General features: G+C 43.0%; 5 protein-coding genes across 12 annotated transcripts; 4 read left to right on the top strand and 1 right to left on the bottom strand.

Annotated features, from left to right (window-relative positions):
- Positions 1-37,652: 37,652 nt before the first annotated feature.
- Positions 37,653-38,568, bottom strand: LOC148893905 (uncharacterized). The gene is made up of 4 exons (XM_089003762.1): positions 38,331-38,568; positions 38,144-38,264; positions 37,894-38,058; positions 37,653-37,736 (listed from the first exon to the last, which is right to left on the bottom strand). Exons 1-4 carry the CDS (start codon positions 38,354-38,356, stop codon positions 37,722-37,724), a joined length of 327 nt encoding a protein of 108 aa, XP_088859888.1. The 5' UTR covers positions 38,357-38,568; the 3' UTR covers positions 37,653-37,721.
- Positions 38,569-45,789: 7,221 nt separating this feature from the next.
- Positions 45,790-64,473, top strand: nol10 (nucleolar protein 10). Its single transcript, XM_089004587.1, has 21 exons — positions 45,790-45,958; positions 46,168-46,213; positions 46,302-46,400; positions 47,181-47,258; positions 47,337-47,374; positions 48,152-48,288; positions 48,373-48,438; positions 48,545-48,605; positions 48,905-48,990; positions 49,105-49,183; positions 49,380-49,529; positions 49,665-49,731; positions 53,525-53,577; positions 54,609-54,735; positions 61,186-61,265; positions 61,922-62,020; positions 62,711-62,803; positions 62,878-63,048; positions 63,158-63,477; positions 63,631-63,733; positions 64,019-64,473. The coding sequence occupies exons 1-21, from the start codon at positions 45,893-45,895 to the stop codon at positions 64,148-64,150; spliced, it is 2,151 nt and encodes a 716-aa protein (XP_088860713.1). The 5' UTR covers positions 45,790-45,892; the 3' UTR covers positions 64,151-64,473.
- Positions 64,474-77,051: 12,578 nt separating this feature from the next.
- On the top strand, positions 77,052-81,188 carry odc1 (ornithine decarboxylase 1). Of its 2 annotated transcripts, none has more exons than XM_089004983.1 (11): positions 77,052-77,209; positions 77,959-78,092; positions 78,209-78,336; positions 78,420-78,593; positions 78,674-78,846; positions 78,948-79,164; positions 79,512-79,595; positions 79,736-79,898; positions 79,989-80,101; positions 80,171-80,385; positions 80,467-81,188. In XM_089004983.1, the coding sequence occupies exons 3-11, from the start codon at positions 78,244-78,246 to the stop codon at positions 80,600-80,602; spliced, it is 1,368 nt and encodes a 455-aa protein (XP_088861109.1). In that variant the 5' UTR covers positions 77,052-77,209; positions 77,959-78,092; positions 78,209-78,243; the 3' UTR covers positions 80,603-81,188. The 2 variants fall into 2 exon arrangements, with proteins under 2 accessions (XP_088861109.1, XP_088861108.1); XM_089004982.1 differs by having other exon boundaries at positions 79,986-80,101.
- Positions 81,189-94,526: 13,338 nt separating this feature from the next.
- Positions 94,527-101,244, top strand: matn3b (matrilin 3b). 5 transcript variants are annotated; one of them, XM_089005004.1, is made up of 10 exons: positions 94,530-94,886; positions 95,554-95,697; positions 96,040-96,618; positions 98,102-98,221; positions 98,308-98,427; positions 98,666-98,785; positions 99,032-99,157; positions 99,269-99,388; positions 100,200-100,301; positions 100,475-101,244. In XM_089005004.1, exons 1-10 carry the CDS (start codon positions 94,577-94,579, stop codon positions 100,525-100,527), a joined length of 1,794 nt encoding a protein of 597 aa, XP_088861130.1. In that variant the 5' UTR covers positions 94,530-94,576; the 3' UTR covers positions 100,528-101,244. The 5 variants fall into 5 exon arrangements, with proteins under 5 accessions (XP_088861131.1, XP_088861133.1, XP_088861134.1 ...); XM_089005003.1 differs by having other exon boundaries at positions 96,040-96,732; XM_089005005.1 differs by lacking the exon at positions 95,554-95,697 and having other exon boundaries at positions 94,527-94,886; positions 96,040-96,732.
- Positions 101,245-101,731: 487 nt separating this feature from the next.
- Positions 101,732-125,983, top strand: wdr35 (WD repeat domain 35). 3 transcript variants are annotated; one of them, XR_016116043.1, is made up of 29 exons: positions 101,732-102,462; positions 102,544-102,661; positions 103,486-103,557; positions 103,662-103,754; positions 103,837-103,965; positions 104,398-104,531; positions 105,143-105,308; positions 105,390-105,535; positions 106,893-107,018; positions 107,842-108,027; positions 108,368-108,403; positions 108,498-108,558; positions 109,121-109,265; positions 109,579-109,648; positions 109,802-109,855; positions 110,430-110,536; positions 110,648-110,867; positions 111,220-111,300; positions 111,451-111,587; positions 111,845-112,048; positions 112,145-112,291; positions 113,791-113,923; positions 114,041-114,151; positions 114,481-114,645; positions 115,676-115,816; positions 115,967-116,123; positions 119,336-119,576; positions 119,719-120,335; positions 125,858-125,983. XR_016116043.1 is itself a non-coding variant. In XM_089004696.1 (28 exons), exons 1-28 carry the CDS (start codon positions 102,439-102,441, stop codon positions 119,867-119,869), a joined length of 3,555 nt encoding a protein of 1,184 aa, XP_088860822.1. In that variant the 5' UTR covers positions 101,732-102,438; the 3' UTR covers positions 119,870-121,608. The 3 variants fall into 3 exon arrangements, 1 of the variants encoding a protein (XP_088860822.1); XR_016116042.1 differs by lacking the exon at positions 125,858-125,983 and adding an exon at positions 122,912-123,310; XM_089004696.1 differs by lacking the exon at positions 125,858-125,983 and having other exon boundaries at positions 119,719-121,608.
- The last annotated feature ends 4,130 nt before the right edge of the window (positions 125,984-130,113 follow it).

Genomic DNA, 130,113 nt, shown 5'->3' with positions numbered 1-130,113 from the left:
GTCTACACCAAAGAGCTCAGGCCACACTAACATTAATCTTTCATATCAAGGCGGGCCGCAAAATATCCTTTCGGGGGCGGCAGTTGGCCGCGAGTTTGAGACCCCTGCAGTAGAGGATATGTACCGGTATATATAACTTGCTTCCTATCATCCGGTGCGCCCAATGTGTATGTTAAATACAGAAATGGCACACATAAATGAGACTGCGCCTTTTCACACGGTCCGCCCTTTGGTCGTGAAAATACGGTAAATTAATTTACTACCAGAATTAAGGTTAACATGATCTGTAAAATGAATGACTAATGTAAAAACCATACAATATATCATCGATCAGAAGGTTTCTTCAGCCGTAATCTGTACTTCTTGACCTGAGACCTGAGAGTATGGACCTATCATAGCTGTGTCCGGCGCCGCCATGTCTGGACATTAGGGATATATAAATAGGGCAGATACGACCAGTCAGACTTTAGTTCGCTGACGAAGCCTCTTGGATAGGAGGCGAAACGTCCGACACCTTCAAGAAGTACAGATGACGGCTGAAGAAACCTTCTCATCGATGGACCACTCCTGTACGACTGAGAGCTTACACAGACATACAATATATCATGTTTTATTTATATGGTCTTATTTATATTCTTCTGAACATGCTCAACATGGAGTACAACAACAGAATCAGAATAATCTTCATTGGCACGTATGTAGAACACACAAGGAATTTGTTTCCGGTAGAACACGCTGCACTAGTACCATCACCAAAAAATTGTAAAGAGGCACTACACAGTTGTATTTGGGTTGCTGTTTAAACAGTTAATGGCTCTAGGCCAGGCATGGGCAAACTACGGCCGCGGGCCACATACGGCCCGTTAGGCTTTTTAATCCGGCCCGCCGAACCTGCCCAAATTGTAGTAAAAACAGCGTCTGAAACTCATGACAAAAAGTTAGCGGGACAACAGGGCAGATAACTGAGAAGTTGCCTGCCCCATCTTTCCCAACCTGAAGCACAATGAGACAACTAATCACATTAAAAAACATTGTACCTACTACAAATGCTACCTTGCTTAATTTACAGTAAATGTGCATTGCTTGATTTTGCTGCAGTAGTCGATTGTCATTGTGGTGCACAATGCAACGTTTGCATTGCTTCCTACGAGCCACTCAGCCCCTTACATGAGTCTCACGTACACTTTACAGTCACGGTTTAATGTAAATTTACGTTTTGTAGCGTCACATATGTTGTTAGCTTCTATTGAATCTTTCTTCTGGGCTGAGGTTCTGTGCATCTATTTTGGAAAATGATATGCAATTGCACGACTTTATAACGCTTGCGAAAGTCCGGAAGAAAGCAGCATGCTTCTGATTGGCTGCCGTGCCGAGTATGCAAATTTCACTGCAGGTTGCCTATGTCTTTGTGCTCGGCGACGGTACACGTGTATTGTTTGCGCGTGAAGGCGAGGGCGTCAGTGAGGAGTTTGTTGAGCGCGCGGTCAGGACAAACCATCTATGATTTGGCGGAATTTAACACAAGTAGGTATTATTGAGCTTGAATATTTCGTTGTGGAATAATATGTTTTGAATGTTGAAAGTGATTCCATTTTTCAATAAATGTTGATTTCTTTAACTTTGCCCCTTCAATGAAAACCTATTAAAAACAGACGCAATCTTGATGAATCACAGTGCATATGTTATTTTAATCTATTTCCATTTCCTCCTCCAAGTATCTGCGAAATAGTATGTAAACGCCATATTCCTTGAGACAAATTTATTAACTGATCGGGGATATTTTTCACATTTGAAAGACAGTTAATAAATTGGGTTCTTACTGTGCTATGAGGTTTGTACACACTACATTTAAAGGACAACCGGCACCATTTTTTTGTGTTTCCCACTGACATTATAAAAACGTTTTATAGCATCTATAATACCCAAAACAGGCAGGCTGATATTTTTAGTTAAATGAAAAACACCAGTAAAAATGACTTCAAAATGAATCCGGAAATGGCCAGTATCAGAAGGTCCCACCCCTTTGTTCGTGACGTCACGCCATGACGTCTTGCCTTGCTCGAGAATCAAAACAATGGCTTCAGATTCGGAGAAGATGTTTTCTTGTTACTCATCCAGTTATGAATATGACTCAAATAGTTCTGAAGAGGAAAGCATAAATGTTTGCAAATGATTCAAGGAGTCCTCCCATATCAATTCGAGCCGCCAATGACAGCAATGTAGCACCCAGAAAATGCAGAAGATTGCGCCCAAGCTCCGTTGGAAATGGGCTGATTTGTCAGCTGGGAATTTGTTTCAGCGAATATCAAATAGTTGTCTTGGTGCAACACACGATTCACCATGCCGTTATTTATGTGTTTTCCTTCTAATTTCGCCATCAACACGAAGTTTTCAGACCAAACAAAGTACCCAAAATGCATTGTGTGTCGCTTTCTCGGTCAGGGGCGGTCCAAACGTGACGTCACCTGGGGATCGTCATCAACTCGAAAACAAGACTTAGTGAATACACAGCACAAGTCTTAGAACGTAAACTATAGCTATATGCTGTGGAATCTTTGTAAAATACGCTCAGTCAGTCATTTGAAGTGATTTTATAAATTATGGACATAACTTGTCGGGAGGCGTCGGTTGTCCTTTAATGCTTTAGGTTTAGTATTTCCGGCCCAAACACTCCCTCCAAATGCTCCTGACCCGGCCCCTCTGTCAAATTTTAGAACCCAGTGTGGCCCGCGAGTCAAAAAGTTTGCCCACCCCTGCTCTAGGCTGTGACGGCTGCACCAGAGCTCCAGCTGCTCCACTTGTTGTCGGTACGTAGACTCGTCACCGTCTTTGATGAGACTGATGACCGTGGTGTCATCTGCGAACTTTATGAATTTGACAGGTGGGTGCGATGAGGTGCAGTAGTTTGTGCAGAGACAGAACAGCAATGGAGAGAGGACGCATCCCTGTGGGTCTCCAGTGTTTGTGGTTCGTGTTGATGATATTTTCCCCAGTCTGACCTGCTGTGTCCGTCCTGACAGGAAGCTGAGGATCCACTGGCAGATCGTAGGGGACACACCAAGCTGGAGAAGTTTGGGGATGAGGAGTTCTGGGATGATGGTATTGAACGCAGAGCTGTAGTCCCCAAAAAGGATCCTTGCGTAGGTTCCTTCGTTGTTCAGGTGCTCGAGGATGTGGTGCAGTCCGATGTTGACTGCATCTCCACAGACCTGTTTGCCCGGTAGGAAAACTGAAGAGGATCCAGGAGAGGTCCGGTGATGTTCTTTAGGTGGTTCAGCACGAGGCGTTCAAAGGACTTCATGACCACAGACGTCATGGAGTACGACAAAAAAAAAAAAAAATATCTATCTATATATATATATATATATATATATATATATATATATATATATATATATATATATATATATATATATATATATATATATATATATATAAAGTACAAAAACCAAGGCCAATCTAAAAACAAGGTGAACAAAAATTTCCAATCTCTGAATGGTTATATGTATAAGCTTTTAACTATTTACAGTAAAGCACCCAGAGTAAGCTTCGATGACCACACAACAAATTATATATTAAATTACGTAAAACAAAAAGAAAAAAAAGCAGAATCCAGGCAAGTGTTTGATATATACACACACAGACAGTCAGAGAGAGGAGAAAAAAGAAGAGAATAGAAAGTGGGGTGAGGGGAGAGGGAAGAAGGGATAAAAAGAGTCAATAGAGAACATAGAGAAGAGAGAAAAGAGAAAAAAGCAAAAAAAAAACAGAAAAAATAAGAGAAAAATCAAGAGAATGAAGAAGAGAGAAAAGAGAGAAATTCTAAACAGTTGAGCACACCCAAAAACTTCGAGACAGACGTTTGATGCATCTTATTAAATTTGCTTTCAGGTTAATGTTTGTGACTTACCGCATCCGGGCAAGCGAAACTCAGATCAATTTATCTTTATAAGAAGTCTGTTGAGCCGTTCTTAGTCTGGTCTCTCACCTCGGACCTGTTTGCCAGGGGCATAAAGCTCCAGGCAACCTTGCTCCCGGGATCATTGGGACACGCAAACCCCTCCACCACGGTAAGGTGACGGCTCACGGGGGGAAAAATGTGCACAAGCAACGCAGCTTGTGTTAGGCCTTCATGTTGGCCAAGCATGAAGGCCAAGGTTTCCACACAATTGTGGTCAAGAGAGGTTTGAGGGATAGGTTTAGAGTTCAGAGAGTGGAGAAGAATGAAAGTGGCTCAAATCATGAACCATTGATATTATGTAGGGGGCAGAGTGCATTGATATTGTGTGTAGGGGTGCATTGATATTGTGTGCAGGTGTGCATTGATAGTGTGCAGGGGTACATTGGTACTGTGTATAGGGGGGCTTTGATATTATATGCACAAATAAGTAAACAAACAAACAAATAAACCCTCAATGAAAAAAATGAAAATGAACTTTACGCGTCATTTCTTAAAAATCATGAAACCAACGAAGATATGTAGAACATGAAAACGACAATGATGCAAATAAATGTACACATATTGACCAGTTGATACACACAAAGTAAAAATAAAAGTACAATACAAATAAATTCAAAATAAAATACAAACATAAAACAAAAACCATCAATAAAAAAATTGAGAGAGGTTTGACCAATAGGTTGAGACTTCAGACAGTGGAGAAGAATGAAATTGGCTCAAATCATGAACCATTGATATTATGTAGGGGGCAGAGTGCATTGATATTGTGTGTAAGGGTGCATTGATATTGTGTGCAGGGGTGCATTGATATTGTGTGCTGGGGGGCTTTGATATTGTGTGCAAGGGTGCATTGATATTGTGCGCAGGGGTGCATTGATATTGTGTGCAGAGGTGCATTGGTATTGTGTGCAGGGGTGCATTGATATTGTGTGCAGAGATGCATTGATATTGTGTGCAGAGGTGCATTGATATTGTGTGCAGGGGTGCATTGGTATTGTGTAAAGGTGGGCTTTGATATTGTGTGCAGGGGTGCATTGGTATTGTGTGCAGGGGTGCATTGATATTGTGTGCAAGGGTGCATTGATATTGTGCATAGGGGGGCTTTAATATTATATTCACAAATAAGTAAATAAACCCTCAATGAAAAAAATAAAAATGAACTTTACGCATCATTTTTTTACAAATCATGAAACCAACAAATATATGCAGAACATGAAAACAGCTATGGACTCCTCTTTCTAAGTGGCTTTCAAAACTCTCAAGTACACTTTTCAGTCACGGCGTTGTCCGAAGCAAGAAACAGGCTTCTATGAACCATTGATATTATGTAGGGGGCAGAGTGCATTGATATTGTGTGTAGGGGTGCATTGATATTGTGTGCAGGGGTGCATTGGTATTGTGTATAGGGGGGCTTTGATATTGTGTGCAAGGGTGCATTGGTATTGTGTGCAGGAGTGCATTGATATTGTGTGCAGAGGTGCATTGATATTGTGTGCAGGGGTGCATTGATATTGTGTGCAGGGGGGCATTGGTATTGTGTATAGGTGGGCTTTGATATTGTGTGCAGGGGTGCATTGGTATTGTGTAAAGGTGGGCTTTGATATTGTGTGCAGGGGTGCATTGATATTGTGTGCAAGGGTGCATTGATATTGTGCATAGGGGGGCTTTAATATTATATTCACAAATAAGTAAATAAACCCTCAATGAAAAAAATAAAAATGAACTTTACGCATCATTTTTTTACAAATCATGAAACCAACAAATATATGCAGAACATGAAAACAGCTATGGACTCCTCTTTCTAAGTGGCTTTCAAAACTCTCAAGTACACTTTTCAGTCACGGCGTTGTCCGAAGCAAGAAACAGGCTTCTATGAACCATTGATATTATGTAGGGGGCAGAGTGCATTGATATTGTGTGCAAGGGTGCATTGGTATTGTGTATAGGGGGGCTTTGATATTGTGTGCAAGGGTGCATTGGTATTGTGTATAGGGGGGCTTTGGTATTGTGTGCAGAGGTGCATTGATATTGTGTGCAGGGGTGCATTGATATTGTGTGCAGGGGGGCATTGGTATTGTGTATAGGTGGGCTTTGATATTGTGTGCAGGGGTGCATTGGTATAGTGTGCAGGGGTGCATTGATATTGTGTGCAGGGGTGCAATGATAGTGTGCAGGGGTGCATTGGTATTGTGCATAGGGGGGCTTTGATATTATATACACAAATAAGTAAATAAACCCTCAATGAAAAAAATTAAAATGAACTTTACGCATCATTTTTTACGAATCATGAAACCAACAAATATATGCAGAACATGAAAACAGCAATGGACTCCTCTTTCTAAGTGGATTTCAAAACTCTCAAGTACACTTTTCAGTCACGGCGTTGTCCGAAGCAAGAAACAGGTTTCTATGAACCATTGATATTATGTAGGGGGCAGAGTGCATTGATATTGTGTGTAGGGGTATATTGATATTGTGTGTAGGGGTGCATTGATATCGTGTGCAGGGGTATATTGATATTGTGTGTGGGGGTGCATTGATATTGTGTGCAGGGGTGCATTGGTACTGTGTATAGGGGGCTTTGATATTGTGTGCAGGGGTGCATTGATATTGTGTGCAGGGGGGCATTGGTATTGTGTATAGGTGGGCTTTGATATTGTGTGCAGGGGTGCATTGGTATAGTGTGCAGGGGTGCATTGATATTGTGTGCAGGGGTGCAATGATAGTGTGCAGGGGTGCATTGGTATTGTGCATAGGGGGGCTTTGATATTATATACACAAATAAGTAAATAAACCCTCAATGAAAAAAATTAAAATGAACTTTACGCATCATTTTTTACGAATCATGAAACCAACAAATATATGCAGAACATGAAAACAGCAATGGACTCCTCTTTCTAAGTGGATTTCAAAACTCTCAAGTACACTTTTCAGTCACGGCGTTGTCCGAAGCAAGAAACAGGTTTCTATGAACCATTGATATTATGTAGGGGGCAGAGTGCATTGATATTGTGTGTAGGGGTATATTGATATTGTGTGTAGGGGTGCATTGATATCGTGTGCAGGGGTATATTGATATTGTGTGTGGGGGTGCATTGATATTGTGTGCAGGGGTGCATTGGTACTGTGTATAGGGGGCTTTGATATTGTGTGCAGGGGTGCATAGTTATTGTGTGCAGGGGTGCATTGATATTGTGTGCAGAGGTGCATTGATATTGTGTGCAGGGGTGCATTGGTATTGTGTATAGGGGGGCTTTGATATTGTGTGAGGGGTGCATTGGTATTGTGTGCAGGGGTGCATTGATATTGTGTGCAGGTGTGAATTGATAGTGTGCAGGGGTGCATTGGTGTTCGGTTAAAACTTCGTTTGTCTTTCCTGGTTCGCGCATTGTCTGGAGTTCACTTGATAAAAATATCAGCAAGTACAATAGATGGTGAACAAAAAACTACTTTATTCTAATGAGACAGAGAAAGCACTTCTCGTCTCGGTGGGACGAAGACATGAGCACAGAGAACAAAGAGAAAGAGCAAAAAAAAAGCAAAAGAGCAAAAGAGAACGAGCTCCCGCTCCGACAAGTTTTTAAACATACAGAGTGGCGATCTGTTGTCCAATCAGTTGCGAACAAGTCGACCTTTCCCGTCCAATCGGTTACGAACAACTCAGTGTTGGGCGGGTCTCAGATTGAAGTTGGAGCCGCTGCCTTTTCTCCAACGGCTATTGAACTAATAAGACTGATAGTTTTATTTAACTAAATTAGACTGAAATTAAACGTGCACAATTCATAATATATACTAAGCTAAACATGAAAAAACATATGTTTACTTAATCTAAACATGAAATAACGTAATATGTTTACTAATGTGCATAAACACTCTATCAATTGGTACTGTGTATAGGGGGGCTTTGATATTACATACACAAATAAGTAAACAAACAAATAAACCCTCAGTGAAAAAAATGAAAATGAACTTTATGCGTCATTTCTTAAAAATCATGAAACCAACGAAGATATGTAGAACATGATAACGACAATGATGCAAATAAATGTACACATATTGACCAGTTGATACACACAAAGTAAAAATAAAAGTACAATACAAATAAATTCAAAATAAAATACAAACATAAAACAAAAACCATCAATAAAAAAAATCAAGAGAGGTTTGACCAATAGGTTGAGAGTTCAGACAGTGGAGAAGAATGAAATTGGCTCAAATCATAAACCATTGATATTATGTAGGGGGAGGAGTGCATTGATATTGTTTGCAGGGGTGCATTGATATTGTGTATAGGTGGGCTTTGATATTGTGTGCAGGGTTGCATTGGTATTGTGTGCAGTGGTGCATTGATAGTGTGCAGGGGTGCATTGGTTCTGTGTATAGGGGGGCTTTGATATTATATACACAAATAAGTAAACAAACAAACAAATAAACCCTCAATGAAAAAAATGAAAATGAACTTTACACGTCATTTCTTACAAATCATGAAACCAACAAAAATATGCAAAACATGAAAACAGCAATGATGCAAATAAATGTACACATATTGACCAGTTAAAGGGCAGCCCGGTAGTCGAGTGGTTAGCACACCGGCTTCACAGTGCAGAGGTCGCCGGTTCGCATACCGGTCCGGCCTCCCTGTGTGGAGTTTGCATGTTCTCCCGGACCTGCGTGGGTTTTCTCCGGGTCCTCTGGTTTAACTCCCACACTCCAAAAACATGCATGACAGGCAGATTGACCACTCCAAATTGTCCCTAGGTGTGAGTGTGAGAGTGACTGTTGTATGTCTTTGTGTGCCCTGCGATTGGCTGGCAACCAATTCGGGGTGTCCCCCGCCTCGTGCCCGAAGACAGCTGAGATAGGCTCCAGCAACCCCCGCGACCCTAATGAGGAATAAGCGGTACGGAAAATGAGATGAGAGAGAGATATTGACCAGTTGATACTCACAAAGTAAAAATAAAAGTACAATACAAATAAATTCAAAATAAAATACAAATATAAAACAAAAACCATAACGCTCAAGACAGTTGAGATGATGGTGGACTTCAGGAAACATCCATCACCACAGCTACCCCTCACACTATCCAACTGCCTGGTGTCAACCGTTGAGACCTTCAAGTTCCTGGGAATCACAGTCTCCCAGGACATGAAGTGGGAGGTCAACACCAACTCTATCCTGAAAAAGGCCCAACAGAGAATGTACTTCCTGAGGCTGCTAAAGAAGCATGGCCTGCCACAGGAGGTGCTGCAACATTTCTACACGGCTGTCATCGAATCCATCCTGTGTTCTTCCATCACCGTTTGGTTCGGGGCCGCCACAAAAATGGACAAAATCCGACTTCAACGGACAGTTAGGACGGCGGAAAAAATCATTGGCACCGCCCTACCCACTCTCGAGGACTTGCACACTGCAAGAATCCAAACTAGGGCGCGGAAAATCCTACTGGACCCTCCGCACCCTGCCCACCACCTTTTCCAGCTACTCCCCTCAGGCAGGCGCTACCGATCCATGCGCACCAAATCCAGCAGACATTTAAACAGCTTCTTCCCCCAAGCCATTAACTCTTTGAACTCTTTCAACAGTAGCCAAAATGGAACTGTATAGTGCCACTTAGCAGTTTTTTTTGACAACGATACTAGTGCAGCGTGTTCTACCGGAAACAAATTCCTTGTGTGTCCTACATACTTGGCAATAAAGATGATTCTGATTCTGATTCTGATTCTGATAAATAAAAACAATCAAGAGAGGTTTGACCAATAGGTCGAGAGTTCAGACAGTGGAGAAGAATGAAATTGGCTCAAATCATGAACCATTGATATTATGTAGGGGGCAGAGTGCATTGATATTGTGTGTAGGGGTGCATTGATGTTGTGTGCAGGGGTGCATTGATATTGTGTGCAGGGGTGCATTGGTATTGTGTATAGGTGGGCTTTGATATTGTGTGCAGGGGTGCATTGATATTGTGTGCAGTGGTGCATTGGTATTGTGCATAGGGGGACTTTGATATTATATACACAAATAAGTAAACCGTCAATGAAAAAAATGAAAATGAACTTTACGCGTCATTTCTTAAAAATCATGAAACCAATGAGAATGAAGAACATGAAAACCACAATGATGCAAATAAATGTACACATATTGACCAGTTGATACACACAAAGTAAAAATAAAAGTACAATACAAATAAATTCAAAATAAAATACAAATATAAAACAAAAACCATCAATACAAAAATCAGTATGCTGAGTATGCAAATTGCCAAACGAACATTTGTTTGGCAATTTACCAAACGAACGTTCGTTTGGCAAAAAGTGTACTTGAGAGTTTTGAAAGCCGCTTAGAAAGAGGAGTCCACGTGGCTTTGAGCAGACAACGCAACGCAAACATTGCATTGTGCAACATGGCGACAAACAACTGGAGCAAAATCTTCAGCAAGGGATATTTACCATAAATTGAGCAAGGGAGCATTTATGGTAGGTACTTCCTTAATTGAAAAAAAATCCTTCATACTTCGTAACAATGTTTTCTTTGTTTTTTTGCGATTAGTCGTCTTATTGTGTTTCAAGTCGTGAAAAATGGGGCAGGCAACTTGATGGCCACAAAGGCAACTTTTCAAATCAAACGTTTGTTTTATTCAAGAAAGCAAAAGCTACAAGCAAACCGCTACAAGCCACGTGGACTCCTCCTTCTAAGCAGCTTTCAAAACTCTCAAGTAGACTTTTCAGTCACGGCGTAGTCCGAAGCAAGAAACAGGCTTCTGATTGGCTGCCAGTGCTGAGTATGCAAATTACCAAATGAACATTCGTTTGGCAATTTCCCAAACGAACGTTCGTTTGGCAAAAAGTGTACTTGAGAGTTTTGAAAGCCGCTTAGAAAGAGGAGTCCACGTGGTTTTGAGCAGACAACGCAACGTAAACATTGCATTGTGCAACATGGCGACAAACAACAACTGGAGCAAAATCTTCAGCAAGCGATATTTACAATAAATGAAGCAAGGGAGCATTTATGGTAGGTATTTCCTAAATTGAAAAAAAATCCTTCATACTTAGAAACAATGTTTTTTTGTTTTTTTGCGATTAGTCGTCTTATTGTGTTTTCAAGTCGTGAAAAATCGGGCAAGCAACTTTTCAGAGTTGTCTGCCCGGATGTTTGCTAACTTTTTGCCATGAGTTTCGGACACTGGCAGTGATTGAAATAACGTCTGCCCGGAGCTCCGGGGCGAACAACTTTTACGTCGGGCGTACAACTTTCAAAACGTCTTGGCCCGGGTGGCCGACAACTTCTTCAAGGAAATTTTTTTTTTTTCAAATCAAACGTTTGTTTTATTCAATAAAGCAACCGCTACAAGCCACGTGGACTCCTCCTTCTAAGTGGCTTTCAAAACTCTCAAGTAGACTTTTCAGTCACGGCGTAGTCCGAAGCAAGGAACAGGCTTCTGATTGGCTGCCAGTGCTGAGTATGCAAATTACCAAATGAACATTCGTTTGGCAATTTACCAGACGAACGTTCGTTTGGCAAAAAGTGTACTTGACAGTTTTGAACGCCGCTTAGAAAGAGGAGTCGACGTGGCTTGAGCAGTGAAAAATGGGGAAGGCAACTTTATGGCCGGGCAGGCAACTTTTCAGAGTTGTCTGTCCAGATGTCCGCTAACTTTTTGCCATGAGTTTCAGTCACTGCCAGTGTTTGAAATAACGTCTGCCCGGAGTGTACAACTTTTACGTCAGGCGTACAACTTTCAAAACGTCTCGTCCCGGGTGGCCGACACCTTCTTCAAGAAAAAAAAATCAAATCAAACGTTTGTTTTGTTCAATAAAGCAAAAGCTAAAAGTAAACCGTTACAAGCCATGTGGACTCCTCTCCTTAAGCGGCTTTCAAAACTCTCAAGTACACTTCTCAGTCACGGCGTAGTCCGAAGCAAGAAACAGGCTTCTGATTGGCTGCCGGTGGTGAGTATGAAAATTACCAAACAAACGTTCGTTTGGCAATTTACCAAGCGAACGTTCGTTTGGCAAAAAGTGTACTTGAGAGTTTTGAAAGCCGCTTAGAAAGAGGAGTCCACGTGGTTTTGAGCAGACAACGCAACGCAAACATTGCATTGTGAAACATGGCGACAAACAACTGGAGCAAAATCTTCAGCAAGGGATATTTACCATAAATGAAGCAAGGGAGCATTTATGGTAGGTATTTCCTAAATTGAAAAAAAATCCTTCATACTTCGTAACAATGTTTTTTTGTTTTTTTGCGATTAGTCGTCTTATTGTGTTTCAAGTCGTGAAAAATGGGGCAGACAACTTTATGGCCGGGCAAGCAACTTTTCAGAGTTGTCTGCCCGGATGTCCGCTAACTTTTTGCCATGAGTTTCAGACACTGGCAGTGTTTGAAATAACGTCTGCCCCGAGCTCCGGGGCGAACAACTTTTACGTCGGGCGTACAACTTTCAAAACGTCTTGGCCTGGGTGGCCGACAACTTCTTCAAGGAAATTTTTTTTTTTTTCGAATAAAACGTTTGTTTTATTCAATAAAGCAACCGCTACAAGCCACGTGAACTCCTCCTTCTAAGCGGCTTTCAAAACTCTCAAGTAGACTTTTCAGTCACGGCGTAGTCCGAAGCAAGAAACAGGCTTCTGATTGGCTGCCAGTGCTGAGTATGCAAATTACCAAATGAACATTCGTTTGGCAATTTACCAAACGAACGTTCGTTTGGCAAAAAGTGTACTTGACAGTTTTGAACGCCGCTTAGAAACAGGAGGCCACGTGGCTTGAGCAGTGAAAAATGGGGAAGGCAACTTTATGGCCGGCAGGCAACTTTTCAGAGTTGTCTGTCCAGATGTCCGCTAACTTTTTGCCATGAGTTTCAGTCACTGCCAGTGTTTGAAATAACGTCTGCCCGGAGCGTACAACTTTTACGTCGGGCGTACAACTTTTACGTCGGGCGTACAACTTTCAAAACGTCTCGGCCCGGGTGGCAGACACCTTCTTCAAGAAAAAAAAAAAATCAAATCAAACATTTGTTTTGTTCAATAAAGCAAAAGCTAAAAGTAAACCGCTACAAGCCATGTGGACTCCTCTCCTTAAGCGGCTTTCAAAACTCTCAAGTACACTTCTCAGTCACGGCGTAGTCCGAAGCAAGAAACAGGCTTCTGATTGGCTGCCGGTGGTGAGTATGAAAATTACCAAACAAACGTTCGTTTGGCAATTTACCAAGCGAACGTTCGTTTGGCAAAAAGTGTACTTGAGAGTTTTGAAAGCCGCTTAGAAAGAGGAGTCCACGTGGTTTTGAGCAGACAACGCAACGTAAACATTGCATTGTGCAACATGGCGACAAACAACAACTGGAGCAAAATCTTCAGCAAGCGATATTTACAATAAATGAAGCAAGGGAGCATTTATGGTAGGTATTTCCTAAATTGAAAAAAAATCCTTCATACTTAGAAACAATGTTTTTTTGCGATTAGTCGTCTTATTGTGTTTCAAGTCGTGAAAAATGGGGCAGACAACTTTATGGCCGGGCAAGCAACTTTTCAGAGTTGTCTGCCCGGATGTCCGCTAACTTTTTGCCATGAGTTTCAGACACTGGCAGTGTTTGAAATAACGCCTGCCCGGAGCTCCGGGGCGAACAACTTTTACGTCGGGCGTACAACTTGCAAAACGTCTTGGCCCGGGTGGCCGACAACTTCTTCAAGGAAAATTTTTTTTTTTCAAATAAAACGTTTGTTTTATTCATTAAAGCAACCGCTACAAGCCACGTGGACTCCTCCTTCTAAGCGGCTTTCAAAACTCTCAAGTAGACTTTTCAGTCACGGCGTAGTCCGAAGCAAGGAACAGGCTTCTGATTGGCTGCCAGTGCTGAGTATGCAAATTACCAAATGAACATTTGTTTGGCAATTTACCAAACGAACGTTCGTATGGCAAAAAGTGTCCTTGACAGTTTTGAACGCCGCTTAGAAAGAGGAGGCCACGTGGCTTGAGCAGTGAAAAATGGGGAAGGCAACTTTATGGCCGGCAGGCAACTTTTCAGAGTTGTCTGTCCAGATGTCCGCTAACTTTTTGCCATGAGTTTCAGTCACTGCCAGTGTTTGAAATAACGTCTGCCCGGAGCGTACAACTATTACGTCGGGCGTACAACTTTCAAAACGTCTCGTCCCGGGTGGCCGACACCTTCTTCAAGAAAAAAAAATCAAATCAAACGTTTGTTTTGTTCAATAAAGCAAAAGCTAAAAGTAAACCGTTACAAGCCATGTGGACTCCTCTCCTTAAGCGGCTTTCAAAACTCTCAAGTACACTTCTCAGTCACGGCGTAGTCCGAAGCAAGAAACAGGCTTCTGATTGGCTGCCGGTGGTGAGTATGAAAATTACCAAACAAACGTTCGTTTGGCAATTTACCAAGCGAACGTTCGTTTGGCAAAAAGTGTACTTGAGAGTTTTGAAAGCCGCTTAGAAAGAGGAGTCCACGTGGTTTTGAGCAGACAACGCAACGCAAACATTGCATTGTGAAACATGGCGACAAACAACTGGAGCAAAATCTTCAGCAAGGGATATTTACCATAAATGAAGCAAGGGAGCATTTATGGTAGGTATTTCCTAAATTGAAAAGAAATCCTTCATACTTCGTAACAATGTTTTTTTGTTTTTTTGCGATTAGTCGTCTTATTGTGTTTCAAGTCGTGAAAAATGGGGCAGACAACTTTATGGCCGGGCAAGCAACTTTTCAGAGTTGTCTGCCCAGATGTCCGCTAACTTTTTGCCATGAGTTTCAGACACTGGCAGTGTTTGAAATAACGTCTGCCCCGAGCTCCGGGGCGAACAACTTTTACGTCGGGCGTACAACTTTCAAAACGTCTTGGACCGGGTGGCCGACAACTTCTTCAAGGAAAATTGTTTTTTTTTTTCAAATAAAACGTTTGTTTTATTCAATAAAGCAACCGCTACAAGCCACGTGGACTCCACCTTCTAAGCGGCTTTCAAAACTCTCAAGTAGACTTTTCAGTCACGGCGTAGTCCGAAGCAAGAAACAGGCTTCTGATTGGCTGCCAGTGCTGAGTATGCAAATTACCAAATGAACATTCGTTTGGCAATTTACCAAACGAACGTTCGTTTGGCAAAAAGTGTACTTGACAGTTTTGAACGCCGCTTAGAAAGAGGAGTCGACGTGCTTTGAGCAGTGAAAAATGGGGAAGGCAACTTTATGGCCGGGCAGGCAACTTTTCAGTGTTGTCTGTCCAGATGTCCGCTAACTTTTTGCCACGAGTTTCAGACACTGGCAGTGTTTGAAATAACGTCTGCCCGGAGCTCCGGGGCGAACAACTTTTACGTCGGGCGTACAACTTTCAAAACGTCTTGGCCCGGGTGGCCGACAACTTCTTCAAGGAAAATTTTTTTTTTTTTTCGAATAAAACGTTTGTTTTATTCAATAAAGCAACCGCTACAAGCCACGTGAACTCCTCCTTCTAAGCGGCTTTCGAAACTCTCAAGTAGACTTTTCAGTCACGGCGTAGTCCGAAGCAAGAAACAGGCTTCTGATTGGCTGCCAGTGCTGAGTATGCAAATTACCAAATGAACATTCGTTTGGCAATTTACCAAACGAACGTTCGTTTGGCAAAAAGTGTACTTGACAGTTTTGAACGCCGCTTAGAAATAGGAGTCGACGTGGTTTGAGCAGTGAAAAATGGGGAAGGCAACTTTATGGCCGGGCAGACAACTTTTCAGAGTTGTCTGTCCAGATGTCCGCTAACTTTTTGCCATGAGTTTCAGTCACTGCCAGTGTTTGAAATAACGTCTGCCCGGAGCGTACAACTTTTACGTCGGGCGTACAACTTTCAAAACGTCTCGGCCCGGGTGGCAGACACCTTCTTCAAGAAAAAAAAAAATCAAATCAAACGTTTGTTTTGTTCAATAAAGCAAAAGCTAAAAGTAAACCGCTACAAGCCATGTGGACTCCTCTCCTTAAGCGGCTTTCAAAACTCTCAAGTACACTTCTCAGTCACGGCGTAGTCCGAAGCAAGAAACAGGCTTCTGATTGGCTGCCGGTGGTGAGTATGAAAATTACCAAACAAACGTTCGTTTGGCAATTTACCAAGCGAACGCTCGTTTGGCAAAAAGTGTACTTGAGAGTTTTGAAAGCCGCTTAGAAAGAGGAGTCCATGTGGCTTTGAGCAGACAACGCAGCGCAAACATTGCATTGTGCAACATGGCGACAAACAACAACTGGAGCAAAATCTTCAGCAAGCGATATTTACCATAAATGAAGCAAGGGAGCATTTATGGTAGGTATTTCCTAAATTGAAAAAGAATCCTTCATACTTCGTAACAATGTTTTTTTGTTTTTTTGCGATTAGTCGTCTTATTGTGTTTCAAGTCGTGAAAAATGGGGCAGACAACTTTATGGCCGGGCAAGCAACTTTTCAGAGTTGTCTGCCCGGATGTCCGCTAACTTTTTGCCATGAGTTTCAGACACTGGCAGTGTTTGAAATAACGTCTGCCCGGAGCTCCGGGGCGAACAACTTTTACGTCGGGCGTACAACTTTCAAAACGTCTTGGCCTGGGTGGCCGACAACTTCTTCAAGGAAATTTTTTTTTTTTCGAATAAAACGTTTGTTTTATTCAATAAAGCAACCGCTACAAGCCACGTGAACTCCTCCTTCTAAGCGGCTTTCAAAACTCTCAAGTAGACTTTTCAGTCACGGCGTAGTCCGAAGCAAGAAACAGGCTTCTGATTGGCTGCCAGTGCTGAGTATGCAAATTACCAAATGAACATTCGTTTGGCAATTTACCAAACGAACGTTCGTTTGGCAAAAAGTGTACTTGACAGTTTTGAACGCCGCTTAGAAACAGGAGGCCACGTGGCTTGAGCAGTGAAAAATGGGGAAGGCAACTTTATGGCCGGCAGGCAACTTTTCAGAGTTGTCTGTCCAGATGTCCGCTAACTTTTTGCCATGAGTTTCAGTCACTGCCAGTGTTTGAAATAACGTCTGCCCGGAGCGTACAACTTTTACGTCGGGCGTACAACTTTTACGTCGGGCGTACAACTTTCAAAACGTCTCGGCCCGGGTGGCAGACACCTTCTTCAAGAAAAAAAAAAAATCAAATCAAACATTTGTTTTGTTCAATAAAGCAAAAGCTAAAAGTAAACCGCTACAAGCCATGTGGACTCCTCTCCTTAAGCGGCTTTCAAAACTCTCAAGTACACTTCTCAGTCACGGCGTAGTCCGAAGCAAGAAACAGGCTTCTGATTGGCTGCCGGTGGTGAGTATGAAAATTACCAAACAAACGTTCGTTTGGCAATTTACCAAGCGAACGTTCGTTTGGCAAAAAGTGTACTTGAGAGTTTTGAAAGCCGCTTAGAAAGAGGAGTCCATGTGGCTTTGAGCAGACAACGCAGCGCAAACATTGCATTGTGTAACATGGCGACAAACAACAACTGGAGCAAAATCTTCAGCAAGCGATATTTACCATAAATGAAGCAAGGGAGCATTTATGGTAGGTATTTCCTAAATTGAAAAAGAATCCTTCATACTTCGTAACAATGTTTTTTTGTTTTTTTGCGATTAGTCGTCTTATTGTGTTTCAAGTCGTGAAAAATGGGGCAGACAACTTTATGGCCGGGCAAGCAACTTTTCAGAGTTGTCTGCCCGGATGTCCGCTAACTTTTTGCCATGAGTTTCAGACACTGGCAGTGTTTGAAATAACGTCTGCCCGGAGCTCCGGGGCGAACAACTTTTACGTCGGGCGTACAACTTTCAAAACGTCTTGGCCCGGGTGGCCGACAACTTCTTCAAGGAAATTTTTTTTTTTTTCGAATAAAACGTTTGTTTTATTCAATAAAGCAACCGCTACAAGCCACGTGAACTCCTCCTTCTAAGCGGCTTTCGAAACTCTCAAGTAGACTTTTCAGTCACGGCGTAGTCCGAAGCAAGAAACAGGCTTCTGATTGGCTGCCAGTGCTGAGTATGCAAATTACCAAATGAACATTCATTTGGCAATTTACAAAACGAACGTTCGTTTGGCAAAAAGTGTACTTGACAGTTTTGAACGCCGCTTAGAAAGAGGAGTCGACGTGCTTTGAGCAGTGAAAAATGGGGAAGGCAACTTTATGGCCGGGCAGGCAACTTTTCAGAGTTGTCTGTCCAGATGTCCGCTAACTTTTTGCCACGAGTTTCAGACACTGGCAGTGTTTGAAATAACGTCTGCCCGGAGCTCCGGGGCGAACAACTTTTACGTCGGGCGTACAACTTTCAAAACGTCTTGGCCCGGGTGGCCGACAACTTCTTCAAGGAAAATTTTTTTTTTTTTTCGAATAAAACGTTTGTTTTATTCAATAAAGCAACCGCTACAAGCCACGTGAACTCCTCCTTCTAAGCGGCTTTCGAAACTCTCAAGTAGACTTTTCAGTCACGGCGTAGTCCGAAGCAAGAAACAGGCTTCTGATTGGCTGCCAGTGCTGAGTATGCAAATTACCAAATGAACATTCGTTTGGCAATTTACCAAACGAACGTTCGTTTGGCAAAAAGTGTACTTGACAGTTTTGAACGCCGCTTAGAAATAGGAGTCGACGTGGTTTGAGCAGTGAAAAATGGGGAAGGCAACTTTATGGCCGGGCAGACAACTTTTCAGAGTTGTCTGTCCAGATGTCCGCTAACTTTTTGCCATGAGTTTCAGTCACTGCCAGTGTTTGAAATAACGTCTGCCCGGAGCGTACAACTTTTACGTCGGGCGTACAACTTTCAAAACGTCTCGGCCCGGGTGGCAGACACCTTCTTCAAGAAAAAAAAAAATCAAATCAAACGTTTGTTTTGTTCAATAAAGCAAAAGCTAAAAGTAAACCGCTACAAGCCATGTGGACTCCTCTCCTTAAGCGGCTTTCAAAACTCTCAAGTACACTTCTCAGTCACGGCGTAGTCCGAAGCAAGAAACAGGCTTCTGATTGGCTGCCGGTGGTGAGTATGAAAATTACCAAACAAACGTTCGTTTGGCAATTTACCAAGCGAACGCTCGTTTGGCAAAAAGTGTACTTGAGAGTTTTGAAAGCCGCTTAGAAAGAGGAGTCCATGTGGCTTTGAGCAGACAACGCAGCGCAAACATTGCATTGTGCAACATGGCGACAAACAACAACTGGAGCAAAATCTTCAGCAAGCGATATTTACCATAAATGAAGCAAGGGAGCATTTATGGTAGGTATTTCCTAAATTGAAAAAAAATCCTTCATACTTCGTAACAATGTTTTTTTGTTTTTTTGCGATTAGTCGTCTTATTGTGTTTCAAGTCGTGAAAAATGGGGCAGACAACTTTATGGCCGGGCAAGCAACTTTTCAGAGTTGTCTGCCCGGATGTCCGCTAACTTTTTGCCATGAGTTTCAGACACTGGCAGTGTTTGAAATAACGTCTGCCCGGAGCTCCGGGGCGAACAACTTTTACGTCGGGCGTACAACTTTCAAAACGTCTTGGCCTGGGTGGCCGACAACTTCTTCAAGGAAATTTTTTTTTTTTCGAATAAAACGTTTGTTTTATTCAATAAAGCAACCGCTACAAGCCACGTGAACTCCTCCTTCTAAGCGGCTTTCAAAACTCTCAAGTAGACTTTTCAGTCACGGCGTAGTCCGAAGCAAGAAACAGGCTTCTGATTGGCTGCCAGTGCTGAGTATGCAAATTACCAAATGAACATTCGTTTGGCAATTTACCAAACGAACGTTCGTTTGGCAAAAAGTGTACTTGACAGTTTTGAACGCCGCTTAGAAACAGGAGGCCACGTGGCTTGAGCAGTGAAAAATGGGGAAGGCAACTTTATGGCCGGCAGGCAACTTTTCAGAGTTGTCTGTCCAGATGTCCGCTAACTTTTTGCCATGAGTTTCAGTCACTGCCAGTGTTTGAAATAACGTCTGCCCGGAGCGTACAACTTTTACGTCGGGCGTACAACTTTTACGTCGGGCGTACAACTTTCAAAACGTCTCGGCCCGGGTGGCAGACACCTTCTTCAAGAAAAAAAAAAAATCAAATCAAACATTTGTTTTGTTCAATAAAGCAAAAGCTAAAAGTAAACCGCTACAAGCCATGTGGACTCCTCTCCTTAAGCGGCTTTCAAAACTCTCAAGTACACTTCTCAGTCACGGCGTAGTCCGAAGCAAGAAACAGGCTTCTGATTGGCTGCCGGTGGTGAGTATGAAAATTACCAAACAAACGTTCGTTTGGCAATTTACCAAGCGAACGTTCGTTTGGCAAAAAGTGTACTTGAGAGTTTTGAAAGCCGCTTAGAAAGAGGAGTCCATGTGGCTTTGAGCAGACAACGCAGCGCAAACATTGCATTGTGTAACATGGCGACAAACAACAACTGGAGCAAAATCTTCAGCAAGCGATATTTACCATAAATGAAGCAAGGGAGCATTTATGGTAGGTATTTCCTAAATTGAAAAAGAATCCTTCATACTTCGTAACAATGTTTTTTTGTTTTTTTGCGATTAGTCGTCTTATTGTGTTTCAAGTCGTGAAAAATGGGGCAGACAACTTTATGGCCGGGCAAGCAACTTTTCAGAGTTGTCTGCCCGGATGTCCGCTAACTTTTTGCCATGAGTTTCAGACACTGGCAGTGTTTGAAATAACGTCTGCCCGGAGCTCCGGGGCGAACAACTTTTACGTCGGGCGTACAACTTTCAAAACGTCTTGGCCCGGGTGGCCGACAACTTCTTCAAGGAAATTTTTTTTTTTTCGAATAAAACGTTTGTTTTATTCAATAAAGCAACCGCTACAAGCCACGTGAACTCCTCCTTCTAAGCGGCTTTCGAAACTCTCAAGTAGACTTTTCAGTCACGGCGTAGTCCGAAGCAAGAAACAGGCTTCTGATTGGCTGCCAGTGCTGAGTATGCAAATTACCAAATGAACATTCATTTGGCAATTTACAAAACGAACGTTCGTTTGGCAAAAAGTGTACTTGACAGTTTTGAACGCCGCTTAGAAATAGGAGTCGACGTGGTTTGAGCAGTGAAAAATGGGGAAGGCAACTTTATGGCCGGGCAGACAACTTTTCAGAGTTGTCTGTCCAGATGTCCGCTAACTTTTTGCCATGAGTTTCAGACACTGGCAGTGTTTGAAATAACGTCTGCCCGGAGCTCCGGGGCGAACAACTTTTACGTCGGGCGTACAACTTTCAAAACGTCTTGGCCTGGGTGGCCGACAACTTCTTCAAGGAAATTTTTTTTTTTTCGAATAAAACGTTTGTTTTATTCAATAAAGCAACCGCTACAAGCCACGTGAACTCCTCCTTCTAAGCGGCTTTCAAAACTCTCAAGTAGACTTTTCAGTCACGGCGTAGTCCGAAGCAAGAAACAGGCTTCTGATTGGCTGCCAGTGCTGAGTATGCAAATTACCAAATGAACATTCGTTTGGCAATTTACCAAACGAACGTTCGTTTGGCAAAAAGTGTACTTGACAGTTTTGAACGCCGCTTAGAAACAGGAGGCCACGTGGCTTGAGCAGTGAAAAATGGGGAAGGCAACTTTATGGCCGGCAGGCAACTTTTCAGAGTTGTCTGTCCAGATGTCCGCTAACTTTTTGCCATGAGTTTCAGTCACTGCCAGTGTTTGAAATAACGTCTGCCCGGAGCGTACAACTTTTACGTCGGGCGTACAACTTTCAAAACGTCTCGGCCCGGGTGGCAGACACCTTCTTCAAGAAAAAAAAAAAATCAAATCAAACGTTTGTTCTGTTCAATAAAGCAAAAGCTAAAAGTAAACCGCTACAAGCCATGTGGACTCCTCTCCTTAAGCGGCTTTCAAAACTCTCAAGTACACTTCTCAGTCACGGCGTAGTCCGAAGCAAGAAACAGGCTTCTGATTGGCTGCCGGTGGTGAGTATGAAAATTACCAAACAAACGTTCGTTTGGCAATTTACCAAGCGAACGTTCGTTTGGCAAAAAGTGTACTTGAGAGTTTTGAAAGCCGCTTAGAAAGAGGAGTCCATGTGGCTTTGAGCAGACAACGCAGCGCAAACATTGCATTGTGTAACATGGCGACAAACAACAACTGGAGCAAAATCTTCAGCAAGCGATATTTACCATAAATGAAGCAAGGGAGCATTTATGGTAGGTATTTCCTAAATTGAAAAAAAATCCTTCATACTTCGTAACAATGTTTTTTTGTTTTTTTGCGATTAGTCGTCTTATTGTGTTTCAAGTCGTGAAAAATGGGGCAGACAACTTTATGGCCGGGCAAGCAACTTTTCAGAGTTGTCTGCCCGGATGTCCGCTAACTTTTTGCCATGAGTTTCAGACACTGGCAGTGTTTGAAATAACGTCTGCCCGGAGCTCCGGGGCGAACAACTTTTACGTCGGGCGTACAACTTTCAAAACGTCTTGGCCCGGGTGGCCGACAACTTCTTCAAGGAAAAAAAATTTTTTTCCGAATAAAACGTTTGTTTTATTCAATAAAGCAACCGCTACAAGCCACGTGAACTCCTCCTTCTAAGCGGCTTTCAAAAATCTCAAGTAGACTTTTCAGTCACGGCGTAGTCCGAAGCAAGAAACAGGCTTCTGATTGGCTGCCAGTGCTGAGTATGCAAATTACCAAATGAACATTCGTTTGGCAATTTACCAAACGAACGTTCGTTTGGCAAAAAGTGTACTTGACAGTTTTGAACGCCGCTTAGAAAGAGGAGGCCACGTGGCTTGAGCAGTGAAAAATGGGGAAGGCAACTTTATGGCCGGCAGGCAACTTTTCAGAGTTGTCTGTCCAGATGTCCGCTAACTTTTTGCTATGAGTTTCAGTCACTGCCAGTGTTTGAAATAACGTCTGCCCGGAGCGTACAACTTTTACGTCGGGCGTACAACTTTTACGTCGGGCGTACAACTTTCAAAACGTCTCGGCCCGGGTGGCAGACACCTTCTTCAAGAAAAAAAAAAATCAAATCAAACGTTTGTTTTGTTCAATAAAGCAAAAGCTAAAAGTAAACCGCTACAAGCCATGTGGACTCCTCTCCTTAAGCGGCTTTCAAAACTCTCAAGTACACTTCTCAGTCACGGCGTAGTCCGAAGCAAGAAACAGGCTTCTGATTGGCTGCCGGTGGTGAGTATGAAAATTACCAAAACAAACGTTCGTTTGGCAATTTACCAAGCGAACGTTCGTTTGGCAAAAAGTGTACTTGAGAGTTTTGAAAGCCGCTTAGAAAGAGGAGTCCATGTGGCTTTGAGCAGACAACGCAGCGCAAACATTGCATTGTGCAACATGGCGACAAACAACAACTGGAGCAAAATCTTCAGCAAGCGATATTTACCATAAATGAAGCAAGGGAGCATTTATGGTAGGTATTTCCTAAATTGAAAAAAAATCCTTCATACTTCGTAACAATGTTTTTTTGTTTTTTTGCGATTAGTCGTCTTATTGTGTTTCAAGTCGTGAAAAATGGGGCAGAACACTTTATGGCCGGGCAAGCAACTTTTCAGAGTTGTCTGCCCGGATGTCCGCTAACTTTTTGCCATGAGTTTCAGACACTGGCAGTGTTTGAAATAACGTCTGCCCGGAGCTCCGGGGCGAACAACTTTTACGTCGGGCGTACAACTTTCAAAACGTCTTGGCCCGGGTGGCCGACAACTTCTTCAAGGAAAAAAAAAATTTTTCCGAATAAAACGTTTGTTTTATTCAATAAAGCAACCGCTACAAGCCACGTGAACTCCTCCTTCTAAGCGGCTTTCAAAACTCTCAAGTAGACTTTTCAGTCACGGCGTAGTCCGAAGCAAGAAACAGGCTTCTGATTGGCTGCCAGTGCTGAGTATGCAAATTACCAAATGAACATTCGTTTGGCAATTTACCAAACGAACGTTCGTTTGGCAAAAAGTGTACTTGACAGTTTTGAACGCCGCTTAGAAAGAGGAGGCCACGTGGCTTGAGCAGTGAAAAATGGGGAAGGCAACTTTATGGCCGGCAGGCAACTTTTCAGAGTTGTCTGTCCAGATGTCCGCTAACTTTTTGCCATGAGTTTCAGTCACTGCCAGTGTTTGAAATAACGTCTGCCCGGAGCGTACAACTTTTACGTCGGGCGTACAACTTTTACGTCGGGCGTACAACTTTCAAAACGTCTCGGCCCGGGTGGCAGACACCTTCTTCAAGAAAAAAAAAAAATCAAATCAAACATTTGTTTTGTTCAATAAAGCAAAAGCTAAAAGTAAACCGCTACAAGCCATGTGGACTCCTCTCCTTAAGCGGCTTTCAAAACTCTCAAGTAGACTTTTCAGTCACGGCGTAGTCCGAAGCAAGAAACAGGCTTCTGATTGGCTGCCAGTGCTGAGTATGCAAATTACCAAATGAACATTCGTTTGGCAATTTACCAAACGAACGTTCGTTTGGCAAAAAGTGTACTTGACAGTTTTGAACGCCGCTTACAAAGAGGAGTCCACGTGGCTTGAGCAGTGAAAAATGGGGAAGGCAACTTTATGGCCGGGCAGGCAACTTTTCAGTTGTCTGCCCGGGTGTCCGCTAACTTTTTGAGTTTCAGACAATGCCATGAGTTTCAGACACTGCAAAAACCATCAATAAAAAAAAAAAAATCAAGAGAGGTTTGATGTTTTTGACTTGAACACATTATTTTGGGTTGATGAAACAACCGCGTTCAAAAGACAATACATCCTTTATTTGCAGAATGTTGGATTGATGCAGATTGGGGCAGCATGAGTGACCTCACCTGCCAGGAACAACCGGCTGGCTCCCGGATATGGCCCGGAGGCTTGAAGAAAAGAGAACAGTGCCAGAGCATTTTTGGCCACAACAATCATCAAGGAGAAGACTCTGCTGAGCGGTTGCGCCTTTTCGGCAGTATGAAAATGCCAGTACTCTTTTTGAATGGAGGAATGTCCGGTGCCATTCGACTGTCATCGCTGGAGACCAAAGGGGACATTGTGCTTTTTTTGCACCTGTAATGGGCGGCATCTTCACAGCCCCGATTTGTTCTGCGGAAAGGTCGGTGCTGTTGGTCAGTCTGCGGTTGGATGGATGCATGGCTTGAGGAGCCAGCGATAAGAAGAAAGGAGCGTCAGCGCAGAGCGCCGATGCGTATGTGGAACTGTCGCGGCTTGGAATTGAAGCGGATTTATGTGGGACAATGTCTTTTCGTCAGTGGATGCCACAGCTTTGTGTTTGCTTTCAACATTTAGCTTGTAGTAGAGGGTTGTGTCAGGAAGGGCATCCGACGTAAAAGCTGGGCCAAAACAAACATGCGTATCATATCTCTGAAGATGGAGGTTACTGATTCGCTGTGGCGACCCCTTGAAGGGAAAAGCCGAAAGGAAAAGAAGAAGAAGAGACGTGCAAATTCCACCATGACGTCCCTGATCCACTGCTGAAATTGATGCTTTGATTTCTCCTCTTTCATCTAGAACTGCTTCATGTCATCACAAAGAGGGTACAGCAAGTCCTGAAGAATGAATGACTGTCTTTGTGTTGTCATATATTATTTTTGTTATTCCCAAGATGGCGGCGCGTGAACACACAGCGGCTCCCCTCTCGCGGCAAATTGCCGTTTTCATGTTTATGTTTGTTAAAGTCATTATAAGTGCCTTGCATGCTGGGTCCGAGAGGAAAGTCATTTCATCTGTGCTGTATGTTATGCATATTTGACAATAAAGCTGGCTTTGACTTCGAAGAATGAAATTGGCTCAAATCATGAACCATTGATATTATGTAGAGGGCAGGGTGCATTGATATTGTGTGCAGGGGTGCATTGATATTGTGTGCAAGGGTGCATTGGTATTGTGTGCAGGGGTGCATTGATATTGTGTGCAGGGGTGCATTGATATTGTGTGCAACGGTGCATTGGTATTGTGAGCAGGGGTGCATTGCTATTGTGTGCAGGGGTGCATTGGTATTGTGTATAGGGGGACTTTGATATTATGTACACAAATAAGTAATGGTGGGGTATCGAGGCTTGTGATTGGCGGCAGGTCTGGAAGATTGTCCGGAATGTGTGAGTTGACGGGATTGGTGGTGTTGAGAAGATTCTCAAAATGGTTTGCCCAGCGAGCAAGGATCTCATGGCAGTCCTTAAGGAGCACAGAGCCATCAGGAGATTGCACCGGAGCAAGTGTTTGCTTTCTAGGCGCATACACCTCTTGGATGACATTGTAGAATCCCAGGGTGTTGTTACAGTATGCCAGATATTGGATCTAATGTGCCTTCTGCAGCCACCAGGTGTCTTCCATGTCACGGAGAGGCCGCTGGGTTTCTGCCCTTGCTGCAGAAAATATTGCTTTCCGTGTGTGAGATGTGGGGCATGACAGGAGAGCTTTGTGGGCCTCATGTTTTGCTTTTAGAAGGGACCTTATTTCATCAGAGTTTGAGTCGAACCAATCCTGGTGTCTTCTCCTTGACTGTCCAAGCACTTCTGAGGCTGTGTTGTAAATAGCCTGACGCAGAGCTTGCCAGTCGGCCGGTCCTCTGGGATCTTGTCGATGTTTTCAGCAAGGAGACGTTGAAGGTTGGCTTCGATGGTGGGGCTGGTCAATGCTGTGCAGCAGAGCTTTCCATTGGGAGCTGTCCTTGGGCGACTGGGATGTACGCATATCAGGAGTTTGGATCCGACCATAAGGTGGTCAGTCCAACACTCAGCTCCACGCATGACACGGGTGTGAAGGAGATCCTGTATGTCCTTTTGACGGACAATCACACAGTCCAGGAGGTGCCAATATTTGGAGCATAGAAACTCACGATTGACGGTGTCAAAGGCTTTGTTGAGATCTATAAAGGCTATGTAGAGGTCCAGGCAATGTTCTCTGCTCTTCTCCATAAGCTGTCTTAAAACAAAAATCATATATGTGGTGGATCTTGTTTTCCGGAAGCCACACTGCGTTCCTGGAAGCACAGACTCTGACATATGCATGACCAGACTGCTGAGCATGATTTTGGCCAAAAATTTCCCTGCGGTGGAGAGGAGAGATTCCTCGGCTGTTCTGTCCCCTTTCTTTTTGTGGACTACAACGAATTTGGCGTCCTTCCAGTCCTGTGGGAGCTTCTCATGTTCCCAGATGTTATGTATAAGGAGATGCAGACAGCACATGAGGAGATAACCTCTGTGTTTGTACACTTGCGCATGGATGCCATCAGGTCCAGCACTTTTGTTGTTCTGAAGGCTCATGATGGATTGCCGGGTTTCAGAGAAGGATGGTGGGGCATCGAGGCTCGTGATTGGCGGCAGGTCCGGAAGATTGTCCAGAATGTGTGAGTTGACGGGATTGGTGGTGTTGAGAAGATTCTCAAAATGGTTTGCCCAGCGAGCAAGGATCTCATGGCGGTCCTTAAGGAGTACAGAGCCATCAGGAGATTGCACCGGAGCAAGTGTTCACTTTCTAGGGGCACACACCTCTTGGATGACATTGTAGAATCCCAGGGTGTTGTTACAGTCTGCCAGATATTGGATCTAATGTGCCTTCTGCAGCCACCAGGTGTCTTCCATGTCACGGAGAGCCCGCTGGGTTTCTGCCCTTGCGGCAGAAAATATTGCTTTCCGTGTGTGAGATGTGGGGCATGACAGGAGAGCTTTGTGGGCCTCATGTTTTGCTTTTAGAAGGGACCTTATTTCATCCGAGTTTGAGTCGAACCAATCCTGGTGTCTTCTCCTTGACTGTCCAAGCACTTCCGAGGCTGTGCTGTAAATAACCTGATGCAGAGCTTGCCAGTCGGCCGGGTCCTCTGGGATCTTGTCGATGTTTTCAGCAAGGAGACGGTGAAGGTTGGCTTCGATGGTGGGGCTGGTCAATGCTGTGCAGCAGAGCTTTCCATTGGGAGCAGTCCTTGGGCGACTGGGATGGACGCATATCAGGAGTTTGGATCCGACCATAAGGTGGTCAGTCCAACACTCAGCTCCACGCATGACACAGGTGTGAAGGACATCCTGTATGTCCTTTTGACGGACAATCACACAGTCCAGGAGGTGCCAATATTTGGAGCATAGAAACTCACGATTGACGGTGTCAAAGGCTTTGTTGAGATCTATAAAGGCTATGTAGAGGTCCAGGCAATGTTCTCTGCTCTTCTCCATAAGCTGTCTTAAAACAAAAATCATATATGTGGTGGATCTTGTTTTCCGGAAGCCACACTGCGTTCCTGGAAGCACAGACTCTGACATATGCATGACCAGACTGCTGAGCATGATTTTGGCCAAAAATTTCCCTGCGGTGGAGAGGAGAGATTCCTCGGCTGTTCTGTCCCCTTTCTTTTTGTGGACTACAACGAATTTGGCGTCCTTCCAGTCCTGTGGGAGCTTCTCATGTTCCCAGATATTATGTATAAGGAGGTGCAGACAGCACATGAGGAGATAACCTCTGTGTTTGTACACTTCCGCATAGATGCCATCAGGTCCAGCACTTTTGTTGTTCTCAAGGCTCATGATGGATTGCCGGGTCTCAGAAAAGGATGGTGCGGCATCGAGGCTCGTGATTAGCGGCAGGTCTGGAAGATTGTCCAGAATGTGTGAATTGACGGGATTGGTGGTATTGAGAATATTCTCAAAATGGTTTGCCCAGCGAGCAAGGATCTCATGGCGGTCCTGAAGGAGCACAGAGCCATCAGGAGATTGCACCGGAGCAAGTGTTTGCTTTCTAGGCGTATACACCTCTTTGATGACATTGTAGAATCCCAGGGTGTTGTTACAGTCTGCCAGATATTGGATCTAATGTGCGTTCTGCAGCCACCAGGTGTCTTCCATGTCACGGAGAGCCTACTGGGTTTCTGCGCTTGCTGCAGAAAAGATTGCTTTCCGTGTGTGAGATGTGGGGCATGACAGGAGAGCTTTGTGGGCCTCATGTTTGGCTTTTAGAAGGGACCTTATTTAATCAGAGTTTGAGTCGAACCAATCCTGGTGTCTTCTCCTTGACTGTCCAAGCACTTCCGAGGCTGTGCTGTAAATAGCCTGACGCAGAGCTTGCCAGTCGGCCGGGTCCTCTGCGATCTTGTCGAGCTTTTCAGTAAGGAGACGTTGAAGGTTGGCTTTGATGGTGGGGCTGGTCAATGCTGTGCAGCAGAGCTTTCCATTGGTAGCTGTCCTTCGGCGACTGGGATGTACCCATATCAGGAGTTTGGATCTGACCATAACGTGGCCAGTCCAACACTCAGCTCCACACATGACACGGGTGTGGAGGACATCCTGTATGTCCTTTTGACGGACAATCATAGTCCAGGAGGTGCCAATATTTGGAGCATAGCAACTCACGATTGACGGTGTCAAAGGCTTTGTTGAGATCTATAAAGGCTATGTAGAGGTCCAGGCGATGTTCTCTGCTCTTCTCCATAGGCTGTCTTAAAACAAAAATCATATATGTGGTGGATCATGTTTTCTGGAAGCCACACTGCGTTCCTGGAAGCACAGACTCTGACATATGCATGACCAGCCTGCTGAGCATGATTTTGGCCAAAGATTTCCCTGCGGTGGAGAGGAGAGATTCCTCGGCTGTTCTGTCCCCTTTCTTTTTGTGGACTACAACGAATTTGGCGTCCTTCCAGTCCTGTGGGAGGTTCTCATGTTCCCATATATTATGTGTAAGGAGGTGCAGACAGCACATGAGGAGATAACCTCTGTGTTTGCACACTTCCGCATGGATGCCATCAGGTCCAGCACTTTTGTTGTTCTCAAGGATCGTGATGGATTGCCGGGTCTCAGAAAAGGATGGTGGGGCATCGAGGCTCGTGATTGGCGGAAGGTGTGGAAGATTGTCCAGAATGTGTGAATTGACAGGATTGGTGGTGTTGAGAAGATTCTCAAAATGGTTTGCCCAGCGAGCAAGGATCTCATGGCGGGCCGCGAGAGTGGCTGCCTTTCCAGCAGCTCATGTATTTTGTTTTTCTACTTTCATTCCTTTCATCACTTTGCTGCTGTGAAATGTAAATTTCTCCACTGTGAGACTAATAAAGGCAAATCCAATCGAATCCTTAAAGAGCACAGAGCCATCAGGAGATTGCACCGGAGCAAGTGTTTGCTTTCCCGGCGCACACAACTCTTGGATGGCATTGTAGAATCCCAGGGTATTGTTACAGTCTGCCAGATATTGGATCTAATGTGCCTTCTACAGCCACCGGGTGTCTTCCATGACACGGAGAGCCCGTTGGGTTGCTGCCCTTGCTGCAGAAAAGATCGCTTTCCGGGTGTGAGATGTGGGGCATGACAGGAGAGCTTTGTGGGCCTCATGTTTTGCTTTTAGAAGGGACCTTATTTCATCCGAGTTTGAGTCGAACCAATCCTGGTGTCTTCTCCTTGACTGTCCAAGCACTTCCGAGGCTGTGCTGTAAATAGCCTGACGCAGAGCTTGCCAGTCGGCCGGGTCCTCTGCGATCTTGTCGAGGTTTTCAGTAAGGAGACGTTGAAGGTTGGCTTTGATGGTGGGGCTGGTCAATGCTGTGCAGCAGAGCTTTCCATTGGGAGCTTTCCTTCGGCGACTAGGATGTACACATATCAGGAGTTTGGATCTGACCATAAGGTGGTCAGTCCAACACTCAGCTCCACGCATGACACGGGTGTGGAGGACATCCTGTATGTCCTTTTGACGGACAATCATAGTCCAGGAGGTGCCAATATTTGGAGCATAGCAACTCACGATTGACGGTGTCAAAGGCTTTGTTGAGATCTATAAAGGCTATGTAGAGGTCCAGGCGATGTTCTCTGCTCTTCTCCATAGGCTGTCTTAAAACAAAAATCATATATGTGGTGGATCTTGTTTTCCGGAAGCCACACTGCGTTCCTGGAAGCACAGACTCTGACATATGCATGACCAGCCTGCTGAGCATGATTTTGGCCAAAGATTTCCCTGCGGTGGAGAGGAGAGAGATTCCTTGGCTGTTCTGTCCCCTTTCTTTTTGTGGACTACAACGAATTTGGCGTCCTTCCAGTCCTGTGGGAGGTTCTCATGTTCCCAGATATTATGTGTAAGGAGGTGCAGACAGCACATGAGGAGATAACCTCTGTGTTTGTACACTTGCGCATGGATGCCATCAGGTCCAGCACTTTTGTTGTTCTCAAGGATCGTGATGAATTGCCGGGTTTCAGAGAAGGATGGTGGGGCATCGAGGCTCGTGATTGGCGGCAGGTGTGGAAGATTGTCCAGAATGTGTGAGTTGACGGGATTGGTGGTGTTGAGAAGATTCTCAAAATGGTTTGCCCAGCGAGCAAGGATCTCATGGCGGTCCTTAAGGAGCACAGAGCCATCAGGAGATTGCACCGGAGCAAGTGTTCACTTTCTAGGGGACACACCTCTTGGATGACATTGTAGAATCCCAGGGTGTTGTTACAGTCTGCCAGATATTGGATCTAATGTGCCTTCTGCAGCCACCAGGTGTCTTCCATGTCACGGAGAGCCCGCTGGGTTTCTGCCCTTGCGGCAGAAAATATTGCTTTCCGTGTGTGAGATGTGGGGCATGACAGGAGAGCTTTGTGGGCCTCATGTTTTGCTTTTAGAAGGGACCTTATTTCATCCGAGTTTGAGTCGAACCAATCCTGGTGTCTTCTCCTTGACTGTCCAAGCACTTCCGAGGCTGTGCTGTAAATAACCTGACGCAGAGCTTGCCAGTCGGCCAGGTCCTCTGGGATCTTGTCGATGTTTTCAGCAAGGAGACGGTGAAGGTTGGCTTCGATGGTGGGGCTGGTCAATGCTGTGCAGCAGAGCTTTCCATTGGGAGCTGTCCTTGGGCGACTGGGATGGACGCATATCAGGAGTTTGGATCCGACCATAAGGTGGTCAGTCCAACACTCAGCTCCACGCATGACACGGGTGTGAAGGACATCCTGTATGTCCTTTTGACGGACAATCACACAGTCCAGGAGGTGCCAATATTTGGAGCATAGCAACTCACGATTGACGGTTTCAAAGGCTTTGTTGAGATCTATAAAGGCTATGTAGAGGTCCAGGCGATGTTCTCTGCTCTTCTCCATAGGCTGTCTTAAAACAAAAATCATATATGTGGTGGATCATGTTTTCTGGAAGCCACACTGCGTTCCTGGAAGCACAGACTCTGACATATGCATGACCAGCCTGCTGAGCATGATTTTGGCCAAAGATTTCCCTGCGGTGGAGAGGAGAGATTCCTCGGCTGTTCTGTCCCCTTTCTTTTTGTGGACTACAACGAATTTGGCGTCCTTCCAGTCCTGTGGGAGGTTCTCATGTTCCCAGATATTATGTGTAAGGAGGTGCAGACAGCACATGAGGAGATAACCTCTGTGTTTGCACACTTCCGCATGGATGCCATCAGGTCCAGCACTTTTGTTGTTCTCAAGGATCGTGATGGATTGCCGGGTCTCAGAAAAGGATGGTGGGGCATCGAGGCTCGTGATTGGCGGAAGGTGTGGAAGATTGTCCAGAATGTGTGAATTGACAGGATTGGTGGTGTTGAGAAGATTCTCAAAATGGTTTGCCCAGCGAGCAAGGATCTCATGGCGGGCCGCGAGAGTGGCTGCCTTTCCAGCAGCTCATGTATTTTGTTTTTCTACTTTCATTCCTTTCATCACTTTGCTGCTGTGAAATGTAAATTTCTCCACTGTGAGACTAATAAAGGCAAATCCAATCGAATCCTTAAAGAGCACAGAGCCATCAGGAGATTGCACCGGAGCAAGTGTTTGCTTTCCCGGCGCACACAACTCTTGGATGGCATTGTAGAATCCCAGGGTATTGTTACAGTCTGCCAGATATTGGATCTAATGTGCCTTCTACAGCCACCGGGTGTCTTCCATGACACGGAGAGCCCGTTGGGTTGCTGCCCTTGCTGCAGAAAAGATCGCTTTCCGGGTGTGAGATGTGGGGCATGACAGGAGAGCTTTGTGGGCCTCATGTTTTGCTTTTAGAAGGGACCTTATTTCATCCGAGTTTGAGTCGAACCAATCCTGGTGTCTTCTCCTTGACTGTCCAAGCACTTCCGAGGCTGTGCTGTAAATAGCCTGACGCAGAGCTTGCCAGTCGGCCGGGTCCTCTGCGATCTTGTCGAGGTTTTCAGTAAGGAGACGTTGAAGGTTGGCTTTGATGGTGGGGCTGGTCAATGCTGTGCAGCAGAGCTTTCCATTGGGAGCTGTCCTTCGGCGACTAGGATGTACACATATCAGGAGTTTGGATCTGACCATAAGGTGGTCAGTCCAACACTCAGCTCCACGCATGACACGGGTGTGGAGGACATCCTGTATGTCCTTTTGACGGACAATCATAGTCCAGGAGGTGCCAATATTTGGAGCATAGCAACTCACGATTGACGGTGTCAAAGGCTTTGTTGAGATCTATAAAGGCTATGTAGAGGTCCAGGCGATGTTCTCTGCTCTTCTCCATAGGCTGTCTTAAAACAAAAATCATATATGTGGTGGATCTTGTTTTCCGGAAGCCACACTGCGTTCCTGGAAGCACAGACTCTGACATATGCATGACCAGCCTGCTGAGCATGATTTTGGCCAAAGATTTCCCTGCGGTGGAGAGGAGAGAGATTCCTTGGCTGTTCTGTCCCCTTTCTTTTTGTGGACTACAACGAATTTGGCGTCCTTCCAGTCCTGTGGGAGGTTCTCATGTTCCCAGATATTATGTGTAAGGAGGTGCAGACAGCACATGAGGAGATAACCTCTGTGTTTGTACACTTGCGCATGGATGCCATCAGGTCCAGCACTTTTGTTGTTCTCAAGGATCGTGATGAATTGCCGGGTTTCAGAGAAGGATGGTGGGGCATCGAGGCTCGTGATTGGCGGCAGGTGTGGAAGATTGTCCAGAATGTGTGAGTTGACGGGATTGGTGGTGTTGAGAAGATTCTCAAAATGGTTTGCCCAGCGAGCAAGGATCTCATGGCGGTCCTTAAGGAGCACAGAGCCATCAGGAGATTGCACCGGAGCAAGTGTTCACTTTCTAGGGGACACACCTCTTGGATGACATTGTAGAATCCCAGGGTGTTGTTACAGTCTGCCAGATATTGGATCTAATGTGCCTTCTGCAGCCACCAGGTGTCTTCCATGTCACGGAGAGCCCGCTGGGTTTCTGCCCTTGCGGCAGAAAATATTGCTTTCCGTGTGTGAGATGTGGGGCATGACAGGAGAGCTTTGTGGGCCTCATGTTTTGCTTTTAGAAGGGACCTTATTTCATCCGAGTTTGAGTCGAACCAATCCTGGTGTCTTCTCCTTGACTGTCCAAGCACTTCCGAGGCTGTGCTGTAAATAACCTGACGCAGAGCTTGCCAGTCGGCCAGGTCCTCTGGGATCTTGTCGATGTTTTCAGCAAGGAGACGGTGAAGGTTGGCTTCGATGGTGGGGCTGGTCAATGCTGTGCAGCAGAGCTTTCCATTGGGAGCTGTCCTTGGGCGACTGGGATGGACGCATATCAGGAGTTTGGATCCGACCATAAGGTGGTCAGTCCAACACTCAGCTCCACGCATGACACGGGTGTGAAGGACATCCTGTATGTCCTTTTGACGGACAATCACACAGTCCAGGAGGTGCCAATATTTGGAGCATAGCAACTCACGATTGACGGTTTCAAAGGCTTTGTTGAGATCTATAAAGGCTATGTAGAGGTCCAGGCGATGTTCTCTGCTCTTCTCCATAGGCTGTCTTAAAACAAAAATCATATATGTGGTGGATCATGTTTTCTGGAAGCCACACTGCGTTCCTGGAAGCACAGACTCTGACATATGCATGACCAGCCTGCTGAGCATGATTTTGGCCAAAGATTTCCCTGCGGTGGAGAGGAGAGATTCCTCGGCTGTTCTGTCCCCTTTCTTTTTGTGGACTACAACGAATTTGGCGTCCTTCCAGTCCTGTGGGAGGTTCTCATGTTCCCAGATATTATGTGTAAGGAGGTGCAGACAGCACATGAGGAGATAACCTCTGTGTTTGTACACTTCCGCATGGATGCCATCAGGTCCAGCACTTTTGTTGTTCTCAAGGATCGTGATGGATTGCCGGGTCTCAGAAAAGGATGGTGGGGCATTGAGGCTCGTGATTGGCGGCAGGTGTGGAAGATTGTCCAGAATGTGTGAATTGACAGGATTGGTGGTGTTGAGAAGATTCTCAAAATGGTTTGCCCAGCGAGCAAGGATCTCATGGTGGGCCGCGAGAGTGGCTGCCTTTCCAGCAGCTCATGTATTTTGTTCTTCTACTTTCATTCATTTCATCACTTTGCTGCTGTGAAATGTAAATTTCTCCACTGTGAGACTAATAAAGGCAAATCCAATCCAATCCTTAAAGAGCACAGAGCCATCAGGAGATTGCACTGTAGCAAGTGTTTGCTTTCCCGGCGCACACAACTCTTGGATGGCATTGTAGAATCCCAGGATATTGTTACAGTCTGCCAGATATTGGATCTAATGTGCCTTCTACAGCCACCAGGTGTCTTCCATGACACGGAGAGCCCGTTGGGTTGCTGCCCTTGCTGCAGAAAAGATCGCTTTCCGGGTGTGAGATGTGGGGCATGACAGGAGAGCTTTGTGGGCCTCATGTTTTGCTTTTAGAAGGGACCTTATTTCATCCGAGTTTGAGTCGAACCAATCCTGGTGTCTTCTCCTTGACTGTCCAAGCACTTCCGAGGCTGTGCTGTGAATAGCCTGACGCAGAGCTTGCCAGTCGGCCGGGTCCTCTGCGATCTTGTCGAGGTTTTCAGTAAGGAGACGTTGAAGGTTGGCTTTGATGGTGGGGCTGGTCAATGCTGTGCAGCAGAGCTTTCCATTGGGAGCTGTCCTTCGGCGACTGGGATGTACACATATCAGGAGTTTGGATCTGACCATAAGGTGGTCAGTCCAACACTCAGCTCCACGCATGACACGGGTGTGGAGGACATCCTGTATGTCCTTTTGACGGACAATCATAGTCCAGGAGGTGCCAATATTTGGAGCATAGCAACTCACGATTGACGGTGTCAAAGGCTTTGTTGAGATCTATAAAGGCTATGTAGAGGTCCAGGCGATGTTCTCTGCTCTTCTCCATAGGCTGTCTTAAAACAAAAATCATATATGTGGTGGATCTTGTTTTCCGGAAGCCACACTGCGTTCCTGGAAGCACAGACTCTGACATATGCATGACCAGCCTGCTGAGCATGATTTTGGCCAAAGATTTCCCTGCGGTGGAGAGGAGAGAGATTCCTCGGCTGTTCTGTCCCCTTTCTTTTTGTGGACTACAACGAATTTGGCGTCCTTCCAGTCCTGTGGGAGGTTCTCATGTTCCCAGATATTATGTGTAAGGAGGTGCAGACAGCACATGAGGAGATAACCTCTGTGTTTGTACACTTCCGCATGGATGCCATCAGGTCCAGCACTTTTGTTGTTCTCAAGGATCATGATGGATTGCCGGGTCTCAGAAAAGGATGGTGGGGCATCGAGGCTCGTGATTGGCGGCAGGTGTGGAAGATTGTCCAGAATGTGTGAATTGACAGGATTGGTGGTGTTGAGAAGATTCTCAAAATGGTTTGTCCAGCGAGCAAGGATCTCATGGCGGTCCTTAAAGAGCACAGAGCCATCAGGAGATTGCAGCGGAGCAAGTGTTTGCTTTCTAGGGGCACACAGCTCTTGGATGGCATTGTAGAATCCCAGGGTGTTGTTACAGTCTGACAGATATTGGATCTAATGTGGCTTCTCCAGCCACCAGGTGTCTCCCATAACACGGAGAGCCCGCTGGGTTGCTGCCCTTGCTGCAGAAAAGATCGCTTTCCGGGTGTGAGATGTGGGGCATGACAGGAGAGCTTTGTGGGCCTCATGTTTTGCTTTTAGAAGGGACCTTATTTCATCCGAGTTTGAGTCAAACCTATCCTGGCGTCCCATGTTCCCAGATGTTATGTATAAGGAGGTGCAGACAGCGCATGGAGAGATAAGCTCCGTGTTTGTACACTTCCACAGGGAGTGTACGCGTATTAGGAGTTTGGATTTGACCATAAGGTGGTCAGTCCAACACCCAGCTCCACGTATAGCACGGGTGATGACGACATCCTGTATGTCCTTTTGACAGACAATCATATCGTCCAGGAGGTGCCAATGTTTGGAGCGGGGGTGCTGCCAGGTGATCTTAAACCCGTTGTTCATTTGGAAGATGGTGTTAGTAATGACCAGCTGATGTTCTGCACAGAGGGAGAGGAGCCAAAGGCCGCTGGAGTTCATCTTTCCCATTCCGTGCTGGCCAATAACTTTGTTCCACACAAGGTGTTCCATGCCCACCCTGGCAGTGAAATCTCCCATGACTACGAGCTTATCCGTTTTCTGCAGGATGGTGTCCAGAGCTCTGTAGAACTCGTCCTTGACATTGTCGTTGGAATCCAGAGTTGGTGCGTAACCACTGATGAGTGTCGCAAAGCGTCCCTTTGCCAAGGGAATGCGCCAGGTCATGAGCCTTTCATCGATTCCGATGGGGGATTCCAGAATGCATTGCAAAGCCAACTCCATGGGTACAGCGGTTGCCTTCAGGGACCCCTTTCCAGAAGAAGGTATACCCTGCACCAATCTCTGTCAGGGTATACCTGTCTTCTCCATGTAGTCTGGTCTCGCTGAGGGCTGCAATGTCGATGTTGTATCTTGCAAGCTCCGTGGCCACAAGTGCTGTCCTCCGGTGGGGCCTCGCAGCGGTTCCAAAAGCGTGCGGACATTCCACGAAGCAATGTTGAGTTGTGATTCTTATTTTGTTTCGACCGCGAGGGGGGATGCTCCGACGATTGCGGTTTCCCGTCCGGTGTGTGGAGAGCAGACAATATTTAGATCACTTATTCTAGGTCCTTACCCATCACAGAGGTGAGCAGTGTGGAGCTGCTTAGACACAATGGAAGCTGCCGAAGAGATGCGCTGCTCCATCCCGCAGTGTCAACGACCATCACTCCATTGCCACCTGTGTGCGCATAATTGAGAACAGAGTTCAGCGCGATCAAAATAAATCAAGTTGGGAGGCACACACACTTGATTGTGTAGCAAAAGAAAGCAAGTACTAACCCACATCTTTTTTTTCAAACAATACAATACTAGACATTAAAGACGGCATTGAGTACCTGCACATGCGTCCCGGGTGTCTGGGCTCCAGAACGCCGTCTGCTGGACCTATCGAAGAACGAAGCCATCCAACATCGACGCAGTCCTTTGTCCTCACTGTGACTACGATCAGATGAGAAGCTCAAATTGGATGGTATAGCCAAAAGTTCTGTGCTGTCATACGCCTGGAAAAAAAAAACAGTCAAGACACACACAAACATGTTTTTTGCATTTCAAAAATGGTTTAATATAATCTGAAATGTGGTGTACTGTCAAAGTTGCTTGTATCCTCTTCAGAATCAACTGAGGGATACATTCTGCTTTTGTCGTAATAGTCCATTCAAGTCCAAACCCACGAAGAAGGTGTGCTGTTTGACCTCTGCGGCCCCACCTACAACCATGGAGTGACATCAACATTTCAGAGGTTTTAAGCGAAAAAAAAAATAGTAAATAGTACCTGTTCCCAGTCTTTCTAGGGGGCATTGCCGCAACAAATGGGTAATCATGTCCTGACCGTCCATTGGTAAAGCATCGTCTCCTTCACACCAAATGGTATAATCTACAAATTACAGGACAGGAAATACATTTCCCGGCTGGGAGAGGCGTCACGAGAGGAATGTGCCATAGGAGATGGCGAGAGACCTTCATGGTGGCCAAGCATGAAGGCAAGCGTTTCCACACCCATGTGGTCAAGAGAGGTTGAATTGGAAAGGTTTAGACAGAGGAGAATCCCAACAATGAAATTGGCTCAAATCATGAACCACATTGACATTCGGTTTTAACTTACCTTTGCTGATGCACCAGCGAGTGTGTAAAAAGCATCCTATTTGGGATAAGCAATTACCGGTAGTTACATTAAAAAAAGAATACAAACACATTAACGCTCTATGATTAAGGGCTGGATCAGCTCGTTTTAACTTACCTTTGCTGATGCATTGCTAGTCCTAGAGAGTGTGGAAAACCCATCCTAATTGGGGTAAGCAATGAGTGAAATTAAAAAAGCAATTAGTTCAATGAAAAGAAAGAATACACAAAGGAATAAACAAAACACATAAACACTCTCAGATTATGATAGTTTTGAAAGGCGCTCATAAATGAAATGTATTATTATTATTATTATTATTATTATTATTATGAAGGGATGGAGCAGCTCGGTTTAATTTACCTTTGCTGATGCATTGCTAGTCCTAGAGAGTGTGGAAAACCCATTGGTGAAATTAAAATAAGCAATTAGTTCAATGAAAAGAAAGAATACACAAAGAAATAAACACATTAATGCTCTCAGATTATGAGAGTTTTGAAAGGCACTCATAAATGAAATGTATTATTATTATGAAGGAATGGAGCAGCTCGGTTTAACTTACCTTTGCTGATGCATTGCCAGTCCTAGAGAGTGTGGAAAAACCATTGGTGAAATTAAAATAAGCAATTAGTTCAATGAAAAGAAAGAATACACAAAGAAATAAACAAACAAACACATTAACGCTCTCAGATTATGAGAGTTTTGAAAGGCGCTCATAAATGAAATGTATTATTATTATTATGAAGGGATGGAGCAGCTCGGTTTAACTTACCTTTGCTGATGCATTACTAGTCCTAGAGAGTGTGGAAAAAACATCCTACTTGGGGTAAGCAATTAGTGAAATTAAAAAAGCAATTAGTTCAATGGAAAGAATACACAAATAAACAAACAAACACATTAACGCTCTCAGATTATGAGAGTTTTGAAAGGCGCTTATAAATGAAATGTATTATTATTATGATGAAGGGATGGAGCAGCTAAGATTAATTTACCTTTGCTGATGCATTACTAGTCCTAGAGAGTGAGGAAAAACCATTAGTGAAATTAAAAAAAGCAATTAGTTCAATGGAAAGAATACACAAAGAAATCAACAAACAATTTATTAAATTTTAACTTACCTTTGCTGATGCATTCCGTAGAGAGTGTGGAAAAAAAACATCCTATTTGGGATAAGCAATTAGTTAAATTAAAAAATACACAAAGAAATAAACAAACACATTAACGCTCAATGGAAGAAATAGAATGACATGTCAAGTGCATTTTACCAAATCATGAAACCAACAATAAGATGCAGAACATGAAAACAGCAAAATGCAAACAACCAGTACCAATATAATTACCAGTTGAGTCACAATTAACGAAGACATGAATTAATGAATAATAAAAATAATACATTTCATTTTAAGCGCCTTTCAAAGATTTCAATGACACTTTATAGTCACAGACAAGCATAGTAAATGAAATACAATCACAAATGGAATACTATTATAAATAGAAACAAGAGAAAGAGTTCCACAGAAAATGCAAATACACATATAAAGCAATCAAACAAACAAAATAATTCTAAAACCCCTCAATGCAAAAATGACAACTGACACGGAAAGTATTGGCCATGTGATCAAAACCGCATGCGCTTGATGAGCGATTCATTTTTAAGCCTGCGCTGACACACAACGATGATGTCGCAAAAGAAAGCAAGTAGCACCAGTCTCACTTTCTGTCATCCGTTGATGACACACTTAAATCAGAACAGCCGCGAGTAAATGAAATGTATTATTATTATGAAGGGATGGAGCAGCTCGGTTTAACTTACCTTTGCTAATGCATTATTAGTCCTAGAGAGTGTGGAAAAACCATCCTACTTGGAGCAAGCAATTAGTGAAATTAAAAAAGCAATTAGTTCAATGGAAAGAATACACAAAGAAATAAACAAACAATTTATTAAATTATTAAATTTTAACTTACCTTTGCTGATGCATTCCGTAGAGTGTGGAAAAAAAAAATCCTATTCGGGATAAGCAATTAGTTACATTAAAAAATACACAAAGAAATAAACAAACAAACACATTAACGCTCAAAGCAAAAAATAGAACGACATGTCAAGTGCATTTTTAACAAATCATGAAACCAACTATAAGATGCAGAACATGAAAACAGCAAAATGCAAACAACCAGTACCAATATAATTACCAGTTGAGTCACAAAATAAATTAACGAAGACATGAATTAATGAATAATAAAAATAATACATTTCATTTTAAGCGCCTTTCAAAGATTTCAATGACACTTTATAGTCACAGACAAGCATAGTAAATGAAATACAATCACAAATGGAATACTATTATAAATAGAAACAAGAGAAAGAGTTCCACAGAAAATGGAAATACACATATAAAGCAATCAAACAAACAAAATAATTCTAAAACCCCTCAATGCAAAAATGACAACTGACACGTAAAGTATTGGCCATGTGATCAAAACCGCATGCGCTTGATGAGCGATTCATTTTAAGGCAGCGCTGACACACAACGATGACGTCGCAAAAGAAAGCCAGTAGCACGTTGCACCAGTCTGACTTTCTGTCATCCGTTGATGACACACCGAGTCGAGCAAACACCGCGTGCTGTGTTCACATTTTGTGCATTACGAACGAGAGCAAAATGCAACAACCAAACACAAAATGACAATTTCCCACCACAACTGCAGGGTTTCGGGAAGCGGCAGAGGCAAGCAGAAATAACGACAATGTCGAAAACATAAGGCTGACTTAGAATCAGCGGCGTGAGAACAAGCTGCAACAAACAACGCTGCGACAGAGAGGCCGATGCACAATCGAGGTGAGGCAAGCGACAATTAAAAAAAAAACAAGTGCCGACGCAACTGTGGAACAGAATGCACCAAAGTCACTCGCATACATGCAACAACATCGACGAACACTGGATTGCCAAGTATTTCGCGCGCTTTTTTGTATTTCCGGATGGCTTTCCGTTTCCGGTGTCTGAGGACCGTATGATTTGATTGGCGGAATATAAACCACGGGGTTTTGTGACTTCACAGAAAAGGAAGTACCCTTTGCGCACGCGCATGTTTTGTTTCCGTATAGCAATTGTCAGGCAAGTAGTGGTGGGAATTCCGGCTCTTTTTAGAAAGGTGTTTTTTTTGCTCGGCTCAATTAAAAGATCTGGCTCCTTTGGCCCCAAATCGCTCTTCAGTTTTTCTTTTTTTGTTGTTGCTTCAATTAATTTACTACCAAAAATTGACAATGCAGGATATTATGTTAAAAATGTATGTGACTTTATTTTTATTCGCGCGTGGGTGCGCGCGTGTGTTTGTGTGAGTTTGTCTTCGACCACGGATTTTGATCAATAAGGTGTGACTTTAACCGAAAGGGTTGTGATATCGGCTATTTTATGCGGCTCCCTATTGAGAGCCATCTCCAGTCGTTCCCTTTAAAGCAGGTGTCCCCAAACCTTTGCCTGTGAGGGCCACATAACTTTTCTCTTCTGTGATGGGGGGCCGGTGTCAGTTTGTAACAGAAAAAGTGTGACGATCGTAGGGGTGCTTAAAAAATTGTTTTCCAGAAAGCCACACATAACCAAATAACCCTTTGCAGGTTCTTTACAGAAAAAAAGTCAGGAAACAAATAAGACTATTAATGAAATAAATAACTAAATAACCCTCTCTGAGTTCTTCACAGAAAAAAATCAGGAAATACGTAATACTATTCATGACATAAAGTAACTAAATAACTCTGGGTTCTTCATACAAAAACTGGAAATAAATAACACTATTTATGAAATAAATAATAACTAAATAACACTCTCTGTGTTCTTCATAGAAAGAAAGCCATGGAACATTAACTTTCTGTTGTGCCATGCACAATCTTAACAGATAAAAGTTCAGCTCAGTTGTCAGAGCAGAATCTCACTGACACATATTAGCAGTCTCTTAAAGTTCTTGTGTTCCTTCCTTATACAATCCTTTTGTAGGATTCCAGTAGGCTTGTAGACACCGCTGTTTGCAGCTCTCTCTCATCAACTTCCCTGTGAAAACCACAAAGGAAGCAGGTTGAGAAAGTGAACTAAGTGATACAGCACCTACACAGCACAATACATTTCACTGCCAGTATGGCTGTAAATATGGATTTTATCCCAGTAGATTTTATGATGATTATATTTGTTTATGCTCAGAATGACTCATTCAAGTCAGAAAAGTGAGCTTACCTATGTATGTTCATCAGTGTGAACTGTGAGTCTGCATGTGGCTGGTGAGAAGTTGAATATCAGGTTCAATTCAAGTTACAGCCAATCTCAAGCACTGATGCAAATGTTCATCTGTCAATCTTGATCTCATCAGAGATTTCAGCAGTTTCATATCTCACAGATATACGTGCTGCCAAAAACTGTGGACATTTTCATTGCGTGTTTTTTTATGTTTGGATATGTGTCGTTTGGGAGGGCGGCATAGAAGTCAATGAGACTGTTGGGCTTGAATGCGTCTTTCAGAACATCACAGTTCTGTAACTCAGGTCCAACTTCTTCATGGTTTGGTACACTTGGTCAAAAATATCCTCTCCCGTTGTAGTCCCTTTGAGACTTTGGAGGGCTGCCAGCTCCTCGCATATCTCAAAGTTTACGCTAACTCCACGAATAAAAATAAGCAGTTGCGCTGTGTCTTGCACATCCGTGCTCTCATCCAGTGCTAATGAAAAAAGTCAAATTCTTTCGTCTTCTGCTGCAGCTGGGCAAATACATTCATCCCGATTTCTTCACCGCGTCTGGTGATTGTACTCGCCGACAGACCTATGGCATTATATGCATCTTTCTTCTCGGGACACAACACCTCCGCGACAGCATCCATACATTTCTTAACAAACTCTCCGTCCGTGAAAGGCTTACCGCTGCTTGCTATCAGCTTAGCAACCCGAAAGCTGGCTCGAACGGATGCCTTCTTCAGCTGAGCTTGGCATACAAATGTATTCTGCAGAGATAGTAGTCCACTTTTCGCTTTGACAGTTTGTCTGCTCATATTTGGCCTTGTAGCTATCGTACTTGTCTTTTGTGACGGGATTCATAGTGTCGGCGAAGATTGTATTCTTTGAATAACGGCACCGCCTCTTGACAGATGAGACAAACAGCCTTGACTTTGCATTTAACCTAAAAATAATCGTTTTTCCACTGCAGGTTAAATACCCTGCATTCTGAATCACTTTTTCTCTTACCTAACCTTTTCGCCATTATTCCGTTCTCTCTTGGACAGGAAGGTGTACAAGAGAAAACGGGTCTGGAACCAAATAGAGCGCCAAACTGAGCGCACCTGAAATCAAGAGAGGTTTGATCAATAGGTTGAGAGTTCAGACAGTGGATAAGAATGAAATTGGATCAAATCATGAACCATTGATATTATGTAGAGGACAGGGTGCATTGATATTGTGTGTAGGGGTGCATTGGTATTGTCAGAATCAGAATCAGAATCAGAATCATCTTTATTGCCAAGTATGTAGAACACACAAGGAATTTGTTTCCGGTAGAACACGCTGCACTAGTATCGTTGTCAAAAAAACTGCTAAGTGGCACTATACAGTTCCATTTTGGCTACTGTTGAAAGAGTTCAAAGAGTTAATGGCTTGGGGGAAGAAGCTGTTTAAATGTCTGCTGGATTTGGTGCGCATGGATCGGTAGCGCCTGCCTGAGGGGAGTAGCTGGAAAAGGTGGTGGGCAGGGTGCGGAGGGTCCAGTAGGATTTTCCGCGCCCTAGTTTGGATTCTTGCAGTGTGCAAGTCCTCGAGAGTGGGTAGGGCGGTGCCAATGATTTTTTCCGCCGTCCTAACTGTCCGCTGAAGTCGGATTTTGTCCATTTTTGTGGCAGCCCCGAACCAAACGGTGATGGAAGAACACAGGATGGATTCGATGACAATGTGCAGTGGTGCATTGCACATGCATGTGTAACGGAGTTGTACACTTAGGTTATTAAATTATGAAGGAAGTGACGCAACGGCGCACAGTGTGGCACTATGTCCCGCCCATAGTTTCCAGAACAATCTCGAGGAGATTCAGGGTGAGTCGCAATTTTCTGTTGGTCTTGATTAACGCGCATTTTCATGACAATATCTTATTTTGTTTCCCCCTTTGTACTGTCTAGTGTTATCTAATTAGTTCCCTTATTCATTTCGAGTCCAGATTACTTTTTGTGTCATTATTTACTTCACGTTTTGTTGAGTGGAACTTTGAAGCACATGTGCTTCATAGTGCTTTTCTATTGCGCAGTTAATCACAAGACGAAACCCATGCGACTTCACCCATCCCTTCTGCCATACTGTGTTGCGGGTAATAATTGTTTCATTTCGTTTTTATTGAACAATATTTAGTTTCTTGTGTCGTGTTTCATTTGCCCGTGAGTGTCCGTGGCTGGTTGAACTGTGCGCCAGCCATTACAAGCGCACCGCGTGTTCTGCCGAGTCTCCGCCCATGATGCGTTCAGGGACATCTTGTAAATAACAGTGAACTTGTGTTGTATTCTCTTTTTCTGTAAATAACCACTATACGATCACACGTTGTTAATTCTGTTTTGTTATCTACAATGTTTTGCATTTGAGAACAATCTCGAGGAGATTCAGGTTAATCACAAGACGAAACCCATGCGACTTCACCCATCCCTTCTGCCATACTGTGTTGCAGAAATAAAAGAAATAAAAAGACACATCCACGCGTCTCGTCTTCATTAATACGGCAGCATCGTGGAGATGAAGACAGTCACTGTTGTGACACCCGTCACACATGTATTGCTGGCCTGTGAAGGCATTGCGGACTGTATTGTGATTACAGGATATAAACTTGACTGAAAAATTTCAGAGTTTCGGTCAAAATGCAACGACTTGTGACAATGATATGTAACGCTTACAGGAAAAACAAAAAGGACGGCGAATCAAAGCATTTGGGAGAAAAAAATCAAAATATTTGCATTTTTCACAGTTTTGGGTATTTATCTATCTATCGTGCACAACGATGATTGATTCTTCATTAAACTTCGACTTCGGGTTCACCTGGAATGCAAATCGCAGCGGACTACATCTCGGCTCTCCTCGTTTCATGACGGACACATTTGTCTGTTGTACGTTTACTTGCAGTTGGATACCGAGAAAACGTGGGCTTCGTCCAGCTCACCGGTGTTTTACTTATCATGTTTATATCCAACTGCAGCTTTGTTAAAGTTATAAAATGCAGGTATCAAATGTGAATGATGTTAAGATTTATAATTTAAGCTATGGAAAGTCTCTACCGGAGGTAAGAAGCACAAATTGAAACTTGTAGTTTTATGACAATTTATCAAAAACTATTGACTTTAGCTAGCTTAGCGGCGATCCATATAATTTGATTTAAAACAAATTATACCAGTCCCGATCATTTAAACAAATTCGAAATCAAACAATGACACGAGCAATTTAATGGTGTACCCCATTTAAAAGTTAAAAAAAAATGTTTTGAACATTCAGTGGCTATCAGACCGCAAGAAAAGGCAATTGCAGAAGAAAGATGTTGGTAAGTTGCAGTCATGCAATGTAAATATACGTTATGCCTATCCATAATGAACTATTGGAATGTCAATATTTATTTACTTAATTTTAAGACATCCAGCGTAGGATTGAGCTCATCCAGGACTTTCAGATGCCCACTGTGTGCACGTCCATAAAGGTATCCAGGGATGGGCAGTTCATCTTGGCTACAGGTAATCTGAATAATAAGAATATATTTAGTCAAGTGAAAAGAACTGAATTAAATTGTGATCTTTTTTTAAATGCACCATCCTTGAATCATATTGTACACTTCCAGGTTGAGTGAACGCTGGCGCATGTGGCTTCCGCTGCTCACCCGCAGAAAAAAATATGTAACTGCTTGAGAGTTTTGAAAGGCGCCTATAAATGAAATGTATTATTATTATGTCTCAAGCAATCTTTGATGATCAAAGCACACCTGGTATAGATCATTTTGATGTTGCAGATGATTTATTTGTTTGAATTTTTAATTACGTTTAATAACGACTACAAAAGCGTTTTACATTTTGTTACATCTTAATAAAGATGAGAAAATCCGAAACTGTACCATATTGAATCAAATGGTAATATTATGTTTTCTCTCAAAATTGTGATTACATTTCATTTACAAATGTTTTTTTCCAATGGCCTTTGCAAATGGATTTTTCAACATATAATCTTTATTACAACAAACAAGATCCGATCTATTATGCACTATACAATACTTTGATAAAGGTATATGAAGCTTTCGCTATTAAAATGAAAGACAGTTTGTCATCAATTTCACGTGGAACCTTTGTACTTGGCTGTTGACTTACTAAACTCCTAAAATTCAGTGACTTAAAATGTACTTAAATACACATTGTGTTGTTCGACACATTTATTGTATTCCTTTCATTCTCATATTTTTTCGGCGTTAGAAGCCATAATCAAAATCACAATTGAATTTCTCTTAATTTGCATGATCTTCATAGGAACGTACAAGCCAAGGATTCGGTGTTATGACACCTACCAGCTTTCGCTGAAGTTTGAACGCTGCTTGGATTCTGATGGTAAATGCAAGTAGACGTACCATACCCACATCTTGTGAGCAGCCACTATTTAATTTGTTTTCTCTTTCTCCTTCAAAGTTGTGGCCTTTGACATACTGTCTGATGACTACTCAAAGGTAATTTGGGAATGTTTAATTATTCTTGTCATTATTATTTGTGTAATTTTCATTCATAGATTTCCCAAGATAAGTCTGCTAGTTTACTGGACGTGCTCAAATAAATTTCGATTGATGGGCCAATGAGCATTATTGACTAATTTCCATAAAGAAGATATGTTTAAGACCTACAAGCGCCGGCGCGGACCTGCACTGTGTCTCACGGCCCTGAATGCCTGCAAACTGTTTCTTTGCTGCCTGGCCTATTTCCGTTTTTGTGCAACCTCTCTGATGACATATGCCATCTCTTGGCGGCAGCATGTGATGATCAGTAGCTCTCTGGTCAATGTCAGACTTGTGTGGCCACTCGCCTGCTCCAAGGAACTTCTGGCACAGTGTGCGGCAGGCAATCTGACGTATCAGCAGATTTGAAAGAAAACGCAAGTCAAGTAGTCTTTGAGTATTAGATATGTGTTTTCAGTCATTATCGCGTTAGAAAAATCATGAGTTGCATCTGATAGCAAGCTTTCTGACATGAGGCACCGTGTTTATCTTCAGGATGCCTGAGATTTCATTTTCTCGAGAAGGTTGTTGAGTCGCATTTGACAAAATGTTTACCCCCACCAATATTGTGGTCATTGAACATAAAAACAGAGGCATTATGTCCTATTTTTATTACGTTGATCAGTTTCATATTATTTTACGGTGAGATTTATTTTCTTTTTCTGTTTATTTCATTAACTAAAGTGCCACGAATGTTGTACTTTTTTTTGATTGATAGTCTCCTTTTGTCCTCAGCTTGTCTTTCTGCACACTGACCGTTTTGTGGAGTTTCATTCCCAGCACAGTCACTACTACAAAACACGAATTCCAAAGTTTGGTCGGGATTTTTCTTACCATTACCCGTCATGCGACCTGTATTTCGTGGGCTGTAGGTGAGAAAACATTTCTGATCTTTCACATTCTGAGACACTATTCATACCAACGTAATTGCATCCTGGTACATTTTTTTTGTCCAGTTCAGAAATCTATAGACTGAATCTTGAACAAGGTCGCTTCCTCAATTCACTTCAGACAGATGCAGTGTGAGTGTAAAAAAAGCATTTTCTAGTATAAATGATCATTAAATCTTTGCATGAAGTAAAAATGCTTCTTCTTTATGTTTTTGCCTATTTATGCCTCATACACCAGGGAGCACAACGCATGTGATATAAACCCAGTTCATCATTTGTTTGCTAGCGGAACCTCCGAGGTATGTGCCATTATCTGCACGTGCTGGTGTTTTGGATCTTAATCAAATACTATATCAAAGCAAAGTTCATTTTTTTTACCATTTACTGAACAAGTTCAAACAAACTAAATCACCAAATATGGCAAATCTGAAGGATTTCTTTACATGCTCAAAGGTGTCCTTTATATTACCCAGCACACGTGATGGAAATTAAAAACTACAACAATAACAAAAATGTAAAATAATGAGCAATGTTTATGAGTATTCTAACAAACAGTATCCCAGCAGAATCTCTGACCAATATCCTTTTTGGGTATTAGGGAAAGGTGGAATGCTGGGACCCTCGTGTCCGGAAACGAGTGGGTCTTTTGGACTGTGCGCTGAGCAGCCTGACAGAAGGAATGGAGTAAGTAGCTGTCTGTTGCTCAGATATACAGTTTTTAACTTACGGATAATATTTTGATGTTGATCTCATAAGAAGTTACCATTGTTCTTTTGTTCATTTTATTTTGTTTTGCAGAGTTCAGAGTTTGCCTTCAGTCAGTGCACTGAAATTTAACGGTTCACTCATCATGGGAGTAGGCACCAGCACTGGACAGGTATGCTACAACATCCCTGACTGGCTAATGTTATAGGCAAAGAAAAGTCCTGACGATGAATAGATAAATGCATTGATGAATGGATGGATAGATGGTAGAAAGAGCTGTATCCCTCCTGTGCACCCCACACACACCTCACACACAAGGATGTTTTGGTGGAGTCCAAGTTTTAATAATTGTCTCCTTCTTGCCAAAGGTGCTGCTGTATGATCTGCGCTCCAGCCAGCCGCTTATGGTGAAAGATCACTTCTACAGCCTGCCCATCAAGTCTCTCAACTTCCATGATCAGATGGACTTGGTTGTGTCAGCAGACTCTAAAATACTAAAAATCTGGAACAAAGACAGTGTAAGGCTAACACAAATGAGGAGAATTTACACTTAGAAGATGTTCATATTTGTCTGTAGGCTTGCTTGTCATAGGAGTGATCCTGCAACTGTATCCTGCATCGTGTCACTAATGTTTTTTTTTTACTCACCACAGGGCAAGGTGTTTTCATCCATCCAGCCTGAGAGCAACATTAATGATGTTTGCATGTACCCTCACTCAGGTGAGAATATTCCATGATAATGTTTAATTAATGACTGCAGGGAAAGGCAACCACCCTGCAACCCCCTCCATTACCAGCTGCATTAAGTTAAAAACAAAAAACAAATCTGTGGATAATATCAACTGAGGATGTTAAGTCCCCAGAAGAGGTAGGTGGGCAAGACCCGGCCTTATTTTAGGTCATTGCTGTATCCACCGCCCACCTGTGGCTGTTTTACAATTAGAAAGGAAAGGGATACATGTTTTACAGCTCAAGAATCAGTTGCAATTTCTGAACTTAATTTATTAATTTCGCTTCATGTGACACCTCTTCAATTTGCCACAAGTTTATTCCTTTTTCTGTCCTATCGCGTCAAATGAAAATGTAAAAAGTCTGATCCTCGAACCCCAAACTTGTATAACTTAATTAATTCAATGTACAAGTAATCCCTTGCTACTTCGCAGTTCGATTATCACTGCCCTTGATACATCGCAGATTTTTTCGAACCTAAAAATTGGCCACAGATGGCAGCGAAAGTCACGACAATACAATAGCGGGTCACAGAGAGCAGCATACAGCATTCATTAGATTTACTGTTGTTATTTTTTAATTTATTCATCCATTTTGAGGCATTACTGTGCTGTAAATGCACAAAACCGAGGTCAGTAACCAAACACATTGGTTTCATTTGGCCACACCTGACAATAAGTCGACGATGAATGTAAACACATTTTTCATCACTTTGCTTACTGTACATTAATCGTCTTATCTTTGTTGACATTCACGTGATCCTGCGCTATCAACTGTTTTCGTGCTGACTCGGGCCGAAGCTGATTGGCCGAGAGATGACAGTACTGGATAGCATTCAACCTACCTGAATGCTTATACTCCTCCTGTTCTCGCATCGTGTTTGTTCGGATTACAGACTGTACGTATTCTTATATTTTCATTCATACTTAATATGCCCCTCTGAATATGCTAAAGAGGATGAAGGGGGGAAAGGCACTCGGGCCTGATGATTTACCAATCGAGGTATGGAAGTGTCTTGGAGAGGTGGCGGTGGTGTTCCTGACTGGGTTATTCAACAAGATCTTAGATGGTGAACAGATGCCTGAAGAATGGAGACGGAGTGTACTCGTGCCCATTTTTAAGAACAAGGGAGATGAATAAAGTTGATGAGCCATACAATGAAACTATGGGAAAGAGTAGTTGAAGCTAGACTAAGAGCAGAAGTGAACATTTGTGAGCAGCAGTATGGCTGCATGCCAAAAAAGAGTACGGCAGATGCAGTGCAGAGAAGGTCAGAAGGAATTGCATTGTGTCTTTGTAGATCTGGAGAAAGCGTATGACAGGGTGCCCAGAGAAGAGCTGTGGTATTGCATGAGGAAGTCTGGAGTGACAGAAAAGTATGTCAGAGCGGTGCAAGACATGTATCATGACTGTAAGACAGTTGTGAGGTGTGCTGTCGGTGTGACGGAGGAATTCAAGGTGGAGGTGGGACTCCACCAGGGGTCAGCTCTGAGCCCCTTCCTGTTTGCTATGGAAAGCAGAGGCATGAAGATCAGTCGCAGCGAGACGGAATATATGTGTGTGAATGAGAGGGATCCAAGTGCAAGAGTGATGCTACAGGGAGAAGAGATAAAGAAGGTGGAGGATTTTAAGTACTTGGCGTCAACTGTCCAGAGAAATGGAGAGTGTGGAAAAGAGGTGAAGAAGCGTGTCCAGGCAGGCTGGTGCGGCTGGAGAAAAATGTCAGTTGTGATGTGTGATAGAATGGTTTCAGCTAGGATGAAAGGAAAAGTGTATAAAACAGTGGTGAGACTAGCCATGATGTTTGGACTGGAGACAGTGCCACTGAAGAAAAGACAGGAAGCAGAGCTGAAGATGTTGAGGTTTTCGTTGGGAGTGACCAGGTTGGATAGGATCAGGAATGAGTACATTAGAGGGACAACTCATATTAGAGGCTTTGGAGAGAAAGTCAGAGAGGCCAGATTGAGATGGTTTGGACATGTCCGGAGGAGAGAGAGTGACTATATCGGGAGAAGGATGCTGAGCCTTGAACTGTCTGGCAGGAGGCCGAGAGGAAGACTAAAGAGGAGGTTTATGTATGTTGTCAAAGAGGACATAAAGGTAGCTGGTGTGAAAGAAGAGGATGCACAAAACCGGGTTAGATGGAGGACATTGATTCGCTGTGGCGACCCCTGAAGGGAAAAGCCGAAAGGAAAAGAAGACTTAATAGCCCCCCCCCCCCAACCTCCCCCGACAAAGGCTTCTAAATGCCCGTGCCTTCAAAATAATCCAGCTAATCTAAAAAGAAGAGGAAAATGACAGTGAGTGAAAAAATAAAATTACTTGACAAACTGAGGGAAGGTGAAAGTTATGCTGCTGTTGCACGGCATTACAACGTCGATGAATTTACGGTGCATTACATCGAGAAAGACAAGTAGTGTACCTGTAAATTTTATCCTGTATGTTTATAGTGGACTGTTTACTTTATTGCGTTCAAGTTTTGTACTGTACTACAAACATTTATTGTGCTTCCTTTTGCATGTCCTGTACTGTGTTCCACTAAATGTGTCCTTATAAATCTATTTTTGTAATCATACATATGAAAGACGCTTATAAATTAAATGTATTAATATTATTATAATAAATTTACCAATACATGTAGGGTTCGCTACGTCGCGGTATTTCGTCTACTGCAGGTGGTCCGGGTCCGCATTAACAGCGATAATCGAGGGCTGACTGTATTTCGCCACACAATGCATTCTGGGATTGAGTGGCTTTACTGTCATGATCAGCGAACCATTAAATCCGATCCATTAAATACAGTTGATATGATGCTGGTCCTGAGAAAAATTAGTTCTGACTGAATTTCAAGGCACATGCTTTGCGTTTGAGGATGCATTAACTGCTAGCAATGCTGCTGGGCTGCTTCTGCACATCATATAACAAGTTGAAGTATGTTGTTCTAATGTAGCAACGTAAAAGGTTCCCAATCATTGACATAATCGTGGCTCTCTTTAGCACAAAATGTGGTGTTCAAGCGGCAAACTATTTTTTGGGGGCTGTCTGGGCCTGTATCAGATATGTTTTGGCAGGGTTGAAGTTTTCAACAATCACCCACGTTTTGTGTGTTTGTGTGTGTGTGTGTAAAAAGTTATGTGCAGCCCTAGGTGAGTGCACTGATGCAAACTCAGTGTTCTGACTGAGATACTACAAGTTTAATTAAACAGTGAGAAACTTATGTTTCCAAATCTGTGGTTAAATGGTAGGAGTTATTCCTAAAAGTTCATTGAGGCGCTGTTGTGTTCAATTAAATTATTAGCAATTCACTGTACTCCTTGAAACAACCACATATTTGCATTGGGACTTTTTCTCATTCACCTTATTTTTTATGTAACTATTGTGTGTGCGTACTCCACATAATATATATTTACTTAAAAAATGAAAGGGGGAATCATTAAAAAAACAATGCCATCGAGCATCTCAAATGTACTGTATGTGTGCAATCTATGCTCATTTACCCATAGGTGGTGCCATCTACTCTTGCAGTTTCAAGCATATGTATAACTTTAATATTTGCTAAGGTGACAAACATCCATTGTAGACTTTTCCAAATGCGTCTGTCACTTGTGATTTTGAAAACATTCCCCAAAATAATTTCATACACTGTCCTCGCGCAGAATATTTGTTGTGTCATACCTTCTGCACACACACTCCAATCTTCAAACCGACAACTACATGGGTACATTGCTTACGCTGCGTTGCCGTTTCTCTTATCATCCTCACTTTGTGTGTGTGTGATTTATAGGTATGCTGTTCACTGGGAATGAGGATCCAAAGATGAACACATTTTACATTCCTGTGAGTACTTTTTTACAGAACCCCACTGGCAGCAAACACGTATCCACAAACAGACTGATATGAACAGTTACCTTGACATCAAATCTCACAACTGAACAGATACCCTTCCATGTATTATTGATGCAATAACTGGTGTTACCTGGCTTGCTTAGTGCCATGCACAAACTTGTTTAAAGTCTATGACTCAAGTGGGTGTAAACATGAGTGCCTGTGAAAGAGGCAGATTTTTGTGGGCTTTGTTTCTCGTTTATATGATGCACATCGGTCCATTCCAATCCAGTGAAATGCCATGACTCATTATGCATTTGTTTAATTTTCTAGCCAAATATTGAGCAGGAGTTAAGATGGTGAAGCAATTAAAGCCAACATAATGTTTCACACCAGTTTAAGATATTGAATTTAGATAGAGTGAATTCATATTAGACAGCAAATAAAACAAGATGGAGAGAAAAAAAAACCTTCCATCATGTAAGACTGACACCAACATTGACCTTCATATCACATCTCTTAATTTAACTGAATGGATACCCTCTCTTGCATTATTAATGCAAAAAAGAATGTTAACTAACTTGCTTACTGCTATGTACAAACTTGCTCAACGTCTGTGACTCGAGTAATTGTAACGTGAGGGAATATTCCTAAAAATGAACAGGAAATTGGAAGGGGTGGATTTTTGTGGACTTTGTGCTTTGGGGTTACATGACACACATCTGTCCATTCCAACTCAGGAAAGTGTCATGACCCGTGGTCCATTTGTTTGGTTTTGAAGCCCAATATTGACCAAGGGTTAATAAGATGAAGCGATCAAATCCAACATGATGTCTCACATTGGTTTGAGATATTGAATTTAGATTGTGCCTAGTTGTGAACACTACTTACACATTCAGAAACTTTGCATATGACATGATTATAGTTGTGGCAGTAGTGATACATCTTGCCTAATTTATTTTTATTGATAGGGACTTCATTGTGTAATTTATATTGTTATATCAATTCTTTATTTGACCCGGTCTGTATTTGTATGAGTTCAGGCTCTGGGTCCAGCACCTCGTTGGTGCTCCTTCCTTGACAACCTGACAGAAGAGCTGGAAGAGAGCCCAGAGAGCACTGTGTATGACGACTACAAGTTTGTCACCCGAAAGGACCTGGATAATTTGGGTGAGAGCTTCTGGCAGTCACTTTTAGTCATTATCCTGCGGGAGAAATATGTATGTGACACGTGTTTATTACACATTATCATGCAGCGTTAAAACATTTCCCAGGTCTATGACATTATGTCACAATACACACAATACAAAGAATTACTGTCCATTTAATATCGATGAGAAGGTTTCTTCAGCCGTCATCTGTACAAATTTGAAGGTTTCGGACGTTTCGCCTCCTATCCAAGAGGCTTCGTCAGCGAACTAAAGTCTGACTGGTTGTATCGGCCCTATTTATATATCCCTAATGTCCAGACATGGCGGCGCCGGACACATCTATGATAGGTCCCTACTCTCAGGTTGGGGGGAGCAGAGGACCACTCCCTGTGGCCCCACTGATTGTTCCTACATTCCTGACTAACGACTGGCCTATTTGCCCCACTCCCACCTCCCATCGTCAAATGAGTGGTTGCTAGCTTTTAGGTGCAAATGTACTGCCGATTGAGGCCCACTTGTATTATCCCCGCGATGTTGATAAAGTCTTTTTTTTGAGAATTTGTTGAGTCTCCCCAATGTACTGCTCTTTACAATTTTCATTCTTACAATGTATTGAATAAACTACATTACTTTGTTTTTCATTTGGTAGCCTATCTTTTGGATGCACTAATTTTTGCCTTAACGTGTTTATCGGTTTGAAATAAGTAGAAATTTTGTGTTGCCAAAGGACTCTGTAATTTTTCAGAAACTCCTGCAATGTAAGGTACTGCTACTCCTCTCCTTTTTGTATCTTGAGAATGTTTGGTTTCATTCCCTATTCTTTCTTTCTGACATTTGTTGAATGACCACTGAGGGTACCCACAGTTAGTGAGTGCTCTCCTGATATGTTTTGACTCCTTTTCTCTACCTTCAATGCTAGTTCAAATTCTTCAATGCTAGGATCAAAGACCTCATATTGGAACCGGAGGAAACTTTGGCATCATACGATGTGACTTCTCTCTTTACATCTGTCCCAACCCCAGCAGCAGTCTCAGTGGTGAGGACGAGACTGCTGGCGGACGTTTCTCTGCATGAAAGAACCAAACTTAAAGCGGATCACATCTGCCAATTATTGGAAATCTGCCTTAATACTACATATTTTCAATTTCGGGAGAAATTTTATAAACAAATTCATGATTGTGCTATGGGCTCACCAGTTTCACCCTTAGTGGCTAATCTGTACATGGAAGAAATGGAGAAACAGACCCTCAAATCCTTCCCGGGGACAAAACCTAGACACTGGTTTAGATATGTGGACGATACTTTTGTCATAATTAAAAAACAAGAAATTCAATCCTTCACAGATCACCTCAACTCTGTAAACATCAACATTAAATTTACTCGTGAGGACATTAAAGAGAACCAACTAGCCTTCTTGGATTGTAAAGTAATTATAAAAGAGGACAGAGCGCTAAAAACAGAAGTCTTTAGGAAGGCTACGCACACTGACCAATACTTACTTTTTGACTAACCACCCGTTACAACACAAACTAGGAGTTATCAGAACCCTCCAGTACAGGGCTAAACTAATACCAACTAGCATTGAAGGTAGAGAAAAGGAGTCAAAACATATCAGGCGAGCACTCACTAACTGTGGGTACCCTCAGTGGTCATTCAACAAATGTCAGAAAGAAAGAATAGGGAATGAAACCAATAATTATCAAGATACAAAAAGGAGAGGAGTAGCAGTACCTTACATTGCAGGAGTTTCTGAAAAATTACAAAGAGTCCTTTGGCAACACAAAATTCCTACTTATTTCAAACCGATAAAACACGTTAAGGCAAAAATTAGTGCATCCAAAAGATAGGCTACCAAATGAAAAACAAAGTAATGTAGTTTATTCCATACATTGTAAGAATGAAAATTGTAAAGAGCAGTACATTGGGGAGACTCAACAAATTCTCAAAAAAAGACTTTATCAACATCGCGGGGATAATACAAGTGGGCCTCAATCGGCAGTACATTTGCACCTAAAAGCTAGCAACCACTCATTTGACGACAATGAGGTTAAAATCTTAGCGAAAGAACATAGATGGTTTGAAAGGGGGGTAAAAGAAGCAATTCTTATAAAACAACAAAATCCTTCATTAAACCGGTCTGGTGGGGTGAGGTTCAATTTGGATCGTTCATACAACAGCCTGCTTAAGCAAAACAGGTTAGGCAACATTCGTAATGCTGATGAGGTGATACCGGTGGGAGTGGGGCAAATAGGCCAGTCATTAGTCAGGAATGTAGGAACAATCAGTGGGGCCACAGGGAGTGGTCCTCTGCTCCCCCCAACCTGAGAGTAGGGACCTATCATAGCTGTGTCCGGCGCCGCCATGTCTGGACATTAGGGATATATAAATAGGGTCGATACGACCAGTCAGACTTTAGTTCGCTGACGAAGCCTCTTGGATAGGAGGCGAAACGTCCGAAACCTTCAAATTTGTACAGATGACGGCTGAAGAAACCTTCTCATCGATGGACCACTCCTGTACGACTGAGAACTTACACAGATGTCCATTTAATAGCCACTTGCCACATTTTGGATCGAATCACTCACTTTTCAGCGACTGGATTGAATACAAATGCTGAGTGCCACTTCCGACGATGATGACAACGCGAGGGCTGTTACAACTTTTTTTAAGCCCACGAGTAAAAACTCCAGTGCCTATTTGTGGTATTATTGCAGACACTGAAACTACCTCCAGAGCAGGAGGTGTTCACCCATCTCCATTCTGACTGCAAATGGATGCCACTTGGTCGACGTCACAACCATTTCATTTCACTATGAACTATAGTGAAATGAAGCAATTCTATTTTATGAAACAACCGTCGGAAAAGATTCAATTGTATTTTTCCCCACTAACAGAAATACTGCATTGTACTGTATCTTGAACCCCAAATGTTAATAGCACTGATACCATTAATCTGTGCCAATATTACAGCTCTGTTTGTCTTTGGACATTGATTTAAAAATGCTTCTGCATAGTCTGTCAGCAAGATGGCCAGGCCAGTGTTCCTCAAGTTTTGGTTGGAGTTCCATTCATGGAACATGAGTCAAAACCTCCATACAGTTCAGTAATTAACTTTTTAGCCCAGTAATTTTGCATTTATTCCATTTTTGGTGTTTTATATAGATCCAGTAAAGCCTGAAATAATAATAATACATTTTATTTCTAAGCGCCTTTCAAAACTCTGATTAATACCGTACCCCAGGGGGTCTGAATTAGGATGAACGTATGCAGTGCTGAGATTTGGTATAGCAGTGTTCGTTGGTAACCAAACCCGCTCGCTGCGCATCTTTAAACATTCATTTCGTATTCTTTGGCTTTCGACTCAACATGACTCAGACTTAGTTTTACTGTCTTTGTTATTAATTAGTTTTTTGTTGTATGTACAATATGATATTTGCTCCATATACAGTACTTTGTATACAACAGTGGTTCTTTTAAAATGCTCTGTAAATACTGTGCAGTTGAGTTGAGACTGGTGAGTTATGTCATTCTCATTTAGGTGTCTCTAAGTGCATCCATACAAACGGGAATAATCTGTTCCACCAAAATGTTGTGTTCCAGTGTTTTGTGCAATGTTTTCCATGTTACCGCATAGTGATCATTAAATTGTCACAAAGCCATTTCCCGACAGCGGCACCACTGCAGTGTCAGCACAAAATGGAAGTGTTGCTTAAATGTCATGATCTTAACTACACTTTGTTTAATATGGCTTGATAAGTTAACGTATCTTGACCAATGTTGTTTCCACATTTATAGGCCTAGTTTATGTCTTTCTTTAGGAAAGCAACATAACAGATCCATCACCAAAAATTCACAGTCTACAATAATGTAAAACTGCTGTGTGAAAATAGAAGTGAAATGAATGAGCGAAAACTGGACAAGAGTAAGGAAAGACAAACACGTCTTGTCTGTGTAAGCTCTCAGTCGTACAGGAGTGGTCCGTCGATGAGAAGGAATCATAGTTATGATATTTAGGTTGAAAAATGTCGTTTGTTGATGTGTTTTTTGATAACAATTGTGTTTTGATTGGTTCATGGGAATCTTAATACGCAACAGGCTGTCACGCTGCAAAGTAGGCTCGAAGCCTGTGCTGGACGTGTGTTTGCACTGTAGCATTTGAGCAACACATGCATGCAGTTGTTTGCGTAATCGTATTTGGGCCCCTACGAAGACTGTGGTATGGTGACATGCCTGGCGGCACCTGTACTACCAGGGTTTTTTGGGAGGGGGTGCTACAAAGGTTTGAGAAACACTGGCCGAAGCAATAGCTGTTTTGCTGCCCTATTGTGTTGTGAGTGTGATGTCATTGCAATGTCATAATCTGGTGAATTTGCGAACACGTTTCTAAATACAGTATACATTTTCAGAATTGGACACATGACTAAACATGTGCTTGGTAGTTAGATTCCACATTCAGTGGCTGGACAGGCACTCCAAGGACTCCAAGAAAAATAAGTAAATTTTCTACAATACTGTGATACCTCAGCTTATGAACTTAATTGGTTCACAAAAAGTGTTTGTAAGGCAAAATTTCCCATAGGAAACCATTAAAAATGAGAATAATCCCTTTACAGGTTCCCATAATACATACTTTTCTACTAAATACGCCTTAAAACTACACAAAATATACCTTATTTTATATATAATAAATGTGCTATTGTATTGTAATTAAAGAAATAAACCGTACTGTATAATTAAGTCGTTTTATTTACCTTTGTGATGGTCGTTGATGTAGTTGCCTCTTGATGATATCCGAGTGAAGTTGCCGTGCTTTCTTGGCGATAATACCCTCACACACTGCCCCCTGCTAGCTTCTTTTCGTTAATCCAAATCAACAACCTCTTTTCAACCTCTTTCTATTGCCTGAGGCCGTTGCTGAGACAACACAGAAACACCCTTAGCCACACGTAGCAATGGTCGACTTAGCATACTGTGACTGGGACGCTAAGTCACAAACGCACACCTCGTTCGTGTTTCTCAATTATCTCCTTCTGCTCGACCGTAATTTTGTTTTGCGTTCTCTTCGGCTGAACACTAGCCTGTGGTGGGGTCTTTTTCGGTCCCATAATAGCAAATGTATAACCACGTATGCCATGTATGCACTCAGAGAAGGGTGTGTGGAAAAATAGTCCAGCAGCCACAACGGCGCTGTTCGGCCGTGTGGTTTGGTCTTCTTCTGCCGAAAACTAGTCCGCTAGCCATTGTGGCGCTCCGTGTGTTTCCCGAACACTAGTTTGTATGCCAAGATGATATTCTCACGAAAACTTTGTGAGCTAAAGCGTTTGTAAGCCGAGGTATCACTGTACTGGGTGCACTTTGTCATGCATGGCTGGCTTTGGTAGACGCTTACTGAAAAAGTGTTGAGGTTGACAATGCTTATGGAACAGGGGAGAACTTCCCTATTTAACTTTAGCCTAACGTTGGATAAATCACAGGTGGATGAGCAAAGCTTTTGAGGCATTCTCGTGGGGGAGGACGTCAGGAGGGGTGGGGCTGTGCCCCTTGTAGAAAGGTTGAATGAACATTGGAATGCAGGCTCAGCAGCCAAGAGATCAAATGACGTGAAGCAAAGAAGTGGTTGGCTGCTGTCGAATAACGGTTAGGAGCTGGGTTGTTGATTTACAGAAGCTGTGTAATATGGCCCGTTACGTAACCTAAAGTAAAGAGCGTTGATGTGCTATGAGGCAAGAAATGTATGCTGTTCTGTCAGATTGAGTCATTTTGGGATGGGAAGATCCATTTTATTCAAAGGTTGAAAAGTGCTACCTTCGTGCGTAATGTCCCTTGTAGTTAGCTGAGTGTAAATGGCTGGACGGAGCTGGGTCAGCAGAATAACTGCCTCTGGTATTCATTTCAAAGCGCCTCAAGCTAATTTGACGATACATGCATTTGTCATTTGGATTAAATTTCGGGATCCTAGCAGAATTCCAAGAGCATTGATTACACTGAGGTATAGGCATTTGGTTGAACGATTAAACAACTTCCTGACAACTCATATTCCACGGGGTCATATTCCATCCATCCATCTTTCAGACCGCTTTATCCGCATTAGGCTCACGATGGTTCTGGAGCCTATCCCAGCCATCTTCGGGCACTAGCGGGGGCCCTGGATTGGTGGCTAGCCAATTGGAGGGCACACAGAGACAAACAACCATGCACTCTCACACCTAGGAAATATTTTGGAGTGTTCAATCAGCCTGCCATGCATGCTTTTGGAATGTGGGAGGAAACCGGAGGACCCTTAGAAAACCCACATGGGGCCAGGGAGAACATGCAGACTCCACACCGGGAAGCCAGAGCAGGACTTGAACTCGCGACCTCAGCACTGTGAAGCCAACGTGCTAACCATTCGACTACCAGGCCGAACTATTTCGAATTGTGCCATAAATATCTCTCACACTAAATGAATGTGTTTTTTTTTTTTTTGTAGGTTTGTCTCATCTTGTGGGATCATCCCTCCTGAGGGCGTACATGCATGGCTATTTCATGGACATCAGGCTGTATCATAAGGTATGTTTTTGATGCGCTACAAGTGGACTATATCCTTCACAGCCTTTGTTGATTCCGGGTGAACATGAAAGAAAATCTTTTCCTTTCGGCTTTGCCCTTCAAGATTCGCCACAACGAATCTGTGTCCTCCATCTTCAGACATTAAAGAAAATAGCTGTAAATTTTTGAATGCATTTTTTCATTATAAATGCAAGTAAGCTTTTACAGATTTTTTTTCCTTTCCAGATTCAGAATCGGCCCTACTTTTTTTTCACTTACACATCACATTTCCGTAGTAATAGATTAACTAGAAAAAAGATGCAAGGTAGCTTAATATTTTGTTATACTTATGAAGTAGGGGTTCAGTTCAGCAACGGACATATTTTAAATTTTGACATCATAGCTATTGTTTGCAATGCCTGTTAAATCCATATTGGACAATATGTCAAACTAAAAAAGAAAAACATCTAAATATCTCAAAAATCTGAGATGCTTGGTACTTTTGAAATCAGCACCAAAAAGGCCTTTAGGCCTTTAATTCCAATTTGCTGTTGACCGTTATGACGGAATTGCCATAATTGCAACCCATGAAAGTGATCATTTTGATAATTAATATAATTTTAATTCAAAATATGTTGCATACAAATGTGGATTTTTTTTTAAATATATATTCTCAGGTCAAAAGCATGGCAAATCCTTTTGCATACGAGGAGTATCGCAAGGATAAGATCCGGCAAAAGATTGCAGAGACAAGGACCCAGAGAGTGCAGGTTAAGGTGAGAAATTCCGACACCATGACAAAATTCTTCCAGTTTGCGTTTACCGCAGTAGCACATTGTTAAGAAAAGCGTGTCACATTTCTGTGTGAAGAAACAAACTTTCACATCTTAAAGAAAATGAACTAAAAGAGGACTATGTTATTTAATCACCACACTTCAAAACTGCAATTCTGTATTTGATTCCTTAAATTTTAGCACACTTACCAAACAAAAGGCTTTGAAAATTTCTCTATGCAAAACATGAAAAGACGCACCCCCCAATCAATTTGGAACCTATTCAATTTATATTTTGACAGGTATAAAATCAAATTGACAGTGAGCTCTGCCTTGTGTAGCTTGTTTGGTTTAGGAAGTTGATATTTCCCGGTCATCTTAAAGAAAAAGAAAACAATGTCGGCTTCAAAAAACTACTCTGACACTCTGATGAAGGCGGAAGTACACACCGAAACATGTCAGGTAATTAAACAACCTATAACGGCACTGTCTGCAATTAAAGAATCCATTAGAAATAAAATTTCATAAAAACTACTTTGAAACTACTCAATGCACTAAAGCACCAATAACGGTTTAATTGGAGCAAACTGTCAGGCACCACAGAACCGCAATCAAACTGATTTTGTCACAAGCAAGCTGTGCACTGTCACAATAATTAGCAATTTGTGGTGTTTCTCTTTGTGCCTGAATTAGACATTGCCGAAAGTCAACAAGGAGCTGGCTCTGAAGCTGATGGAGGAGGGTGATGATGAAGTGGAACTAACTTCCAGGAAAAAGAAGGGCAAGGTTGGCACACTTGAATAACAACTTTTCCCAGTGTTGCCAAATTTGTCATTCTTAATTTGCTGTTGAAATTGCAGGCCCTACCCACCGTTTTAGGCGATAGCCGTTTCAAAGTAATGTTTGAAAACCCAGACTATCAAGTGGATGAGCAGAGTGAGGAGTTCCGCTTGCTCAATCCCATCGTCTCCAAAGTCAGCCAAAAGAGGAAGAAGAAGCTTCGGCTACTAGCTCAGGATGCCACCTTGCAGGTTAATGCTACACGACATGAAAACTTTACAAATGAACACCACAGCATAAACCACAATTAACGTTCACTCTCAAGAAAATAAGCAACAGTGATTCTGCCACCTTCTATAGGATTCCCAGGGAAATGATGAAGAGGAGGAGGAGGAGGGTCGCGCAAGCTCTGAGGAGGAAAGCTCAGATGATGACAAGAGCTGGGTGGAGGAAGTGAGAGAGCAGCGGAGATTGCTCAGGGAGGAGGAACGAGATCGCCGCCGCAAGCAAAGAAAGGACGCCGACCGTAACACGGTCCTGCTGGAGAACAAAAGCGGCGAAGGACAGAAAAACTCAATCACTGATGAGAAAAGGACGAACCAGCCTCAGTTCTATCAGATTAAAAGTGGGGAGGAGTTCCGTGGTTTTAATGATGTCTCCCGCAAGCAGAAACTTCAGAAGTAGGTCCTACGCCTAAAAGGGTTCAAGTAATAATTGTAGAGATTTCATCAAAAATGAAATAGGTCGAACACGGACTGACTGTGCACTATTTGAGCAGTCTGATCAGTGAAAAATGTTGTTGATGTTTTTTTGCTTGCTCATGTGTGCCTCAGGGCTTCCCTGGAGGAACGACTAAAGTTCGAGCAGCACTCTGGAACCAGCAACATGGCTGACGCCACAGTGGGAAGCAAGCAGCTTACTTTTACACTGAAAAAGGTAGTCCACTGATGTTTTCCTCGACCCCATCAAATTCTAGAAATCACTTTTCAATGGCATGCCTTGATGGTGAGGAATTTAAATATTACATGGTGAGATATTTTTAAATCGACAACATCCTCGGCTGGCTAAGGAAAAGGCCAAAGAGCCTGACACAGAAGCCTGTCTGCCCCAAACTCTACACCAATCTTTGTGTACTTCTGAATTAAAAAAAAACAGCAAAAAAGAATGCAACAGAGATTGAATAATAAGATTGTGTGTGTGTGTGTTTTGTGTGTGTGTCAGTCTAACCAACAACAGAAACAGCAGCTGGCGGAACAGGACCACCATGCGGAGAGGAAGAAGCTGAGGCGCTCGGCCGAACACCTGAGTAGTGCCCGTGGCAGAGGCTGGGGCAGAGGAAGAGGGCGACTCTGAGGCACAAATACCCATCTGCAACTGCCTCAAGTCAAAGTTGCAATTGGACAGATGTCCGAAATAATTGAACGTTTTTCGTTGTTGTTTTTTTTGTTTTTTTTTTAACTGGCCAGGGGTAAAACTACAACCAGACGAGTAACTGCCCCCCATTGTCATTTTTATTTTAGTGATTATATTGTTTCTTTCTTTCATGGAAGACATTATTGGGTGGTATTTGCTAAAGAAAAACTTTCTGGTTTAAAAAAAAGTCATCATGAGAAAATATTGTATTTTATTTTCACTGCCAAAACTAATTGCACGCTCTAAAAACAACCCAAACAATATTCTTGCCTCTTCTCCCTTTGTCAACTTGGTACTCTTTGTAGCAGCTACGTACCTACTGTACTTGCGTCAGCCATGAAAGAATGTGGGGTTTTTTTCCCTGCTACCCGCCTGCCAACAACAGCAATTCTTGGAAATGGGAATGCTTGTGTTTCCGCCTCCCTTCCTGTCCCCAATGGGATGGATGGCGTGAACCTCCTGCTCAAACATGAGTGAACTTATTCGTGCCATCTTCGGCATTGTGCTTTAAAGAAACTAGCGGTACACTTTCACTCACGCGCCATATCAGTATGAATCAGAATCAGAATCATCTTTATTGCCAAGTATGTAGAACACGCTGCACTAGTATCGTCGTCAAAAAAAACTGCTAAGTGGCACTATACAGTTCCATTTTGGCTACTGTTGAAAGAGTTCAAAGAGTTCAGAGTTAATGGCTTGGGGGAAGAAGCTGTTTAAATGTCTGCTGGATTTGGTGCGCATGGATCGGTAGCGCCTGCCTGAGGGGAGTAGCTGGAAAAGGTGGTGGGCAGGGTGCGGAGGGTCCAGTAGGATTTTCCGCGCCCTAGTTTGGATTCTTGCAGTGTGCAAGTCCTCGAGAGTGGGTAGGGCGGTGCCAATGATTTTTTCCGCCGTCCTAACTGTCCGTTGAAGTCGGATTTTGTCCATTTTTGTGGCGGCCCCGAACCAAATACAATATTATGCACATTTAGTCTAAAAGAACCAGATTCAATATAAAGTTCTGCAGAGTTTAACAATGCACAAGAAGTGAAAACTGGTTTCACCCACTTAATGGTTCTCATCAAGAAAAAATATTTGGCCATTTGTCTCATTTTCCATTTGCAATGCTTCACCATGACAACAGACATTTTGCATGTCGTGCAAATACCAGAATAGATGAGGTTTCTACTTAGATGTGGAAGTGCGGTTTGATACATTCAACCATGTTATCAAAGTAGCCAGGTGGAAACAATGCTCTGTGCAATGACGGAATTGTCCGATTCCATATATCTCAAACTTAATCGAACCGAGGCACCTGTTTTATACCTGCATGATATACAGTAAAGTCTCGTTATATCGATATCGGATATATCGATAGTCCCGGTTATATCGATACTATTTCTATGCACGCACGGAGAAAATTACATGCAAACAGGGTCGGATATATCGATAGTCCCGGTTATATCGATATTTTTTCGGACTCCCTTGAATATCGATATAACGAGACTTTACTGTACTTGGTCTCGAATTGGATCTGTTTAAAAATCAAATGCAAGCAACAACATCCCCCTCCCCCCCAAAAAATGAACTGCAATGTGTCCCACCGTATTGAGTATCAACCCTATTAAAGGAAATGTAATGATATAAGACCAGATCCATTGGGTCAAGGCTACACAGTTTATTCCACACATGTTAGAATCTGCTAAACTACTCGACTGTACTTCATAGTGATTGAAATATTAACAATTTTGCATTTCAATGTGGCCCGAATACGCCCTCATAATTTTGGCCACTTTTTTTTCTTTGCCTGAGCTAGGCGTCAAAATTCTCATGTACTGCATTCCAAATAATGAAAAGGTGAGGTGTCTGAAGCAGACATGGCAATTATTATTGGATTGGATTGGATTGGATTGGATTTGCCTTTATTAGTCTCACAGTGGAGAAATTTACATTTCACAGCAGCAAAGTGATGAAAGGAATGAAAGTTATTAATTATTAGCTTAAAAAACACATCCAAAGCTGTTGTCAACTACGGCAGATTTGATTCCTTCCTGAAATAGCAGAACGAATCTTGTGATATGACAAATTATGCACATGTGAATTGACATGAAGGGTAACTGAGGAGTCAAATTCCTCCGCAGGTCATCATTGGAACTATCTGCGGGTGAAATGTATTCCCCATGTCTACTATTGAGCATCTGCGGTTTTCAGCGAAGGGTTTAGTTTGTGCATCAATCTCTTATGTTCTTTAAAGGAGGAAAAAGTGTGTCACGTCCACTCGAGGCGTAGTGGCAGAGTCGAGAGATGACGGAAGTAGGTAGGGGTTGGTGAAGATGTGCTGACGTCGAGTGTTTGCTGATCTCTCAAACCGTGTCCCGCAAAAGGCACAATAAATGGCCTGTAAAAATGTGATCACTTTTTTTCCTCAATGCATTAACAAGCAAAAAAATTCACAGGAACTCACCTTTGAAAGGAAAGGAATGATGGATGAGTCTACATGACTTTTATTCGACAGTGAGCTGATTAAAAATGGCCCCAAAAAGTATAAATGTATCACCACCAGGCATCTGTGGACGTTTTGATACAATTTTCTGACAGTATTATTCCACCCAACCATTATTCAACAACCAACACAAAACTCTCATATCTGTATCCACAGCTTGTAGCCTCAGAATTCAATAATTTTCCCCCCAAATGAAGTGTTATTTGATTTGTACAAAGAAAACACTATCAATGCGATCAATCAATACAAACTTGAATACCTGCCCACAGACACATTGCTTCTCTGTGTTCAGCACATCCACATAATTTTAAAGCCTGTTTAAGTTATCAGTGTGTCAACATTTCGCTTAAGGATCTGCATGCACATTAAGCATTTCAATCAACATGATAATCAAATGAATGAAAAACGCCTGTAGCATCTGCTAATTTGGGTCCAGCGCCAGACAGACAAGTGATTACCAGTGCAGCCCTGTAATGGAAGTCTGGGCCAATCAACCACTTCAGGACTTCCAGGTCAAGACGTATTTGGGTTTACCTGCTTAACACCTGTGATTTTTAATCTCTCACGATTCGAACCATTTAAACGGATTAATGAACAACTAACATTAGACTTTGCTGGCAGCAGCTCTTTGGAACATAATAATGTGACTAAAAGGCCATTTGAGGAGGTATCGTGTTCGGTCCCTTTCAAAAGCATGGGAACAGCTGTTGTTGTTATATGCTAAAGACATTTTGCTTTCAGGTTATCAGATAAATATCAGATAAAAGTTAAGAAATCCATCTTACGTTTTATGTTATTTACATAAAAAAAACAAGATTACGAGCTGTAATCTTTGCATGCTTCAACTGCATTTTTCTGTACATTGGTCCGTCTTGGATGTGGCTTGTTCATTTAGGCCTCAAAGCAGCCAATAGGTCTTTCTTCTTTTCCTTTCGGTTTTTCCCTTCAAGGGGTCACCACAGTGAATCTGTGTCCTCCATCTTCAGAGGTTTGATCCACATGTTTGGATGTGGGAGTTCCTGGGAGTGCACATATCCGAAGACCTGTCCTGGAGCCACAACACGGCATCTATGGCCAAGAGATCCCACCAGCGCCTGTACTTCCTCCGCAAGCTCAAAAGAGTTGGAGCCCCGACCCCCATCACGACCTCCTTCTACCGCGGTACCATCGAGAGCATCCTGACCAGCTGTATCACCGTGTGGTACGGCGCCTGCACCGTGTCCTGCCGTAAGACTCTGCAGCGCATCGTGAGGACAGCTGAGAAGATCATCGGTGTCTCTCTCCCCCCCCTTCAGGACATCTACAACACCCGCCTCACCCGCAGAGCCATCCGGATCGCTGGCGATCCCACCCACCCCTCCCACAGCCTCTTCAGCCTGCTGCCATCGGGTCGGAGACTGCGGAGTCTCCGAGCCAAGACCAGCAGGCTCAAGGACAGTTTCTGCCACCAGGCAGTCCGGAGACTCAACTCCCTCCCAGCCCTGCCCAGCCTGCCCCTTCCCACTGCCACACTCAGCGAACTCTGAGTACACGCTACATGCTGTACGATCATCCTGAACTCTATTTTTTGTTATTTCTCATTAGACAAGACCTCACTTCAACCCTTTCTAGTTGTTTGTTTTTGCAATTACGACATTACGTCACTTTATGTACGTCACTTCCTCACTTTACATATGTCACTACCTCACTTTACATACGTCACTACCTCACTTTCCATACGACACTACCTCACTTTACATACAGAAATTACATGTATTGTCTGTTGTCAATTGTATGTCTTTTTTAGCCACCTTATAAGTGCCTTGCATGTCTTGCACGCTGGGTCCGAGAGGACATTAATTTCATCTGTGCTGTATGTCATGCATATTAGCATATTTGACAATAAAGCTGACTTTGACTTTGACTTTGACTTTGGATTGGCCAAGCTTCTACGTCGGATGCACTTCCTGACACAACACTCTGTATTTATCCGGGCTTGGGACCGGCACAATAAGACTTATGTCCCTTTGTGGCTACAGAACAAGCAACTCGCTCAGTAAAAGGCTCCCAAACACAAAAGCACTAAGTAAATAAATAAACTTGAACCCAAGCCGGTCTCATAAATTGTGTTTCTCCCAAATGAGAGCGCTCGAGAATCAATATACCCCAGGGGAGAACCCGCTGTGTCTGTCTCAGAGCAAGGAGGCATGGTTGGTGTGCACTGTCGAAATAAACAAACCAGGAAAGAAGAGTTAGCCTCCATTGTTGGGAGCTAAGATTTTAACCTCAAAGGTGACTGGAAGATAAGGCATCATTGAAGTTCTGGTTGTGATGCAATGTAGGGAAAGAGATGAACATTTCACGTAAGATCAGAGCATTGTCATCAAATGGTGAGTATAGTTTGGTTTTTTGAATGTTGCTGTGCCGATGACCATTTTGTGTTTGGAAGCCTCTTACTGAGCATCTTCAACTTTATTAAATTAATAGAGTTGCTTGTTCTGTAGCCACAAGGGGACATAATCCAGCGTATTCTTGTGCCGATCCCAAGCCCGGATAAATACAGAGGGTTGTGTCAGGAAGGGCATCCAATGTAAAAGCTTGCCCAAAACAATCATGCGAATCAAACCTCTGAAGATGGAGAACACCGATTCGCTGTGGCGACCCCTTGAAGGGAAAAGCCGAAAGGAAAAGAAGAAGAAACGACCATATCTCCGCCCTCTGCCCTACAGATCCACGTACTGGACGTGAGACGGCTCTTCAAGCAGCAGACGATCAAGAAAGCTGCGGGACCTGACAGACTGTCCCCCTCCTTACCTTACGAACTTTTCGATTTACGAACGTCAAATTTATGAAAATTGAACCTTGGAATACGCACTACTTTTCGCGATACACACCCACCACGGCTGGCGGAGTGATCTTCGGCAGAAGCACACGACCGAACAGCGCTCCAGCCGGCGCACCTTTCCACACCCCCTCTCTCTGAATTCACACGTCGATCGCCTCCGATGAGCTTTTTGCAGATAATTTTACTACTGTATTAGGAAATTAATGCAAGATGTTCCCCTAATAATCACCGTCGAGGAGAAGGAGATCATTGAGAAACACGAACGAGGTTTGCGTTTGTGGCGTCACATGTGCACACCGCGGCTGATGCTTTCACGTGACTAATGTCACCGAAATTGTCACGTGCGAGTTGACAGCGGGGGTGGGGCCGCCGCTCGCGACCTCCGTCAGCCGAAGAAGACACTTCAATTTCATTTCATTTCAATGAGTCACTGTCACATCACCAGTGACATAATTACGACGCCTCACGCCTCGCTGTGTCTTGTGCTGGCAGGTCCAAGAGTTTGCTTTTCCCGAAGTGATTGTTAGCCGCAATCGCGTAAGTTTGGTGCTTTCCGGGATCGCGAATGTGCTGAATAGATCGCCCCGCCCGCCTTCTTTTGTCGCGTTTTATTCCACGTCTGTGGAATTATCGGAGTCGCGCCTTTTGTTATAATAAAATCTCTGCCAGCACCGATGGGACTCGAAGTGGATGCAGATGATATCGAGGAGCTTGTTACTGACGATAATGAGGTCCTCAACACAGAGGATTTGATTTGCCTTCAAGGGGACAAGCAGAAGCAGGCCATTCAGGAGTTGATCTGCAGGCTTTTATTGAACAGTTCCATCCAGAAAAGGCTATGAGAATCATTAACATGATGAATGATAATGTGATGCCTCAGTTTCGTAAGATCTTACAAGTCAGAAAGCAACAGGTGTCAATTAAGAGCCATCAACGACCATCACAAATGTAAATAAAGTGAATTTATTATACAGTGCAGTGTATTTCTTTCATTACAATACAATAGTACATTTATTATACATAGGATAAGGTAGGTTGTGTGTAGTTTTAAGGCTTATTTAGTTGAAAATTATATTTTATGGAGACCTGGGAACGGATTATTCTCATTTTAATGGTTTCCTATGGGAATTTTTTGAGGGGATACATACTTTTTGCCTTACACACTGTCTGGGAACCAATTAACTTCGTAAGCCAAGGTCTCACTGTATATCTTTGTAAGGGGTGTCAGTGTTGATAAAGTGAGAGCTAAAAATGGGTGAAACACAACTTTACACACTCATTCAGCCATAGCCGTGGCACTCACAGCAATACATGCTGATCTCTTTTTTGTGGGTGTCTTGGAATGACTGCAATGCTGTCTTCTCTGTGGTCTCGCAAAAGAGGTCATGTCCCAGGACCCCTTGCAGCAAATTAAGAAATTGACATTGAGAAGATCCAAACATTAGAATAGCTGATTCAGAGAGCAGCGGGAGTAAACAGTTCAACACAGACTTACTAATGTATCTAATTGCTGTGATCTTATGATTTGGACCAAACCATACCAAAGATCCGCTTGCAAATCAATTAGTGCTTAATTGTGGGCCCACTTCCTGTCTGGGCATCAGAGTTGCTTCAAAGTTCCTGCTTGTTTACAGTTATTGCTGCTGCCGTATTTGTTTTCAACAAGTGAAACGTATCAACCCACAAATGCCACAATATGTGACACACTATTTGGTACGCTTTGGAGCATGAATTGTTTCATCTTAACATTTTTGTTGGCCTTGATTTAATTTGTTTTCTTCCTTTACTCTTTTTTCCCCCAGCACTGTGGCACATATTTTCTCGACTCTCTAATTGCAGTTTTTTGGCTCATCTGCTTGCTTTAGTGTCTCCATTTAACTTTGACTTGTTTTTTAATCCATTGCTGAGTTGTATTGATCTTTGAAATTAATTATGTCTGCTCCTGGGCACGGTGGGTGACTGCTTGGGACCCATCTCACAGCAAAAAGACTTTAGGTTGTGTGGAGATTCCATGTTCTTTCCATGCAAGAGTGGGTTCACTCCATGTCCGCCAGTTTCCTCCCACATTCTTTACACATGCATGATATGTTCATGGAATATTTCAAATTATTCCCAAGTGTTATTGTGAGTGTGATTGGTTGTTTGTCTATTTCTGCCTTGTGATTGGCTAGCAACCAGTTCAGTTTACCCACCTATTCCCCGAAAACAGTTGACAGATGCTCCGGTATGCCACGACCGTCTTGACAATAAGTGGATCAGATAATGGACGGATGCATGCATGGGTTGGAGCACAGATTGTGGTTGTCGTGTGCCAGATGCACACTATTGACAGCTTGCTATCTGAGTCATTGTGTGACCTCTCTTAATCTCATCACGCTGGTCAAGAGCCTTTACAGTTACGTGAGAATGAGTGCCTGAAACCCTGCTGTCAATCAGAGCTATCTGCAGGCTTGATTATGCCAGTAAATAAGCGAATCGCCCGGATTAACACACAAAGAGCAAATTGTCTTACATTTAACTATGATTGCAGTCATATCAGGATGGCGGATCATCAGTTGTATGACTTTTCCAACAGTTTAAGTCCAATTGTGGCAAAATGATTACCTACCAGACCTCTGCTCTGATAGGTCCATCCCCTAAGGTTGGGGGGAGCAAATGACTATTCCCTGAGGTTACACTGATTACTTCTATTGTCCTGACTGATTATGGTCTACGACTGATACCAGTGCGAAAGGGGCAATCAGGCCAGTCGTGGACCATAATCAGTCAGGACAATAGAATAAGTAATATGTGTAGCCTCAGGGAACAATCCTCTGCTCCCTCCAACATTAGAACAGGGACCTATCAGAGCAGGGTTCTGGCACCGCCACCTTTGGACAGCAGGGATATATATATATATATATATATATATATATATATATATATATATATATATATATATATATATATATATATATCAAGGTGATGCACTCTCCCCAATGCTGTTCTGCATAGGACTGAACCCCCTCAGCCAGATAATCGCCAAGACAGGCTATGGATACCGCCTCAGAAATGGAGCTACGATCAGTCACCTCCTCTACATGGATGACATAAAGCTGTATGCTAAGAGCGAAAGGGACATAGACTCCCTGATCCACACAACCAGGATCTACAGCAGTGATATTGGAATGTCATTTGGGCTGGAAAAATGTAGTCGGATGGTGACTAAGAGGGGCAAGGTAGTCCACACTGAAGGGGTCTCACTCCCTGAAGGAACAATAGCAGACATTGAAAACAGCTACAAGTACCTCGGTATACCACAGGCCAATGGCAACCTCGAACTAGCAACAAGGAAAGCGGCTACGACCAAATACCTCCAGCGGGTGAGCCAAGTCCTCAGAAGCCAGCTCAATGGCAAGAACAAGACCCGGGCAATAAACAGCTATGCCCTGCCAGTGATCAGATACCCTGCAGGAATAATAAGGTGGCCAAAGGAAGAGATTCAGACCACGGATGTTAAGACCCGAAAACTCCTCACCGTGCACGGAGGGTTCCATCCCAAGTCCAGCACCCTGAGACTGTACACAAGCCGTAAGGAAGGAGGCCGGGGACTAGTGAGTGTGAGAGCCACTGTCCAGGATGAAACATCCAAGCTCCATGAATACATCAAAGAGAAGGTGTTGCGTCACACGCGTGTATGATTTTGAAGTGCGCCTTTCAACCATTTCATGTCTTTCAATTCCTTGATCTCCTTGATGCGCGTCTCACCGTGACGCATAGCACACGCTTGAAAATGGTATAAAAGCAGCTGTCGCGGGACAGAGAGATTGGGCGAACCACGGGGCAGAATCATCTCAGACTCACGCCCGGCTCACGCCGGGCGTCGGACGGACATCACGGCACGACTTGCTCAACTCCACGCCACGATCAAGCTCTGCGCGTCACCTGCCTGGGAGATCTGACAACGAACCTACTTACAAATAAAGAGAAACATCAAACTCTTTATTGGCGAGCCAGCCAGGACGATTTTTTTCCCTCCTCCTCAGCCCAATCAACTCTCCAAATGGAAAGATCCAGATTTCCCAGCCGCCCGTGAACCCGGCATCTTCACAGCAAGACCCCTCAAGCCGAGCTCCCGATGGGCCGCCACCACCCGTGGGCGCCCCGACCCCACCGTGAAACCTGCCGCACCCTGATGGCCGACATCGTCCAATTCGCCTGGCGACTCTGCGACTAGCTGCATCGTATATGTCCACGATCGCACATCGTCGGACATCGCTTATGTCCACGATCGGACTTCGGGACGACGCTTCATGGCCGACACGGCCGCCGACGTCAGCGTTCTTCCTCAGCATCCTGCAGAGCGCCATGGCAGCGCGATCAACGCCACCGTCGCCGATGACCCGCCTGTCCGTGCCCGGCAGCATGGCCAACCCCACGCACCTTCGTCCTCACAATCCCTCATCGATTCTCCGATTTGACCGATCCCAGCCGAACAACTCACGGTGAGAAGACCTTCCGGCATCGACTCGACGGCCGCGAGGAAAGTTTCCATCGATCGACTCAAACTGGCAGTCGTAGGGCACTCTTTGCCGTGCTCCCGTACGACTTCAGGCACCACGAAACCTCCTCGGAAACCACCCCACCGACGCCTGCCATGCCCGGTGACCGTCATCTTGCCTGGCCTCACCATGTCGCAGAATTACTTTTGTTTTTGTTTCTTTTTCCTTCATCGCTTTCACCGACTTCGGATCCAGGAGGGGAGCCCTGTCGCGTCACACGCGTGTATGATTTTGAAGTGCGCCTTTCAACCATTTCATGTCTTTCAATTCCTTGATCTCCTTGATGCGCGTCTCACCGTGACGCATAGCACACGCTTGAAAATGGTATAAAAGCAGCTGTCGCGGGACAGAGAGATTGGGCGAACCACGGGGCAGAATCATCTCAGACTCACGCCCGGCTCACGCCGGGCGTCGGACGGACATCACGGCACGACTTGCTCAACTCCACGCCACGATCAAGCTCTGCGCGTCACCTGCCTGGGAGATCTGACAACGAACCTACTTACAAATAAAGAGAAACATCAAACTCTTTAAAGGCTCCAACGGATCATGTACTCAGAGAATGTCTCAGTCAATGGGGAACAGAGGATGAGGTGCTGGATGAGGAACAATCATGGGAAGAAAAGCCCCTACACGGGATGTACCACCGAACCATAGCAGAAGTGGCTGATCTCAATAAGTCCTATCAGTGGCTAGAGAGGGCTGGCCTAAATGACAGCAGAGGCACTCATCCTGGCTGCCCATGAGCAGGCCCTGAACACCAGAGCCATAGAGGCAGGGATATACCACACCAGACAAGACCCAAGGTGTAGGTTGTGCAAAGAGGCACCTGAGACAATCCAACACATAACTGCAGGGTGTAAGATGCTGGCAGGGAAAGCCTACATGGAGCGCCATAACCAGGTGGCTGGCATAGTCTACCGAAACATCTGTGCGGAGTATGGACTGGAAACCCCAAGGTCAAAATGGGAAACACCTCCCAAGGTGGTGGAGAATACCCGAGCAAAGATCCTGTGGGACTTCCAGATACGGACTGACAAGATGGTAATGGCCAACCAACCAGATATCGTGGTCATAGATAAAGGGGAAAGGAAAGCCGTTGTCGTAGATGTAGCGGTCCCGAGTGATGGAAACATCAGAAAGAAGGAACATGAGAAAATCGAGAAATACCAAGGGCTCAGAGAGGAGCTGCAGAGAGCCTGGAAGGTCAAGGTGACAGTCGTGCCTGTGGTGGTCGGAGCACTCGGGGCAGTGACCCCCAAACTCGACGAGTGGTTGCAACAGATCCCGGGAACAACATCGGACATCTCGGTCCAGAAAAGCGCAGTGCTGGGAACAGCACGGATACTGCGCAGAACCCTCAAGCTTCCTGGCCTCTGGTTAGTTGGGGTTCGGTGAGTCGATCTCAGGGGTTCGACAGAGCCTCCACGACACACTTCCTTTAATTGCGGAAACGGAACATTTCGTCTGGCCCCAGAGGTCATTTCGACTGTTATGTTCGTTTAGCATTCGGTAGAGCTCCGGACGAAACGGAGAAATACCACAGGAAATCGTGGTGGCAGTATAGAGAAGCGTACCAAATCGGAAACATGAATACAGAGAGAAGAAGAGACGCCAGACAGACTGCTGCTGCTTCCTCCATTCACAACTAATGAACAGGCTAGCCAGTAGCTATCAGCAATCAACGTGTGACTGTCGTAGTACGTCGTTTTTATATTTTATCCATACTAAACTACTACTACATACTACATACATACATACATACATACTAGTGCAGCGTGTTCTACCGGAAACAAATTCCTTGTGTGTCTACATACTTGGCAATAAAGATGATTCTGATTCTGATTCTGATTCTAACTGTCGGGCAAAAGAATAAAGCAGTCGGATGAATATGGACATAGATTCTCATGTATCATGGAACATGATGGGAGTGAGCGTCCTATCTGTATGATTTGCAACACCAAGTTGAGCAACTCTTGTCTAGCACCAGCAAAACTCAAGGAACACTCCTTCAAGCTGCATGGGGACGGGGAATACAAGACTTGCTGAATTCAAGGTGAAGAGAACTAGATTGGATGAAAGGCCCACTCTGCCTGCTCTTGGGTTTGTACCTGATAGCAAAGTATATGCATTGTGTTGGTTTTGTTATTTGAACAAGGTGATGTTCATGCACGGCTCATTTTGTGTAGCAGTAAAAAACATATCTATGTCTTGAATTTGAAAAAAAAAAAAACATTTTATTTTTCAATCAAGAGGGGTCCGGTGAATGCACATATGAAACTGGTGGGGTTCGGTACCTCCAACAAGGTTAATCAGAATCAGAATCAGAATCAGAATACCTTTATTCTTCCCGCAATGGGGAAATTTGCAATTTGGGGAAATTTGTTAAGAGCCACTTATATAGGGCCAGAGCTACAAGCAACATTTTAGTTCGCTGTCAAAGCCTCTTGGATGAGAAGCGAAACGTCCGACACCTTCAAAGAACTACAGATGATGGCTGAAGAAACCTTTTCATCGATTGTCAGAGAGGAAGTGAATCAAATAAAGGAGGTAAACTATACACTCTGCATATTCCTTCACTTCACATTAGAGCCACAACAATACACACATTAATTTATTACAGTTATTCTACAAACAGTAGGCACTGTGGATTGGGTGCGTGAGTACACTGTGTGCTGGATACTTGGGCTTTGCATCCAGTGACGTTGTCCTGTTGTGCCTAATGTTGATAAAAAAAGATTAATGGATTTACCTGTCCAGGCGAAAGAGGTGAAAATGTGCAAACTTCAAGAAAGTCAGAACAAAACACTGTTTAATCGTCAGAGTCTGCCAGAAGACAAAAATTGTTAATTCTTACATTGATTGCTAACGGTGTTTCTGTTTTTTCCGCCATGTCGATGGGGGCGGAGGTGGGGGTGGGGGTAAGTCCAAACCGGTTCTATCGTGGACGAGAGGCCGGTTTCAGCTAGCTCCGTTGCCGCAGCAACGAGCTCCTTATAAATGCAAGACGGGACAACCGCTGCTTCCACTTCAGTTGGAGCTCAGTAGGGGACGCCTGCTAGCCGTAGTCCAATTGCCTCAAAGAAAGCTTTTTTTCCACACCCCAGCGCTTCTGTCTCATGGACAAACTCTCTTTGTAAATGCTTTTTAAGGTAAGACATCCATTTTATTGGGGTGTGTACGTTTTTTTGGTCTTTTTTTTCTGGGCCTTGTGTTATCGAGGAATTTTAGCTAGCCGAACTCGTGAAAATGGCCTAAACAGCCGCCGTGTTGAAGTGTATTTTTTTATGAGACGCGTTTAACGTTGATAACCTGTTTGACTAAAAACAATTTATAAGTTTAGTATTTGTTACGATTTGTAAATTAGAGGCTTAATGTATCTAGTTAGTCGCCATCTGTGCGCACATTGCGAATGAGCCGCTTGGCGTCACTGTGATAATCATGACTTTTTTTTAATCTAGATTTCGTAAAACGTGCTCCACGAGTCACGCCTAAAATCAACTCTCGTGTTCATTCGACACTACCCGCCAGGCATAGAAAACGGAACCGGCTAAAATGACGTTTATGTAATTCGTTCACTTTCCATTTGTTGGATTTGATGTCGTTCATAAAAGACGAAAGAGTCTCTTGGCGATTGGAGGGAATCTCTCCAGGGCGGGGCCTTCCTTTCAGTGGTTTTTCCCTATTTATATATATATATTTATTTATTTATTTATTTGGGTCATGGTGTCAAGTTCTTATGATGCAATATACATTTTAATGCGACCTTGTGTAACTTTGTTCGCCTTATAGTATGACAATTAATACAGTGCATTTAAAACTTTATATTTTACAAAGACAAGTTGTATGTTCAGATGAGAAAATTCTGCCTACATTTTAATGTTCTTGCTTCACTGATCAGAATCATCACTCCAGGAGAACACACACAGTCTGCTCAACAGGCCCTGGCCTTGAGGCTTATTTAAAGGGGTTTAACTTTACTGGTGAGCCACCTTGGATCTCCTGCACCTGAGCAACAGACATAAATTCCATCTTGTAAGTTTCAAACTGGCAGTTTCCCTTCTGCCTTGATTTATTTTTTGTATTTTTTATTCCTCGTTTGGCAGAGCACAATGCTCAACACTGACTATTTTTGAATCACTCTCCTGTAGTTTTTGACTGCCCATTTAAATAACTTATTGCGACCATGAATACTGCCGAGTTCGATTTCTCTTTCTTGGAGGAGGGGTTTTCTGCCAAGGATATTGTGGAGCAGAAGATCAATGAGTCATCATTGACAGTAAGATCATGGATTGTCAACATGTACCCAATTTTACTAAGCTCTGATTGATCTGTGTCTAACCATTGTTCTCTATCTTTCAGGATGACAGGGATGCATTTTATGTGTGTGACCTGGGGGATGTTTTGAAGAAGCACTTGCGTTGGGCAAGGGCCCTTCCTCGTGTCTCGCCTTTCTATGCAGTCAAGTGCAACGACAGCCGGGCTATATTGATGACACTGGCCTCCTTGGGAACTGGCTTTGACTGTGCAAGCAAGGTGATTGTTGGAAACACGTGGCATGGTCTTAATAGCACAATTGAAAGCTAATGTTGTATTTATGTGCCCCCTACCCCCAGACTGAGATCCAGCTTATTCAGTCCCTGGGAGTAGATCCAAGCAGAATCATATATGCAAATCCATGCAAGCAGGTTTCTCAGATAAAGTATGCTTCGGCCCACGGGGTCCAGATGATGACCTTTGACAGTGAAATGGAACTCATGAAAGTGGCTCGCTGTCATAACAATGCCAAGTATGGCTTTTGTAAACGGTCTCGCTATTAAATATTTTGTGTAATTTGGTGTACCAGACCTTTATGAATTCCTTGTGTTTTTTTTTCTTGTTTTTTTTCAGGCTAGTGCTGCGCATTGCCACAGATGACTCAAAGGCTGTTTGCCGCCTGAGCATCAAATTTGGAGCCCAACTTAAAGCTTGTCGGGGCCTGCTGGAGAAGGCCATGGAATTGGGGCTGGATGTGATAGGCGTCAGCTTCCATGTTGGCAGTGGCTGCACTGATTCTGCGGCCTTCAAGCAGGCTATTGCAGATGCCCGCTGTGTTTTTGATATGGGGGTGAGTAACAAATCTGGAATGCAGTTACTACATATAACCGCAGAAATGAGAGAAAAGTGTTGGTGTGCAAGTGAAGGATATATTATTGGCTCATGCAGGTAGATGTCATCCATTGCTAATTTCCCCATTGTGGGACGAATAAAGGTTTTCTGATTCTGATTGCCATCATTTTTGCTATATGGGAGGTGTTTTCAGTTGTCTGGTCTACGCTGATACAGACAAGTTAAATGAATCTATCATTTTATGAACTGAGCTTTTTAAAAGACAGAAATGTTTAGTCTTTATGTGGTTTTGCTGATTCAGTCATTGTGCTTTTGTTCCTAATTTAAAAATAAACTGCTTATTAGCTTGATTTAGGCTTCTGCATGAACCTTTTGGACATTGGAGGTGGTTTCCCTGGTTCAGAAGATGTAGACCTCAAATTTGAAGAGGTATGTTTTTCCACTTTGTTAACGTTTGTATTCAAAGCTTGATTTTCCTCTTTCATAACTTTGCTGCTGTGAAATGTAAATTTCTCAATTGTGACACTAATAAAGGCTAATCAAAATTTTCCCATTTGCTCATACTGTAGATCACTGCAGTAATCAACCCAGCCCTAGATAAATGTTTCCCCGTTGACAGTGGTGTGAGGATCATTGCTGAACCTGGTCGATTTTATGTGGCCTCTGCTTACACTCTGGTTGTTAATATTATCGCCAAAAAGGTCCTTATAGATGACGATTCGGCCTCTGACGGTAAGGGCAGTTAAATTTTTATAAATGTAATTCTATTGTAATGCTATACTGTGGTGATTTTCTTTATCCTCCCCCCCTCGATTGCAGAAGAAGATGAAGGGATGATTGACAGGAGCCTCATGTACTATGTGAATGATGGCGTCTATGGGTCCTTCAACTGTATTCTGTATGACCACGCACATTGTTTGCCAACTTTACACAAGGTAAGCTGAAAACAAACTGGGCTAAGAGTAAGAATTTTTTAAAACTGTTCATCTGCTCTGCTTCCATAGAAGCCCATGCCAGATGAGGCAATGTATCGCTGCAGTATCTGGGGCCCAACATGTGATGGCCTTGATCGTATAGTGGAACAGTGTAACCTGCCAGACATGCACGTGGGCGACTGGCTGCTATTCGAGAACATGGGTGCCTACACCGTGGCCGCCTCTTCAACGTTCAATGGTTTCCAGAAGCCTGACATTCACAATGTCATTTCGCGTCCAGCCTGGTTGGTACACGTTATGCTAGCGTTTCGTTGAAGGCTTGCTGTGCAAAGACTAATTTCTTTTTCGGTCGCTTTTTGTTTTAGGCAACATGTGCAGCAGATCTGCATCCAGGGACTGCCAATCACCGCTGAGTCCTTCATGCTGGATGTTCCAGCCGGCTGTGGGAGAGAGAACAACTTGGAGATTACCTCCAAGTCTCCCCAAGCCCGTGTAGTTTAACAGGCGCTGTCATTGACAACAATAACACGCATCATTCGACTTGCGTAACAGATGCAGCTTTTTTATTTTTGTGAAAAATCTTGGCCAGTTAATTGGAAAAGGAAAACTGTATTCTGCATGCATTTCTGTATTCTATTTTGAAGCTAACCATTTTAGGTTAGCTGGTGGCTTAATGGTATCACTCAAGAAAGGCTGCTATGCTTTTCTTTAATTGTCTCCATTTCACAGAACCCTTAGTTTTTCAAGCAATTTTGTATTCCCTGGTTAGTCATTCAGTAATCTGTCATTACGAGAGAACGTGTTTCTATCAAACTCAATGCCGAAACTGTTTTTTTTTTCCCAATTCCTATGTGGTTTATGTCAACCTATGCTGTAGGTGGAACCCTGTTAAAAAGAAATCTTAATAGCCATTTATCCCCGTGGCCTCAAGACATTACTGCCTCTTTCCTCTCATTTAACTTAATTTTGTGGTTGTATCCTCAAAAGCAGAACGTGTGTTGTGAAAGAGATGGGATGCTTTCCTATGGAAACGTTTGAAAGTTTTGTATTTTGTTTTCTAAATAAAGGTTCAGAACTGAATGCTCAATGCTTATGGAAAAGTTCAACCTCCGACTCCTTGAATTATCATGAGCTGAGCATTTGCTCAGTGGTTGAATAGCTCAATCTCACGGTTCTTTTCTATGGCACATCCACCCACTTTAAACACAGATTATCCTAAACATCACTAATGGGGAGTAGCTGGAACCTATATCGGCTAACCTCTTATGTCAGCCTGTCCATCACCATAGCGAATCATAAGAGGCTCCGAAATGAAGTCCCATCTCAGCCTTGAATTCCACTGTGTACTGCACACCTGACACTCAACCCTTTACGGACGATTGGGTCAAATTCGGTACACTAAACACAAATGCTTATATGTGACGGGTGTCACAACAGTGACTGTCTTCATCTCCACGATGCTGCCGTATTAATGAAGACGAGACGCGTGAATGTGTCTTTTTATTTCTTTTATTTCTGCAACACAGTATGGCAGAAGGGATGGGTGAAGTCGCATGGGTTTCGTCTTGTGATTAACCTGAATCTCCTCGAGATTGTTCTCAAATGCAAAACATTGTAGATAACAAAACAGAATTAATAACGTGTGATCGTATAGTGGTTATTTACAGAAAAAGAGAATACAACACAAGTTCACTGTTATTTACAAGATGTCCCTGAACGCATCATGGGCGGAGACTCGGCAGAACACGCGGTGCGCTAGTAATGCCTGGCGCACAGTTCAACCCGCCACGGACACCCACGGGCAAATGAAACACGACACAAGAAACTAAATATTGTTCAATAAAAACGAAATGAAACAATTATTACCTGCAACACAGTATGGCAGAAGGGATGGGTGAAGTCGCATGGGTTTCGTCTTGTGATTAACTGCGCAATAGAAAAGCACATGTGCTCCAAAGTTCCACTCGACAAAACGTGAAGTAAATAATGACACAAAAAGTAATCTGGACTCGAAATGAATAAGGGAACTAATTAGATAACACTAGACAGTACAAAAGGGGAAACAAAATAAGATATCGTCATGAAAATGCGCGTTAATCGAGACCAACAGAAAATTGCGACTCACCCTGAATCTCCTCGAGATTGTTCTGGAAACTATGGGCGGGACATGGTGCCACACTGGTCGCCGTTGCGTCACTTCCTTCATAATTTAATAATCTAAGTGCACAACTCCGTTACATATAGATCAAAAAAATGAAAGGTAGCAGTTCAAGTGCCGATTGGAACTGATGCAGCACAAGTTACATGTCCCTTTAAAACAGGTTATCTGCAGCTTTGCCTTTAAGAGCGTCAGTGACATCATCTTGCGCAACACAACGTGCGCTCCTCGATCTTCATAGCTATTTTTCGTCATGGATCAAATAACACGTAAGTATATGTTGTGACGATTTTATGAGCTATTCAGAAGAGGTTTACCTTGATACTGAAATACATAAACTAACGCTAACTTGTTTATTTACCAATAAATATTAAAAATAAGTAGTGTCCCGAATTTGGAACATTCGGCGTGCTAACGCTATTTTCATGATGATATTGTTGATCCTGACTTCGTACCCGATGTGAATAATTGTAACTGAATGGTGCGTTTTACACAAATAGCTGTACCTCATAGCTTTGCATTCTCAATATAATTATTAAAACGGAGGTCCATATGTTTTTTTTGGTATCCTAAACAGAAATTAGAAAACTTTTCATTTTCATCATAATGTCTGGTACAAATTTAACATTTCCTATTTCCAAAAGACCGTGAAACATGGTAGGAGCAGGTACAACACTTACAAGTGTCATGAGCCAGTTGACAGCGGGGCGGGGCCTCCGTTCCCGCCGCTCGCCAGCTGCTGTCAATTCCCTCCTCATTAACTGTGGACATTTAAACCCGACGCTGGCATCCACCCAGCGTCGGAAGATACTTCGCCTTATGCCAAGCTAGTACGTGGAACTTGTTACCAGTACATTATTTGCTTCGCCCGAGGAATGATTTTAGCCACGAACGCGTTTGTTGTTTGCACCGCGTCGTAGGTTGTTTTGCACCCCCGTGTGCCACTTTATTTTCTTGGTTAGTGTGGTTGGGTGGATTGCCGCCACTCACCCACTAACATTGTCAGTTGTCATTTTGAGTTTGTTTCACGAGTTTTTACCGGGTCCGCGTATTTTCGGACCCGCGCTTTATGTTAATAAATCCTTTGCCGGTACCCACGCCTCTGTCCTGCTCTACGATCCACCGCCTATACCACACGTTCCTGCTCGCCAGCTGCCACTGTCGCCGCCGGAACGTGACAGAATCTTCCGACCAACATGGATCCTGCGGACAGTAACCGAATCTTCTCCGTCCTCGCTCAGCAGGCGGAGCAGCTCGGCCAAGTGGTGCCCGCCATCGCGGAGATCCGCCGCGACATCACCCGGTTAGCCCAACGGGTAGATAGACTTGAGGCCAGCGGCGCCTTCGTCGCGGGGGCCGTCCCTCCCCAAACTTTGAGCCGCGAACCCAACATCCCACATCCCGCCCGTTACGGAGGGGAGCCCGGGCGCTGCGCGCAATTCCTGCTGCAGTGCTCCATAGTTTTCGACCAGCAACCCTCCGTATACACCACGGACGCGGCCAAAGTGGCTTACGTCACCAGCCTGCTTGCCGGACCCGCAGCCGCTTGGGCGTTGGCCGTCTGGGAATCTCGGCCGGAGCTCCGAGCCTCCTTCCCGGACTCCGTCGCCGAGTTACGGCAGGTTTTCCATCTCCCGGTGAGTGGGCAGGCAGCGGAGTCCCAGCTGTGGATCTGCCAGCAGGGTAGCCGATCGGCGGCGGAGTATTCCGTCGCCTTCCGCGTCCTGGCTGCCGCCAGCGGGTACGGCGACCGTGCGCTGCGAGGGATGTTTCGGCGCGGGCTCAGCGCGGCGTTGAAAGACGAGCTGGCTACCCGCGACGAGTGCTCCAGCCTTCGCGAGCTGATCTCCCTCACGCTGCAGCTGGACAACCGGATGCGAGACAGGGCCCGGGAGCGGGCTGCCCAGGCTAATCTCGAGCCGCCAGCAGGGACCCGAGGGGGTGCCCGGACCTTTCCGCGTGGGGGGCACGCGGCCGTGGAGCCGATGGAGATGGGGGTCGAAAGGGCCGTTGAGCGGGCGCCGGAGCGACGCAACACCGGCCCGGCATGCCAGCTCTGCGGCAAGTTGGGTCATCGAGCCCCGGACTGTCCCAGTTGGGGGCTTCCCGGAAAGACCCCCAGTGACTGTAAGTTACCCCGTCCACACAAGCAACGGGTTCCCTTAAGGTCCGCGGGGGGGTTCACGTCGCGGAGACTGGAGCTGGATGCCGTTATACACGGTCCCACCAGGACAATGTCCGTTCGGGCCTTAGTGGACTCGGGGGCCGACGGCTGTTTTATAGACCCGCGCGTCGTGTCGGCGTTGGGGTGTCGGGTTGTTCAGCTGGGGGCGAGTCGGAGCATACTCGATCTCGACGGTCGGTTACTCGCCGAGGTTACGCAAGAAACCGTGCCGCTTCGACTCGTACTCTCGGGCAATCACGTGGAAAACCGGCGGTTTTTCGTGATGCGTTCACGCTCGGTTCCCATCGTGCTCGGGTTACCTTGGCTGGGGACCCACAATCCGGCCATTTCGTGGGACGGACCTACCATTCAGGGGTGGAGCCCCCTCTGCTACGCTCACTGCCTCCGGTCGGCCGCGGGTGGGCCGGCACCATCTCACAGCTACCCTAGGGAGGAGATTAGCCTAGAGGGGGTGCCGCCCTGTTACCACGACTTACGACAGGCGTTCAGCAAGGACCGCGCCCTGTCGTTACCACCGCACCGTCCCTATGATTGCGCCATTGACATTCAGCCCAACGCTCCGTTTCCCAGTTCTCGTCTGTACAACGTTTCCCAACCCGAACAACAGGCTCTCCGGGACTACATTGACTCTTCGCTCGCGGCCGGGCTCATTCGGCCATCAAGGTCACCTCTGGGAGCGGGGTTCTTTTTTATCACTAAAAAGGATAAATCGTTGCGTCCGTGCGTGGACTATCGGGGACTCAACGAAATAACTATAAAGAACAAATACCCGCTCCCACTGATTGACTCCGCCTTCGCGTCCCTCCAGGCCGCGACCATCTTCACTAGACTGGACCTCCGGAGCGCTTATCATCTTGTTCGGGTCAAAGAGGGGGATGAATGGAAGACCGCATTTAAGACACCTCTGGGACACTTCGAGTACTTGGTGATGCCGTTTGGTCTCACCAATGCACCCGCTGTGTTCCAGAACCTTATTAATGATGTCTTGAGGGATTTTCTGAATATTTTCTGTTTTGTGTATTTGGACGACATTTTAATTTTTTCTGAGTCCCTTGAGGCACATCGCCAGCACGTCCGGCTAGTTCTGCAGCGGCTGCTGCAGAATCGACTATACGTCAAAGCCGAGAAGTGTGAATTCCACACCTCCTCCTTATCCTTCCTGGGCTTCATCGTGGAGCGGGGGCAGATCCGGGCTGACCCAGCCAAGACCGAAGCGGTAGTAGAATGGCCCACACCCACCTCTCGCAAGCAGTTACAACGCTTCCTGGGGTTCGCCAACTTCTACCGCCGCTTCATCCGGGACTACAGCCGGAAAGCCCTCCCTCTCACCCAACTCACCTCCACTAAGACCCCGTTCAGGTGGACGAGAGAAGCGGACGCCGCGTTCCGGCTGCTGAGAGAGGCTTTCTCTCACCCCCCAGTTCTCCGCCATCCAGACCCCAACGGCGCGTTCATTGTGGAGGTAGACGCCTCGGACTCAGGCGTTGGGGCAGTACTCTCCCAACGCTCCTCAGTCGACCAGCAGCTCCACCCCTGCGCCTTCTTCTCCCGCCGCCTCAGCTCCGCCGAAGCCAACTACGACGTGGGCAACAGGGAGCTGCTCGCCGTCGTATTGGCTCTTCAGGAGTGGAGGCACTGGCTCGAAGGGGCGAAGGAGCCGTTCACCGTGCTTACGGACCATAAGAACTTGGCGGTCATCCGGGCCGCCAAGAGGCTGAACGCACGCCAGGCACGGTGGGCGCTCTTCTTAACACGCTTCTCCTTCACCCTAACCTACTGTCCAGGAACAAAGAACACCAAGCCCGACGCCCTCTCGCGGATCCACGAGCCAGCAGACAAGGAAGACCTTGCGGAACCCATCCTGCCCGGCCGCCAGATCATGGGGGCGCTCCAGTGGGAGGTCGAACGGAGGGTCATGGAATCATTAAAAGGTACCCCGACTCCCGATAAGTGTCCCACAGGCAGACTGTTCGTTCCCCAGTCGCTGCGCTCGGAGGTGCTCCAGTGGGGGCACGCATCCAAGGTGGCGTGTCACCCAGGGGTGAGCCGCACCGAGCACCTCGTCTCCCAGCGATTCTGGTGGCCGCGGCTCCGCGACGACGTGGCGGACTTTGTTAAGGCCTGCCCGGAGTGCGCCTGTGGCAAGGTCTCCCATCAGCCTCCGGCAGGACTGCTCCGCCCCCTACCTGTTCCCCCGCGCCCTTGGTCCCACATATCAGTGGATTTTATCACCGGCCTCCCCCCATCCCGTGGTAAGACGGTCATTCTCACAATAGTGGACCGGTTTTCTAAGTCGGCACACTTCGTGCCGTTGACCAAGTTACCGTCCGCCATTGAGACGGCGACACTATTGGTCAAACACGTCGTCCGTCTCCACGGGATCCCCACTGACATCGTGTCGGACCGAGGGCCCCAGTTCGTATCCCGGGTCTGGAAGCGTTTCTGCAGGTCCATGGGGGCGTCGGCCAGCCTGTCCTCCGGTTACCATCCACAGTCCAACGGCCAGACCGAGCGGAAGAACCAGGACCTGGAGGCGGCCCTGCGCTGCGTATGCCTTCATCGTCCCTCGGCCTGGTCCATCCATCTCCCGTGGGTGGAATATGCCCACAACACCCTGGTCTCCTCAGCCACAGGTCGGTCACCGTTTATGTCGGCTTATGGCTACCAGCCGCCGCTCTTTCCCACACAGGAAGGGGAGGTGGAGGTCCCGTCGATACAACACCATCTTCGGCGGGCCCATCGGGTATGGAGGGAGACCAGGGCAGCCCTATCACGCACGGCAGTCCGGAACCAAAGGGTCGCGGATCGCCGTCGCCGTTCCGCGCCAGCCTACCAGGTGGGCCAGAAGGTCTGGTTGTCCACAAGGGACCTACGGCTGGCCGGGACAACCCCCAAATTGGGTCCGCGTTTCGCGGGCCCCTTCACTGTGGAGGCCATCATTAACCCGGTCGCGGTCCGACTTCGGCTGCCCGCCTCCATGAAGATCCACCCGGTTTTCCATGTATCTCTCATCAAACCGGTGGAGTCCAGCCCCTTGGCCCCCCCTCTTGCCCAACCCCCCCCCCCGCGGATGGTGGATGGAGGACCGGCATACGCAGTGCGGGAGATCCTGGATTCACGCCGCAGGGGAAAGGGCATCCAGTACCTGGTCGACTGGGAGGGTTACGGACCGGAGGACCGTCAATGGGTTCCGCGAACCTGGATTCTGGACCCGTCGCTCCTGAGAGACTTCCACGAGGCTCACCCGTCGAAACCAGGTGGGCCGCCAGGAGGCGTCCGTTGAGGGGGGGGTACTGTCATGAGCCAGTTGACAGCGGGGCGGGGCCTCCGTTCCCGCCGCTCGCCAGCTGCTGTCAATTCCCTCCTCATTAACTGTGGACATTTAAACCCGACGCTGGCATCCACCCAGCGTCGGAAGATACTTCGCCTTATGCCAAGCTAGTACGTGGAACTTGTTACCAGTACATTATTTGCTTCGCCCGAGGAATGATTTTAGCCACGAACGCGTTTGTTGTTTGCACCGCGTCGTAGGTTGTTTTGCACCCCCGTGTGCCACTTTATTTTCTTGGTTAGTGTGGTTGGGTGGATTGCCGCCACTCACCCACTAACATTGTCAGTTGTCATTTTGAGTTTGTTTCACGAGTTTTTACCGGGTCCGCGTATTTTCGGACCCGCGCTTTATGTTAATAAATCCTTTGCCGGTACCCACGCCTCTGTCCTGCTCTACGATCCACCGCCTATACCACACGTTCCTGCTCGCCAGCTGCCACTGTCGCCGCCGGAACGTGACAACAAGTTTCTGTGAAAAAAAATGACAGGAAAAGCTAAAAGTATATTATTTGGGGCAAATCAAAGACAGCAGAATTACTTCTGAAGGCCTTGAGGACATTAGATTGGCATTTCAACTAAAATCATCTGAGAGAAAATTTGTAATCAGAAAATGTAGAAAGGATTGTTTTGAAGAACGTAATAGGTTGCATTTCCACTTGTGCCATGTAAGCTTTTTTCCCCCACCTAGTGGACAAAATATTCCCCACTACCATATGTGCATTTCACATTCTCAAATACAGTACACTGTACTGAGTACAGAGACTAGATGATAAAGCATCTGAAAGGACTGAAGTTCTGTTTGTGATATAATGTAAGGAAAGAGATGCCCGTTTCACGGTAAGATAAGAGCATTGACATCAAATGGTCAGTATAGTTTTTCCTTTTTTGAATGTTGCTGTGCCCATGTGTTTTTTTTTCTAAAATACTCATGTGCTGTATATCTTTCCAGATCCTGATGAGAATGAAATAGATGACCATGTTGATGAAGACATTTTGGCATCGGACACAGTCGTGACTGTTGCATTGATGAAGAAGCAGGTTTCTGATTGGCTGCCGTGCCGAGTATGTAAATTTCAACTGCAGGTAGCCTATGTCTGTGTGCTCGGCGACGGTAAACGTGTACTGTTTGCACGTGAAGGCGAGGGCGTCAGTGGAGAGTTTGTTGAGCGCGTGGTCAGGACAAACCATCTATGATTTTGCGGAATTTAACACAAGTAGGTATTATTGAGCTTGAATATTTTGTTGTGTAATATGTTTTGAATGTTGAAAGTGATTCCATTTTTCAATAAATGTTGATTTCTTTAACTTTGCCCCTTCGATGGAAACGTATTAAAAACAGATGCAATCTTGATAAATCACAGTGCATATGTTATTTTAATCTACAGTGAGACCTCAACTTACAAACACCTCAACTTACAAACTTTTTGTCTTACAAACGTCAAATTTATGAAAATTAAACCTTATAATAAGCACTATTTTCATAATACACACCCACCACGGCTGGCGGAGTGATCTTCGGCGGAAGCACACGACCGAACAGCACCAGAGGTTAAGTTACCAACAGTCCTTATGGAAGGTGACTCTCCTTCCATAAGCCATCAACGACCATCAAAAAGGTAAATAAAACTTTATTTTACAGCACAGTTTATTTCTTTAATTACAGTCGTCATGTAATGCGCCTCTTTCCAAACAGCAATTCCCTTTGACCTTCGACCTCCAACGCCATTCCATCAAGCCATAAATGACCATCACAAATGTAAATAAAGTGACTTTATGATACAATGCAGTGTATTTCTTTCATCACAATAAAATAGCACATTTATTATACATAGAATAAGGTATGTTGTGTGTAGTTTTAAGGCTTATTTAGTTGAAAAGTATATTTTATGGGAATTCCTATGGGAATTTTTTTTTAGATACACACTTTTCGCCTCACACACTTTGTCTGGGAACCAATTAAGTTCGTAAGTTGAGGTCTCACTGTATTTCCATTTCCTCCTCCAAGTATCTGCGAAATAGTATGTAAACGCCATATTCCTTGAGACAAATTTATTAACTGATCAGGGATATTTTTCACATTTGAAAGACAGTTAATAAATTGTGTTGTAGTGTTCTTACTGTGCTATGAGGTTTGTACACACTACATTTAAAGGACAACCGGCACACATTTTTTTTGTTTCCCACTGACATTAGAAAACGTTTTATAGCATCTAAAATACCCAAAATAGGCAGGCTGATATTTTTAGTTAAATGAATAACACAAATAAAAATGACTTCAAAATGAATCCGGAAATGGTCAGTTTCAGATGGTCCCACCCCCTTGTTCGTGACGTCACGCCAAGACGTCTTGCCTTGCTCGAGAATCAAAACAATGACTTCACATTCGGAGAAGATGCTTTCTCTTTACTCATCCAGTTATGAACATGATTCAAATAGTTCTGAAGACGAAAGCATAAATGTTTGCAATTGATTAAAGGAGTCCTCCCATATCAATTCGAGCCGTCAATGACAGCAATGTAGCACCCAGAAAATGCAGAAGATGGCGCCCAAGCTCCGTTGGAAATGGGTTGATTTGTCAGCTGGGAATTTGTGTCAGCAAATATCAAATAGTTGTCTTGGTGCAACACACAACGATTCACCATGGCGTTATTTATGTGTTTTCCTTCTAATTTCGCCATCAACACGGATCAACACGAAGGTTTCACACTAAACAAAGTACCGCAAAATGCATTGTGTGCCGCTTTCTCGGTCAGGGGCAGTCCAAACGTGACGTCACATGGGGGATCGTCATCAACTCGAAAACAAGACTTCATGAATATTCAGCGCAAGTCTTAAAACGTAAACTATAGCTAAATGCTGTGGAATCTTTGTAAAATACGCTCAGTTGAAGTCATTTGAAGTGATTTTACAAATTATGGACATAAGTTGTCCGGAGGCGTCGGTTGTCCTGTAATGCTTTAGGTTTAGTATTCCGACCCAAACTCCCTCCAAATGCTCCTGGCCCAGCCCCTCTGTCAAATCTTAGAACCCAATGCGGCCCATGAGTCAAAAAGTTTGACCACCCCTGATTTACACTCAAGCAGTGTCTACCAAATACACCAATGAACTGGGGGTTCAAGTTGTTTGTGCTGGCAGGTTATGATGGCTACATGTATGCATTCCATATACATGATCCAGTCAGTGACTCCAAGGTTCCCGATCTGAAAGTGAGCTCAAATGTTGTGCACCATTTGGTTCAAAACATCCAACCAGGAAAGAATCATCGATTGTATTTTGATAATTGGTTTACATCTATCCCCTTACTCTAACATTTGGCAACAAGAAAAATCTGGTGTTGTGGCACAGTGAGGATCAATCGAATGTTCAGTTGAACCACAGCTAAAAGACATTGAGGTTCTTTTCCCTCCGATGATACAGTATTCGGGTTGACAACATAGCTCATGTTCCATATGTTGCAAAGAACCGCAACAGGTGCAAGCATGGCACATGCTCGGTGAAAACTAATATTTACTGCAAAAAAATGCAATGTAAATCTTTGTTTGAATCATCACAAGAACTGCTTTGCATTATTCCATGGTTATTAGCTAGTTTTCTTTATCTGTAAAGGAACTATGTATTTTCATGTAAACATTTATGTAAATATTTTATGTAAATTATGTATGTATTTTATGTAAATATTTTATGTATTTTATTATTTTAATAAAAAGCTGTCATATGAGTAAAAGTCTAGTCTTTGAAGTTGCACTTGACATATGTTCCAAAAAAGGCACCCACTCTGTCACGGTTTGCGAGGTGGTGATGGCGGGTTCGGATCTCAAAAAGCAGGCAGGAGGGAGCAGGAGGTTGTTTGACAAATTGTATTAAAATAAAGTCAGCAGGAACAAAATGTAAAACATCAAAATGATCTGAATGGAAAAAATACAAAGTAGCAAAAGAAAACCAAGTGTAAAAGTCCGCCAAGGTTAAACAAACACGTACACAATGCATGCAGCAAACAAACAATGAATCGGCACCGGATGATCGTGCCCGGTGTCCTTTTAAATGTCATTGATTATAACGACCAGCACCTGCGAGGCTGCCGGCAGGGCTGACGTCGCTACCCGCTGGTCGCCAATCTGATCGGGACGACCAGCACCTGTGCAGGTGCAGGCGGGGCCGACAGCGCCCCCCGTTGGTCGCCAACCAGATCATGACACACTCAATATAGGTCTTTCATGACGATTGTGCCAAATTAGGCACATTATCAAATTTTCTACATTATTGGAAAATAATAAAAAAGGAAGCTACTAGTATGTTATTATATCCATCAGTGACCATAAAAACTGAACAGATTTTTTTTTTCTAATTAGAACATAATTCAGGCAGAAAAGGGTTAAAGGACAACCGACGTCACTTTTTTGTTTAACTGACATCAGAAAACCGTTTTATAACATCTAAAATACTCAAAACAGGCAGTATATTTTTATTCAAATGCAAAACACCAATAAAAATGACTTACTGTCCAAAATCTGCAAAAAATTGAGCTGCGAATTGGACATTTTCAGAAAGTCCTGCCCCCAGTTCGTGACGTCACACCAAGACGTCTTGCATTGCTGGAGAATCAAAACAATGGCTTCAGATTCGGAGAATTTGCTTTCGTTACACATCCAGTTATGAATATGATTCAAATAGTTCTGAAGAGGAAGGCATGTTTGCAATCGATTAAAGAATTTATTCCGTGTCATTTTGAGGCATCTGTACTGCAATGTAGTGTCCCAGAAAAGAGGCAGAAAAATGGCGATCAGCTCCCGTGAGGAATGAATAAGCCCGTTTCCACAGGCTGATAAATTCCTTCCATGGAGCTTGGACGCCCTCTTCTGGCGCCTTTTGAGTGCAACACGAGGTTTTCAGACCAAACAAGTACAGCACAATACATTGATGTGATGGACGGACTGCTACAATGTGTCTTTTTCGGTCAGGGGCGTTCCTTTAGTGACGTCACGTATGGGCTCGTCACCAACTCAAAAACAAGACTTCCTGAATATTCAGTGCGAGTCTTAAAACGTAAAATATAGATAGCTATATGCGGTGGAATCTTATTAAAATACGCTCAGTCGAAGTCATTTGAAGCCATTTTACAAATTATGGACACAACTTGTCTGGAGACGTTGGTTGTCCTTTAAAGTCATCGTACCGATACTTCTGTCACTCCTGACATGCTCACACAATACCACATTTAATCTCTGGACACCGTCATATGCTTTCTGCAGGTCTACAAAGACACAATGTAGTTCTTTCTGACCTTCTCTATACTCGACTATCAACATTCTTAAAGCAAATAGTGCATCTGTCATAGTTTTTTTTTTTTTTTTTTTTTTTTTTTTGGGGGGGGGGGGCATGAAACCATACTGCTGCTCAAATCGTAACTTCTAATGGTTGATCGATAATTTGAACCCCCTATCAACAGCAATACAATACATGTATGTGGGATTTCGCTCATCTCATCTGCAGACATCTTGCTGTATTTGTTGAGCAGTTGTCTCTTAGGATTCTCTGGAACAGGAGAGAACCCCGCGAACATAGACCAACAGAAGATTGAATTAAAAAATGATATACCTGTATTTACCAGATGAGGTCACAAAACCGACAAAATGTCAACATAAAACACTCGTCACAAAATAATGAGGATAAGAACGAGTACAACCAAAAGCGCTTGCAAGCTGGAAAAGGACGAATGGGATACGAAATATAGTTCTATAACTACTACTTTGCTACTCAAAAAGTTATCCCTAATCTCCCCATTGAAAAGAAATGCTATTACCTATGTGTCCAGTAGAGGTCGGCATGGAACCACTTTAGACTCCAGAAATGAACACCATACTGATACAGTACCAAAAAAATGTTTCAGGTTTCAAATGAAGACGACATGAACATGGGTTTCCTCCCTCGTAGTTAGGATTTGGTAAAAAATACAACACGATGGCATATGTGCCCTCAATGTAGGTCATATGTGGGTTCTTTTAAAACAAATTAGTTGAATAATGTTTCCACATTTCTTCTTCTTTTCCTTTCGTCTTTTCCCTTCAAGGGGTCGATGAGAAGGTTTCTTCAGCCGTCATCTGTACAAAAGTGAAGGTTTCGGACGTTTCGCCTCCTATCCAAGAGACTTCGTCAGCGAACTAAAGTCTGACTGGTCGTATCGGCCCCATTTATATATCCCTAATGTCCAGACCTAGTGGCGCCGGACACAGCTATGATAGGTCCCTACTCTCAGGTTGGGGGGAGCGCGGGACCCCCCCCTGTGGCCCCACTGATTGTTCCTACATTCCTGACTAACGATTGGCCTATTACCCCCACTCCCCCCGGTATCACCTCATCAGCATAACGACCCTCATCAGCATTGCGAAAGTTGCCTAACCTGTTTTGCCTGAGCAGGCTATTGTATGAAGGGGTCGTTACAGCGAATCAGTGTCCTCCATGCGGAAGAGGATTAGGGCCACTGAAGAAAAAAATCTGGTTGACAAGATTCGGATTTTTTTCTCAGAATTCTCACTTTAAAGTGGAATCATAGTTTCAAAATTGGCAGGAATAACAACCATCCTCACTTACATGTAGATTTTGGTATCGTTATAAAGGACAAATTCAAGGAAGACAGGTGCTTTGTGAATTGACTAAATTTTGCACCTCCAGCATTTGGAGCCTGTGCTTCCTCCTCCTCATCCTGGATTGGACCTCACATCGTCCACGCCCCATGGACAATATCATATAAAAAGGCTGCAATCAACTTTAGTTGAAGAGTGAAGGCTAAACAGGAGGCAACATTATGTCACTAGTTTGGGGATTGGCCTGTGTTGTTGGCATCCTAATCCCGGCAAATCTGGGGTCACAGTTTGGGCCACATCGCCAGCAGAGTCGTTTAGCCAGTCAAACCCTCCCAAAGGTTTCACCACAGATGTCCCCGAGGGTCCATGCCAGCTTTGAGAACGTCAGATCTGAACAAGTTTCTGATGCAGAACGAAGCTCTGAAATTTCCCAAGAGGTCCAGAAGACAGGCCAGATCATTCTGAGTTTGCCGCAGCAGGATGCACGCAACATGTATTTACCACAGGGAGGACGGAACCTCATCTCAGCAAGTATGTTTTTGTTTTTCAATGTTTTCCAGATTTGCAGTTGCTGTACCGGTCAACATTGCATTAGTTGATACAAAGTGATTTGTTTCGCTGTACAATGAAGTACCAAGTACCCTCCTGTGTACTTGTTTTCTGATTAACAAAGTACTTTACATCTACTTTTGTTTTGCCAGTGATCTTGTACTACATATTTGAACAGTTAGTTGTCTATCAATTAAGGTTGTACATCCGAGTCATAGTCACCTTGCATTTTTTTTCTGGAGAGATACTATTTCATCGATCAAATATAGTAAATGAAATATTTTTTTTGTTTATTATAGATTAATATAGACCATTTTGATGGCAGCTGCAGACCACTTTTTAAACAACGCTGTCAAAATGAGAATATTATGCAGCACTTATCAACGAGATGTACATTTTATTAGTTTGTTGTTAAATATTAAATTGTATATGTGAATGCACAATGAAAAACAATGGCATAAAAAGCTTTTCTCTTCCTCCTTTTTGCGATGTACTCTACTGTATATAAAATATGCAGTGTTTTATGATGCTCACAAAAAAAGTTGACCGCCACTGTTCTTATCCATCGCTTTTCTTCCTTGCTTATGTTAAACCTGAGCTGCGGGTCCTTTAACACTTTTCCCTCTATATCATTTCCCTCTTTGAAAAGCTGCTGGCACACATTCCAGGTTTTATCGCTATCAGCTCTCACACCACCAGCCGCTTTCACAGCTGCAACGCAAAGCAGTAAAGCATGCTCCTCAGCTGTTTGCTCAACATCCCAATTCTCCTGTATCCACAAGAATTGCCACAGGTACTGAAACACACCAGTAAAAGGCAAACTTGTAATTGCTGTCAGACTGTCCAATTGTGCATTGACTGCAGAAGCTTTCTTTTGAGAAATAATGGGTATATTTGTAAAAGAAAAATAATGTTTTGGCTTTGAAGGCATCTGCCACTGCCTATAACACACATTTGACATCTTGTCAGAGCAGCAGTTTTATAAATTACATTTAGCAACTGTGTCAGGTGAGCCCTTCATCCCATTCGCTCTACTCCGGAACTGCCACTGTATTAGAGGTGGTATTTCTCCATGCCCAGGTTTGATAACTGTCTCTCATTCCAAAATGTCTTTCTTCGTTTTTTTTTCTTTCAGTAACATCATCATCAAACTGCAAGAATCGTCCAATAGATTTGGTTTTCATTGTCGACAGCTCCCGCAGTGTACGTCCTGCTGAGTTTGAAAAGGCCAAAGAGTTCCTGATAAACATGGTGGACACCCTGGAAATCGGCTCGGATGCCACCCGAGTGGGCCTAGTCAATTATGCCAGCACAGTGAAGATTGAGTTTTATTTGAACGCCTATTTTGATAAGCAAGCCTTAAAGCAGGCATTGGCCCGTGTTGAGCCCCTTTCTTCCGGCACCATGACGGGCGTAGCCATTAAAGCCGCCATGGAGAAAGCTTTTATTGCAGAGGCAGGGGCCCGCCACAGCTCCATGAACATTGCCAAAGTAGCCATCATCGTGACTGATGGGAGACCCCAGGACCAGGTGGAAGAGGTATCAGCAGCAGCTCGGGCATCTGGTATCGAAATCTATGCAGTGGGAGTAGACAGAGCAGATCTGATGTCCCTCCGCCTCATGGCCAGCCAGCCTCTCGAAGACCACGTCTTCTACGTGGAGACGTATGGTGTCATAGAGAAGCTGACTGGCAAATTTAGGGAAACCTTATGTGGTAAGGATGATCTGGAGAGCGTGGATATTCCATTAAGTGGTTTGCGAAGAGCACAAACAGGCAGACAAGACGGTTATGGGATAACATATGAAAATGACAATAGGACAAAGCACGGTACGTCAAATTATCCCTCTTAATAAGCAATTGTGATTATTAATGGGCAGCGCCATATTGTAACAGTCCTCCATTTAAAGCTCCATTGTCTTTTTCTTTGTTCTTTTAAAAAGGTCGAGGTAAATCCAAGGTTTTGGTTTGGATTGTCCTCCCAAAATGTTCACTCACTGACGCACACAGTGTTGTACTTAAATGCAATCAGCATTTAATATGAACAATGACCAAAATACTAACCGTTCTTAAGAAGAAGACTAAGCTTAGATCACTGGTTGATCTGGCAATTTAGAGAACTTTAAAGCGGTCCAAACTGAATATGATGCTGCCCTTTAGTTTTCACAGTGTATGCTGCTCTTTGCAAACTGAGCTGCAGATTTCGCGGCGTGCCAAGCGCCCTACTCATGTACCTCGATGTGCTAAGCTGTGGCAGAAATTAAACATGGGCTGCTGCATTTGTAATCAGCCTTACTGGCTTATCTTGCAAGGCCAAATCTGTGTTTACCTAAGGGTTTACTTGAAATCTAATCTTTTATAAAATACCACAAACCATTTCAATCTTCAAAAAAAATCCTTGCAAAAAGTGCTCATTTTAGTTTTTTATTTTTAAGAAAATGTGACGCTACCATTAAGCTCAGATGACAGTGTTCCGGGCATGTTGATATTTGTTGTGTGTTCTGATTGCTAATGTTCATTAATGTCCGAAAATGTGATCCATGGTTCCATAGATCCAGTTGTTCCAAACATCCATAATTAACTAAACATCAAGTTCTGCAACAGGTGGAAAGAGTTGTTCAATAATGATTAATACAAAAAGTGGATGTACTGGTATTTACATTTTACTAAACATAACATTTATGACATGTAATGTAATGGATGCTTTGACCAGCCCAGCTGCTTCTAAGCGGTGTAAACTTGTGTGAGTGCTGCTATGAATTGTGAAATGGGGCTGGAGGATTTAAGTCAAAATGACAGGTTTCACTTAAAATTGGCCAATGTACTCGCATACGAAAAGAGATCAAAATGTCAGATCCCCAAAATGTCATTGCAAAGTGTAGCCGCACTCAAACTTGGTTGCTCATGCAAGTCATTCAGCTGCCTTTGTAAGACAAGTTTTCACTTGGAGGGTGTGCATAGTTTTGCATGGCATGCGGGAATGGCGAGGATATGTCAAATGCCTGTGTCAAATGTGACATTAACCATCTCTTGCATGTTTTCATTCACAGCTAAGATGGTGATGAAATGACAAAATACAGCATCGCCATTTTGCACAACTAAACAATCATTACTCACTCGTGACTAATTTAAAACAAATACTAATTACACCTAGATGTGAAATCAAGTAGAATTAAGCAAATCAGATATTTTCTTTCAGGAGTGGATGCATGTGCTCGCGGGCATAACTGCCAGCACATATGCGTCAACAACGGTAACTCTTACAACTGTCAGTGTTGGGCTGGCTATGTCTTGAATGCAGACAAGAGGACATGTTCACGTAAGACTTTTTTTCCAAGCCTTTGCTCAACTGTGCCTTGATTCAAACTAGCTGACCGCTTACAACGCGAGAGCATCTCTTTTCAGGTCAAGACGCATGCGCCCGGGGACATGACTGTCAACATATTTGTGTTAACAGTGGTGACTCTTACGTCTGTAAATGTGCAATGGAGTATGTCCTGAATGCAGACCGGAAAACATGCTCACGTAAGTACTTAGAGTACATTTTCTTTCTATCGATTTAATACGAGCTCCCTATCCAAATATGGTGTCTCATATTTTCTGCTTGCCAGTGACATTTTCTGGCATGTGTAATAAGTCTGGCCGCACCGGGTGGCATCTGTGACCTTTGACCCTAAATAAATGCAACATGAATGGTCTTCTATCATGGCCTGCAAATCATTTCCGTTTGGGGGGGGGGGATTTGTCCAATATCTCTTTCCAGGTACAGATCCGTGTGCTGCTGGACATGAATGTCAGCACATTTGTATTGACAATGGTGACTCTTACATCTGTAAATGTCACCCAGGATATGCATTGAATCCAGATAAAAGATCATGCTCGCGTAAGATTGCCTTCAAGTACATCATTAGTTTTGTTCATTTTTTTTCAATGCTGTAGTTCAAAGCCAATGACAATGTTATATTGAGACGTCACTCTTTTTTTCAGATTGAAATCTTCCCCAATGCAATATGGGGTTAGAAAGCGCAAATTCAATTGACAATCCGCCATATAAATCCTGCACAAAGTGCTTATTGGTATCCCTCCTTTTACCTGAAAACTGTCACCGAGGTGCATGTTTATGTTGCAGGGTTAGTCACAGATGCATGTGCCAGAGGTAATGACTGTCAGCAAATCTGCGTCAACAATGGAAATTCCTACTACTGCAGATGTCAAGTCGGGTATATACTGAACGTGGATCAGAAAACATGCTCACGTGAGAAACGATGAACACTTTTTTTCATTCGTGAAATGAGGATTCTACACTTCGTATTGTTTTCTTGACTGAGGACTTGAGTTACTTAAATGTTGGAGTGTCTCATTGCAGGCGTGGATGCTTGTGCTCTTGGACACAACTGCCAGCATACATGTGTCAACAGCGGAGATTCATATATTTGCAGGTGTCGTGTGGGATATATTTTGAATGCCGATAAGAGAACATGCTCACGTAAGAATGTTTATTTTTTTGATATGCAAAACTTGCAGTGATATCGATATTTTGTTACTTGTTAATTATGTCATTTGCTAAGCACATAATTTGCAAAAACTGCACAAGTGGTGCATCAAAAAATTACCTGAAAATGGTAATAAGCCGTCTTGATACAATCAAATAATATTCATTTAACAAGATGTTTATTACCGGTGTTTGTTGTATTTTGCAGTGATGTAGAACGGCAGTTCAAATATTATGACCGACAGCAGGACCATTATATTGGACAATTTGACAGTGTTTGGTTTTGTGGTTGTTGTTGTTGTTTCTTTTTTTTTGTTGCATTTTGCAGTCATGAAGAAGCGTACAATTGCCTGAACCCATGTCTACAATATCCAACGTCAAGCATACTACTAATGGTCATTTATGGATGATTTATCACTGCTCCATAAATTGTCACAGGGACTTTTGTGGGGTGACCCCATAAAGGAAACTCACTGCAGTTAATCATTGAATACAATATTAATTTTTAAACATATGTGATGAACTACACTCTAATCATTATTAACACGCAGTAGCTATTCACACTGGACAGCGGCATCGCTCTTGGTGCATTTTCAAATAGATTTCCTAATCTAATGGATGGAGTTTTATGATTATGTTTTACTAATTCAATCAATATGATTTTTAACACACGGAACAGTTGTTGATAACTTTTAATTCGTCAATTCAATATTGTTTGCAAAAAGAATTGGGCTGTGTCAAATGGACTCACAAAACTGCATGAGGAATTGTAAGACAACTTTAATACTGTAGCTTATTCTTTCAGAGGAAACAAGAAGAGAAATAACACAAGATGCCTGCAAGTGTGAAGCTCAGATACTGTTCCAGAAAAAAATGCAGTCAACCATTCAAGACTTGAGCAGAAGACATATCCTTTTTCCGTTCTGATGACAAGAGCTGCTTTCTAAATCCTGTTTAATCCTATCAAATTAGAATTTGATTGAGTCATCATCTAGTTTTAATAGAGTTTTACATTGATCAAACAGTAGCTTGTTCCCTCTCCAGTTACTCTTGGAACTACTTTCTTAACTGTTAATCCACTTGATGACCTTTCAGACCGAGTGAACCAGATTGAAGACCAGCAACAGTATTAGGGGCAGTGACGATGTCACAAGACCAGGACGGAATTTGTATATTTTATCATTTTGGAACTTTCCCATGGAATTATTTTCAGTAATAAAAAAGAAATGAAAAATATGTCAGACACTAATAGCACTTTGGTTTTATATTAAAACCCCTATATATTTCATTCCAAAAGTGTATGTATGTAATCATGCTTTCATTGTATTCGTTGCTTTTTATGCATGTATTTTCTCAGAGGTCTGCTTCAATGAACATAAAACTATTATTGTAGTAAAAAGATGATATGGTGTTTGTAATCCATTGGATTACAGCAATATTATGCAGAGAAAAGATAATGAAAAAGTCAGATGCAGTTGGCCTGCGAGCGGCTCAGTTACATAATACTTCAATGGTGCACTACTTGTATCAGTTTGAAACTTTTGAATCAAAATCAGTCAATACTTTTCTTTTATTTATGGTTGGTTTTTGTAAAGCATGACAGACAAAGATCGAACATTTATTGACAATCAGATCTGTTCACTTGTCCATGTGACCTATTCAAAAGGTGCTCATTTGGAACTACATGGACTGCATTTCCCAGTTCTCTCACACGGGACCGTTTGGTTGTGAACATATCATTTTGTACTCATTTTGTGTAAACTGATGCCAGATATAATACATATTTTAATGACTGTTTCTTTCATTATGGACGTGTTACTGGTGCTTGCTGAATAAATATTCTGAAATCATTTATTATCCCGATTTATTGTGACTATTTTACATTTTATCAAACCAACACACATTTCAGAGTAATTCAGTCAGTGAGCAATCCAGCAGACATAGTGTATAATAATTAATTTAACAACACCCCTTCTGCGGAAATGATGAGTTTATAGATTACTAAATGCATTCGAGTGTTTCTCTGTAAAGTGCCAGACTGTCCTCAACTGCCTCAAAAACAACAAATAGTGTCACATGGGCGATCTTTGAAACTCAAAATCCGATTCATTCATTCGTGATCCGAACCACTTGTTTCATTAGTTGTCGAGAAAAATACAATTTCCAATTCGCCCCTTCCAATTCTCGCGAATCAACTTGTCAACAGCGACGTAAAAAAACATCGCTTTATTTTATTTCGAAATGTTTGTTTGGTGAAAAATGACAGCTTCCAGCAACACTCAAAATAAGAACTACAAGTACCAAAAATCCACAGCAGTGTACTGTTGCTATGGGCGACTCCGAGAGACTTCATACTCCGTGCAACATTTTTTCGGAGAGGCCAAACTAGTTGTTCAGTTGGAACCATTATCTAAGACATTCGAAGTAATGCCGTTCATGTATTTATTGAAACAGATTGTCTTATTTGATTTGAATATCGTAAACGTTCTTTTTGCCGCTAGTGTCTCGTGCTAGCTATGCTAGCAATTGTTAGTTAAAATTCCACGCTTGCGGGTTTAAAAAAAAGCATACATCAGCACGTCGGACTCATTATAGCTATTTTTAAAAATGTGCTGCTGTGTATATTACGCAGCTTACTGTGGTCGTCTTTCCGAGTGATTGGCAAAAGGTCAATGTCAGTACCGCCTTAGTCTTTTGGTAAATAATATTGGTTACGATTTGCCCCGAATGAATAGTATCACTTGTAAATGCAATAACATTACACACTATTGGTTTGAAATCCCAATTAAACACACGTTAGACAATATAAACATTAAACAACAGTCAGTACGGTGTAGTACAGTGCAACCACAGTACACACCCTTTTCAATAAATACCGGTCTGAAATTCTTAATCAGAATTGAATATTATTACCTACACCGTACACCTCTTGTATTGGATTTCATTATATTCTGCAAGTTGCTATAAAGTCGTGGCTACCCAGTGGATGGCATTGCAAGCTATTTTTCACATTAGATTTAAAGAGGCTTTCAAGACACTGTATCATGTTCATCTACCTCAGCAAGAAGGTGAGCACCCTGAACCTCACAATGACAATTTAACGAATAAAACCACCGGTTTATGTAATTGCTCTTTTGTCTTTTGTCTAGATGGCTATCCCCAACAGAATTCACTTGAAATGTGTCTCTTGGAACAAAGATCAGGGCTTCATAGCCTGTGGAGGGGATGATGGCCTCTTAAAAGTACTCAAACTTGAAACTCAGACAGGTATGCTTGCGTTTTGGAGACTACAACCTGCAATATAATGTGATGGGTTTGATATGACACAGCTATGATGTTCATAATTTATTATAATACATCACCTCCGACGGACCAGACCTTGCAAGAACAGAGATGAGTGCTTTTTTTTTTGTTGCCACTGGCGTCAGTTTTCACGGTAGCTGATTATGCCCCTCCCTTTCATTGCATTCGTTTTCTCATATTTCTAAATCCCCCACCCACATTCCAAAAAACATAGTTTCGACTCAACATTTTCTATAAGTGTAAATGTGACTGTGAAAGGTTGCTTTTTTAATTGTATGTGTCCTGTGACTGGCTGGCAACCAATTCCGGATGTTCCTCACATCTTGCTCAAAGTCACCTTGGACAGTCTACAGATCACCTACAATCATCAGGGAGTTAAGTGATATGACCATGCTTAATTTATCAAGTGAGTGTTACAAAAACAATTTTCATTCCAAGCAACCAGATCGCAAAATCAACATGTTGAGTTTCTTGGTCACTTGCACATGGCAAAGCAACATTTAACATGTCTTTAAGTGGCTTCGTGAGACTGTTATGTAAGATCCATGTGATTGAGATTTTAGATTTTGTGAAACAATAGTTCACTCAGTGTAAGAAATCTTTTAAAACTCACCAAAAGCCTTTTGGTGCTTTGCGAGTACCTCTGTATTAGTCCCTGTAAATCAAAGTGGTACCACCTCGTCCACTCGAACCAGACAAACAATAGTGAGACTCTATTAAATTCTTAAACATGTAGTGATGCCGAATATGCTTCTTTCTACTTTTTTTTTCTCTTTTTATCTTGACAGATGACACCAAACTTAAAGGACTTGCAGCACCCAGTAATTTGTCAATGAACCAGATATTGGGGGGGCACAGTGGTGAGTCAAAATTTGAGCCTTTTCTCAGATGAGAAAAGATGAATTATGGAATGGCATTGAAGTGGGAATCAATCACACCATATAAATAACTGCCACGTTTTCAGGTGCTGTACAAGTAGTTACATGGAACGAACAGTATGAAAAACTAACAACCAGCGACCAGAATGGACTCATCATTGTATGGATGCTCGACAAAGGTGCTCGCACCCTTTTATTATGAACTGATATTTAGGTCGCAATCAATCATGTGCTAATACTGTGATTTCTTCTTTACCTAAGGTTCATGGTATGAGGAAATGATCCATAATCGGAATAAGTCAGTGGTGAGGAGCATGAGTTGGAATGCCGATGGTCAAAAGATCTGCATTGTGTATGAAGATGGGGGAGTCATTGTTGGATCTGTAGACGGTAAATAGGAGAATGAGACATTAGTCACTAGCTGTGAGTTTGATTTTGGCTGATCACTTTCATCAAAACATAATAGAATAAAAAGTGTGAATGAGTCCAATGGTGGGGTGTGCGTGTCTGCACGTTATTACGTTGTGAAAGCAAATTGAATGCTACTGTGTGCTTTGCAGAAAGTGTGTTACATGTTATCGTTATTGATGCATGGGTTAAAGTCATACTAAAATCACAGCATAAGAATTGCACACATTGTAAGTTTAAATACAAACATACAGTACTTTGTTTTGGAAAAATCACCGTAGCATAAAGTCCCAATTGGTCACTCAACAGGGATTGTTTTGTTCACATGTTTGTGTGTTTGTGAACGCGTGTATGTGTAAGATGTTGTGCGCGCACGTGTGAATACAAGTTTAGATAAAGACCTTTCTTTTGTAGGAAACCGGATTTGGGGAAATGAGCTGAAGGGAAATCAGCTTGCACATGTGGCATGGTCTCCAGACAGCAAGGTCCTGCTCTTTGGCATGGCCAACGGGGAAGTGCAAATCTTTGATAACCATGGCAATTTCATCGTGAGTAAATAAACGCATGAACATGAATGGAACGGTCAAAAGAAAAGAGGTAAAACATGAAGTATTCATTCTTGTAGCTGACAGACGAATTTCAAATTGCAAGCCTTCTGGCTTTTAAGTTTGTGAGTGTAAAAGCAGATTCAATGAGGTGCATCCACATTTCTTGACTGTGGCAAGCTGTCATCTCGCATGGCCTTGTGAATCCAGCTCACCCGTTGACACTAGCGGAAGAGTCAATATTAAGGCCAAACAACATAGTGCACCGCAGTTGATTTTTGTTAATATTATGTAAAATGTTCGACAACAGTAGCAGCAGTTAAAAACGTCTGTCACACACTTACCTGAAAAACAATAATTCAAGTCAAAGTCTCCATTTGTTGAGTATAAATGAGGTTGGTTGCTTTACAAAATAATGCCGCTCTACCCAAAGTTTCTCGTGCTCTCAACAGATAAGGAGTGTCTTGACATTTGATTGGTATTGTACAGAATACATTGACTTTTTGGATACAGTAATTGTGGTTACTAAAAACATACTCCTTTCATTCAAAGATCTACTGAGCCTATGTTTTTACCCATAGCTAATCTGCAGTGTCATGCTGATGATTTTTCAGATGAAATTGGCCATCAGCTGCCTGACTAACGCAACCGGAGCCGTCAGGATAGCAGGTATACAATGGTATACAGGAACCGGCGGCTATGTCGAACCCGACTGCCCGTGTCTCGCTATCTGTTTTCAAAATGGAAGATGTCAGATTATGCGCTATGAGACCGATGAAAGTAAGGCGCTCAAATGCAAAGTGTGCAGAGATTTTCCCGTTTTACTATCAATTGTGACATTTTTTTGGTACCTTTCTGCAGACCCAGTATGTATTGACTCCATGATGAATGTGGTCAGTATTCAGTGGAACCATTGTGGTAGTGTGCTGGCAGTGGCTGGTTCCCTCAGAGCTTTGAACTCAGACATAGAAATCAACGTGGTGCAGTTTTATACACCTTTTGGAGAGGTGAGGTTAGCATGTTATTACCTGCGTATGTTTTTTTCAAGACTTAGTCAACTTAGTTGTTCGTAATTATTACAGGCTCGAAATAAAAGCTATGTTTCCTCCATCGCTTTGAATTATTTATTTGTTTTTTTCAAAACAACTGTTAATATTGGAGGGTCATAGTAATTTACATTAAATTGTATTTTGTGCCTTTACTGATTTAAGGAGCATAACGTGTGGCCTCATCACTGAAAAATACCATTTAAAACTATTTCATCCAATGTTGCTGCACACTTAACTGTTCAGTCTTTTCTAGCTTAGAAATGAAATGTGTAATAATACTAAAAAGAAGGCATTTCTATAAGTATTAACAGTGTCTGAAACTCATGACAAAAAGTGACCGGACACCAGGGCAGACAACTCTGAAAAGTTGCCTGCCCGGCCATAAAGTTGCCTGCCCCATTTTTCACAACTAGAAACACAATAAGACAACTACGTAATCACAAAAAAACATTGTTGCAAATAATTAAGGATTGTTTTTATTAAGGATGTACCTGGCACAAATGCTCCCTTGCTTTATTTATCGTAAATATCCCTTGCTGATGATTTTGCTCTAGTTGGTCGTTTGTCCATACAATCTTCATCATTTTCGATAATGCAATGTTTGCGTTGCGTCGTCTGCTACAAGCCACGTGAATTGTTCTTTACATGATGCTCTTAATGTGCATTCAATTTCTAAGCGCCTTTCAAAACTTAAGTACACTTTACAGTCACGGGATAATGTACGTTTATGTTTTATAGCGTCATAAATTTTGTGAGCTTCTTTTGAATGTTTCTTCTGGGGCTGAGGTTCTGTGCATCTACTTTGGAAAATGATATGCTAATGCACGACCTTATAACGCTCGGGAAAGACGGAAGCACGAAGCAGATTTCTGATTGGCTGCCGTGCCAAGTATGCAAATTGCCAAACGAACCAAAATAAAAAAAATCCAAACCAAATGAAGATTCCTAAATCGGAATAAATTATTCTGATTTCGAAATCTTCGTTCAACATTTGCTTTATTAAATAAAGCAAACGTTTGATTTGAAAAAAAAAATCTTTATTTTTTTTTTTTTTTTTTTTTTAGTTGTCGGCCACCCGGGCAGATACGTTTTGTACGTTGCTTGCCCGACGGAAAAGTTGCACGGCCCGGGTGTCCGGGCAGATGATATTTCAGACACTGGTATTAATATGTACGGTACATTTTACATTTCACATTACTGTATACTTGTATTTCAAGTGGTCAGTTTAATTTTCCAGATGTTATTTTGTTTATTAATATGTCAGTGTTGAAACAAAAATCCCATTGCGCATTGATTTCTGTCTCATTTTACACAGCACCTGCGAACCTTGAAAGTGCCGGGGAAAGAAATGACAGGAGTCGCCTGGGAAGGAGGAGGCCTGCGGATCAGCCTCGCTGTCGATTCCTATATCTATTTTGCTAATATCAGACCAGATTATAAGGTACATGACAGCACTTTAAAATTAATTAACCTTTTTTAACTAAGAGCAGTAAAATAAAAATATTTAGAAATGTTTTTTTTCATCGTACATGCATGTCCACTGTGAGAGAGATGAACCAAAAAGAAAAATCCAGAAATCCCAATGCATGATTTTTTAACAATTTATTTGTGTGATGTAACTGCGAATAAGTATTTGAACACATGAGCAAATGAATGCTAATATTTGGTACAGTAGCATTAGTTTCCTATTACAGAGGTCCAATGTTTCCTGTAGTTTTTCACCAGGTTTGCACACACTGCAGGAAAGCAGTGGCCCCAATTCTCCACACAGATCTTTTCGAGATTAGTCAGGTTTCTGGGCTGTCGCTGAGAAACACTTGAGTTTGAACTCCCTCCAAAGATTTTTGATCGGGTTCAGGTCTGGAGACTGGCTGGGCCATGCTAGAACCTTGATATGCTTCTTACCGAGGCACTCCTTGGTTTTCCTGGTTTTCTGCTTCGTGTCATCATCAGCGACATTCTATTTAAAAGTAAAAACGGATGAAAAGCAGCTGCAGTGCACCTACAATATGTTTACTTAGTTCCAAACATTATCTCTAGAACTTTGGCATAATCAGAATCAGAATCAGAATCATCTTTATTGCCAAGTATGTAGGACACACAAGGAATTTGTTTCCGGTAGAACACGCTGCACTAGTATCGTTGTCAAAAAAACTGCTAAGTGGCACTATACAGTTCCAATGTTCATCAATCACAAACAAAAATTGAAAAATTGAACTTACAGTAGGTGTCTTTTTATTTTTTGTTTGTTTTTTTTGTACCAGTGGGGGTACTGTTGCAGCACAGTTGTGTATGCCTTCACAAAGCCGGAGCGCCAAGATTACTGCGTCATCTTCTGGGACACCAAAAATAATGAAAAATTTATTAAGTATGTCAAGAGCCTCATGTCCATCACTACATCAGGTGACTTCTGCACCCTGGCTAGCAAGGCCGATGACACTCAGCCGCAGGTACAGCTTCATTCATCTCCCATAGTTTCAGAATGACCAAATTGTATTGATTCAAGCAGTTTTGACAGCTTATCGTAAGGCAACTCCAAAAGTCAATTTTCGTTTCTCATTGATCACAGCAATTCTCTTCAGGATTTCGATGACGATTGCACTCGCATGTTGTTGAATTCTTGTGATCGAGCTTTTTGAAATGCAATGAAAATGAATTACATGTGTGCATATGGCATTGAAAATGTTTATTCTGAAAGGAATGGTTGTCTGGCTAATCTGTTGGGGTGCTGTCATTTATTTTGGCCGTTGTGTATTCTTAAGCTGCTTTAACCTACTCTTTGGCATGCAGGAAAATGCTGAGTCAGAGCCTGCTAGTCATGCAAAGGTAATGTTGTGTTCATTCACAGCACATTTCTTTGAATCCATGTGCAGAATAAGAATCTTCAATCTAACTTGTGAGAACCATTCCTGTTTTTCAGTATGTCCTGATTCTTTGCAACTCAATTGGGACTCCGCTGGACTCCAAGTACATCGACACATGTGCGTTCTAATTTTTAAAAATGAACTTTAATTGCAGACCCGTAAATAATATTTGATCACAGTGTTTTATAACTTCGAAGAGCTAAAATTTTTGATTAATCACCTCAAGTCAATGTTCGAGCTCACACTTTTGCATGGAAAAATAGTTGCCGGCACTCCGTCTCCAGCCACCCACAGTCTCAACTCACACAGGCTCACAGCAAGTCTGTGGCCGATAGACAGTGAGTGGTGGGCATCTTCAGACATACCAAATACTCAACATTCCGTTCCTGCGTGGCATAGCTGACTGTTTGCTGATGAACAAGTGCCAAAATAGTTCAAAGTTGGCATATTTGAAAGGCTGTCATCTAAAATAGGCTTCAAGTGGCCAAGTTTAACAGGTGAATCTGGTCAGCAGTCTCTGGGGCATCTTTCTTTTCCAGCTTTTATTTATTTATTTATTTATTTATTTATTTATTATGTTTTTCTTCGGTCAAATATTTAGCACCGACTCAGCAAAATATTTCCACATGTATTTCACCAAACCACACTGCTGACTTATCCTCATTATTTCACTGGTTAGGTCCATTGTTTGTCACCATGACCAGGACACATGTAATAGCCGCATCCAAAGAGGCAATGTACTTGTGGCAATACAGAGTGGCAAATAAATTAACTGCCTTGGAGATCAACCAAGTGACCAGAACTAAGAAAGAGGGACGGGAAAGGTGAGTTTTATTTATTGACTTTTTTTCTTTGAGGGGGCAGGGGTGGGGTTACAACACATTCGAGGTGCATCTTGACAGGATGGCCTCACGTTTACCCAGTGAACTCATGCCAAGATTGACAGTACACACCAAGCCAGTCATGGAAATTTACAGGAAGGCAAGATAACCACACATCTCGAGTCTGGGAGTCACTGTCTGAAATCTGAATAGAATTCATTCATCTGCACCCACTGCCACACAGACTCCAGACAGCCTGGGCTGAAAGTCACCTCAGTGCAACCATCTGCTTTGCTTTTGCCTCCTGTCTTTGTAGGGTATATCACATTGACAGCAGTCCGACTGGCGTCAATGACAATGCGGAGGACTTTGCCAAAGCCTTCACTGTAAGTGACCCTGGCCCCATTCATCAACAAACTATTGTACTTTGAACCAAAAGTCTCAATTTTCAGTATTTGTGTACGAAATGTGAACGTTTTGTCAACATATGCAAAAAAAGTTGAAAGCACATGGATGCTAACTTGACTGTGTGTTTTAAGGCAACAAGAGATCCCATCTGTTCTATCACAGCAACAGATAATACACTGATTGTGGTAGGTACATCTCTGTGTTTGCTGCAATTCATTCAAGCACAATGAATAAAACATCCATGACTTGGGAAAAAAGTGTGATGTAGTTTCAGGAAAAAACCACAAGCAAACAATCTCTATGAATAAACCGACTGTAATTTGATCATTTTTAACCGTTTCAGATGCAGTTATACTAAATTTCAGTACTTGTTGTAAAACTTACCGTTATCTAGCAAAGACTTGAACAGCAAAGTTTGGAGTGACCAATAAATTTCCTGGTCCCACTACAATTGTTGTTTAAACTCTTACACATTAACCTGCTGTTCACATTTTAATATCATACAACCAAGGCGGTTGTCATCAAAAGGGCTGTGCTGGAGCCTCTGCCAGGTGGCTTCGGGCAGTAGGCGGGAGATGCCCTGAATTGGTTGCCAGGCCAGGCACAGGGTGAACATACAAACTCCACACAGTGAGGCTGGAGCAATTAGGTTCACCAAAATATAAACGTTGCTGTGCACTTTAAGCTGTTCTCCCATTTCAGCCAATTAGCCCTATTTCTGTGAGGAGTATAACTATAATGTTTGCATGTGTGTTACAGGGCCGCGAGTCGGGTATTATCCACAGATATAGCCTGCCAAATGTCATTCTTATTCAGAAATACCAGATGAACCGAGCCTATCATCTCTCTTTAAACTGCAACTCCAGGCAAGCTCTTATTGACGTTTTTGCCCAGCAGTATAAATATGTCGATGCCACATGAGTCCACCTGTTTCGTTGTGACTAGCGGCTGAATGTTTAACTCTTTATTTCCTTCAGTCGGCTGGCTGTTATCGACATCTCAGGTGTGCTAACTTTGCTCGATGTAGAGGCTCGCGTGGCGTCAAGTGATGCCGTTGGTAGTCAGGTGTCGATAGGGGGTCCATCTAAACTTGAGCGCAAGGATGTTTGGGACATTAAGTGGGCAAAGGACAATCCTGATCTGTTTGCCATGATGGAAAAGACCACGATGTACGTCTTCAGGAACCTTGATCCAGAGGTGAGTGAATCGTGTTTTTTTTTTATCTGCGGCACCTTACTACTACTTCTAATGATAAGGGAAGTTAAATATATTTCATACCATTCAACACGTTTAGATGTTCAAACATCTGGGTCTTCGAGTCTTGCATCTGTTCCTTTGTTCCTTTTTCATCATTGTCATTACTCTCTTGATTGGCTAATAAAATGTCATTGCTTCTAGCATCTGCTTCTATTTTGTGGTGCCTCATTGTCAGATGTGCGACATCCATTTTGAATTGGATTTCCGTTCAAATTATGCTTCCCTATCCTTTTTGAATGTGTTTTGGGGTTAAGCCACATATCTGTATTTTGTTGTTAACCCGGGAGCATAGGAACCCATCCAAACATCAGGATATATCTGCAGCTTTGAGGACCTTGAAATCAAATCTGTCCTGCTGGATGAAATCATGAAGGTAAAAACAATCCAAGCTCTTGGTTTGCTCATCAAATGGCCTAAATCACAAGTTTTACAAATACAATAATTATAGAATACATGATTACGTCCCGATTTTAATTACTAGTGGTTAGAATATCGGGACTTAAAAACAACTGGTTCTATACAGGACCCAGAGAAGCCGAATAAAGACAACCTCATCAACTTCGAAATCCGTTCTTTGAGAGACAGTCGTGCTCTCATTGAAAAGGTGGGAATTTCAGATGCTTCACAGTTCATTGAGGATTATCCACACCCAAGACTCTGGTAAGTATAATTATTTCTAAAAATGGACATTGAATGTATACTACAGTAAAGTCTCGTTATATCGATATCGGATATATCGATAGTCCCGGTTATATCGATACTATTTCTATGCACGCACGGAGAAAATTACATGCAAACAGGGTCGGATATATCGATAGTCCCGGTTATATCGATATTTTTTCGGACTCCCTTGAATATCGATATAACGAGACTTTACTGTATATGTTTTGTAACGGCGTCATTTGTCAACATGTCAGGCGTCTGCTCGCTGAGGCCGCCCTCCAACAGTTGGACTTGAAGACCGCTGAGCAGGCATTTGTCCGTTGCAAAAACAACCAGGGCATCGAGTTTGTCAAGCGCCTGGGGAACCTGCAGAGTGAGCCTATGAAACAGGCAGAGGTGGCAGCTTACTTTAGTAGGTTTGAGGAAGCTGAACGCATGTATTTGGACATGGACCGCAGGTACTGTAATCTTGGACTACTATGTATTGGAGTAAGATCGGCTCTCCTCAACCCCCTTTTTATCATATTGACTGATGTGGTCATATACTATTCCAGGGACCTCGCCATTAGCCTTCGGATGAAATTGGGAGATTGGTTCCGGGTGCTCCAGCTGCTGAAAACTGGCTCTGGGGACTGTGATGATGCTGTCCTGGAGCAAGCTTACAATGCAATTGGAGACTACTTTGCTGACAGACAGAAGTGGTAATGGCAATTTTATACCAATTTCTTTATTTGATTTATTACATTCCAACAGTGTGCACATTCTTCTATTTTACAGTTCAATTGCAAAATTAGACACACAATGCTCTTAAGTACTTTTTTTGTCTATGCACATTTAGTTACTTGTGTAAAAATAAGACCTTGGTTATAATTCAACTCCTACACCAAAGTTAAGGTAACTTAAACTACACTTAATTTATTTTCAGGGGTTTCCACAACTTTTTACAACAAGTACCTGTACAGTAATCCCTCTTTTTTTCGCCGTTAATGGGGACCCGGATCACCCGCGATAGACACAAATCCCCAAGTAGAGTTATATAATAATAACCCACGTGATCAGATGGGCAGGGGCTGAGAAGATGCACAGCCAATCCACATGGCTGTAAATCATGGTATCTCATGCTCTGATTGGGTGATGTCAGCGCTGGGAATCAAACAGACATGTCCAAAACCTCTGAGTCACTTGGATTTTTTTTTATTCTGAACGTTTTTTTCCCTGAAAAAAATCTGTGATGCACTGAAACCTCAATTAGTGAACCACAAAGCAGCGAGCAATCACTGTACTGATGCAACCCATCCATTTTTAAAATATCTGAGCTTGGGACTGCCATGGCTGTAATCAAAACACTTTTCCCAAAACTATAGACTCACACAAAATACTAATACTGTATCTGAAGCACTGACTTTAGTCAGTGCTTGACAGGAACTGTATTTGTAATTTGTCAATTTCCACCCCTGGAAAAACATACATTAAAACAGAGCAATGCTTACTTCATTTAAACTTTTAAAGTTTCCCTTAGTTTTAATTAATTTTTAGACGTTTGTGAGTTTTTATTAGTTTTAGTGTTAGTTTTAGCCATTACTTTTTGTCTGCTTTGAATATTTGCTGAGTGCAAGACACCCCAATTAATATATTTAGAATGAACCCTGAAAGCTCATACGTCTGTGTAAGCTCTCAGTCGTTCAGGAATGGTCCATCGATGAAAAGGTTTCTTCATCCGTCATCTGTACTTCTTTGAAGGTGTCGGACATTTCGCTTCTTATCCAAGAAGCTTCATCAGCGAACTAAAGTGTTTTGCTGGTAGTTTCAGCCTTATATACATCCCTACTGTCCAGACGTGGCGGTGCCGGACTCTGCTATGACTGGTCCCTGCTCTCAAGTTGGGGGGAGCAGAGGACTAATTCCTGCGGCTCCACTGATTGCTTCTATTATCTTGACTGACGACTGGCCTGATTGCCCAATTTGCCTTGGTATCACCTCATCAGCATGACTATGTTGTCCTATGTTGCCTGAAAGCTCATGTGAGATATTAACTGGCAAACAAAGGCTGCTTTTTTGATGACTGTAATCAGCTTTAGTTCGTATTGGTTTCTTTCAAAGCATTTTAATTTTTATTTTATTTTGTCACCGGAAATGATTTTAGTTTTAGAAAGTTGCCATTCACGATAATAACCTTGGCTTCACTTCTTCTTGCTTGTAGGGTCAACGCAGTGCAGTACTACCTTCAAGGCCGCCACCAAGAGAAGTTGGCAGAATGCTACTACATGTTGGAGGACTACGATAACCTTGAGAAGCTGACCAAATCTCTACCAGAAAATCACGAACTACTGCCCGTAAGATGAACGTGAAGGAAAAACTTCCGACTAAAAGAAAATTCCAGACTTCATTGCCTCGACATAACTTTAGTTATAAGGACTTAGCAACTGATATTTCCCACCCTGGTGCTGTAGGACATTGGCCAGATGTTTACAACCGTGGGCATGTGTGAACAGGCTGTGAACGCCTACCTTAAATGCAACCAGGCCAAAGCTGCTGTTGATTCCTGCGTCCATCTGAACCAGGTGAGAGACGGCCACTGTGGCACCATTGCTGTCCTCCCACATATGTCCGCTTCATGAATGATGCTTAGCTTGGCCGTGTGAATGCTGGCATTGCACGTAGCTGTTACAACGCAAGCGTAATATATGATCGATGAAGTGTGAATAGAGATCGAGTTGTGTTATCATGGATTTCAATAGTATGTGATGCAAAACTGAAAATGATGTCAAATTAGCACTGTAATTTATTAACGCCATATCAACTTAGATCACACTTCCCGTCACTTTCCATTACACAATCAGGTGTGTTTTTCAGATAGCCTGACTTTGTTCTTTGGTGTCCCCTATATCAGTGGAACAAAGCAGTGGAACTGGCCAGAACCCACAACATGAAGGAGATTAAACCTCTTCTGTCCAAATATGCTTCACATCTCCTTGAGAAGAACAAAATACTCGAAGCGGTGGAATTGTATCAGAAGGCTCATCATTTTCTGGATGCAGCCAGACTCATGTTTAAGGTTTGTCACTTGCACTATTTGTCTGAAGCAGAATCAATATCTTCTTTTTTGGCCAAATACATAGAAATACACAATGATTTTTTTTTCCTTCTGTGTACTATTATCATCAATAATAATCGAATAAAGATTTTCTGATTCTGAATAACAAGCAACTACAATAAACAATGATATGCCAAATAAGTATGGAAAGACATTTCGTCATCTGCGGGAAAAAAGTCAGATTGTAGACTCCCAAATGATAAGCAACTCTTTACCCGTGTTAGTAAGTGGCATTGGGCTGCCAAAAACGAACACAACTACATGAAGAAAGACAATTCCAGGGGGCATATAACCGAGGTTGCCACATCTGCCGGAGCCATTTTGTATCCCGTTTGCATGTTTGATTGCTGTGAAAAAGTATTGGCCCCTCCTTGATTTTTGATCGCGTCAAAGTGCATGCTTCAATCCAGTTGTGAATATGACTGTAAACCCAGTTCATGCTTAAAAATCCTCACATATGCCTGAGTTAAACCAGTTCTGTGTAGAAGAAGAGATAAAGACTTATTGCTGCCCAAGGTGGTCCAACCAGTGGGCAATTACTGGAGTTAGATTACTTAAGGTTTTGGGATAGGTTCTCTCTCATAATATAAAACATCATTTAGAAGCTACGTGTTGTAATTACTTGCCGGCCTCTTTGTGAGACATTAAAGCAAGACTCAATGATCCGAAATATTCAAACTAGATCATTATGCAGAAACCAGGACAAATATGCATGCCACAGTGACAAAAACTCAAACCCCGATCAGCAAAACTGTGTGGCAATCTTGTGTGGCACGAGGTCAATATGCTGTCACATTTTCTCATGAAAAAAAAAAAAAATCAAATGTGCACATGCATCCATCCCGTCGTTAATGTTATGCCACATGGCAATAATCAGCTTCCTGTTTGAAGTGGAGTAAAAGAGAAAAATGCTGGATTGTTATTTATCAAAAAAATTCTGAAGATGCCCCGTGGGTCTTCCCCATGATGCATTTGCAGCATCTGTTTCCAGATAGCAGAGGAGGAGGCCAAAAAAAGGACTCGCCCTCTACGGGTGAAGAAGCTGTATGTGTTGGCTGCTCGTCTGGTAGAAAACCATCACGAGCAGAAGAAGACGCTACAACAGACTAAAGCAAAAGGGAAGAAATCTGAGGTCAATAAATACACTTTCCCTTTTTCTTTTTTAAATCCTTTCCTGCACCCTGTAACCGGATAACATGATAAGCTATCCACTGTAGTAATTGCTCTCACCAAAAGAATTAATATTATGCACCCCGCCCCACCCACCCCTATAATTAATTAGGCAACATTTGCACTGGCTGGACTCCTCGAGGAAGACACGACTTCTTCGGGCAATCGTGTTTTGGAGAATGCGTGGCGAGGAGCAGAGGCGTATCATTTCTTCCTGCTTGCTCAAAGGCATCTGTATAAAGGCCACACAGAGAATGCAATGCACACAGGTAAACAACCCCCCCACAATAGTGTCCCCAAATCTCTCACGCAAATCACTCACACACCAAAATGGAGGGAGAACGTTGACCCAATACACTGCGGAAATGGCAAAATGCAATTCAGTGTGCTGTTGGATTAACTGTGAAAACCTGTTTTATTTCTGAAGAGAAACTACAGGCATATCTAAATTCAGTGTTATTGGTGACAGAGCAATCATTCATTCATTACTTTTCCGACCCGCTTAATCATCACAGCATAGCATAGCATCGTGTAATATCTTTCACAATTTGCAAGGTGGTGATAGTGGTGGACCCCAAAAAAGCAGGCAGGAGGGCGGAGCAGGGTGTTTTTGACAAATTGTATTAAAATAAAGTCAGCAGGAACAAAATCTAAAACATCAAAGTCATCAGAACAGAAAGGTCCAAAGTATCGAATAAATACAAATACAAAAAGATGAAACAAACCTGACAGGGTGAAACAAACAATGACCCGACACTGAATAGTCGTGCCAGGAGTGCTTTTAACTGCCACTGATTAAAGCAACCAACTCCTGTGCAGTTGCAGGCGGGGCAGACAGTGCTAGCTACCCGTTCATTGGTTGCCAACCGGAACGTGACAATATCTAATTTAAAAGCAATAGTGTGACACTGTACATTGTGAGATTGGTTTTAAATCTAATTCCCAACAACAAGAACAACAAATAATTAAAAACATGTATTTCAACTGTGTTACATTTAAAAAAATAACTTGAAAGAGGTGTTTAAATCTTTTAACATTCAATCTTAATTTTCATTCATCTGTATTTTAAAAATCATATTATAAGTAACGGTAGACCGGTGGTCGTCTAGTTAGCCTGTCCGCCTCACAGTGCAGAGATGCAGATTGATTCCAGCTCCTCTGTTGAGTTTGCATGTTTTCCCCATGCCTGTGTGGGTGTAAAGAATTTGATGTTTCTCTTTATTTGTAAGTAGGTTCGTTGTCAGATCTCCCAGGCAGGTGACGCGCAGAGATTGATCGTGGCGTGGAGTTGAGCAAGTCGTGCCGTGACGTCCGTCCGACGCCCGGCATGAGCCGGGCGTGAGTCCGAGATGAGTCGGAGATTATTCTGCCCCGTGGTTCGCCCAATCTCTCTGTCCCGCGACAGCTCCTTTTATACAATTTGCAAGCGTGTGCTATGCGTCAGGGTGATACGCACATCAAGGAGATCAAGGAATTGAAAGACATGAAAGTGTTGAAAAGCGCACTTCAAAATCATACACGCGTGTGACGCAACAGGGCTCCCCTCCTGGATCCGAAGTCGGTGAAAGCGATGAAGGAAAAAGAAATAAAAACAAAAGTCATTCTGCGACATGGTGAGGCCAGGCAAGATGACGGTCACCGGGCGTGGCAGGCGTCGGTGGGGAGGTTGCCGAGGAGGTTTCGTGGTGCCTGAAGTCGTTGTACGGGAGCACGGCAAAGAGTGCTCACGACTGCCAGTTTGAGTCGATCGATGGAAACACGTCGGAGAATCGATGAGGGATTGTGTCATTGTGAGGACGAAGGTGCGTGGGGTTGGCCATGCTGCCGCGCACGGACAGGCCGGGTCATCGGCGACGGTGTCGTTGATCGCGCTGCCATGGCGCTCTGCAGGACGCTGAGGAAGAACGCTGACGTCGGCGGCCGTGTCGGCCATGAAGCGTCTTCCCGAAGTCCGATCGTGGACATAAGCGATGTCCGACGATGTGCGATCGTGGACATATACGATGCAGCTAGTTGCAGAGTCGCCAGGCAAATTGGACGATGTCGGCCATCAAGGTGCGGCAGGTTTCACGGTGGGGTCGGGGCGCCCACGGATGGTGGCGGCCCATCGGGAGCTCGGCTTGAGGGGTCTTGCTGTGAAGATGCCGGGTTCACGGGCGGCTGGGAAATCTGGATCTTTCCATTTGGAGAGTTGATTGGGCTGAGGAGGAGGGAAAAAATCCTCCTGGCTGGCTCGCCAATAAAGAGTTTGATGTTTCTCTTTATTTGTAAGTAGGTTCATTGTCAGATCTTCTAGGCAGATGATGCGCAGAGCTTGATCGTGGAGTAGAGTCGAGCAAGTCGTGCTGTGAAAATCCGTGCGATGCTGAGCAGGTCTCTGCGAGCGGTGCGTCTGTCTGGGTCTGAGTCCGAGATGAGTCGGAGATTATTCTGCCCCGTGGTTCGCCCAATCTCTCTGTCCCGCGACAGCTCCTTTTATACAATTTGCAAGCGTGTGCTATGCGTCAGGGTGATACGCACATCAAGGAGATCAAGGAATTGAAAGACATGAAAGTGTTGAAAAGCGCACTTCAAAATCATACACGCGTGTGACGCAACAGGTGCTCCGGTTTCCTCCTACATTCCAAAAACACGTGTTGCTTGTGATTAATAGGAGACTCTAAATGGTCCTTAGGGGTGAGTGTGAGCGTGAATGGATGCTCATGTCTGCATGTCCTGGAATTGGCCTGCAACGAGTTCAGCCGAGGACAGCTGGGAGAAGCAGGCTCCAGCACCACCCTTGTGAGGCCAAGTGGATCAGAAAATGAATGGATGGATATTATAATAAAGCGGCCTGACGAGCAAAGAAGTACTGAGACAAATTCTCCCTTTGTACACCCATGGACTACAGCAAGGGTCTCAATTTTTTTGCCGCAGGCCACATTGTAGTTATGGTTTCCTCTCGGGGGGCCGTTATGAATTTGCGGTAGCCATTAGCATGTTTAATCTCCTCCACATATTACAGTACATATGAAGCGCACAAAAAAATAATGAATAAGTATTTTTCAAATTTGAGGTAAAAAATAATGACCTTTATTGTAGTTTATATGGGAAAATTTTATATTTTGGTTTGGACTTTAGCAAGCATCATTGCACTTGACGTGCTTTGATTTGCTTTCGCGGTCCAAATAAAATGATATGGCGGGCCAGATTTGGCCCCCAGGTCTTGACTTTGACACCTGTGGCCTACAGTATATCATTTGTTCCCAGTCGAGAGATCGTCTAATAGTCTTATCAGATCATGCGCCGTGCACATAAAGAAATGGAATCCTCTCTGAAGTTCTCCAGGTAACACCATGAATTGGTCACTTCCATGTCTTGGCACAAACCTCAACATGGGGCTGTGTCTTTTTGGGTATAGCTTAGAAACTGTAATAAAGTGACTTATAAGCACACAGTGGAATACCGGTACTTACTGTTAATATTTGCGCCATGTTTAAAGCCCTGCATCTCCGCGAATATGAAGACATCATCCCTGCGGTGGAGATCTACTCTCTCCTTGCCGTCTGCTCGTCTGCGAGCCGGGCCTTTGGCACGTGCTCGCAGGCCTTTATCAAGCTGGAGGCCCTCGAAAGTGTTGAGCCTGAGCAGCGGTTGCTTTATGAGGACTTGGCCTTGGAGATCTTCACCAAGCATGCGCCAAAAGACAGCCGCACGTTGCAGCTCGACACTGCCACTGAAGGGTGAGGAAATCAAAGGTTCAAATCCAGCGAGTAACCTGTGTCTGATTCCTGGGGAGAAAACACTTGTAGAAATCATCCTACTCTTGGCATTTTATTTCGCTACTATACTGTTTTTTGTGTTGACAATACTCTCTCCTTTTAGGGCGACAGAAAAGTTACCCACTTGCATCGTGAGCGGTTTGCCTATCCAGGATTACCATTTGTGGATGTGCAATGCTTGCAAGCACTGCGCTCAAAGCAATGAGATCAGCAAATATAACTACTGCCCACTTTGTCATAGCAGTGTGGGCTGAATCCCGCCTCATATCTTGGACTAAATATTCACTCCGCAGAGTAAATAATATTTTGGTATTGCATGCTTTCACATACAGTGATACCTTGGCTTACGAACGCTTTATTTAGATCACGAACGTTTCACCTTACAAACATTATATTCGCAAGAATATAATCTTGGCATATGACGAACCAAACCACACAGCACCACGGTGGCTGGCGGACTAGTTTTCGGCGGATGAACACCAAACCACATGGTTGAACAGCGCCACGGTGGTAGTTTTCCACACCCCCTTTGAGTGCAGACGTGGTTTGCTATCGAGTGGAGTACCTTTGCTATTATGGGGCCGAAAAAGCCCCCACCACAGGCTAGTGTAAAGCCGAAGAGGACCCAAAAGAAAATTACGGTCGAGCAGAAGAAAGAGACCATTGAAAAACACGAACGAGGTGTGCGTTTGTGTGACTTAGCGGCCCAGTACCAGTGTGGTAAGTTAACCATTGCTACATGTGGCTAAGGGTGTTTCTGTGTTGTCTAAGCAACGGTCTCAGGCAATAAAAGAGGTTGAAAATTTTCTGTTGATTTGGATTAACAAAAAGCAGCTAGTAGGGGACATTGTTAGTGAGGATATTATCGCCGAGAAAACACGGCAACTTCACTCGGATATCATCAAGAGGCAACTACATCAACGACCATCACAGAGGTAAATAAAACAACTTTATTATACAGGACAATTTATTTATTTAATTACAATACAATATCACATTTATTATACATAAAATAAGGTATATTTTGTGTAGTTTTAAGGCTTATTTAGTAGAAAATTATGTTTTATGGGGACCTATGAACTGATTATTCTCATTTTTAATGGTTTCTTAAAGGGCAACCGACGTCACTTTTTTGTTTTTTAACTGACATCAGAAAAAGTTTTTTTTTTATAGCATCTAAAATACCCAAAACACGCAGTATGATATTTTTTATTCAAATGCAAACACCAATAAAAATGACTTAGTGTCCAAAATCTGCAAAAAAATGAGCTGCGAATTGGGCATTTTCAGAAAGTCCCGCCCCCAGTTCGTGACGTCACGCCAAGACGTCTTGCATTGCTGGAGAATAATGGCTTCAGATTCGGATAATATGCTTTCTTGTTACACATCCAGTTATGAATATGATACAAATAGTTCTGAAGGGGAAAGCATACATGTTTGCAATCGATTTTATTCCGTGTCATTTTTAGGCAAACGGGCGGGTGGGAATGTCTCACCCAAAAAGAGGCAACAAAATGGCCACCAAGCTGTGAGGAATGAATCAGTCCGTTTCCACGGGCTGATAAATGATTTCCATGGAGCTCTGCTGGCGGCTTTTGGATGTAACACACGGTTTTCAATAAAACAGTACAGAAAAATACATTGACGTGATGGAAAGACGCTACAATGCGTCTTTTTTACGTCAGGAGACGGTCCTTTTCTGATGTCACGTGAGGACTCGTCACCAACTCAAAAACAAGACTTCCTGAATGATCAGCGCGAGTCTTAAAACGTAAAATATAGCTATATGCGGTGGAATCTTATTAAAATACGCCCAGTAGAAGTCATTTTGCAAATTATGGACACAACTTGTCCGGAGACGTCGGTTGTCCTTTAAGTGAAATAAATGTTTGGCAGACGAACATTTCGCCTTACACTTTCTGGGAACCAATTAAGTTCGTAAGCTGAGGTATGAATGCAGGATAAAGAGAGCGGAACATGTCACTCAGCAAAGAGTGAATTGTAACATATTTATATATATATATATATATATATATATATATATATATATATATATATATATATATATATATATATATATATATAAATACACATTTGTATTTCCTAATAAGTGTGTTACCAGGTATCATGTGGAGTAGGTATTAAAAGGAAAAATATGATGCAAGAGATTGATACGTGCAGTGTTCATCCATCCCTCCATTTTCTTTTTTGCGGCAACACCTTGAGCAAGGAAGCCTAGGTTTCCCTCTCCCCAGTTCAGCTGGGACAAATCGCCTCTCCAACATGTCCCGGGTCACCCCATAAGAATACTATAGTTGTTTGTCTTCTAAAATCGTTTTTTAAAATAATTTATACACATAATTGACATGTTTATTCAGTCTTACAAGTTTATATTTTTATATTTGGAAATGTTCACACCATATTATGCATCCTAGTTGGCGGCCATCTTGTGAAAATGGGTTATGAGCCGCTACACTTATCTACAGATTTGTTATGCCCCTTGAGATATATAGTAACAAGTAACAACAGAAAAATATTTTTTATTCTTTATTTTTCCACATACAACTAATTTTTTAATCGACTTGTCAACACAGTGAGCCTTTCAGGACTAGTGGCTTCAATCTGTTTTTACTCCACTACATTATCACACAAACATGAAATGAGAAATGGATTGTGTTTGCCTCTGTTGATATCAATTAGAAAAATACAGAAGTGGAAAACAGCTGATTTCAGAAAGACTTAATGATGCTTGCTGAAAGAATGAACCTAATAGATTCAACCTATATCATGTTCAGTGGAACTGCCGTCCCATGCTCCCCTTGCTGCCATCTTCTGACATGACATGGTCAGTACTGTACATTCACGACCAAGCTCAAGCTTTGACTGAACAGATTTATATTAACCAGCCACACCATTACCATCACCACTGCTGTGAAATGTAAATTTCCCCACTGCGGAGACTAATAAAGGTAAAACCAATCCAACCCATTGGGTAAATTAGCAGCGGAGTGTTGCAAAAATCTGTTCATTTCACGGATTTCCACTGCGTGGCGTTTCACACAAATGCAGCAGCGTCATGTGAAGATGTTCCTTCGTCCACTTTACTGGGGTCAGGACAGCCCCAACTCGCACATTTTATGTCAAGCCAGACTCCACAGGGATTGTTCTCATCTACTCTGCATGACGGTTATGTGCCTCCAGCGAGCTGCGTTAGCCAGCGCCTCAAATAAAGAATTCACGTCAAAGATTATTATTCGTTCATTCATTAATCTTCCTGACCGCTTCTTCCTCATTAGGGTCGCAGGGGGTGCCGGAGCCTATCCCAGCCGTCTTCGGGCACTCGGCGGGGGACACCCTGAATTGGTTGTCAGCTGTTGAGATCCTCAGCGCTTTCGCGATGCATTTGGGAGAATAAAGAGTCGAGATGGTCCTCTTGTTTAGATCATACAAATAGGATATTTATTTGCCGGAGCACATAAAGCAGCCGCTGCGCTCATCGTCGTACGAGAAGTCAACACACACACATAAACTGGCTTTGATCGCTGTCAAGTCACGTGATGTCGCGTAGTGGCTGAGTTGCCAGATCAGCTCAGAATTACAGCATTACACAAAATGAGGATACAATCTAAGTTTCTTAACACCCCCACTTATACTCAGTGTGCTGTAATGAAAACCAAGATAAATAGAACAATGTGACCTCTGTCTTACACATTTCAGCTTCCAAAAACAATGGATGTAAACTCTCAAATACATTTTTTTTGCGTATTGGTAGTCATCAATAATGAAATTTTGATCACCTTGTCACTTCTTGACTCGTTTGCATAAATACAATAATCACCTGGGTTTTGCTTGTATTCATTATCAGGTAAATAATCATGCAAGACCTTGTTCCCGTTTCGGCCAGATTGTTTGAAACCGTAAAGTGATTTTTCTAGTTTGTAAGATAGAACATCATCCTTATCTTCATTTTCCACAGCTGCTTTTTGAAGCACCACTCTTATACCTGTTTGATTGGCTGTTGGTGAAAACGTCTCTCCATAGTCTGTTTTCCACCTGGCTCTTGCCCTTTCCTACAAATCGTGCTTTGTATTTGTCTCTGACATCTACATCACGTTTGATAGCATATACCCATTTACCCCCCATTTTTTTCTTGCCCGTTGGTAGGGTTGTTACAGTAAATGTGTTGTTGTCATTTAATGACTGAATTTCCTCATCCATGGCTTTTGCCCATTCTTGTGAATGAGTTGATCTCATAGCCTCTGCATATGTTTGCGGAACACCACACACAGCTCTGTAACAGTAGTCTACTGTGGTGTGTGCCCCATCGTTATCGCTATACTCAATCACAAAATCATCAAAGTGACTAGGTTTCTTTCTTTCCCTCATACAGGGGTCGGCAACCTTTACGACTCAAAGAGCCATTTGGACCCATTTCCCACTCAAAAGAAAACACTGGGAGCCACAACATTCTTTTGACATTTAAAATGCAGACAACGCTGCATCTTTTCATCATCATCTTTTACCTTTATATATGCATAAACAAACTATAGTGCATTTATGAATCAATGAACTGTTACAGAGAAGCGAAATTACATTTCTGCACACAACAAAAACATTTTAAACTCCGAAAAAAAGACGTTTGCTTGAAGATTACTTTTCCCTGATTTTCTGCATAGTTTCACTCTTGTTTTTCAAGTCTGTGAATAGATGTTCTGACATCTATGATTTGTCTGTGAACGGCTTCCCGTGCCTGACTATTGAGTGGCCACATAACTAGCATATGTAGCTGAATTTGTAGATTTCATCCACTTCATAAAATGATTTTTGCTCTGATCAGCCTTCCGTATCAGTTCCGAAACAGCTCTTTTTCTCTCATCATGCGAGATCTCGCAAAAGTATTGCGAGATCTCGCAAAGTTTTTTTTTTCCTCGATTTCCCCTTAGGGGCTCCGTACAATTGAAATTTTCATGGGTACGCATCTTTTTGAGTCACCCTGTATTAATTTCATGTACAGTGAGACCTCAACTTACAAACACCTTATCTTACAAACTTTTCGTCTTAAGAACCTCTAATTTATGAAAATTAAACCTTATAATAAGCACAATTTTCATAGTACACACCCACCACGGCTGGCGGAGTGATCTTCGGCGGAAGCACACGACCGAACAGCGCTCCAGCCGGCGCTACTTTGCACACCGCCTCTCATTAGAATGCACACGTCGATCGCCTACTTGGAGCTTTTTGCTGATAATTTTACTATGATGGGACGGAAAAAAACCCACCACAGGCTCGTGTTCAACCCAAGAAGACACAAAATAAAATCACCGTCGCTGAGAAGAAGGAGATAATTGAAAAACACGAACGAGGTGTGTGTTTGTGTGATTTAGTGGCCGAGCCCGGCTATGCTCAGTCAACCATTGCTACCATTCTCCGGAACAGAAAAGCCATCAAAGGTGCGTCTGTTGCAAAAAGTGTGTCTGTGCTCTCAAAGCGACGGTCTCAGGCAATCGAAGAAGTTGAAAAAAACTTTATTTTACAGCACAGTTTATTTCTTTAATTACAGTCCTCATGTAATGTGCCTCTCTTTGTGACTTTATGATACAATGCAGTGTATTTCTTTCAGTACAATACTATGGCACATTTATTATACATAGAATAAGGTATGGTGTGTGTAGTTTTAAGTTTAGTTAAAAACTATATTTTATGGAAACCCAGGAACGGATTATTCCGATTTTAATGGTTTCCTATGGGAATTTTTTTTTTGAGATACACACTTTTCGCCTTACACACTCTGTCTGGGAACCAATTAAGTTCGTAAGTTGAGGTCTCACTGTACATGCAGTAGATTGGCATTACAAATCTTTTACTTTGAAATATAAAAAGGAATCCATTATTATTCAATTCAATAATGGAATACCAATATACTTTATATAATATCCACTTACAGCATACCCTCAAAGTCACAGGGGTCAAAGTCAAGGCCTGGGGGCCAGATATGGTGTATCACACCATTGTATGTGGCCCACGAATGGAAATAAAACACGTCAACTTCCATGATGCGTGTATAAGTCTGAACCAACATTTCAGACTGTCATATGTCAAATGTAATAAATAAATACGTTTGACACACCTACTCCAAGTTATATAAGTAAACGGGTGCATTCCTAAAAGTGTCAAAAAATATCAGAAGAAAAATTGTTTGCCACAACATAATGTATGTGGTCTCATTCTTGCCACTCCAGAAAAGCCTCAAGTTTGCAGTGCAGCATACTTCCAGTGTTCAACTGTACCCCGAGCCTAATGAACCAGTGTTCATCATCAATGTAAAGAGAGGAATCATCTCTGCTCTCATAGTTCCAGCCACAGAAGGAGAGCAGCCCATCACGAAAAGCCCCATCCATCATTTAAGAAATGTTAATATTTTTTTCATCCATCAGAGCACATTGCATGGCCAGTGTTGAACTGAATTAGTGGTGAACACAAAGAAGGATTTTGCAATCGATGTGACCTTATCGAGAGATCTGTCACAGTGCGACCAGTTCTATGGCCGGAAACTAATCAACAGCCCTCTTGCCTTTCTGCAAAAGCTGGCGAGTCAATCAATAGTAGCTGTCGACTGACATTGAAATGAGACCAAATACTACCTGTATCACTTTGGGATTGATCATTCATGCACTAAAGACTGTTCCAAAACCTCTCCTTTTATTTGCGTCCGGTTTTGCTCGATGTGCGTGACATGGGGGTGTGTGTGTGGAACTTAGTTTCATAATTTGAATTAAAAAGTTGGACAAGTTCAGCAACAGATTATATTTTTCGGTCTTGCCCACATTGTCATAGGAAATTTGAAGTAAGGAAAATAAATGTGGTCCCACAAAAATATTGAATTTGAAAATGGAAATAAAAGGTAAAATAGGTTTTTTTGAACAATCAAAACAAAAGCACAAGTACAATGTACAAAGTAACAACCCGAAACTGACAATAAAATTAGCCCAGATGGATGCAAAACACCTAACAACAGACTTAGGGCACATAAGGATGAAAAAAAAACATAAGAAAACTGAATACTAACCAATACCAAAATCATAAAGAAACTGCAGAGTGCTTGGCTTAAATTTATATGTTGTTGTGAATTGTGGTTTTTAGCACAGACCTTTGACCAAGTTTATTACAAGTAAGCAAGACTGCAACTACCAGTTTCATGAGAAAGAAAGACACATTATCACTATCATGTGCAAAGAAGAACACATCTACCTTCCTTTCTTCACCAAGTAAGCCACTCTATCTCAGTTCACTTTTGTCTCTACCTCATCGTTTATTTTCGTCTGTATTGTTCAATCATTTATTTGCCTTGCAGGGGCAATGGAATATCATCCATAGTGACCCAGAAGCTCAGCTTTCACAGTTACAAAAGGATCAACAACAAAATATTTGGTACATTTAAGTGTCAAGTACCCTATTTTATGCATTATTTTAAAACTGTTTTCATGTACAGTATATGGAGCTCTGCATTACAATAGAAAAGAAGCAACAATAATAGCTGCCGTTGAGATATGCATCCACTAGATGGAGATACGCGAAAGGGAATATAATACATTACAATACTGCTTTAGTTATCGAGAGCAGTGGTTCTTAACCTGGGTTTAATCCAACCTGAAAAGTTTGGTGAGTCAGTCTCAAGGGTTTGAATAAGCCTCTGCCATTGAGGTTAAGACACTCCCCACTTATCATGTCAATTAGTTATGATACACATGCTTGGCCATTACAAGCTGGTTAATTGTTTGCACAACTAAAAAACATATACAGTGAGACCTCAATTTACAAACACCTCAATTTACAAACTTGTTGTCTTACAAACGTCAAATTTATGAAAATTAAACCTTATAATAAGCACTATTTTCATAATACACACCCACCACGGCTGGCGGAGTGATCTTCGGCGGAAGCACACGACCGAACAGCACGAGAGGTTAAGTTACCAACAGTCCTTATGGAAGGTGACTCTCCTTCCATAAGCCATCAACGACCATCAAAAAGGTAAATAAAACTTTATTTTAGAGCACAGTTTATTTCTTTAATTACAGTCGTCATGTAATGTGCCTCTTTTTCCAAACAGCAATTCCCTTTGACCTTCGACCTCCAACGCCATTCCATCAAGCCATAAATGACCATCACAAATGTTAATAAAGTGAATTTATGATACAATGCAGTGTATTTATTTCATTACAATACAATAGCACATTTATTATACATAGAATAAGGTATGTTGTGTGTAGTTTTAAGGCTTATTTAGTTGAAAAGTATTTAATGGTTTCCTATGGGAATTTCTTTTTTGAGATACACACTTTTCGCCTTACACACTCTGTTTGGGAACCAATTAAGTTCGTAAGTTGAGGTCTCATTGTACTTATTTTTTTTGTTTTTTAATAAATGCCATTTTTATATCTTGAATTTGTAAAAAACAAAAGTCATTTTTATTTTTCATTCATGAAGGGTCGTCCCACTCAATGGGGAGTGACAATGTTTATATGTATGTATTAGGCTGCGTCTAATATAAACACTGTCTAATAGGTACCTAGGATTTTAGGGCGTACACTCTGTCGGCTTTGAGAAAAAATAATGCTTTGTGGTGCACCGTCCAGTGCGTAAAATAGGGTACCTTCTTTTCTATTATTGTGATTGTATTATCAAGGAAAATGCAAAGTTTGTGAAATAATACTAATCGTACTAAATGTGTATTTGTGCAGATGTTGACCCCAGCAACATAAAGCCACTTTAATTTGAAAATCCAGAAGATAAATCCCCATTCCACAAAAAAAGATGATGCTCTGAGGACGATGAGTGATCTCCAGTCTTTGACAGGTCTTTGACCATGGTGAAAGGAGGACTACCCTTTTCCATAAACTAGTGTCTACCCTGCCTAACCTTAGGAATGAAACGATGAACAAAATGGTCCCTGAGATGCTGCGTTCATCTTCGTGGCTTACTTGGCAGGCCTTGATTCAATGTGGAACCCCTGAGTGCGGCAGTGGTATCTTTCAAGCTATCAGAACCCTGGACGATTTGACACTCAAAGCTGATGCCATGCTCTATGTGCTGAGTCTTTAAGAAAACCCTCATGCAACACGGGTCAGAGATATGCTTAGCATGGCTCAGTACAAACAGAGCAAAACCATCATGTATGCACTTGGCAACACAGTTAAGAAGTAAGATCAACAAACAAATATTCATATTCTATTCCCTGTTCAGGTTGATGGCAATGGGTGCAAGCATGTGCCAGGACAAATGGTGGATTATTTCATTTGACACATTAGGTGCAATTTGATTGTGAGCGTGACATTTCAACATTAATATATTTTCTTTATAAAATTTAATTACATGAATCACATGAAGCCTTGCTGACTGTACTCCTGCAAAACCCCAGTTTTAATGTTAATTGTTTTAAACAACAAAAACAATACGGTCTCTATGCTATAATGACCACAGGTTCCATCAAGGGACTACAACCCCAGAGGTGAAGGCTGTGTCAGAGTTTATGCGATCACTATTAAATGACTGCACAGGAGAAATGAAGGATCCTGAGCCAATGTCCTTCCTTGTATTGAGGGTATGGATGATAACATGTCCTATGCAGTTCAAAGTGGGCCCTCAGCGATAAAGATTTTTTTTCATGTATTATTATTTGTAAATGCATCTTTCCATCTATTATGCAAGCCGCTTATCCTCATGAAGGGTCGCGGATGTGCTGGCTCAAGAGGGAACGTCTCCCATTCATCCCAGATGCTGAAACACATACAGAAATGAACACAATTGGTTCCCAAAAAGTGTGTGTAAGGCGAAGAGTTCGTCTGCCAAACATTTTCCACAATAAACTATTCAAAATGAGAACAATCAATTCCCAGGTTCCCATAAAACATACTTTTCTCCTAAATAAGCCTTAAAACTACACAAAATATAAAGTCGTTTTATTTACCTTTGTGATGGTAGTTGACAATGAATGACAAACTTCCAGGTTGCCTCTTGGTGATATCCGAATGAAGTTGCCGTGCTTTCTCGGAGATAATACCCTCCCTCACTCACACTGTCCCCTGCTAGCTGCTTTTCGTTAAACCAAATCAACAGAAGTTTTTAAACCTCCTCTATTGCCTGAGATTGTTGCTTAGACAACACAGAAACACCCTTGCCACACATAGCATTGGTCGCATACTGGTAGTGGGACACTAAGTCACACAAACGCACACCTCGTTCGTGTTTCTCGATGATCTCCTTCTTCTGCTCGACCGTAATTTTCTTTTGTGTCCTCTTCGGCTGAACGCTAACCTGTGGTGGGGTCTTTTTCGATCCCATAATAGCAAAAGTATCCTTGATAACAAACCACGTATGCACTCAAGGAAAGGGGTGATGAAAACTAGTTCGCCAGCCACCGTGGCGCTGTTCGACCGTGTGGTTTGGTGTTTTTCCGCCGAAAACTAGTCTGCCAGCCATTATGACGCTCCGTGTG

The sequence above is a fragment of the Hippocampus bargibanti genome, linkage group LG09, assembly GCF_051943395.1.
Source record: "Hippocampus bargibanti isolate YZ-2025 linkage group LG09, ASM5194339v1, whole genome shotgun sequence".
In the NCBI taxonomy this organism is placed as follows: Eukaryota; Metazoa; Chordata; class Actinopteri; order Syngnathiformes; family Syngnathidae; genus Hippocampus; species Hippocampus bargibanti.
This window is presented reverse-complemented; position numbering and strand designations above follow the sequence as displayed.

What these genes read in the sequence shown, in the direction of transcription:
- odc1 (XM_089004982.1), top strand. Translation starts at nt 78,244, where the DNA reads ATGAATACTGCCGAGTTCGATTTCTCTTTCTTGGAGGAGGGGTTTTCT. An exon ending in TCAATGAGTCATCATTGACA is followed by an intron (nt 78,337 to 78,419) that starts GTAAGATCATGG and finishes TCTATCTTTCAG; the next exon opens with GATGACAGGGATGCATTTTA. An exon ending in GCTTTGACTGTGCAAGCAAG is followed by an intron (nt 78,594 to 78,673) that starts GTGATTGTTGGA and finishes CCCTACCCCCAG; the next exon opens with ACTGAGATCCAGCTTATTCA.
- matn3b (XM_089005003.1), top strand. Translation starts at nt 94,577, where the DNA reads ATGTCACTAGTTTGGGGATTGGCCTGTGTTGTTGGCATCCTAATCCCG. An exon ending in AGATAAAAGATCATGCTCGC is followed by an intron (nt 98,786 to 99,031) that starts GTAAGATTGCCT and finishes TTTATGTTGCAG; the next exon opens with GGTTAGTCACAGATGCATGT. An exon ending in CGATAAGAGAACATGCTCAC is followed by an intron (nt 99,389 to 100,199) that starts GTAAGAATGTTT and finishes TTATTCTTTCAG; the next exon opens with AGGAAACAAGAAGAGAAATA.
- wdr35 (XM_089004696.1), top strand. Translation starts at nt 102,439, where the DNA reads ATGTTCATCTACCTCAGCAAGAAG. An exon ending in AGCCTGCTAGTCATGCAAAG is followed by an intron (nt 108,404 to 108,497) that starts GTAATGTTGTGT and finishes CCTGTTTTTCAG; the next exon opens with TATGTCCTGATTCTTTGCAA. An exon ending in TATCCACACCCAAGACTCTG is followed by an intron (nt 111,588 to 111,844) that starts GTAAGTATAATT and finishes TCAACATGTCAG; the next exon opens with GCGTCTGCTCGCTGAGGCCG.
- nol10 (XM_089004587.1), top strand. Translation starts at nt 45,893, where the DNA reads ATGCAGGTATCAAATGTGAATGATGTTAAGATTTATAATTTAAGCTAT. An exon ending in TCACTTCAGACAGATGCAGT is followed by an intron (nt 48,439 to 48,544) that starts GTGAGTGTAAAA and finishes CTCATACACCAG; the next exon opens with GGAGCACAACGCATGTGATA. An exon ending in TTGCATGTACCCTCACTCAG is followed by an intron (nt 49,732 to 53,524) that starts GTGAGAATATTC and finishes TGTGATTTATAG; the next exon opens with GTATGCTGTTCACTGGGAAT.
- LOC148893905 (XM_089003762.1), bottom strand. Translation starts at nt 38,356, where the DNA reads ATGCCCCCTAGAAAGACTGGGAACAG. An exon ending in CCTAGAAAGACTGGGAACAG is followed by an intron (nt 38,265 to 38,330) that starts GTACTATTTACT and finishes CCATGGTTGTAG; the next exon opens with GTGGGGCCGCAGAGGTCAAA. An exon ending in GGATACAAGCAACTTTGACA is followed by an intron (nt 38,059 to 38,143) that starts GTACACCACATT and finishes TTTTTTTTCCAG; the next exon opens with GCGTATGACAGCACAGAACT.